At 42.9% G+C, this 144,179-nt stretch overlaps 5 protein-coding genes across 8 annotated transcripts; 3 read left to right on the plus strand and 2 right to left on the minus strand.

Annotated features, from left to right (window-relative positions):
* Positions 1 to 3,237: 3,237 nt before the first annotated feature.
* CUNH11orf42 (chromosome unknown C11orf42 homolog) lies at positions 3,238 to 7,825 on the plus strand. The gene is made up of 3 exons (XM_070035183.1): positions 3,238 to 3,370; positions 6,537 to 7,341; positions 7,605 to 7,825. Exons 1-3 carry the CDS (start codon positions 3,299 to 3,301, stop codon positions 7,733 to 7,735), a joined length of 1,008 nt encoding a protein of 335 aa, XP_069891284.1. The 5' UTR covers positions 3,238 to 3,298; the 3' UTR covers positions 7,736 to 7,825.
* Positions 7,826 to 8,073: 248 nt separating this feature from the next.
* On the minus strand, positions 8,074 to 30,750 carry Fhip1b (FHF complex subunit HOOK interacting protein 1B). 4 transcript variants are annotated; one of them, XM_070035180.1, is made up of 12 exons: positions 30,664 to 30,750; positions 22,282 to 22,610; positions 21,503 to 22,141; positions 21,021 to 21,179; positions 20,753 to 20,839; positions 20,381 to 20,548; positions 15,680 to 15,759; positions 15,322 to 15,485; positions 14,075 to 14,866; positions 11,364 to 11,542; positions 11,043 to 11,205; positions 8,074 to 8,592 (listed from the first exon to the last, which is right to left on the minus strand). In XM_070035180.1, exons 2-12 carry the CDS (start codon positions 22,417 to 22,419, stop codon positions 8,234 to 8,236), a joined length of 2,928 nt encoding a protein of 975 aa, XP_069891281.1. In that variant the 5' UTR covers positions 22,420 to 22,610; positions 30,664 to 30,750; the 3' UTR covers positions 8,074 to 8,233. The 4 variants fall into 4 exon arrangements, with proteins under 4 accessions (XP_069891281.1, XP_069891283.1, XP_069891280.1 ...); XM_070035182.1 differs by having other exon boundaries at positions 14,669 to 14,866; positions 15,280 to 15,485; XM_070035179.1 differs by having other exon boundaries at positions 15,280 to 15,485.
* Positions 30,751 to 35,282: 4,532 nt separating this feature from the next.
* On the plus strand, positions 35,283 to 40,342 carry Cnga4 (cyclic nucleotide gated channel subunit alpha 4). The gene is made up of 6 exons (XM_070035380.1): positions 35,283 to 35,344; positions 35,477 to 35,578; positions 35,857 to 35,963; positions 36,209 to 36,854; positions 37,885 to 38,234; positions 39,900 to 40,342. Exons 1-6 carry the CDS (start codon positions 35,283 to 35,285, stop codon positions 40,340 to 40,342), a joined length of 1,710 nt encoding a protein of 569 aa, XP_069891481.1.
* A 15,908-nt stretch (positions 40,343 to 56,250) lies between these two features.
* Positions 56,251 to 67,645, plus strand: Cckbr (cholecystokinin B receptor). Its single transcript, XM_070034746.1, has 5 exons — positions 56,251 to 56,480; positions 64,756 to 65,007; positions 65,186 to 65,435; positions 65,721 to 65,887; positions 66,044 to 67,645. Exons 1-5 carry the CDS (start codon positions 56,324 to 56,326, stop codon positions 66,580 to 66,582), a joined length of 1,365 nt encoding a protein of 454 aa, XP_069890847.1. The 5' UTR covers positions 56,251 to 56,323; the 3' UTR covers positions 66,583 to 67,645.
* Positions 67,646 to 119,265: 51,620 nt separating this feature from the next.
* On the minus strand, positions 119,266 to 120,930 carry Cavin3 (caveolae associated protein 3). The gene is made up of 2 exons (XM_070035185.1): positions 120,433 to 120,930; positions 119,266 to 119,877 (listed from the first exon to the last, which is right to left on the minus strand). Exons 1-2 carry the CDS (start codon positions 120,814 to 120,816, stop codon positions 119,467 to 119,469), a joined length of 795 nt encoding a protein of 264 aa, XP_069891286.1. The 5' UTR covers positions 120,817 to 120,930; the 3' UTR covers positions 119,266 to 119,466.
* Between the last annotated feature and the right edge of the window lie 23,249 nt (positions 120,931 to 144,179).

A 144,179-nucleotide genomic window follows, 5' to 3' on the forward strand; every position in this document is an offset into this window, starting at 1 on the left:
TCAGATCATCTTCATAATGTATATCCTACAGGTAGCCAGTGCCTCTTTGTCAAGGAGTCCCCAGAATGTGCCACACTAGAAGCCAACCCCAGCAGCAAGGTATGATGACAGCCAGTCCACACTCAGCTGTAATAGTTTCCTTTAGGATCATTCAGTCTCAGACTCTATGAGCCAAAAGTAAAGGCAAACTTAATGTCAGCACAGACCATATGAAATTTAGGAAGCCTAGAAAATTATGTGAATTAGAAAGCAAGAAAAAAAATGATATATGGGCTTCTGGCAGAGGAGTTCATCAGTAGCCTATTTTCCATCTGAGTCCATCTCTATGAACCAAAGTACTGTAGAAATCCTCTACATCTTATTTCACCAATAATCTACTTTTCCCTCATCTACTCCCCCACCCCCTTTCATTCTGGGTTTCTATCGTCTGCATGTACATCGTTCTCTGCCTCTGCTCCTCACCCCACTACTTCTGTATCTTTGCCTCCTTCAACTGCCTCTACCTCTAGTTCTTGTATATGTTTTTCTCTTCTACCTTTGTCTTCTTTACTTGGAATTCCCTTCTATAAAGAACATAGGCAGCAACTATACAACACTAAGTTGTATAGTGGCCAGACAAAATAAAAATTGTGCTAAGCCAAATATCATGACACAAGCCAGAAATCTCCCCATACTTGGAAAACAAAAATAAGAGGGATTGAAGCCATCCTGAGCTGCAGATTGTGCAAGGCTAGCCTGTGATAAATATTAGGACAACCACCCAGGCCCAGGCTTAGAGATGTATGGATATATATGTCACAGCTCAGTGGTAGAGCATGGTTGCCGAGCACACATAGGGCCTTTGACTGGACTGGATCCTCAGCACCATTTAAAAATGAAAAGAATAAAAAATAAAGAAGTACTAAATGGCACAAGAGGGAAAGAACTTGGTTTCGCTTGTCTTAAGAAATTTGAGGCTTCTGATCTCTCTGTTGTGGCTTCTCTTTCCCCTGCCTATTTCCTTCCCACCAAACCACTATGTTCTTTCCATCTAATGTGTACCTCTTCTGCCACACACTAAAATGAGCTGAAAGAACATGTCTATTTTTCTCTTCACCAAAAACAATTACAATTTCATTATTTAAGCAGGAATCAAGCAGACTTTCATCTGAATCCTAGATCCTCTATTAACTTACTGTATGACTTGGACTAATTACCTTTTGGGAACCTTTTCTTCAGTTATTAATGAAATAATAATGGTGCCTACTTGGAGAGGTTCCTAAGAGGATTATCAAAGATAAATGCATCCAGACCTTATGACATAAGAGCTCAACAAGTATGATATTAATCCTTCTCCTGGAAAAGTCTTGACAACACTCTTTCCCATCACTGTAGAACTCTTCTCTGTGGCCCACACTCAAACCTCCCCATTCAGATGATAACCAGCTTTGCAGATAGCTCTACAAGCTGGCCCCACACAGGGGAAAAGGGCTCCTAAAAAGACTGTTTAGAATGGAGAAAAACCACTCCTCTCTAGAAAAACAAAGCAGAGATCTCTAGCCAGAGACATATAGGAAATAATGAATAGATAAGAGCTGCAATGGGAGAGAACTACTACACAAAAATCAGACCAAGACAGGGAGTGAAGAAAATTTTTCTAAAATTTACCTGAGTAAATGTTATGGTTTCCTAAAAATTCTCACCAGTTACTAAGGCAACATTATTCCAATTAGACTCTTACTCTCCACATAGTTACTGCTCAGCATGACACCCTCCTACACACATGCCTGCTTTTACTGCATTACAATCCGCCCATTAAAAATAGGCTTCACTGGGCACTGTGGCTCATGTTTGTAATCCCATCTATTTGGAAGAAGAAAAAGACTGTGGGTTCAAGGCCAGCACAGACAAAAGTTAGCAAGAGCCTATCACAAAAAGCAAGATGATGCCAGTTGCTGGTGACCGATGCCCATAATCTTAGCTTCACATGAGGCTGAGACCTGGAGAACAATGGTTCAAAGCCAGCTCAGACAGAAAAACCTATGAGATGCCATCTACAATTAATCAGCAAAATGGTAGCTCAAGGAATGGCTCAAGTAGTAGAGTCCAAGCTGCGAGTAAGAAAGACAAATGAGAGCACAAGACCCTGAGTTCAAGTTTCATCCATCTGGCAAAAAAAAAAAAAAAAAAACAAAATATCAGCCACCCAGGAATCCAAGTAGGAGGATCAGAGCCTGAGGTCAGCCCATGGCAAAAGCACAAAACCCCACCTTTTCAAAAAACATAAGAGTAAAAATGGCTGGGGTCAGGTTCAAGTAACAGAGTACTTGCTTAGTACCATACAAATAAAGTTGTTTTTAAAAAGTGGGTTTCAATGTAAGCTGCACATTAAAATTTCCTCATGAGCTCTTAGAAGTTAGTATGGCTAGGCACACCCCAGACCAATTAAATCAGAATCTTTGGAAATAAGAGACAGGCACCAGTGATTTTTTTTTTTTAACCCCTGGGTAATTCCAAAGTGTGACAAAGGTGGAGAACCACTGCTTTGTTTTCAGTATAAGTGCATATCCAAATTTCCAGATCCTTGAAGACCTCAATCACCCTTATAAAGAAGTCATCTACAGGTAACTTCACAGCAAATTGTTTCAGGGAGGCAATCAAGTTCCTGTTTAAAATCACACCAAATAAGACACACACACACACACACACACACACACACACACACACACACACACACACACACACACACACACACACACACACACACACACACACACACACACACACACACACACACACACACACACACACACACACACACACACACACACACACACACACACACACACACCTGCCTTTTCCTCCCTAAAGCAAGATGGATAGATGACTTAAAAATATGAACCACATCCCAGCAGCACTGGCGAAACTGAGACAGGAAAACTGCAAGTTTGAGTCAACCTAGGGCTACACAGTAAGACTGTGCCAAATGAGAAAGAGAAGGGGAGGAGGGAGAGAAGGGAAAAGTGGGAAGAATTGGGAAGGGGTGATCTGGAACTATATGCTCAAAGGTAGAGCACTTGCCTATCATATGCAAGGACCTGGGTCCAATCTCCATCACTACAAAAAAAGGTATGGCCCACAGGCTGCAGGAAGGCTAGGAAAGTTACTATACCTACTCAGGCCTCCATCACCTGGCAGGACCTCTATGACCTCATGCTGCAGCTGGTCACAACCCAACTCATAGGGGCTCATCTAACTGGGCAGCTTGGGGTTCCTGCAGCAGTCATTGCCCTTCCCAATCCTTCCTATACCCCACACCATGTTGGTTAGTACCCCCCACTTGCTAACTCTGGATGAAGCTGATACCACTTGGACCCTCATCAAAGATAAGGTGGGTAAAGTCTGATCTGGATGGACCTGGACAGGATGTGAGTAGGAAAAAGGAATTTTAAGACAATAGTGCTTGCGATGTGTCAAGCACAAACTGTCCCATTTAACCACAACAGAAAAAACAGTAAGGTAGTTTCCTTTAAAAACAATGGGTAAGGAGCTTATTAGAGCAGAGAAAAAGTGTTAGGTTAAAGAGAACTTAGGAGGTCCAGAGGGCTTTCTGAAGACTGACATTCTTACTAGGGAAGGAGGAATCAGTCACAAAAAATGGGGACAGGGAGAGTAGTAGCTAGTACATAAAAGATAAACACCTGAATGAATTAATGAGTAAATAGATGGATGAACAAGTAGCTTACTACAAGCAACATCCTGCAAAAGCCAGGACATGGGGGAAAAAAAATAAAAATGTATAGTTCCAGGTTTGAATATACCATCTTAAAGCAGAATCCATTCAGACTCAAAGTACCTGTGACGGTGCTTTGGAAGCGGATCACCCCAATAGATAGAAAAGCAGAATCAAGAAAGTTACAAGAGTAACTGGTTTCAGCAGCACATTTGTTCACCCTGGACTGGACCAATTACAATTAGGGTAAAAGTAAATAGGGTCATCCACTAAATGGTACATCATCTCTGAGTATGAAAAAACTCACTATATTATTTCAGTGGGAAATCAGGATAGAGAGGTACAGGATGGGAAATGTGGGAAATTCAAGGAGTAGGGCAACTGTGAATTGCCAGGTTTCTTGTCTCCAGAACTATTAGCAATTTACTGGGCACTTTGTAAAACATTTGGCTAACCCCTCATGTGGCTCAAGAGCTCCCACATTCATAATTTAAAGCAACCAAAGTTTATCTAGGAAGATAGCCTACCATCACTTACCAAGGCTGTCTCTGCCAAACCTAAATCTAAAGGCCTACAGAAGTAAGTATAAGCTCAACAGAAGCACACAATAATCTCAAGTGCAGCTTTGACAATAGCACAGTCACCCCTAGCCAAAAACTAAACAACTCAACAATCTATTATTCCTATTTTAGGATAACCATTGGGGCTCTCAAGCAGAAAAAGAAAGCTGGGCATAGGAGTAGTACACACCTGCAATTCCAGCACTTAGGAAGATAAAAGCAGGATGATATCAAGTTCAAGGACAGAATGGGCTAAACAGTAAGACTATACCTCAAATTTTAAAAAGAGATGAAGAAAAAGAAGAGGAAAGCCTATTAAGCCTCATAGCAATGTCTATACATTAGGAAGGAGCCTCCAACAAAGACAGAGATTCATTCTTTTAGCAGAATCCTAGACAATAAGCACTGTGTATTTTGAATGCCACGCTTCTGTAGGAGGATATTTCCAGGACACATTCCCATTTGTCACCTGTGTTCAGGATCCTATACACTAAGGGAGCACCTAGGGTAGAATTCTGAGGTTATGCATGCTGGTTATGTTGTTACTGTTATGGGACAAAACACTTTATCCCAAACTCTCACTTACCAGTGCATTGTACTGCCCTCACTCCTAGAAGCCCAACTAGCCCCTCTCAGAGCTCTGTTCTTCAGTATGGTATCCCTACCCAAACTAAAGTGTTCCTATCTCACTGAAGCAAAGGAAAAAGAGTGATGGGAAATTCTTCCATGCAGGCCAGAAAAGTATACCAATTATTTTCTTAACCAGATGACAAGATGATAGTCTTTAAGCCTTTACCCGTACAAACTCAACTCCGTCAGCTGGCTACCCTATTTTAATACTTGAGGGAAGAACTTCCAAAACAGCTTCACGTAACAAAAAGTAGATTTACTTTAGAAGACCATTGGGGGAACTCTACCAGAAGGCCAGGAAAATGGGCAATACCATCAGTAAGGGCACAGATAAGTGGGATTTGGGGACTAGAGAGTATAATACATCACTTGAAGCACTGGGCTCAAAAAGAAAGAAATGCAAAGAATGGAATTTTGTGTGCCATTGCTCCCTAGAAGAACCAAGAGCCAGAAGTCCTGGCCAATGAAACCTTGAATGAGATGAGACCATAGCACCCAAACACTAAAAATAATTTTGCTGAATTCCCAGTTATCTCCAGAAGTGGGTTACCAAGCTCTTCACCCTCCCAACAAAACAAGAAAAAAGTTCAAAAGACAGGGGAACTGGAATTCCTAAAAGCGTATTGGAAGTAATATTATAAAGATGAAGCCTCAAGTTCAATATAAGAACTATCCCCTACAGAAAGAATGGAAAGTACATACCAAGAGGTAACACAGTGTATAGGCAAAAAATGAACATTATAAACCCATTTCTGTGTATTTTTTCTTAGCTAATGATATTATCCATGTAACTAATCACCTAGGAATGCTCCTTAAGAATTCTGGTCCACATCTCCAAAGCCAAATTCTACAAATTTTAAAACCTTAATATATATGTCTCACCATCCCTTTTAGTTCAGGGACTTATGTTTTGCCTAGATTATTACTATACTCTTACATTTTTAAGCCTTCCTATTAACCATCAGCTTTCTAAAATACCTGTATGGTCCTTTTCCTCCTCCTGCCCAGAGCCCTTCAAGTGCCTTCTCACTGTACTCAGGATAAAATTCCATCACTTATGAAAGGCCTGCACACAAAGCCTTTCATAATTGAGTTCCTGTGTGCCTTTCCCTCTTCATACCTTTACATATAAGTATAGAAAATTACGTGTTCCTAATTGTAGCTCTTGTGGTTTGAAAACTCGGGGTTGTTTTTATTTTTTTAAAAACTGGCTGCCCCTTCTCCCTTTTCCTACCTGTTTAATTCCTTTGAAGCTCAAGTATTACCACCTAGAAACCTTCTTTGGTCTTCTATCAAAGATAAAGGCTTTAAATAACTTGTCTTCTTCATGCCTTGTCCTCTATTATTTTACTTAACTGACTACAGTATACATTTTTGTCTCCTCCATTAGATGAAGCTAAAATAGGACAAGGACGTTTCATTCTTTCATGTGTCCTAGTAGCTAACCTACTCTGACACATAGTAGACATTCAAAGTTTTGCTATAGGAAGGAACAGGGAGAAAAGCAGGAAGTGTAAGATACATGTTGTAGAGATGTAATTAAACAGCAAATGGTGGGAAGGCCAGTCTAGAGTAAGGTACAAATTAACTCCTGATCTTAACTGAGTCCCTGACTTATGAACTACCACCTGCAGGTTATCGAGGAGCGTTTTGGGTCCAATGTAGTAGCAGTACCTTTCCTGTCGGATGCCACCTGCTATGACCTATTGGGAGTTCTAGTGAAACAGTCCCGCCCAGCCCACACCCGCCTGGCTTTGCCCGGTAGGCAGGGCCGGAAGGCACTGAAGCCCGTGGGGCCACTACCAAGCCTTCTAGAACAGGCAGGGTCTGAGGGTGCCTTTGCCCACTGCACTCGGGAATACTCACCAAATGGCCGAGCTGAGATAGCCTATGAGGAGATGCGACTGTTGGATGGGCAGCCCTGCCGGATCCGCCTACATATGGGTGGCCTGCGCAAGAAGGTTGCCTTCCTGTTGCTGCCACCGGGGCAGGTGAGCCTACAGCAGACTCTTCCCTGGCTCCGAAGCACCCACAGCATCTATGTCATCTACCAGGTCTTCTCCTGCTCCTGGCTGCAGCTGGGGTTGTTGCCTACAACCCGTGAGCCCCAGCTGCTCCGGTTACAGCGGTCATTGCCTGTTGCCTTTTCCTGCCTCAAGTTTTCACTGCAGCCCAAGGGTGTACTGGGACCACAGAAGCCTCTGAACAAAGACCCATTGCCTCATGGGGTCCACTGGGTCAAACCCAACCTCAGCATCGTACCGACTCTGACCCCCACATCAGTACCTGCTGATATCCCTGAAGCTGCTGATGTACCCCCTCCCGTCCCTGCCCCACCTACACCTACACCACCTCCCCAAGAAGGGCCTGAAGGCAGACCCACCAGATTCTCCTGCAAGGGTCGAAACCCCTTCCGGAGGGGGCCCCAGATGCTGTCAGGTACTGCTAGGGGAAATGAAAATGAGGATGGGAGGGACAAAGTGGAGGAGGGAGAAGAGGTGGGGAGTACAGCCCAGGAATGGGGGGGCATCCACCGTTGTGTACAGGACCCTGAAGGGGATAATGTGAAGGAGCCAAGGGAGGGTGAAATAGAAACTTGGGCCTCATACGGGGTTGGGGAGAGCACAGAGGACCGGGGGGAGAGGGACTAGGGAGGAAGACCAGGGCATGAGTCAAGCTGTGACTATCCCCAACCCTGGCAGAAAACTGGCTCTTCAGTCCCCGCAGCCCCCCACCAGGAGCCCAGGGTGGGGGCCCCGGGGACCCCGACCGGCACTCCATGTCCCTGCCCCTGCTGCAGGGTCTATCCTCGGAGTTCGACAGCGACGACTAAAGCTGAGGCAAGAGATTCGGGGGGCAAGGCCCCCAAGATCTGGCATAGGGATACTGATCCCCAATAAACATCAACTGCTGCTCCCCCTAACCATCCTGGGCCCATGGTGCTTCTTTCTTCTGGGGCCCAGGGAAGGCAGAGAGACCCCAGGGTTTTTTTTCCCCCCTAGGCTTCAAGTCCTCACACCCTCTATGGGCAAAAAAGGAAATCTTGAAACCCTAGCAATGAATGCTACTACCAGAGAGAGAGAAAATATCCAATGATTCCCCCACCTATGTACAACCTTTTGGGGGCCCCACCCCACAGACAAAGGGTGGGAAAGAAGAATGAGCACAGAATAGAGATTTCCCTTTTATACATATTGCAACAAGTTCTCCATAAAACATTCATCTGAAATAAATTAAAAAGTCCATTTGCCACTGCCTCCAAACATTCAAAGGAGCCTGCGACCTGGCCTCGCCCAAGCCACCTATGGCCCTGATTGTCCATGGAAGAAAATTAAGGATTGAGGGGCCCAGAGCCTGAGATGAGAGGGCTTGATCCCTCCTCTGAAGTATCCAACAAAAAAGGCGACGTGACAGCATGGGCCTGGGAGATAGCAGCCAATTCCTTGAGAAACTCAGGGAAAATGACGGCACAGTAGACAGCGTTCTTGACTCGCAGAGCCTCACCTTGGCGCTCAGGAGCTCCACTCCGGGGAAGAAGAACTGGAGTGGAGGCCCCCGGGGAGCCCCCACCTAGTCCAAGTCCTGCTCCGTCTCGCCCAGGCTGAAGGACCTGTACCGCCTGTCGAGCCCTGGTTGGACTATGTGCATGCCGCAGGAGTAATTCCCCCAAGGATGGCCTCCGGCTCTTCACTGGGAATAAACAAGGGTATCAAGAAGGTGCTGGGATCAGGGAAACTGCCTTAGTCTGGGTGAGTAGATTCCCCCATCCCTCTAGGTTCTTAGACTTCTCCACTCAGGTTCTGAGAGGATGGAAAAAAACAAGATGAACCAGAAAAGAATCTCACGGTTCATTTTCTGTCTTGTCTGAAGATAACTGAAGAGAGGGAATATGTTCTTTCTGATACCAAAATGCTGCCTGCCCAGCCTCTGCCACTCTATCCAGACCTCCTCAGCCAACTTGTTTTAACCAGCCAAAACTGGAGCCACTTCATTTCTAGCTATGTCCTTCCCTCTCCATACCCTCTTACTCTGAGGAAGTCTCTTTCCAATCACTACTCTAACACAAGAGACTTCTCCATTGGCAATATTCCTATTACTCTCCACAACTGAAGTAACCACTTCTACCTTTCCCTATCTATCCTGTAACACTTGGATCCACATCTGCTATGTTTCCAATACTCACAGGGGCTACACATATGCACAATCATAGTTCCAGAACCATTTCACTTTTGTCATACTCCACTGTTTCTCTAAGATCCGTTTTTCTGTACTACCAGCTCACTGTTCATCTGTCCCTGTCTATACCTCCTTTCTACTGGGTGTGGCCAGACAATACTGTGTCAGCTGAGACTTAAATGAGCTGTCCTCTCTCCAATTTTCAGGCAGATTTCTAGACCAGACCTATTACCACTAGCTAGACTAGACTCAAGCCTCTAGATCATGATACGTTCTCTACCTCTACAGAAATGTCTATAGAAATGCTATACAAATCCATTAACTTGTCATTTCACATCTATCTACTTAAAACCCAATGAGCACTTCATGTCTGTTTGTAGATGCCTGTAGATTCCCTATCCCTACATTTTTCCTCCACCTCTTTCTTTCTGGCAATACTGGAGTTTGAACTCAGGACCACACTCACTTGGCTTGCCTCTTTAATTGGCACTGTGATCTCTTGAGCCATGCCCTCAACCCTTACTTTTTTATTTTGGAGACAGATTTTCATGGACTTTCCCCCTGAGCAAGCTTCAAATGGTGATCCTCTGCCTCTCCTGAGTAGCCAGGATTACAGGACTGAGCCACCAGTGCCCAGCACTCTACTTTTTTTTTCATCCTTTCTAGCTTAATTGTACTATCTTCACCTCTCTGGGAACCTCTGATTTACCCTCCAACTAACTTACTATTTTATATTCCCTATCTCACTAAACTTTAATAATTTCTTTTCATTCTTCTATCTCATGGATTCATTTCTGGGCTTAAGAGCTTAGACTATATCTTATCTTTCTTTGTAGTTTTTGGCTCATCTGGTGACTCCAGGGCTAAAACTACAGAGGCAAGAAAGAGCCACAGTATTAGACCATAAGGAACTTAAGCAGAGTCTTTACAGCTGAGCAATAACCCTTATGGTACTCCTCCTCCCAACCCTCACACTTCTCCATCTCTATTTTCACCCCCAGATTTGATTAACAAACAAACAAAAAAAGATATGAAATCCCTATCTGGTATTCTAGATCCTATTATTTGCACTACATGTAGGACCTTGTTCCTTCTGTTATTATATCTCTTCAGTCACTCTCCAGATTCTAAGTTCTTTGAAGGCAGAGATCACATCACTTGTATTATCCTGAGTCCCCTATACCAAAACAACCAATACAAGTGCTCAGATACATATGATGCAAAAAATGAATTTCAGGGGCAGCCTTAATTCTTCCTTCTTCCCTCAAGCACTCACTAAGTTCTTTCAACACTTGCTTCCACCTTATCAAATGCTTCCTTCTTCCCACTATTCTAATTCAAGCCTTCCCTAGACATATATGCATTGTGAAGCCCACTGACTCTTCTTCCTGACTTCTCTTGCCCTAACTCTAATTCACTTTTGCTTAGTTATCTTCCCACTGACAAATTTAAGAATCTTAAGTGGTTACCCCTGCTGAAAAGATCTTTTACCCAGACCAATTTCCTGAGAACCTTCTTTTCTAGCAAAATCCAGCCTTTCCTCTAGCTATTCTTCTGTCTTTAAAATCCCCTGCTACAACTAAACAGTCCAGGATGTCTCCTGAACAAAAGAATAAGAACCTCCCATTCCCTTGTCTAAGTACTACCTATATCTGAAGGGCCATGTCAAATGTCACAGCCTCTATTAAACTTTTAGTGTCTTAATCTAATGACTATTCTGATCCCCTTGTCAGTCCCTAAGTCCTAAAGCAATTTTTGTTGATACTACTGATTGGGATGGAATATTGACAGCACTGTATTCTAGCCTCTGACTCAAATCTAGGACAAACATAAAAACTCAGTTTTCTACAACTCTCCAGTCCCTGGCATGAAGTTTCACCTTAATTAAGGTTTTACTTCAACTAACCGGGGCTAACAAGATACCTAGGAAGGGCAGGAAGGGGGTGGTGGGATAGAAGCCTCACCTAGGGAATCGGAGCGGCGTGGGGCAGGTCCTGCTGTAGGACCCTCACCCCAGTCCAACTTGCCACGGGCAATGAGGTACTTCTTGGCTTTAGATAGCAGTGCTGGGAAGTCCTCCTGGGACGCCGCAAAGCTCTCAATCTTATTCTTCACAGAGCCCAGCACCTATGAAGCACAACCTTATGACATTTCTGATGGTTCTAGACTGACACATTTCTTTCTAGTCCCCATGGATCTGTTCCCAGCCCACCCAGGGTCACTCCAGCTGCGGGCTGGGCCCACCATGGAGCCTAGACGCACCCATGCATGCATGCATCGCACACCTGCAGCAGGGACTTGACACTGGGCTGGAAGACCATGTTGGTGTTGAGCAGGAAAGAGCGGAGCAGGGGCTGGGGGTGACAGGCCAGCTGGGCCACCAGCCCCGTCAGCAGGAAGTTGACATAGACGGAGTTCTGCAGCATGTTCTCGAGTTTGGCAAAGAGCACAGCCATGAAGGGGCCTGGGGAGGGGTGGGCACAAGGATATAAGGCCTGAACACAATGCACACTGCACGCATTCCTCCCAGAAACAAGAGACCCCCACAAGAGGAAAATTACATGTATGTTTAAAAATCTCATGGCTACCTATTCTGGAGCAAATAATGTGGCAGATACCAAATGGACTCACAAGAGTCCAGATGACAACAGCTTTATACTCATTAAGCTGAATATGTATAAAGATCTTAGGATCTTCAGATTTCAATTTACTAGTAACATTACTGAATAAGCAAAAGCTCTCCAATCTTTATTTTCCCACTAGATAAAATAAGAAAATATACCTACCTCATAAGAGGAACAATATAAATCAATGTAAAATATTAAGCCTATGATCTGGCAAATGTTGTTTTGAATTACAACCAAAAGTTACATAATTCTTCATTTTTGAAAAGCTTTATTGACTAGGTTTACCAGAAGAATGAATAGGCAGAGATAGTGACTAGGACCAAAACACAGAATCAGGTTTCACATAAAGCTGAATAACATTAAATTTGGTCAGAAGAAAAAATAATAATAATGTAGCAAAAATAATGAAAAGAAAGTTTCTATTTAAAGTTAGGGGATAAATCTTTAAGGAACCAGAAAAGACATCAGCTCTGTCTTTTAGGAGCTAAGAAGAAAGTAAAAGTGTAGCATGGCTCAGGGGCACAATAAACTTATTTGTAAGACTTTTCAGTGGGAGAGAAGGTAAGAGAAGGGATCGGCATTACATACTAAGAGAAATGACCTCAATAAACACTTATCACCAGCTCTAGAACCACCACAGACTTTCTGATCAGGGATTTCTGGAGGAAAGAGAACATATCAACAAATGGAGAGAGAACAATGAGGTGTAAAAGGTGGTGAGTTTTGAAAAAGTTCTTAGAATAGCTGTTCAATGTGCCCCATGACTGGCCTTAGCTCAACAATAACTCTAGTTTAACAAGGTCCTAAGGTAACAACATATAGTCTTGTTATTCCCTTACCTCTTCTTTCCTGGGAGTATCTTGTAAGAGCCAATTCAAAACCCTCACATGAGTTTACAAAGAAGAAAAATAACAAACTTAAATTACTACTTCAAGTCTGTGGGAAAATCTGCACACCACTTCCTAGTGGTATTGACCAGAAAGAAACAAAATTGTAGCTAAATAAATGAAAAAAGGTATTTCTTTTCTACAGCCTGTAAGAAAAGCAATCAAAATCAGAAGCCTTGCTACAAGTAGGATAGTCAGCATTTCACAGGCCCTGTCAGGCCACAAACTGATCAAGGCATAAAAACTTGACTACAAACAACTAGAAGATAGTGTGACCAGTAGAGGGTAATGATAGTGAAAAGCTACCATTCGTTGAGTTCTCACAATGTGTTATATTATAGTAAGTGATTTAGAGGAATCAACAGCAAGAGGTGGGAGGCTAACTTAAGTAATATCTAACTAAAAGCCTATAGTTTGGGCTTTAGCCACTACAGTGCCTCCCAGAGTTATTTTGGTTGTTTTTCCATGCACAGAGTGTGGATTAGAGCAAGAGAAAGGCTAGCATGGCTCTAAACAAAAACAAAGAAGAGCTAGTCCAACAACTCACAGGTCTAGCTGCTCCAGGAACATCCTGGAGAACCCAAAAGGGTTCTAGTGAGCTTAGGGCCAGGCTTCGTCATTTGCTTTCAAAACACTATCCCATCCAGGCACTGGTAGCTTGCACTGGTAATACTAACTACTCAGGAGGCTCAGATCTGCAGATAGTAGTTCAAAGACAGCCCAGGCTGAAATGGCCAAGAGACTCTTCAATTAACCAGAAAAAAACTGGAAGTCGAGGTGTGGCTTAAGTGGTAGAATGTGCCAGACTTGAGCAAAAAGAAAAAGCAAGAACATAAGGCCCTGAGAGTTCAAGCCTCAGTAGTGCAACAACAACAACAATCTCACCCACGCTGCTTCTTCTTTACTACTAATCACAATCCCGAAACAGTTTTATTGGATGGTCATGGCAACCAAGAAAGTATAAGGACAGTGGACAGGAGAAAGATGAAATTGGGCCCTTCTTGGAAAGGCAGAGGAGGAAGAACTAGGCAGAAAAGACATCTACTAGAGATGACACTAGACCATAAGAGAGCTGACAGAAGATGCCATACCTAGTACTCCATACATACTGGTAAGAATTACACAGACAGGTGCCTCTCACATAGAATGGAAGACACTATGTCTTCCATATGGTTCAGATAGAGTGTGATACCAATTATAAATCCCAGGAAATGGCCATGCTAGGGGTAAGAGGAGGAACATGCATACGGGACAGACGAACATAGCTCAGACATAATACTCAAACCAGCACAAGCATAGATGACAGAGACAAGCAGGAGAACACAACTATGGTATGATATGAATGTGGAAGGGACCCAGGCAAAGTAGATGAGGGCTAGGCAAGTACACAAATGACATAGCCAAGAAGTCTCAGAAATCAGCACAAACATTATCAAGAACATGCAAGTACACAAAAGAGAAGGCCTAGGCTGAGGAGCTTACCAGTGAAGGGCTGGCTTGGCAGCTGGTTGAAAGTCCGCAAAGGGCTGCTGAGGAAGGGGCCAGGGGGCTCAGGGGGACTGGTAAAGCTCTCGTAGGCCTCCTCCTCCTCAAGAGGTAGGGGAGGCTCTAGGGGGACTTCAGAGCCAGCTCCACCATTGCTCAGTGCTACTTCCAGCTCCTGGAGCTCTTGCCCAAAGCTCTCTAGTCCCGTCATGCCCTCGGAGGTACCCTCTAGCAGTTCCCCAGCTCCCTCCTGCGGGGCCAGTCGTGGTACCAGACGAACTTTCTTGGCCCCTTCAGGCCATGGTCCTGGCACACCATTGAGCTGGGGTGGGGGTAGGTGGCCAGGGCCCTCCCCTACACCTGCAGTGAGCCCCCTACTCCCCAGCTCTTCCTCCTCCCCTTTCCCCACATTGTCCCTGTCCTCCTCAGTCAAGAGGCTGCGTTTCTTAGTCCGGGAGCCAAGAGAATTGGGCTCAGGAGGGGGCCGCTCGCCATCATAGGGGGCAGACCAGGTACGGCAGGCTCGGACACAGCGGTCCACACCACGGCGTGCCTCACGCAGATACTCCAGGTAATTATCTTCCAGCTCACCAGGCTCCTCCGTAGGGCAGGGCCGTCTGCCAGGGCTAGAGGATGGGGATGCAGAAAGCCCTGGTGAGCGAGGGACTGGGCCTGGGGACTCAGAGCCACTCAGACTCTGCTGCCGAAGGAAGAAAGCCAGGCGGGATGGTGTGGAGGGCCGAGGAACTGTCACCACAGAAGAGGAATCAACACTTGGGCTTCCAGGGCCTTCAGAGGGGAAAAAAAAAAAAATCAAATAGGATTAAGGAGACAGAGGCCCAAAAGATGAGATATGATACCTATAGAGATTAGGAGAGAAGGCAATAAAGAAGCAGAAACTTGGAACGTATTTAAATAGATGCCCCTCCAACCTCCAAATTAACTTCTTTCTAATTCATAACCTCCTTTCTCCATGAACACAACCCCCCCACAAAAAAAAAAAATGCAAAAGGAAGAGGATAGGCCTAAATGAAGAGGAACAGATTTTCCCAGAAGTCCACCCTAAATTTCTTTTGGGAAGTTAAGAATCCTTCCCGCAAATTTCTCATCAATCTCCCCAAAGAAATGTCAATCATGACAACTTCCCTCCCCTCACCCTAGCCCTGCCTTCTTGCTAGGCTGCCCCAGAACCTAGGCCATACCCGTGATGTCCTCCCTTTTCCCTGCCTCTCTGCTAGGCCCACCTCGTGCCCATGAGGCATGCTCTGGATGAGGTGGGCTAGGGGCATGGTGCCGACAACAGCGTGGGATTAGGGAGAGAAACTTGTCAGCTGCTCGTCCATAAAGATCCACATCACGCACAGCTGGCTTCTGGCTCAACATCACATGGTTACACGGAACAAGATACCTGGGAAAGACAGCAGAAAGGAGACATGGGATGGATGAGGAAGGAAGGACAGTACTTAGAACAACCAGCCAATGAAACTAAATGGCTAAGCCAGGATGCAAGAGGATACTCAAGCAATGTCAATGTAGCCCATCACCCCAGCAAAACACAAGGCCCTGAGGGTTGGCCATCCCTCAGCCCCCATCCCCTGGTACCTGAGAACCAGCTGCAGTAAGACATCCTCACAGCTGAGGTTCAGGAGGGTCCTGAAGAGACTCAAAGAGACCATGCAGAGCTGAGGGTGGAGAAGAGAGTCATAATAAGAGCTTTTTTCCCCTCCAAACTGCTTACTAAATAGAAACCCCCTTCCCCAGCCCCATGGCCAACCAACCACTACTAGAACAAATATATGCAGGTCAAGGAACATAAAAATCATTGAAGCTATTAACTAGCTGATCACATATCTTTGTGGGCTTCACAATTCACAGATAGAAATGATCTATGCTTCAGAAACAATGGACTTCTATAGACTATAGACATATCAGCAGACACTCTGGCTATGTTTACCTGTCTGCTGATACTCCAGCAGTGTGCCAATGAGACACTAAGAAAAGAGAAACTAAGAAATACTCTAAGTGAATGACTAACAGGAAACAATAGCATCATGATAACTAAGTAAATGCCTGTTAAAAAGTACTATAACCACACTAAATGCCTACCAATAAGGAACCAGAAGGAACCTGGAAGAATCCCAACTGGGAAGAGGGTGGAGCTGTGAGTATGGAGTCTGAGTCACCTCTCCAACCCCAGGGCTTCTCAGAAAAACTCAAGGGCAGCTAACAGGAAAAGGAAAAAATAGGTGGGTCCAGAGCAATGAGAACCTTTTGTTTTAGAAAAGGCAGGTTTATTCATCTCTGGCTATGTCAAAAGCTCACATGTAAACTGCCCCTCATCTCTGAATCCCAACAGCATTTTCTCTGTACTTCCCTATGGCAAGCACATCAGACACCCTGAGCTCCCTCAAGACAACTAATGAGTATCAGTCTATACTAATGAGTATACAGTCTATGTGTTAATTATTTGTTAAGTGACTATAAAAAAAATAATAACCACAGAGTAGGAGAAAAGGTGAGACAACACTTTACATTTTGGATAGCATGGATGTTCAAGAAGCTTATCCTAAATGATAGTTTTAACTAGCAATAAAAGAAAACTGATTCAATGAAAAGTAGGAGAGTTTTTTTCTTCAAAGATGGCCACATCTTCATTTCCAGAACCTGTGAACATTTTGCCCTACACAACAGCAGAGATTTTGTAGATGTGATTAAAATACAGATTTAGTAAGCTAGGCACCAGTGGCTTGTGACTATAATCCTAGCTACTCAGGAGGTTAAGATCTGAGGATTGTGGTTCGAAGCCAGCCCAGGTAGGAAAGTACATGAGACTGTTACCTCCATTAACCACCAGAAAACTGGAAGTGGTGCTGTGGCTCAAAGTGGTAGAGCACTAGCTTTGAGTGAAAGAGTTCAAGGACAGCAACCCAGGTCCTAAATTCAGGCCCCACAAACAATGGGGGAAAAATACTTTGTGGGTCTGGTGTTTTGTTTTGTTTTGTTTTGGGGGGGATGTGTATCAGTGGTAGAATGCATGAGGCCATGGACTCAAGCCTCAGCACTGAAAAAAAAATTATGGAATTCAAGATAGGAAGATTAACTCATATTATCTAGGTAAATCCAGTCAAACAACATGTGTCCTCAGAAGCATAGAAACTTTTACAGCTGGGTCAAAAAGAAGAGAGGCTATGTGAGTACTTGTCTAGCACACAAAAGACTGTGGGTTTGATCCCCAGCACAGAGAGAAACCAATTGAGAGAGAAAAAGGGAGGGAGAGAGAAAGAGAGCTACAGGCAGGCACAGAAACAAAGAGACAGAGAGAAGAGAACTTTGAAATACCACAAACACTTGACATATCATTGCTAGCTTTGAAGATGGAAGAAGTCAAGAGTCAAGATTTGGTTGACTCTAATAGATGAGTATGACTTTCATAACATGAAAATGGCAATCTGAGTTTCACAACTACAAAGAAATTAATTCTGCCAACAACCCAAATATGTACTCCCAAGTAACATGATAACAAATCCGAAACTGGCATGGTGATGCATGCCGTTATTCCCAGCTACTCAGTGGTGGAAATCAGGAGGACTAGTCCAAGCAAATGTTAGGCAGATTCCATCTCAACAATGATGGCAGCACACATCTGTAAATCCAGCTACAAGAAGACAGATAGATGGGTCAGAGTCCAAAGCAGGCCCTAGGAAAAATACAAGAACTTAGCCAAAAAATAACTAAAGCAAAAAGTGGACCCAAAAATGGAAGATATGAGCACCTGTAGTCAGAAGAGATCTGATTCTTCACCTAAGAACTAGGAACCAAGAAAAAACTCCCCCCAAAAGGTTCCTAAAATGAAGGGCTCAAATGAGACTAATAGAAATAAGTGCTAAGGGTGTTGGAGGTACCAGCCAATAAGGAAAAGTGTCACACACCAAGTCTGAGTCCCAGTCTCAGACCAAAAAAGAAAGCGAGAGAGAGAGAGGAAAGAAGGAAAGAAGGAAGGAAGGAAGGAAGGAAGGAAGGAAGGAAGGAAGGAAGGAAGGAAGGAAGGAAGGAAGGAAGGAAGGAAGGGAGGGAGGGAGGGAGGGAGGAAGAAAGGAAGGGAAGGAGGGAGGAAGGGAGGGAAGGAGGGAAGGAGAGAAGACAGGCAGGCAGGCAAGCAGGCAGACTGGCTAAGGACCAAAGACAATGAAGGGAATTAGGGTAAAATTGAGATAAAGAATAGATAAAATCCCAAAGTGGTACAGGATGAACCTGAAGAAGAAAATAAATCATATTTCTAAACATGAATAGGGCATTCCATGGGGCTAAACAAACATAAGATGGAAGCCTAATTTCAGGATGAGAAATAAAACTTTTTTGATATCCATTCCCTAGTAGTTTACACCAATAAATTTTAACCAAGAACATCTATCATAAATACTTTGAGTACTCTGGGGAACATTTTTAAAATACACATGAAAAAATATACATATACATGAAAAAAATATATATATATACACACACACACATATCTAGGCCAGAAAGACAACATAATTCAAGAATTATGTTTAGAATCTGATGCTGCTGTCTTCCTCATAGATAACTCTGAATATATACCTGGTTCAGAAATGTAGGTCTAATCCTAGACAGTTTTACATTACAATTCTTTTTTTTTTTTTTTTTTTTTTTTGATCATGGGGTTTGAACTCTGGGCCTGGCGCTGCCTCTCAGCTCTTCAGCTTAACGCAAGCGCTCTACCACTTGAGCCACAGCACCACTTCCAGTTTTCTGGTGATTTATTGGAGATTCACGGACTTTCCTGCCTGGGCTGGCTAGAATTAAAGGTGTCCCAGCTACATTACCATTCTTTAAAACACAGATATCCAAGAACTCACTAGTAGGTAGCTTACTTCTAGAAGAGTTTTTGCACAACATTTTTTTCATTTTGTTTTTCTTTGTTGAGACACAATCTCACTATGTAGCCCAGGCTGGCCTCAAACTCTCAATCCTCCTGCTATGCAGTCTTCTCAGGGCCGGGATTACGGCAAGGACCACTACACCTGGCTTCTCCAGAACTCTTAATAATCAAAGAACTTCTATTTTAAACATGAGGATTCAGGAAATTTCCAGCTATTTGTAATAAAGGAAGCAAACAAAAGTGGCTTCAGAGCCAAAATACATTCCATAAAGTATATAGCTAACTTTACCCTAGAAAGCCTTTGGATCTTTATTACCTGATAACTGATTTCTTCCACACCTTATATATGTTTCAATGGATTACAATCTAAACATCTTACCCTGGTATACAAGTCCATGTATAATGTGAATCTTTCCTATCTCTCAACCTTCATTTCATCCCCTTTCTCCCTTGCTAACAACACTTCTAGTTTTTTCATTTTCTAAAATACATTAACCCCTTGCCCTATTTTCTCTCTTGCTGTTCCTTCTGCCTAGATTCTTCTTCCGTTTGATACTGTCTGTCAGCTGTTCATATCCTATATGTCTCAACCCAATGCCACATCCTCTGAGGTCTTCCTTGACCACCTCCACTTCTGGCTTTTTGGTGGTTATTTGGAAAAAAAGATTCTCAAGACTTTTCCACCTGGGCTGGCTCTGCTCCCAACCAAGGTTCTCAGATCTCAACCCCCTAAAGAGCTAGGATTATAGGTAAGAGCCTCTGGCACCTGGCTCACCTTATTGTTTTCTAAGCATATTTTGTTTCCTAATGCTAGCCACAATTTTCAATTATTTTATTAGCATGTTTGCTTGTCTACCTTATCCGTAAAGTAATTTCCAGGGATTAGTGATGATGCATATCATTATATCCCAGTACCAGCCAACAGTAGGTCACATGTAAGAGAAAGGAATCTAAGTAGACAGGTAGATGACCATGGGCTCCCAGTTATAGTTCAAATGCAGCAAATCCAAAAAGTAAAAAAGGCAAGCATATTTGGAACAGCTAGATTATCTCTCAAAAAAGACACAAAACTCAAATCTCCAGTCACCCACAGCAGGCCACATAGTGATAAACAGTTTCAGAGAACCTCAGGGCACTGTTATATTTCAAGCATTGCACAAGTGCAAATCCTATAGCCAAAGTAAGCAGTCAAAGTCACCTAGAAAGAGTCACTGTGTTCTAGAAAAACAGGAATATATTAAGTCCTACAGCCAAAATGGTCAAATTTTCAATGTTAGAAAATACCACCTAATTTTGAAATGAGTGTCAGAGAAAAAAAGCAAAAAAGGGCAGGAATATCCTCCAGTAACAAAGGTTAGAGAGAGACGGCTCATCCAGGTAAGCCAGGACAGAGGTAAGAGCCATACCCGAGAGTTGCTGCCAATACGGGCAACAAGGGTGTCAAGAATGGTGTGGGTGTCATGCCGGTGTAACAACAGGAATCGCAGGAAGGTACGGAGCAAGGCAGGTTCTGAGATACTCCGTAGGAAAAGTTCCAGATAGGCGGTGCTGGCAATCATCTCCTCCACGGAGGTCTGGATGAAGGGAAGGGAAAGCGTGGAAACTTAGGGCTTCCTTATATATGCACTGAGTCATTTTCCCTTGATTCTAAGGAATAACAAGGAGCAGGAAGGAAAAGAAGAAACAGTACCCCACCCCCTGCCTCCCAGGTTGGTCCTTTCACTGAAATCACCATCCACACTCTAGTTCCTGATATGCTTTGCCACCTTATCCCTCACCTTGTGCAAGGCAGGGCCCATCACAGGCACCAGGAATCCATTATGGATATAATCAACCAGCTGCTTCTGCACCAGGGGGTGAGCCACCTATACCAATGTGAAAGAGAAAAAAAGCGATTATGAAAACACTGTCCAGAAGGGAGTCAAATGGTGTAACACAGATAGATATCCCACCCATAAGATACCACAACTCCAACGAACGGTACCTCTTTCACCCCATCTTTCCAGAATGATCAAGGATCATACTTCCTAGAAACCCCAGTCTTACCTGAATAACTGCATTGCAGAACTCTAGGGAACTCATAAAGAGTGCAAGAGCTGGCACTCCTAACCAGTCTTCCCGTCGGAGGCAGTGCCAGTCATCCCCTGGAACCTCAATCTTTCGGGGCAGTGAAGAATACAGGGCACTTAGCCCTGTGGCCAGCACCTAGGGAAGATCAGCAAAGGCTCAGACAATATAAAGAGTAGGATGGGATATCTCCCATCCAGAGATTTGATAGGAGTAGAAATAAGAGCTACTACCAAAGCAGGTATTAAGATACTCAGTGTGTCAGGACTTCATCTGGAACACTAGTTCAAACAGAACCTTAGTACCTGCCTATCATCTAGGCCCATGCTTCATCCCCATTCCAGGAAGCTGCTCTCAAACCTAGGGGCCTTGATACTTTGCCTTTCCACATCTCCTGCATAAGGAAGTGCTATACAGTGTCCACATGCCATACCCTCCCCTCCATCCTAGAGGATGCTAACCGGGCAGAAGTAAGAGTGATCTGCGATGTAGCGGCCCACAGTCGGGCTCCCAGCTGATAGAGCCATGAGCAACAGTAGGGCATCACGAGCCTGTTGGCCCAGGGTGCCCTCTCGATGGACAAAAGGGACAAGACGAGAAAAGAGGAGAAGACGTGGGGCAGCTCCAGGTTCAGGAGGTGACTGCAGGAAGAACTCAAGCAACGAAGGCTCCCGGGCCACGCAAACACACAGCTGGCTGAGAAGTAACACCAAGCTTTCATCCAGTGCCGGGCTACTAGGCACAGGGCGGCCACAGGCATCCAACAGGGTGAGCAGAGCCTCGCGAACTGGTCCATGCCGCAACAGCGGCTGGCGAGCCTCGCTCACTAACATCTCAAATAGTTTCAATTGCTCAGCCCGTCGTTCCTCAACCCCATCCCCAAGCTCATCCCATTGGAGCTGCCATGCCAGCACACGGGTTAGCAGATCCTCGCGCAGAGCAAACTCCAGCAGGGGCCCAGGGCCAGTAGGAGCTGAAGAGACTGGGCGATCCTCTGCCAGCAGAGTTAACATTTGATACGTATGGTTGCGCACAGCACTGAGATCATCAGCACCTCCAGGAGCTGCCCGAGGGCCTCGCCGCTCCAAGATTCTTACCACCTATAGAAAAGAAAAAAAAAAAAAAAACAGAAGATGGAAGGAATATAGGTGACTACATGAAATGATCAAAACACAGAAACTAGAATGTTAGGATTACTCAGGTGGCTGGTGAACTGGACATTTTAGCACACAGTACCTACCTGAGACCAGTGATTCTTAAATACCATGAGGCAGGTCTCAGGATCAGCCATGACAGGGGTCTGTAGACTGGCCCCTTGAGGTACACGGTGGCCAGGGCCCCGGGAAGCCAGTCTGCTCAGCCAGTTCATCCTCTCCATGAGGCAGGCTGGGCAGGGCCAGCAGCCAAAGGGCTATACTTGGAGGATATGCCAGCTGGGGGCTTTCTCCACTTGTGCCTCCAGTCTGCTTCATCCGGTCTGTAGGAGCCAGTAGTTGTCCATAGAGCCAGAGATTATACCAGAGTGGAGTAGCAAGCCCAGAGATCACTGCCCAGTCCAGACTTGCAAATCTAATTCAAAAAGAGAAAATGGAAGGGATAACAGAAGCTTACCTCTCTCAACACACTAGTAGAAAAACTTAGTCCTACTATTCAACTGAAAACTCCATACACTTTCATGCACAGATACACAGAAAGAGCCAGCATGTGACCTGTATACATCTAAAACAAAACACCTGATTTCTCCCCCAGCCTTTCTATCTTGGTAATACCAACATTCACTTATATGCTTATACCAGAAGCATGAGATTCATCCTGGCTTTCTTTTTTTTCCTTTCAACATCCAGTTCATCAGCAAATCTTGTTATCACTATCCTTAAAACAAGTACCAAGGAGATGAAGACTTAAAGTGCAAGGCCAGGTTGGGTTACATAGTATGTTTGAGGCCAGCCTGGTTACACAGTAAGATTTGCCTTTAAAAAAAAAGTAAAAATAATTTTTTAAAATACCAATCTGATCTACTCCAATAGCTTCCAATCTGGTCTCTATACTTCCACTTTTGTTTTAAGGTATTTTTGTGGTTGTTTGAAACAAGATCTCACAACCCAAGCTAACCTTACACTCATGATTCTCCAGCTTCAGCCTCTGAAGTAATGGGATTACAGGTACATGTGCTTCCATTCTTACCTGCCTGAAAGTTTATTCTCTCCATGCAGTAACCAGAGTAATATTTTAATATAAATTATAACTCATCTCTTCTCTGCTGAACACCCTCTAGTGATTTACTATCACACTAGTAATCCCAGTTCCTTACCTTGGCAGGCAGGAGCCTGTATAATGATCTGTAGGCGCTCCTATCAGTCTCACACATACCTAGTCACACAATCACACCATTCTTCCTTAGTATTTTTTGTTCTCTCTGTAGGAAAGTTGTCCTGTTCTCCTCATTGTTCTCACGGTTCAGTCCTTTTTACACAACAACTCTCCAGAGACCACACTTAACAATTTTATCTTCACAACTCATCTTCCCACCTCCACTCTCACTTCCTAATCCTACTTTCTTAACAGTTTCCACCATATAAAATGGTCTATTTATCTATCTTGCCACTAAAAAAATCTGCTATTTAAAGAGAGGGTTTATACCTTATTCACTATTGTATCCCCAGTATTTAGAGTAATAACTAGGGACTCAATAAGTATTTTTTTAATGTTTGTATTAACAGGCAAACACTGCCCCAGGCCTAGCCCATAGTTCCTTTCCTATCACACCTATCATCTCTTTAACAGTATTGTCTCTCAAGGACATAAAACCTTCACAGGAATCACGTGGTTCAGTTGTTCTTCCTCTTTATGCTCCAAACAGGATAAAGGAACCCAGAAATCTGACACCAGTCCTACAGTTTGTCCTAAGGTTATATTAACCAATACCCCTTTTAGTCCACATAGCCTCTCAGAATTACCAAATCACAACTACAGGAAGATTAAAAAAGAAAAAAACTACTGTGCTGAAGAAAATATGTAGGACAGGTAACACTCTGGGAAAGACTGTCTTAAAGAGTAAGCCTAACTTACTCAGTGATTAACTCAAAGTATATCCATACTGATAAAGTACCAGATACCATAACCTTAAGCAGAAACAGACAGGTTTAAAGGAAAGGGAAAAAAAAGTTGGAGGGCAAGCATATAAACATAAACTCGAACCAACTTCATAAATAGAAATCTTTATAAAAGTCAGTCAGCAACTGGCTCTGACAAGATAATGTGAGAGAATATAGGGGAACACTCTGTGATACTAGTTACTTAAGACGGCAAAGGAAAAGACTTTCTTCACATTAAAAACAGTACAAACAAAAATACGGCAATGGGAAAGAATACAACTAGAAAAACAATTACATGTTTAATGTGACAATCAGTATTTAGAGAGGAGACACAATATTGAGTTGGTGAGTAAATACAGGTAAAGGTTATAAACACAATTACCTATACTAAGGAATACTAAGGAACCTGCATTTTATCTATTGATGTCCTAGAGACAAAGACTAGATGTGCCTTTAAAAATAGGCCAGGTAGAAAGAGAAGGTGATGTAGAAAGATGACAATTGACAATTTTTTTAGCCTTTTCAACAGTTTCTTATTTTTAAAAAATGTGGAAGCATGACTCTGTGGTATTATCACAGCCTAGCAAGCAAGAGGTACTGAATTCAAATCCCAGTTCTGAAAAGAAGAAAAAAAAAGTTGGGGATAAATTTAGGAAAGTAATTAGCTAAAAAGTAAACCAACTACAATCTGGGAATTCAGTACTTCAGGAAATTCAGTAATGGGGAGGGGGGAGGGAGGGGAGGACAAACAGGAAATAAGATAGCTTAAAGAAACCAGAATGGGGTCAAGAGTTTTCATGTTTTTGTTTTTGTATGGCAAGCCTGAAGGGTTTTGTCAAGTATTAAAATAAGCCTCAGGGCTAAGAAGGTGGCTCAGTGGTAGAGCGCTTGCCTTGCATGCATGAGGCCCTGGGTTCAATGCCTCAGTACCACATAAGCAAAAAGAAAAAAGCCGGAAGTGGTGCTGTGGCTCAAGTGGTAGAGCGCTAGCCTTGAGCTGAAGAGCTGAGGGACAGCGCCCAGGCCCAGAGTTCAGGCCTCACGACCAGACCCCCCAAAAAAAAAAGCCTCAAGAAAGTAAGGTTACAGATAAATAAGACAGGGATAACTGACAGAAAACTAAAGTGTAAGGATTAGTATAAGACCAAAAGATATCCACCATCTCTGAGAAAGGAGGAAAACAGTAATAAAGAATGGATGCAAATTTAGATAAATGTGAGAGAAAGATAGAGGGAAGTTTACATCTACCACCATTTCTCCAGCCTACCACTCTGCCACTCTGCCACTCACCAAGAAGAGTAATAGAGGAGGAGATGTAAAGAGGAGAAAAATCCACAGAATGGATGCTTAGTCTTTCAGGCATGCTTTCCTATAAACCATCAAACATGATCATAAAGAGAGCAGTAGCTATCAACAGCACTGCAAAAATTGCACTGCAAAAAGTACTTAGCCACATTCCCAAGTACTACAGGTTCCAAGTAGGCATAGCTTAAGGAGGGCAAAGTCAAAAGTTAAGTACTAAGAACCTTCCTCTCTCCGTTACTACTCCCTCTTAGGCCTGGGATACTATACCCAGTATATAACACTGTGCACTGTCCATACCTTTGTAAATATGATTGATTTAATAAAAGTTTAATTAAACTCTTCTCAAAGCCAACTTGAGCCATCTGCCACCTGCATGGAGCCTGACTAATAGAAGAATATTACTGTTTGTATTTTCTCCATCATACCTCACTTGAGAACTGCAAACAAGTAGAAATCAGTAATCCAACAAGAATAACACAAAGTATTAGGTAAAGCTTGAGCTCTGGAATCCCTCAAACGTTTAAACCTCAGTCCACTGTCTTCTATCTCTGACTATAAATAAATCACTTCACAGATCTGAACCTTAGTTTTCTCATGAATAAATTTCCAATGAAATGATCATTAGTTTTTAAGAATTAAATAACTTACATAGCACTCCAAGTGTAAAGCAGGTATTCTGCTAACTATGTTTCTTTTCTCCTTCTTTCTACTATGTTTGAGAATATCTCTAACTAAGAGGAGAGAGATAACCTGTTCTGATGTATCTACCTCACACCAGTAATTGAAGAAAGGCCAAGCATCCAATCCCAGCAAAATAAGGCCTTAGCATGTCCAAAACTAAACTTCCTCCAAATTTTAACAAGTTGTTTCTCCCTTGCAGTATACCTGGGGTGCCTACTACTATAGGTACCTCTAAGAGAAGAGCCACACTGGAATCAGCACCTCAGAATCCAAGTCAGTATTTAACCTAAATTGTATTTACTTACTTTAAAAAAATAAAAGGCCATATCCTATACATAGCTTTCCTGGCAAAGATTACAAGACAGAGAAAAGGACAAAACCACTACCCTCTTTCCTTTCCTCCTTTAACAAATTCCCAAAAATAAAAGGAATAGATGCCTCTCTCTTTCCAGACTTGCCTTCAGGCTCAACCACAGGGTAAAAAGGAGAAGAAGCTGATCTCAGATCCACAAATAGCCATGACCAGGCATTCACCTTTACAGGCACACAGCAAAGGTGTCAACCAACCTCACAACTGCAGATGACACAAAGCAGGAAACAGCTCAGCCTCACTTAGGAACCTTTGCCCTGGGAGAGGCAGAAAGGAGGAGGTAGGGCAGCCACTAACTTGCAATATCTTTATCAGGAAGTAAGAGTCCAAAATGACCTTTCAAAGTCCTGAGGTTTATCTCTCCCTACAAAGGCTCTGGCTAGGCAAAAAAAAAAAAAGGGGGGGGGGCTGATTATTGATATAAGAGAAACAAATGGAAGTAAAAATACCTGATTAAATCTCAAAGGTATGAAAAAGAGGGAAAAACCACTTAATAGCCTACCAGTCTAGAGCTCAATTCACATCTTCTCGGCTTTTCTATGCCTCAGACAAAAGGTGTATCCAGATATGGTCACAACTTACCCTCTCTCCATCCATCACTTCTGCCTCTTACTGGCATCTGCTTATCTGAGTGGACTCTCAAATGAACCTTTGTAACACACAGTGACTGCCTTTTAAGCAGGGATTCCTATAGGTGCACCCGTGGTTGCTGCTGTAGGAGGATAACAAAGATGAAACTGATCCTAATGGATAAGAAAGTTCACTGGGCAAAGAAAAGATATTCCTAGTACAGGAAGCAGCTATTGAAAGATATCAAGGCTCAATAAAGTAACATGTTTGCTAGGGAACTGTGAACAATTTATTCAAGCTAGCACATCAGAGTAAGGGAGTAGCTGGAGAAGTGAGCTGAGGCCAAATGAGGCCATATTAAGGAATTTGGATATTGTCCTATGGCATATAAAGAGCCAAAGTTGTTAAGCAGAGAAGTTCCGTGATCAGATTTGTATTTTTAGAAAGATCATTCTAGGAATGATCTAAAGAAGATCAAGTTTTGAGGCAGGAAGACTATTTAAATAAAAAATCAGATGAGACCTGAGAAGGAACTAAGCTAGAGCTTTAATGATGAAGTGGAAATGGAGATAAAGAGAAATGAGAGAGAAGGATGTATTAAGATTGTTCTGACTGAATTCACATGAAGGTGCAGAAAGAATGGAAAATGACCTTGTCTAAGTTGAGACAGGGCACTAGAGTGCAAAAACAGAATTTCTGGACAAAAACAATGCACATGTTTTAGACATGCTAATTTTTAAATACCTGTGGAGATACATAGATTATTGTATATGTTTTTGGAACATTAAGAGAAACTAAAACTAGACACAGAGAAGTCATAGCCTCATTATGATAAGTATTTCACATTGTCTCTTTCTAAATTTTAACTATCTTTTCACATATCGATCTCTCCCAACTAGTCTGAGAACTCTCTGAGACTTCATAAGGTCCCTCCTTATTTATCTGGTTATTCTATAAAATGTATCATAAGGGCAGATTCTATGAACAAAAAATATTTGCTAAATGGATACATGAAAAAATGTATTCTTCTAACACTTAGCAGAGTTACTACCACATAGCAGATAGAATGGTTACACACAGCACCCTAAACATGTTTCTATCTCTACATCTTCATCTATATTTCATCCTCTCAAACCTACAACTGAGCTATAAAGCACAAGTCAAAATCCATTTAATGTACTATTATTTCAATGAATTTGGTATGGAAACAATAAGCTTACCAAATCCAGTTCCTTCTCCAGTACAGCCAAGAATATAGATAGTTTCTAGAGCTCTCTAACATGTGACTTCACATCCTACCACTCTCATGACATAATGAAGTTTCTGTGTATACCTGTTGCCATGTTATTGTATTGAACATAACTCTATCCCTATTTATGCCCTTAACGTTTCTTTAATTCACAGAACAATTACATATCATTAAAAAAAAAAAACTTTTTGTTGGAGTAAGATCTTCTGTGTCATCACAACCCTTCCTATACATCACAAGCCTTTGCTCCTTTACTTGCAAATCTTCCTCCAACAAATCACGGATAATTTGAGGGAAAGCAAATTACATGAGTTCAGTTTGCCACTCTATCCCTATATGACCTCTAGCTTCTGAATATGACTCCTCATCTATAAAATAAGAATTGAATTCCTTCCTCCGCCTACTTGAAAATGCATCAATGAAAATCCAGTCAAATTTCAGATTGTTTTGGAAAGCAATTTGGAAAGCTGGATTACATAGCAAATGATTACTATGAAAGCATGTGTGCTGTACAGATTTCCAGAGTTATACAGAATTATGGAAGAAATGCAAGCTTTCTCCATTTGAAACAATCACAGCATCATCAATCTAAATTACAGGATTTTATGAACCAGTAGATTTAACATTTTAATTAAAAATAGCATTGTTCTTTATTGTTTGGTAAAAGACTATTTTTAAAAAAACTTAACATCTGTTGTCACTATTAATCAGTGAAACAGTACTGTCACACACAAAAAATGGGAAAGATAATTTCAGTTTAAAATTACTTTCATTTTTAAAAAACTTACTATGTTGTCCTTGTTGCTCTGCTTCCTATCTTGTATGAATGAAAACTATTATAAACTAGTTCTTGGTCCAGTGTTTAGAAACCTCTTCTAAGTCCTGTGTTATACACATAGGTTCTACATAGTTCTGATGCCAAGAGTTCAGGCCGCCAACGATTCAACCAGTATGAAGATCTACCACAGGACAGAATAGGTTCCTCTGAAGAGTTAGCCTGGCTGAGACTCTAGAACAAAATGAAGACAGAGAGAACGCTCTGGATAGAAATGGCCTAACTCTTCCTGAGATTGGAGAGAGAATCAAGATGTTTCAGCTCCATGGCAGACTGTCAGTAGAAAAGAAAATTTACTGGTGTGAAAGTGAGCATTATCATTGAGTAACAATCCAACTTCCCCAAATTTACAACATGGGTGTATGTCGGTTTGGTGGAGGAAGAGGCTTGCAAAATATTAATAAAGTGAACTCAATTACAGGTATGGTAGGAGAGATGAATTGCAAAGAATAGACAAAACTTTTGGAAGTGGCAGAAATGCTTCATACGTTCGAATGGTTTCACAAATATGTATATACGCCAGAACTCATAAAATGTACACTTTGAATAGGAGCAGTTTATGTAAATAAATTTACTTCGATAAGAAAAGGAGAGCAGGCCTAAACATAGTTCTGTATATGACAATATAACTTCCATAAAAGTGGAATTAGCGATTCCAAGTGGTCAGTCAGTCCCATATACACCACAACCACAGGAAAAGAGCCACGGTGGAATAAAGTATCCAGAAGCAGGTGGAGAAAATAAAACACAATCATAACAAAAAAAAAAAGAGGAAAAGTATTTATGAGAGCCCACCTTCATGAGGGCCCACTTTCTTTTTCCCATCAAAAGGAAGAACTTGAGGATCTGAGGTTCCAATCATCCCTCTGCTTGTGAATGAGGCTCAACACTGCCTTTCATTATTGTAGCTACTATTGCTCATGATGCTTTCTTCCCCTCACCAATCCACTCAATCCCTCCCCCCCCCAAAAAAAGAAATAATAGGATCCATGAGGAGCAGAGGAGCCAAGTGCACAACACTTCACCCACACTGTCCGACTTGGTCTCACACTATTGCTTTCCATGGACAAGACAGTCCATCCAAGGAGGCCCCAAAACCAACCCCAGATCCTCATCTCTCCCCAACGCCCCCCCGGTCTTGCCTTCAACCCCTCTCATCGCTTCGCCTCCACACACCCCAGGCTCCCCCTTTGGCCCTTCTAGTCTCCCCCCATCTTCGCATAGGCCTCACCCCCTAGCTCTTGTCCCAGGACTGTCCCTCACCCTTGCCCTCCTCAGCCCGGTCCGTATGTAAAACACGCACACGAGTTTCCTTCAACTTGGCCGCTCGGCGTCTCGGACTCGTCCATTCACCCCTCGGCTCTCGACCTGCGCCCCCGCCTCAGACACGGACCCTCCCCACCTGCCAACCCCGCACCCCGCGTCCCCTCAACCAGTAGTTACCAAACCTGGGTGCCAGCACTCCCTAGCCCCTCCTGCCCTGAAACGTCTGTCCGAGCCCGGAGGCCCATGCATACCGTCCACACTCAGAACGCCGACCCTGACCAAGGCCTGTCCTCCCGGCGGGTGCTAGGTGAGTTCAGGCCGCCGCCATCGCTCCTCAGGCGCACCAGCCGCGCCCCGCCCCGCGCCACACGCAGCTCGCGCCCCCGCGCACCACACGTAACCGCCCAGCGACGCACGACTGAGCAATGGCGTGCCCGTTCATTGGCTGAACCGGGCCGAAAGTCCGAGCGTCGGCGCTTGTTACCTAGCAACGGCGGAGCGCTGGGGCGGGGTCGCCGACGGCATTCCAAGGAAGGAATACCGCCTCTCCTCCTTCTCCCCACCCCGTCACGCCAGGCCCCGCCCCCCAACGCTGGAAACCCCGCCCATCAAAAGGACTCCGAAGTGTCATAGGAGCAGACCTCTAGGGAGGAGGAGCCCGCGGGACGGGGGGCGGAGCCTGGCCAGGAAAGGTCGAACCAGAGAGGGCAGAGGGAGGAGACTTCCCGAGGCAGGGAAAGACCAGGAGGGCTGGGCTTCGGAGAAGTGTGAGCAAGGGGCGGTCCCACGAGCCCTGGGCGGTGCCTAGGATGGAGGAATGCACTGCAGTGGGAGTGGCTATCCTTAAAGCGTAGGTCGTGGGGCGGAGTCAGCAGGTGGGCAAGGCCTGTAGAAAAGTGGACCCCCGAGAGAACTGCAAGGGCACTAGCTCGTTTGCCCTACCTGCATGCATAGCTTCCCTTTTTCCTTAAAACCCTGGTAATGGCCGCCTCTCCCTGACTACTACAACTATTCTATACCCCTTGGGTACTTTTTAATAAGGATTAAGTGCCTAAATGACAAGTCTAAATTCCAAATCAATTAGAACTGGCCTTTGCCTACAGGGCCTCAGACTTTTAACCAGACGCAGACAATCACAACACAGTATAGTAAAATCTATAGTAGGAGAAGCTGAGTCAGATCAGCACTTTTGGATGATTTATGTGCCCAGGGAATAAGAGGGAAAGAAGAGTCACTGTGTTTAGGGAAGACTATCAAGAGAGGCTGTTTGATGCTGACATAAACTTAAAGAAATGGTCATTTCAGATAAAGTCTAGTTGTCTGGTTTTCATGTTGGCACTATAATTATATAAGATGATGGCATTAGGAGAAAATGGGTAGGGGTACTATTTTTGCAACTTTTCTTTAAATCTAAAATGAGGTCAAAATAAAAAGCATTTGAAAAGAAAAAAAAAAAAAAGAAATGTTAAGTTGCAGCCCAAAGGATTAACATATACAAAGGCAAAAAAGAATGGACAGCATGTAAAGGGTGCGCTAAAGCACTGCAATCAGCACAGCCTGGGGAATATACACAGGAAAGGTCAAATGAAGCTGAAAACAGTAACAGATGTCAGGTACTAGAGAGTTTTGTAGGCCATGGCAGGAGTTTAGATTTTATCCTTGGGACAGGGATTTAAAGAATTTTATACACGGTCAGATTGCTAGCGAGGGATCACTGCCAGAGGTCCTTCAAGAGGCCTAAAATAGGATAAGAATGTAGAGAAGTGGATATGTAGACATTAGCAGGGTTTTATGACTGGGTGAAAATGAATGGAAAGAACTATTAAACACAGGTCGTTTATATGAATTTAAAAACAGGCAAAATTGAACTATGTTATTACAAGTCAGAGCAGTACTTATCCTTGGGGAAAACATTGACTGGAAGGGGGAAGAGTGTAACTCCTGAAACTGGTAATGCTTTGTTTCTCAATGTGAGTGCTAATACACAGGCATGTTCAATTGTCAAAACTTATCAAACTACCTGCTTAGAAAATGCTTCTATTTCAATATGTTTATTGGGTTGTAGTTACCATGCTGGGTATGTGAGCATTCCATAGCTGTGACAAAACACTTGAGATAGACAAAAAGAATAAGAAAGGTTCTTTTGGCTCAGACTTTCATAGATTTCAGTCCATAACCACTTGGCCTCAATGTTTTTGGGCCTGCTGTGAGGCAGACCATCATGGCAGGGAACTGGTACATGGCAGATAAGCTGTTCATTTCAGGAAGCAGAGAATATGAATGGAAGGGGCCAGGGTCCCAATGCCTTCTCTTCAAGACACACCCTAAAAACCTAACATCTTTCTACTAGGCCCCATCATGTAAAGATTCTACCACTTCCTTAAAACCACCATCAGCTGTCCACCAGGCCTTGCAACACACAACCCTTGGAGGATTATGATTCAAACCATATTCTATGTAACAAACCACCTCAACTTAGTGTCATAAATCAATTGCTATTTTCTTTTTTGGTTTTTATTATCTTTAAGAAGTTGTACAAAGGAATGAGTCACTATTTTCTTATGCTATCCAATTCTGAGAATTCCAAAAAGATATGATAGGAATAGTTTGTCTCTGAGTTATAATCTCTAGAACCTTGTCTAGGAAACTCATATGTCTGTGGATGGTTTGGGGCTAGAGGTTAGAATTATATGGAATCACATGTGTCATATCTGGGCTGGGGCAACTCAAAGACTGAAGTGTTAAATAGGGTCCACATTGTGGTTGGAAGGTTGCCAAGGAGAACCTCCAGAGAGAGAGAGAGAGAGAGAGAGAGAGAGAGAGAGAGAGAGAGAGAGCGCACACTACTAGACAGCAAGCACGCCAAGAGTACCAGAAGTAAGCAGAATGGATTTTTATGATCTAACCTCAGAAGTCACACCACATCACTCTTACTCTATCCTGTGAGTCAAACCAGTCGCAGGGGATGTGCATCAGAGAATCTTTTAATTTCCACAATGTTATACAATGATAACAAATACTAGTTTTAAGTTTGGGGCTGAAAGGACAGAGACAGAGATTACAGGGCAATGAGTAGGAGAAGGAATGAGCTCAGTTACAGGTGAAGAGGACTCTGGGATATCCCTGTAGTGACATATAGTGTGTAGTTAGTCACATGAATAACTGCAGCCCAGGGAGAGTTCTTGCGAGCCTCTAAATGGCAAGGTATCCTGTGGGTAACCAAGAACACCCAGCAATCAAGGATAGGGGGAAAAAAGAGGGCCGACAGGGGCTGGGACGGTGGCTCAGTGGTAGAGTGCTTGCCTTGCATGCATGAGGCCCTGGGTTCGATTCCTCAGTACCACATAAGCAGAAAAGGTCAGAAGTAGAGCTGTGGCTCAAGTGGTAGAGGGTTAGCTTTGAACTGAAGAGCTGAGGGACAGTGCCCAGCCCCTGGGTTCAGGCTCCGGCCAGCAGAGAGAGAGAGAGAGAGAGAGAGAGAGAGAGAGAGAGAGAGAGAGCGCCTACAACAGAGTCTTAAAAAAATTAGAATAGGCAGTGGAGCCTATAAAAGAGGCCAAGAACAAATAAACAGAGGGAAAAAATGATGACATAACAGAGCTATAGAGAAAAGAATAAAAACAAAAGACCAATGGAGGACTATAGGTGCTCCTTCCAAGAAACTTTCCAGAAATAATCTGACATCATCCTTTAACTGCAAAACACTTCAGTGTCTTCAAAGCCCTCCCTAAACTGCTTCTGCCCATCATTCAACCTCATCTTTTGACCACTATTTCTCCCTGTCTTGTCCTCTTTTTTTTTTTTAAGCCACCATAATTTTACCCCTCTATGCCTAACTCCTGTTCATCCTACAGAGCCCAGCTCAGTTGGGAACTTTCCTGTTACCACAATAAGAAACCATCTGTACATTTACCTAGCAATATTTATGTGTACTGGCAATAACTGCCTCTGTGTAATTACCTGTCTACCTCTAATTGTTCTGTAAGCTTCTGGAGGGCACAAGGTATGTCCTGTTCACTTAGCACAGTAATGACCTACTTTGAGGAAGAAATGATACGAATTTTGTTTAGGAATGAAAGAGATGTTCACAGAAAAGGCACAAATAAAAGAAGCTGAAGATTCAGAAATCATATGGAATAGCTAGTGGGATCAGACACCAGAGATGACAGGAAAAAAAGGGTGACAAAAGCATCATTCGATGGGCTGCATCACATTCTCCAGCGGGGATGAGGTTAGGTAAACATGGAAGTCAGTAATGAAAAGATAGAGGGTTCGTGTCTGACATGTGAGGTATCTCTGTCCCTGGAGACTAGTTTAGCAGCTGACACAGAGGATCCATTCAGCCAATAGGTGTTAAATAAATAGGCCTAAGCCGGGAACTTGGACAGGTAAAACAAAGTGAACCTACATTAAAGCTCGGTTCTCCTCTCATAGAAGGCCCCCCCAGTCCCCCCCCCCCCCCCCCCCCCGTATAAGCTCATCCTGCCGTTAAGGACGAGGAGAAAGAAACAAAGACCATGCTTCCTCCTGAAGCATGCACCCCTGCCACACACAACACACACACATACACACACACACACACCTGCATGCAGCACACAACTTCTCCAGGGACCTCATTAAAGGTGTTTAGCTGGGCAGGTGTAAGCCAAGGCCCTGGGAGACAGGGACAAGGGTGAGACGCTAGAGCTACAGTGTCTCCACCCTTTCAGTAACTGTGAGCCTTGGCTGTGTTGCTAAGAGCTTCAAAGACAGAGAGAAGTCACAGCGGGAGCCCCAGGATAGCCTGTTCCAGGCAGTTTGATACCAGCTCCCATCTCTGCAAGCCCTCTACAGACAGAAGGGTGGATATTGTGCATACCAAGACCACATCATGAGCCAGGACAGCAAAGTGAAGACCACAGAGTCCAGCCCCTCTGCCCCATCAAAAGCCAGGTGAGGAGTCATCATCCTGTCCTCTGTATGTGATCTGCTCACCCTTTCATTCCTCTTGGTGCATCCAGTCACAACCACAATATGGAATGTCTTGTGAATAAATGAAGCAATTCTTACCCTTCTCACCCACAGGAAAACACTGCCTGTCCTGGACCCCTCTGGGGATTACTACTACTGGTGGCTGAACACCATGGTCTTCCCAGTAATGTACAACCTCATCATCATAGTGTGCAGGTTTGGAGGAGCACTAGACAAGGAGTCTTAAAGGGGGGTGAGGGCTAAAAGGGAGGTCTGGAGTTGAGGGGGAGGGGACTTGGGTGGAATACTAGAGGAGGGGCCTTAAATGGGGATGAGGCTATGAGTGAGGCTTGGGGCTTGTGGGTGGGGAGGAAGGAGTTGGATGAAGCCAGGGAAAGGCCCAAGGCAGAGTTCTGAGGAACCTGGCCTAGGCCACCTTTTGGCACCTTACAGAAGCTGCCGTTAAGCCAGTCCCTTCTGTTCCTGCCCTGCAGAGCTTGCTTTCCCGACTTGCAGCATGGTTATCTTATTGTCTGGTTTGTGCTGGACTACACAAGTGACCTGCTGTACCTACTGGATATCTTGGTGCGCTTCCACACCGGTGAGTGAGCCCCTGGGCCTAACCCTTTGTTCCATAACCCCCCCCAAAAATGTCTTTTAGTAAGAAAGGGGGGAGGGTCTGTGATAGCACTTTACTAGGCCTCTTCTGTGCCATCCACTTGAGGATGGTTATATACACACATCCTTTCCTGGCTCTCCCTCCTTGGCCCTGGCCTATCCTGTCTCTGTTCACACCGCATCCCCCCTCTACCCCATCCCACCCACCCACCCACCCCACCCCCCTAGGATTCTTAGACCAGGGCATCCTTGTGGAGGACAAAAGTAGGATTGCGGGTCGCTATGTGCGCACTTCGAGCTTTCTGTTGGACGTGGCTTCCCTCGTCCCCACCGACGCGGCCTACGTGCGGCTGGGCCCGCACATCCCCACGCTGCGACTGAACCGCTTCCTGCGGGTGCCCCGTCTCTTCGAGGCCTTCGACCGCACTGAGACGCGCACGGCTTACCCAAACGCCTTCCGCATCGCCAAGCTGATGCTGTACATCTTCGTGGTCATCCATTGGAACAGCTGTCTCTACTTTGCCCTGTCCCGGTACCTGGGCTTCGGACGCGATGCATGGGTGTACCCGGACCCCGCACAGCCTGGCTTTGAGCGCCTGCGACGCCAGTACCTCTATAGCTTTTACTTCTCCACCTTGATCCTCACCACCGTGGGCGACACGCCGCTGCCCGCGCGCGAAGAGGAATACCTCTTCATGGTGGGCGACTTCCTGCTGGCCGTCATGGGGTTCGCCACCATCATGGGTAGCATGAGCTCTGTCATCTATAACATGAACACGGCCGATGCGGCTTTCTACCCTGACCACGCGCTGGTGAAGAAGTACATGAAGCTCCATCATGTGAACCGCAGGCTGGAGAGACGCGTGATTGATTGGTGAGCGCACAGCGTTCCAGGATCAGGCCAGGGAAGTGCATTGTGCCAGAACTTAACTGCTTCTCCTCCAAGGAGATCACCATGTGGCTCACGCCTGGCATTTTATCTTCTCAAGGGGCTGAGATCTGAGAATCACAGAGAGATAAATTCCAAGAGGCTCTTACTTCCAATTAACCACCCAGAAAGCTGGAAGAAGTCAGGTGTGGTTCAAGTGGTAGAGCACCAACTTTGAGCTAAAAAAAAAAAAAAAAAAAAAAGCTAAGGGACAGCACCTAGGCCCTGAGTTCAGGTCCCAGACTGGGGAAACAAACAGACAAACAAAAAAAGTGATAATCACTGGTAGATCTATTGGATCTGAGACAATGGCTCAGAAGGCTGGGGAAGGATTTAATGAAAAGGGGCATTATCCTACCACCTCCTCAATGCTCACCCCTCCTTCCTCATTGTTCACCTTTCCACACCCTCACTCCCCTGTACCTCCTTACTCTTCCCTCCCTCACCCCACCCCTTCACTCCTCATCCCACTACCTTGCCTACTCTTTTTTGGGGGGGTCCAGTCCTGGGGCCTGAACTCTGGGCCTGGGCGCTGTCCCTCAGCTCTTCAGCTCAAGGCTAGCGGCTCTACCACTTGAGCCACAGCGCCACTTCCGACTTTTTTATTTTTGTTTATGTGGTGCTAAGGAGTCGAACCCAGGGCCTCAGGCATGCAAGGCAAGCGCTCTACCACTGAGCCACCTTCCCAGCCCACCTTGCCTACTCTTTACCTTCCCTACCACCCTGTACCTTGCTCTCTGAGACTAGCCAGCAGATGGCTGACTCTGTGATATTATTCATTGTCAAGTGACAGAGATCTTCTATGCCTTAAGTAAAGTAGAAGTCTGGCTAAGAAAGATCAGGTAGCTATTCCCAACTCCTATGGCCCCTTCGACGCCTCACTATGGTTGGCTCTTGGCTGAGCTGAATTCTGATGGAAAGGGTGGAGGCAGGCATGGATAGTGCCAATCAGGAAATGCTTCTGCCTCTCTTCCAGGTACCAACACCTGCAGATCAACAAGAAGATGACCAATGAAGTAGCCATCTTACAACACTTGCCTGAGCGCCTAAGAGCAGAAGTGGCAGTGTCTGTACACCTGTCTACTCTGAGCCGGGTACAGATCTTCCAGAACTGTGAGGCCAGCCTGCTGGAGGAGCTGGTTCTGAAACTGCAGCCCCAGACCTACTCACCGGGTGAATATGTATGCCGCAAGGGAGACATCGGACGAGAGATGTACATCATCCGGGAAGGCCAGCTGGCTGTGGTGGCAGATGATGGTGTCACACAGTATGCTGTACTGGGTGCAGGGCTCTACTTTGGGGAGATCAGCATCATCAACATCAAAGGTGAGATCCTGAGCATTTGTCTTGGGGAGAACACTGGCAAAGAGAATGGGATTAGCAGAACCCAATGCTATGACAAGATGGTATTTTAAGGGTATGTAAAGTAAGGAAATTTGCTCCTTACCTGAGTCACATAGGGCTTGAGGCGGGGGGGGGGGGGGGGGGGGAGGGGAGGGAGAAAGAGAGAGAGAGCTCTGCTCCCTGAGAAAAAGCTGCACAAAGGTCAGCATGCTGGGCAGGTCCTTGGAAAATGGAGTATATGTCCTGTGGGCAACAACTGAGTACCCACAAACCAGTGGAAGAAGACAGACCCAGACCAATGGAGGAAACAGTAATAACAACAGCTGTCACTTCTCACATGCTAACCACTCACCCTGTTCTGAGTATTTCACGTGGATCATTTTATTAAATTCTCATATAGTCCTGTAAACTTGGTAGTAGTGATCCTCATTTGAAAGGAAATAGATCAGAGAGGGCTAGTAACTTGCCCAAAGTTACAAAAGGAGCAAATATACAGAACTGGGATCAGTACAAAAATAGCTTTCTCATAGCCAAGTAGAGGTGTGTGTGTGTGTGTGTGTGTGTGTGTGTGTGTGTGTGTGTGTGTGTGTGTGTGTGTGTGTGTGTGTGTGTGTGTGTGTGTGTGTGTGTGTGTGTGTGTAGTTGGGGGGGGGGGAAGATGAAAGAGAAAAGAAGAAATTCTTATTTACTGATCATCAGCTGCAGGCCAGGCCAGATACTACACAGTAGTTTGTTTTTAACTCTCTTCAGCCCTATGTAGTAGGATATGTTATATCTCATCACAGGGAAATTTCTGAAATGCAAATGATCCCATTCAGTTCTCTTCTCTTGTTTAAAAGATTCTGATAGTTTTCCATTGTCCTCAGCAGAGAATCTAAATGCTTTGCATTGGCTTATAAAGTCCAGCGTGACCTGACTCTGTCTTTCCATTCTCTCTGCACCCTGTACTTAAGCCCCTCTGAACCATATATGTCTTCTACATCCACCTTTTCTTTTTTTCTTTTTCTTTTTTTTTGGGGGGGGGCGGCAGGGAAGGGGTTAGTCAGGGGGCTTGAACTCTGAGCCTGTGCGCTGTCCCTAAGCTTTTTTTGCTCAACGCTAACACTCTGCTACTTTGAGCCACAGATCCACTTCCAGTTTTCTAGTGGTTAATTGGAGATAAGAGTCTCATGGACTTTCTTACCAAGGCTGGCTTCGAACCTGGATCTTCAGATCTCAGCCTCCTGAATAGCTAGGATTACAGGCATGAGCCACCAGCACCTGGCTAACATCCACCTTTTCTACCTCCATCCCTTTGCTCCACTGGTACAATTGCCATCCTCCTACCCATATCCTCTAATTAATTCAGGCATCTCTTCCCTCAGACTTCCCTAAAGTCCCAGCCTTGCAGTTTTGCAGGGGTTCTTCCCACAGTTCCCAATGGGCATAGCAACTGCCATACAATTCTGTAACTATCCCATTAAATGCCTATCTCCTCTTTGAGGCTGGTGGCACAAGGCCCTGGCCACCAGTATGTTATTGAATGAAAGAATTAATGAGGCAGAAAAAGAGCACAAATGAGAAAGTGGGTTTCTAGTTGTGGAGTGAAATATCACCTCCCTGCACCCCTGCTAACTATCCTCCCACCTGTCTGTCCACGGGCCACAGGAAACATGTCTGGGAACCGCCGTACAGCCAACATCAAGAGCCTGGGTTATTCAGACTTGTTCTGCCTGAGCAAGGAGGACCTGCGGGAGGTGCTGAGTGAGTATCCACAAGCCCAGACTGTCATGGAGGAAAAGGGCCGCGAGATCCTGCTCAAAATGAACAAATTGGATGTGAATGCTGAGGCGGCTGAGATTGCCCTACAGGAAGCCACTGAGTCCCGGCTGAAAGGTCTCGACCAGCAGCTTGATGATCTACAGACCAAGTTTGCTCGCCTCCTGGCTGAGCTGGAATCCAGCGCACTCAAGATTGCTTACCGCATCGAAAGGCTGGAGTGGCAGACCCGAGAGTGGCCAATGCCTGAGTATGTGGTAGAGGCTGATGATGAAGGCGAGCCCAGGGAGGGAACTTCCAAAGATGGAGAGAAACCCCTAGGCCCACAATGAACTCATCCCTGACCGTAGGTCTCCCATCTCCAAGTGAATCTAGAGTTGTAAGAAAGCTTACCTACAGAAATTCTGCCAGCCTTTCATCGGGTCATAGACATAGACAACTTGACTGAATTGGTCCATAGATGCCCAGCTAGAGATGTGAGAGTATAGCACACATTCATCTCACACTCACCAGTTACCACACACACACATACACACACACACACACACACACACACACACACACACACAAAGAGAGAGAGATGCACATATACATGCTGGCATAAGACTGTACATTCCACATAATGTTCTATAATTCCTATTCTCAGAACACATGTGCTTCTTCACGTATAACACCTGCAGACTCGAAAATATGTACACATGCCATCATGCATCTCCTAAGCACACATTTGCTGATACTCACATAGCAATAGATTCACCTCCACAGGTGTTCATATGCTTATAAAGGCACAAAAGCACATCCAGAGCTTGCCCAGTCCAAGGTGTTCTTTGAATATTCCTTACGTGGGTGGTTGGTGAGTGTACCCTTCAAGATGCACTTCAATAAAGTATTCGCCTCTTTACAAAGCATCTGTGGACTGGAAAGAAAGAGCAAAGTCAGCGGTGGGTCAGGATGAATTCTGTTGGAATTCTGAGTCACAAAGGTGAGAGGCACAAGATGAATAGTAGCTGACAAAAGAGGGATTCCAAAATGCTGGGGTTCTTGGAAAATAGAGAATCAGTACTGAGTCAAAGTGAAGAAAGTTTATTCATGACATGACTGTAAATGTGCACAAGCTTGTATGGATATATTCACATGCCTAGGCTGCCCATCAGATCCCACACTACAGCATCGGTTTTCAGCATGGTGAACGCTAGGGGTTCCATATAATTTATGGGCCAAAGCAGATATCTCTTCTTTTTTCTTCTTCTGTCCCAGGCCTGGCTCCTAAGGCCAAAGTTTTCCTGCATTCAGAGTCATTTCCAAGGGGACATTACCTCCCTATATCTTTTTCCTGGTCATGTCCTATCTCTACCAGATGTTGGAGCTGTCCGGTATCAAGCCCTCCTTTTGATAAAAAATATTATCTCAAAATAGAGAAGGGAGAGTATAGACTACATGGAGTGGAATATCATGATCAAGGATACTAGAGATGAGGATGAACATTTTGGGAGTTTTGGAGTAACTTTGGTACATTTGGAAGTTACTGGTTTGGGGTAGGAAAGATGTTAAGGAAGTTTGACATCATTTCCATGTCTTCAGATCTGAGCTGTGCTAGATGGTATTTTATTTTATATTATCTATTATTATTGTCATTATCATTATCATTAATTTTGCCAGCACTGGGGCTTGAACTCAAGGCCAGGGCACTTTCCCTTAGCATTTTCACTAAAAGCTGATGCTCTACCACTTGAACCACATTTCCATTTCCAACTTGGTAGTATTTTAAAAAGAACTCAACTTGTTAAGTTAAACTTTATATGTATAACTGAGTGACTGACAAGTCACAGGAGAGATTACTTTTTTCTTGAATTATTTAAAATTATGTAGTTCTTCTGTGATGTCTTCTTTACAAGGTGTAAGATTCACAAGGCCAACATTAGGTCTTGTTAGGGCCAAAATTGTGCCTGGCACATAGCAGATGCATAAATACCACAGATACTGTTTGTTAACCAAAGTGAGGAATGTTGAACCAGATACATGCCTCACATTGGAAAATGTTTGAGCATTTCTCAGATTGTTCTACTATCTCTGACTTCAAATCCTGTTGAACCAGAATAGAAGGGTGTTCTATAAAGCCATTTTGATGGTACCTGAGGATTCATGGAACTGAGAATAAGCTTTTTGTTGACACATGACACAGTGTATGTCTATCCCCAGTGAAGGCTCTTTTAGAAGTGCTTCCTACCATGACCTAGAATCCTGGTTTATGGCACAGAATGACAGCTGGCTGTTTGGCATATTCTAAATGCAGAAAACTCTCTTCCAGGTCAGATATTCATTTTTCTCTGCCAGAAAATGCTACTCCTGGGGGTAAAGTTAGGCCAGGATGGGCAGAAATGAACACAATTTTAACTTCCTGGAGTAAATGAAAAAAACATTAATTAATATGTATCAAACATTAGTGTTTGATATTTATAGAATATATAACATACATAGTGTATATAAGCAAATATAGTATATACACTATGTACATACATATATAGTATGTATTATGTATATGTATATGTAGTATATATAAGTATATATACTATGTATATATGTGGATAGTATATATCATGTAGTGATATACATATTACGTATAAGACAAATATGTGGCAAGAAATTTTATTAAATAGTCATTTAGGTGTTTAAACATTTTATCCCTCCCCTTACCATAAGAAGATACCTAAATCTTTACAGCCCTTAAACATAAACTCTTTTGAATTGTAGGGTCAAAAACAGAAGCTGAATTCCAGTGGCTCATGCTTGTAATCCTAGTTACTCAGGAGGCTGAAATGTAAGGATCTCAGTTCTAAGCCAGCCTGGGCAGGAAAGTCAATGAGACTCTTATCTCCAATTAACTAGCAAAATGCCAGAAGTAGAGCTGTAGCTCAAATTGTAGAGCACTAGTATTCAGTATCCAGACCATGAGTTCAAGCCCCAAGACCAGCGAAAGGAAGGAAGGAAGGAAGGAAGGAAGGAAGGAAGGAAGGAAGGAAGGAAGGAAGGAAGGAAGGAAGGAAGGAAGGAAGAAAGAAAGGAAGGAAGGAAGGAAGGAAGGGAGGGAGAAAGGGAGGGAGAAAGGGAGGGAGGGAAAACAAAAGAAATGATTAAAAAGTCTCTGCCTTAGATATTGTTTGTGAAAGCCCAGAGATCCTAGGTTTTTCACCAACAAGTCATTTAGAAATAAAGTGTATCTACCTGCAAGGGCTTAGAATGGAAGAAACAAGCTACGGACCTAAGAAGAAAGAATCCCAAGACTGAAAAAATGTATGACATCCTTGAAGTTATTAGGTTTGTTTTGTTTTTGTTTTCCCCCTACGGTAACATATTTCCAAATTTTAAGCAGCAATCATTGATTACCTCCCAGTTCTGTGAGTCAGAAACACAGGTTCTGTTTAGATTTCTCAAGACTGAAGTCAATGTGTTAAGCAAGTTGGGCTCTGTGTGTGTGTGTGTGTGTGTATGTGTTTTATTGTAAAAATACTGTACAGAGGGGTTACAATTACATGAGTATGGTAATGAGAAGTTGGGCTCTTAACTGAAGCCTCTGGAGAATTTACTCCCTCAGGCTAAGAATGTGGCTTAGTGGTAGAGTGCTTGCCTAGCATGCTTGAAGCTCTGGGTTTGATTCCTCAACACTACATAAACAGAAAAAGCCAGAAGTGGCGCTGTGGCTCAAGTGGTAGAGTGCTACCCTTGAGCAAAAGAAGCTCAGGGTCAGTGTCCAGGCCCAGAGTTCAAGGCCCAGAGTTCAAGCCCCAGGACTGACAGAGAGAGAGAGAGAGAGAGAGAGAGAGAGAGAGAGAGAGATTATTCATGCTACTGCCAGAATTCCATCTTTTTGAGCTTCCTGTTTCCTTGATACATGGCATCTTCAGGCCAACCAAGGCACATTAAATCTCTCCCATTGTACAAGTGTTCCACTTCTACAACCAGACTGAGAGAAACACCTCTTCTTTTTTACAGCTCATCTAACTAGATTAGGTCCACTTGAATACTCCATAATGATTTTTCTATTTTAAGGTCAGCTAACTATTAACCTCAGTTACAACTGCCATGTTGATGAGAATCACATCTGAATACAAAATTCTGTCAGTCACAGTCTCTGGGGGAAAAAGGGCTGAATCCCACTCTCACAGTGAGTTCGAGATAGAGAACTCTGTGAATTGAGTCTTGGAATCTGGAGAATGATCAGTGTGCCAGAGCAGACCCAAGAGCCCCCTTGAATAAGGTGGATACCAATAATAACCACCATGATCCAAAGGCCAGAGGCCTTATCCCAGATATACAGAAATGCACAGATAAATAAGAGAACAGAAATGTCACAAACCACAATTGAGATTAAACACTCCCCCCAAATAGGTAAGTAAAAGCTTAAATGAAGCCGGTGCCCAAAGCTCACGCCTGTCATCCTAGCTACTCAGGAGGCTGAGATCTGAGGACTGCGGGTTAGAAGCCTGCCAGACAGGAAAATCTGTGAGACTCATCTCTGGAAGTGGAGCTGTGGCTTAAGTGGTAGAGCGCTAGCCTTCGGCAGAAAGCAAAAGACAAGAACAACAATAATAACAAAAAAGCTCAGGGACAGCACCCAGTCCATAAGTTCAAGCCCTCTGATGGATACAATTTAAAAAAAAGTTTAAGTAAAAAATTGCAAAAATCAAGAAATGTCCAAGTTTTTACAATAATTACAGAAAAACATAACCATTATACATACATATCATTTGGTTCTCATGACAGTGTTAGAAAGTTTTCCACTATTATGCTCATTTTTCCAAATCAAACTGAAGCCCATAAAGCAAAAACAACAGCAAAAAACAAACAAACAAACAACCCACTAAATTTGATTTGTTGAGAAGTAACTTTATGTGTACCAGACCCTGGCCCCAGCGTACTGTCTCCATTCTTCCAACTATATGAGAAAGATGTCATTGTTTGCCCTATTTTGAAATGAGGAAAGTGAGGCTCCAAGATGCTATCATTTGCTCAGTATTACCGAGCTCCTAAGTTAAATGCAGTGAAACCCAGATCTGTCATAATTTCTCTTGGAAGGAGATAAGGAAAGGGACTGCCTCAGCTTGAGACCAGAGCCTGGCAAGCTTCTTCCTCGGCTGGGATGACAGTTGTGAGCAGTAACTATGGCAACCAGGAGAGAAGGAACTAGTGGTGCAAGGCAAAGTTTGTGAGTCACTGACAGGCTGCCCAGCGTGATGAAGTGTGCTCTCCAGGCTTCAAGCCAAAGACAAGGGACCACCTGCTGCTCTGGAGAAGAGCTGCCAATTCCAGCTGAAAGGGGGGGAGGGGGGATCTGCATGCATACAGTTGTGAGAAACAGGGGTTTTAGCATCACTGCTAGATTTCTTGGAATGGATCCAGGCCACTCAAAGGCCCTCCTGCTGAGAGCACTGCGGCTTGAGGCTTAGCTCTCTTCCTAAATCCTGCAGGATTTAGGGCCCCACCCACTCCTTTCCTGGGTTATGATTACAGGCTACCTTGGCCTGGCTAGGATTTGGGACTTATACGCCTGTATTTTCCCTGTTAGCGACTCCCCTATAGAAGCTTCTTGTACTTACTCCACCCTTTTCTTTCTTAGTGTTTGGATGCTAATTCTGGAAGACAGATGGAAGTAATGTATCAAGCTTAGGATTCACAGGAAGAGGGACTGTTCAACCCAGGGAGAGAGCAAGGGCACACCAGGGGCAGGAGGCAACGTGGGTGGATCCTGGCTGGTTTGGGACTGAAGGGGGTGTTTAGCCCAATGCTAGGATCAAAGATGGCCTGTAAAAAATGGCATCAGAGACATGGCCCAAATCAGAGAAAGTGTTCAGTTGGTTTTAAAGTAGAAGAGATGGGAAAGCTCAGGTAATTGGAGCCAGTCAGCGTTGGGTTTTCATTCTGAAATATCACTTATTAGTCTGCTCTACAAAATCTAGCAGTGGTAAAGTAAGCAAATGCTAGAAAATTGAATATAAATTAGCAAATGAATTAAAACTGTCTACTGATGTGTAGAATTAGTGACTTCTTAATAATGGTGGCACCTATGACTATTACTCATATCCTTCTAGCTGCAGTTTGCTGTTGAGGGTTCCTGGATATAGGTTGTTCAGCTTCTCAGCCCAGGTATCTGCTGGCCTCTGGGCTGTGTAAGTGATGCCAGGCTCGGCCAGCAGAGGGTGCAAGGCAATCCTTCCCTCCTCTGCCTACTTCCTATTTGTCCTCAGGATTGCATTGCTTTGGAAAGCCAGAGAATTACCCAATGAGAAATAGAATCTGAGGCACAAAGAATGATAAATCACTGAAGAAATAAATCAAAGAAGGCATGAGAAGGTATAAAAACTTCCCACGCTCATGGATCGGCAGAAACGGTATTATGTAATGGCTATAATACCTAAAGTAATCAACATGTTCAATGTAATGCTCCATCAAAATCCCAGTGGAATTCCTTACAAAGGCAAAAAAAGTCAATCCTAAATTTCATATGGAAGTACAGAGTATCATGAATAGCTCATGTGATCCTGAGCAAAATAAAATCAACACCAGAGATATCACAATATATGACTTTAAACTGTACTACAAAGCCACAGTAACAAACAAAATGGTACTAGCACAAAAACAGACACTTGACTAACAAACTAAAACATCTATAAATAAGCCACCCTAGTTACAGTTAGCTGATTTTTTTCACAAAGTTTCCAAAACATCTGTTGAAAAATAAAACCAAAAAACAGCTTCTTCAACAAATAGTACTAGGAAAACTGTATATCCACATAAAGAACACTGAAATTGGATTCCTGTCTCTTGTCCTGTACTAATATAAATTCAAGTTCTACAGGAAAACACTAGAAGATCTAAGCATAAGCAAAAAATTTTTTTGACTAGAACTCCAATAACTCATCAACTGAGATAGTGGAAATGTGAGTTTGCACCAAACTAAAAAAGTTTTTGCAGAGCAAAATAGTCACGAGAGTAAGTAGATAGCCTATAGGCCTATAGAATGGGAGAAAAATCTTTGCCAACTATATATCTAACAATGGATTGATAACTAGAATATACAGGGAGCTAAAAAAGACTATAGTTTTGGGCTGAGAAGGTGGCTCAGTGGTAGAGTGCTTGTTTTGCATACATGAGGCCCTGTGTTTGATTCCTCAGCACCATATAAGCAGAAAAGGCCAGATGTGGCTCAAGTGGTAGGGTGCTAGCTTTGAGCTGAAGAGCTCAGGGACAGTGCCCAGACCCAGAGTTCCAGCCCCACAACCAATAACAACAAAAAAGACTATAGCTTCAAAGAACCAACAATGCAACTAATAGATAAGCAAATGAACAGAACAGACAATTCTCAAAAGAAGTACAAATGGCTAATAAATGCATAAAGAAATATTCACCATCCCTAGCTACAAAGGAAATGCAAATCAAAACAACATTCAGATTTCCCCTCGCTCAATCAGAATGATCATTATCAAGAATGCAACTCATAAACTGTTGGTAAGAATGTAAACTACTACTAGGAATGTAAACAACTACTATGGAAATCAGAATGAAAGTTTCTTGAAAAAATGAAAAATAAACATATGCTCCAGCAATACTACCCTTGGGCATATATCTGAAGGAATGTAAGTCAGGAAATAATGGAGACCCTTACACACCCATATTCCTTGCAGCACTTTTCAAAATAACCACACTATGAAAACATCCCAGATCCCCTAAAGCTGATGAATGGATGAAGAAAATGTGGTACATAAACTCAATGGAGTATTATTCAGTCATAAAGAAGAATAAAATTATGTCATTTGAAGGAAAATGGACGGGACTGGAAATCATTATGTTGAAGAAGGTAAGTTAGGTTCAGATGGACAAATACTTTGTATTTTCTCTTATATGCAGAATCTAGACTTAAAAATGTGTAGACAGACAAAAAAAGAAAACATAGCTGTAATTGTGAGACTGTTTGAGAGGATGAAGGGAAGAGGGAGATGAAAAGAGAATAAGATGGAGCAAATGATATCAAAATACATTGCGTCTGTGTGTGAGGATGGCTTAAGGAAAGTCACTGGAAGCTATTGAATAATAGAGGAAAGCAGAGCAAGGAACAAAAACAATAGAGAAGGATAATCTTATCAAATTACAAACTATGCAGGTGTTTAATATCATAGTGTAACTCCCTTGTACAATTAATATACACCAAGGAAATGAATGACAGGAAAGTATAATGGATTTGCTGGGGGATGGAGAAGGAGGATCAAGAAGGGAAGATTGAGAGAACAAAGGAGAGTGAAGAAGGCCTAAGCATTTTATCTGCCTGCATAAAAATAGAACAATAAAACCTGTTGAAATTGTTTTCAGAAATGGGAAAGATGGATTAAGGGAAAATGAGAGAGGAGGTGAGTTTGATTAGGGTATTTTTTGATGCATGTATGGAAATATCACAATGAGCCCTCCCCCACACAACTAATCATGCTAATAAAAAGGTTTTAGAAAAAGAATGCTACTGGGAAATGGTCATCTGAACTCGTCTGTGAAAACTTCTTGTTTGCACTTCTGTGCAAGGACTGAAATCTGTCAGTGGTAATGCTGAGACATGACGCAGGAAGCTGTGCTAAATGAGAGCCGAAGGCAGCTCTGTTGAGGTCAGCACCAGTGACTGGCTGGGAGCAATGCCTCACAGACAGAACTTTCCTTCTGCTTTTGCCCCTAGCATACATGGAGCTGGGATCTGCTATAGGAGAGAAACCCGCTGCAGTTGAGTCCTTGGGGGTGACCCTGCCTCTCAGCATCTCCCTCTGCTTCTGCTTAGATTGCCTTCCCCCCACAGCTTTCAGGGTCTTCCTTTCATTTCTGTGATGTGCACATATGCTTCTGTGCTGAACTCCTGCCTACACAATGCCTGCCCACATAGAAGGAGCTTCTCTTGGGATAATTAAACAGAAGAAACAGGCTGAGAAGTCAGGCAGGCTGCAGCAGGCAGGGATATTGAGCAGAGGAAAGAAAGCAGGGGCTTATGCTAGGGGAGAACAGAGGCATACACTCAAGGACTGGCTATAGCTAGACAATCAGACTTGGTTTCAGTTGTGGACCTTCACAGGTGAGCTAGGAGGGGTCTGATTCTGCTAAAATCAGAGCTTCACTAGAGGGCTAAAACAGCCAAAGGAGACAGGGCACAGTGAGTCGTGCCTGCAATTGCAGCTACTAAGGAGGCGGAGATTGAGAGGATTATGGTTCAAGGCAAGTCTGCTCAATCCAGTTGGGTATAGTGGTGTAGATCTGTCATCCCAGGTCCACAGGAGGCTGTAAATATGAGGATCACCATCTGAAGCCAGCTCTGGGCAAAATCATGAGACCCTCTCTGAAAAATAACTAAAGCTGAAAAGATCTAGAGGCATCGTTCAAGTGGTAGGGGGCTTGCCTAGCAAATAAGGCCTTGTGCTCAACCCTTACATCACCCCCTCACTAAAAAGGAGACAGAGGAAGGTCATCCAGAGGGACTTCAACAAGTACCCTCAAACTATTAGCCTTTAGGGCCCCATATGACTTATTGGAGAAGAGAAAGACTGAGGAAACAGGGTAAGGTACTGAAACAGGAAAGGCAATGGCCAGAGAGGATCCCTGGGTCTCTGGGTCCATGAGTTTAGGAGGTGATGGAGGCATAGCCTGTTACCAGACTCTCACCTTACTCTGTGTGTGAGAGAGAGAGACAGACAGACAGAGAGAACATTGGGTTTCCTGGGTAAAGTGTACATATTTTGTGGGCTTGCAAGCTATGTAGCATAAACAGTACTTAGTACTTAGTACTTAGGTAACAGATTATCTGGCTGACATTAAGCATCATATTCTCCTCTCTTAGACTATTTTTCTCCTAAATAGTTACTGAAGTGTTCAAAGTTTTCCTCTTACCTCAGTTGTGATAGAGAATATTGAAAGAAGGATCATGCATGCAAACTTTGGCCCAGTAGGTTTGCAGCATGGGAGATGCAAACCTCCCCATGAATAAAGTTGCATGGTCCAGAATCCCTCTCTTGAAAAAGTATCAAAATGAGCTAGGCACTGGTGGCTCACTCTTGTAATCCTAGCTACTCAGGTGGCTGAGATCTGAGGATCGAGTTCAAAACCAGCCCAGGCAGGAAAGTCCATGAGACTCTTCAATTAACCACCAGAAAACTGGAAGTGGCTCTATAGGTCAACTGGTAGAGTGCTTGCCTTGAGCTGAAGAGCTGAGGGACAGCGCCCAGGCCCATAGATAGATAGATAGATAGATAGATAGATTAGATAGATAGATAGATAGATAGATAGATAGATAGATAGATAGATAGATAGATAGATAGATAGATAGATAGATAGATAGATAGATAGATAGATGGATAGAAAAAGTAACAAAACAGACAGCCTTGGAAAGTGGAGGCTTGAGGTGGAAGACAACTGCTTACAGGACTGAACCTTAGTGCTACTTTAGAACACCTTGCACTTGCTTCTTTCTCTCTTGGGGTTCTGACTGAATTCCTGGTAGATGATCCAGGTCTCTTTCCTTTGATTATTCATAACGATTTTGCAATTCCTTTCTTGCTCCAATCAAAAGCCTCCCTGATTTCTAGCTCTAAGCTATCCTAGTCTCTGCAAATGCTAAGTGATCCTTGACAAAGGGAGACTTCTCTAATTTTAAGAAATGAGCATCTACCCTCTTATCACTATATTTTTCATCCTCTCTGCTCATGATATCTTCTGTTCCCCACTGTAGCTATTACTTGGGATTTTTCCCCCTCTTTATAAATAATCTTCTCAGAATGAGATATAGTTCAGTAGTAGAACATTTACCTAGCATGTGCAAGGCCCTGGATTTGATTTTCCCAGCACTACCAAGGAATAATTGATTAAACAATTTTCATTAAGTCAATCTACACCCACTACCTCCTGCCCCTCACCTCTCATTACTCATCTGCAGTTAGTTAGAGGAGAGAATACGAGTAAGGTCCCAATATGATGCAGTATAATCTACACAAAGAATTGTAAGCAATTCAACACTGCTGGAGCCAAGGCTGACCATCTAACTGGATACAGGGCCTGTATGTGAGAGTTAAGAAAAGCTAGAAAGTAAATAATGAGAGAAATGGGAGTATGGTTTGAGAAAATATTGGAGAAAGGAGCATGTGTTCATCTGCCTGAGGTGCTATTGACACAGTATCACAATTGGTTTAAACAACAGGTATTTTTTCAGTGCTGGGCACAGACATCCTAATTCAAGGTACTGACAGATTCAGTTTCCTGAAAGGGTTGTCTTCCTGGCTTGCAAATAGATTCCTTCTACTGTACCTTCATATGATCTATGTGCGGAAAAGCAGGTGGAAACAGATTAACATCTAGTCTCCTCTTCTTCTTATAAGGACACCAGTTCTATTGGATTAGGGACCCACTTTTATGACATCTTTTCTTAATTACCTTCTCTAGGTCCTATTTCCAAATGGTCACAAAAGCAGAAGACAAACTAATGAAAAAAATAAACAAAAAGAAAGTTACAAGGCATGCCATTGTAGAATTATCATATTGGAAGGTGTTATAGAAACACTCCTAAGAGGCAACAAATCCCAACCTGTGATTTAGCTTTTCAGAGGAGCCTTGTTCTCCTATGTCACCTCTTCTGACATCAGGATATGTTTATATTCTCAACTTCTTCGAATACTCTCCCAAATCTTATATGAACTCAAATCAGCATTCTCCCAAAAAGAATGGTATGTCCTCTGAAGAGAGGGGTAATACCTGTATCACTCATGGCCCCTGCACCACAGAGTTGGGGTACTGCACACACCAGTGCTTCTTCCACACTCTTGACAGACTCCTGTTACCTAAAGCTCATGCATTCCCTGTGTTACCCTCTTCCCTTCTCTACTGACAACCACCAATCTTCCAGAGCCCATAATTTCTCACGTGAGGCTTTGTCACCACTCTAGTAATTCTCTCATCTCCATGTCCAGCTGAGATTTCATGGTCCATTGCTTCACCTTTGTCCCTCTGTTTTTCCACCATAGTCATTAACATCCTACCTATTAACATTGTCTCTGCTTGAATCCAACTGACTGAGCTCTGCTGGAAACACAAAACAAAACAAAACTGATGCCACTAGAAATTCATCTTCATCACAGCTCAAGTCCATCCCCCATAACTTCCATGTTGCCTTGTTACATTTCTCTGTTTTCCCACTTTCTGTCTCCTACTATAATTTCTTTGAACCATCTTCACTCCTAAAATATCCGTGTGGTGCGCATGTGTGTGTGCACGTGCACACACACACACACACACACACACACACACACACACACACACACACATTTCACTTAATCTCTGGTAACCAGATCTCCAATTTCAAAGAGGAAATAGGAACTATCAGACCACAACTCTCCACCAAATCTACAAATCCAAAATCCTAGTTAAGATGTCCACGAGGTTACTATGACAATAGTGAAAAGAAAATTACAAAGACTTAAGATTGTAGCTTTAGGTTTTTTTCCATGCAGAAAAACCAAGAAGGCTGAATGAACCCAAAGTAGCAGGAGAGAGAAGGGGTCTGAGGGTAAAAATACAGTGTAATGAAACCCACCAAATGCTGTTAGAAAGAGGAAGAAAGGAGAGGAATGGGAATAGAGAAGAAGAGATATATTTGTTCAATGTAGACTGTGTGCATATTATGTTTATAAACTGCTTCATTAAGTGGCAATGCCTTTGTACAACTGCTTACAATTATAAAGAAAATTTGGAAAGAAAAAGAAATATCACAATGAACCTATAAAATGAACCTATTAAAATAATAAAAATACAAGTTTTTAAAAAATTATCTCAGGTTAAAGGAAATGTAAGCTCCTTCCTTCCTGTCACTCTTCTACCCCGAGTGCATTGCCCTCACCGCATAGTCAATGGTAGATTGCCCTCACATCCACAATCAGCCTGCAGGAAGGAGCAAGGAAGAAAAGACCTCTTCAAAATGGTTCTTGCCAATGGTTGGGAAGGATCTCCAGGTCACACAAGTCAGAGAACCCACATTTTTCTTAGCTAAGAACAGCATTTAAATTAGTTCAGCACTATCCTTCAACCTTCCTTATTTCACTTCACAATGCTCTGCTCCCTTGTTTTTGTCTTCTTCTTTGTCTCTTATCTGCTCTTTCTTGGTTTCTCAGAGACTAATTTTCCTCAATGCAACCTCTCTAGCCAAGTTGTAATGCCACATACCTATAATCCAAGCACTCAGAAAACTGAGGCAAAAAGATCTTAAATTCAAGGCCAGCTTGGGCTATATAGCAAAAACCTATCTCTTCATGATGTGGCTGAGTTCTCAATGTTTTACAATGTTTCTGTCACTCAGACTGAATTCTTTTCTAGAGACACTGATTTGGTTAGGACTAGTTGAATAATTTCTCTATCATGAAATCAAATGATTACTATTATTATTATTATTTTGGGAGGGGTCAAGTCATGGGGCCTGAACTCTGGGCCTGGGCGCTGTCCCTCAGCTCTTCAGCTCAAGGCTAACGCTCTACCACTTGCCACAGCGCCACTTCCGGCTTTTTTCTTTTTGTTTATGTGGTGCTGAGGAATTGAACCCAGGGCCTCAGGCATGCAAGGCAAGCGCTCTACCACTGAGCCACCTTCCCAGCCCAATAATTACTATTATTAAGTCTCTGTAAATCCCTTTTATCACACAAAATAATAATGAAAGCACTGCCTCATTATATTCACAGGTCCATCCAGATTCAAGATTATATAAGAATGAGAGTCATTGAGAGGTGGGGAATCATCCTACAATTCTACCTACCCCAGAAGAGAAAGCATCACTCAGAATTTGGAGAATAAACTTTCATTTTTTGAAGAAGAATCTGGGCCTCTTCCATTTTATTGTCTTAAGCAACACTCTCAATTCTATGCCTCCATCAGAAAGAATGACATTGCCCCATTTGTTAGAAAATGGAAAGACTTGGAAAAATTTATATTAAGTGAAGTAAGCCAGGCCCAAAGAAACGTAGGTCCCATGGTGTCCCTTATTTGCAATAACTAGTATATGCCTAGAATGAGCAGAAAAGGTCAAAAGCTATGTACATATGACCATATAAGATGATGCTAAGTGAAATGAACCCCAAGATAGAGACACAAGAAGTTTTATCTTTTTGCTGTTGTTTTTAATGTATATGTACATACATGTGTAATGTATATGTGATTTTTTTTGTTTCTTTTGTATGTTCTTCTCTCATGGTATAATCCCTGTTTTCACTGTATTTGATTCTGGTGCCCTGCATCTTGTATATACATTTATCTAATTTGGGGAGGGGAAGGGAAATAACAAAATGCTGAAATAAGGATACAGGTTGACCCATTGTAACAATGAGACGTACAAGGTACTATGTTCAAAATGAACTTTACACCTTGGGGGTGGGGGAGGAGGAGTTGTGGAGGTGGGGAGGGAAGGGATGGTAGGGGAAAAACAAAGGAGGAGATAACAATGCTCCATAGGAAATGTACTCATTACCTTACTCAGGTAACTACAACCCCTCTGTACAGTATCTTTACGATAAAAATATATACAAAAAGCATCACTTTCAGAATTTGGAGAATAAAACCTTCATTTTTTGAAGAAGAGTCTGGGCCTCCTTCATTATAGGGCTGAGAGGAGCATAAGGAAGTAAGGCATTAAGGATGATTCCTTAGTTTGTACAGTGGGTGGACCCACTTACAACCATAATTTTCAATCATTGGCTTATTTGGGGGGGAATCCCCCATTAGAGGTGGGGGGTGCTGCTTAGGGTCTCAGACTGTGGAGGCCAGCTAGTATATAGTCTCATGACTGTCACATGGTAAGTGAATATCCATCTGCTTCTACTTCCAGCTCTCTCTCCCCATGCATTTCCTTTGTCTACTCGCTCCCACACACTACCATCATCCAATGTGGGAAAAGTTTAGGAGGTTATCACAGTCTCCACCTGGTGCTAGGGCTGAACAAACAGCAACCGAAGCTCTCCTGGTCCAGGACTCTCTGAGCAAGGCAGTCAGTACCAGGAGGAAGGGTTGGGAGGGTTGGGGGGGGGGGCAGAAGGATATGATGATAACACCATAGCCCCCCAGGATTACACTTTCCTCCAGGGCTTCAGACCCTCCACACCCAGTGCTGGTTGGACCAAGTCCTCTCTGAAAGATGGATAGGATAACTCCATAAATCCAGACCCCATCCTTATTCTGATCTTACACCTATTTCCAGGGTGGGGTGGGGCAGAAGATTAGATTTCAGATCATACTGGAGTCTCTTTGGAACTAAGGAGACCCGGCTGAAATGGTGGAGGAGGCAAGTATGGCCACTTACAGTCTTACACCTGCACCTTGCAGCTTTCAGCTCGGCTCCTCCCGGCAACTCCAGTGACACAGCCCCCTTTCCGGGCCCCCTCTCGTGGGAACCCGACACCCTACACTGGCAGCTCGACCCGAGCGCAAACAAGGAACGAGAGCGAGCGTGTCGAGTGGAGGTGGGCGCTGCCTGGAGACGGTGGAGACAGCCCGCTGCCTCCTCCAGGTCTTTCGCCTGGTCCTCAGCCAGGGTTGGCACCTTACCCCACACTGCCCGTCCCCCCACCCCGCTTCCCTCCCGCGCCACTCCAGTTTATCCCAAACCATGCCACCTGGCCGTCCTTCCCACCGGCTCCAACCCTGTCCTGCCCTCGCCCTATTTCTAGGGGACCTTTGGATAGAAGTCTGGGTGCCGGGCATCTGCATGATGCAGAGGCAGAGGCTGACCCAGAAGAGACGGGGGAACCACGGTGGCAATCGTGTCGCCGTGTCCTCTGCGTGGCCACTGCGGCGCACTACGGTGCCGGTGACCGCGGCGCCAGGCACCTCCAGACCCCTGCGCCGCAGAAGGTGACCGACCGGGGAGTGCACATTAGACCCATATCGTCGCCTTCACATCTTCTGATCCACCAAAGATGCTGGGCCCCCTCCTCCCCCTCTTCCCCATCTAACAACTGCGCTCCGGGGCAGCCTCCCTCCTACCCCCGGCAGTCGCCCAGACGCGCGCAAACACTAGCAGGGGGTGGTGGAGGGAGGGTTGGAGACACCTGTCCCGAGCAAGGGTGGGACTGGAGTCTAGGCGGGGCGATCGGACCCGAGGGGCGGGGAGGGGGGCCGAGGGCGGGGACTGGGCGGGGCGGGAGGGGGAATGGGGTGGGCGGGAGCCCGAGCCGCGACTGGCGGCGGGAGCAGGTGGAGAGGCGGTGGCAACCCGCCGCGCCGGCGGACGGAGAGCAGTGCGGCGGCCGCCGGGCTCGGCTGGGGCCATGGAACCGCTCAAGCTGAACCGGAGCCTGCAGGGATCCGCCTCGGGACCCGGGCTGGGGGCCACCCTGTGCCGCCCCGGGGGTCCCCTCCTCAATGGCAGCAGTCCGGGCAACCTCAGCTGCGAGCTCCCTCGCCTCCGAGGAACGGCGACCCGAGGTGGGTACCACCCTCAGTCCCCACACCCCAAGCTCCTTCTCACTGCGCCCCATAACACGGACCACCGCTCCCCCTGCAATATTTACGCTGCCTCCTGGAACACCCACAGCGCCCCTACTCCTCAAAGTCGTTCCCCAACCCTGAAACAACTCTCTCCCCCACAACACACACACACACACACACACACACACTCGGCCACAACTCTTACAACTCCATTACACCTTCACATCCTCCTCCCAACCCATCACACCCAAACATAGCATACACAGTTAGGGGCAATGACTCTCTCTCTCTCTCTCTCTCTCTCTCTCTCTCTCCCCCATTCCCTCTCCCTCTCTCCCTCTCCCCCCACCCCATATTCATGGAGCCACAAGAGGGAAGGGAAGGAAGACAAAAAGGGGAGAAAAGAAGCTAGACTGAATGAGGGAGGGAGGACTCTGGAAGGTCTGAGTGGAAAGTGAAGCATGATAATCTGTGACTTCCACTCCAACCCCAGCTTTCATTTAAAAACAAAATTCTCAAATCTGAATTGGGCTGGACCCCCGGGGGATACTCCTTAGGCTCTCCACCTGTCTTTCACTCATCTCCAAACCCCTCTGCTTCCTGGGCCGCACTTTCTCAGAATATGCCTTTGAGTCCTTCCCCAGCCCTGTCTCCAGCTTGACTTTCTTAGTTTTTTCCTTCCTGGAGTCAGCTTAACTCTTTATCACCCCACTTTCATTCACCCCACTTCGGACCTGTCCTCAAAGTGGCTTTCACTCTTCAGCTTCATTGAGTTGACAAGCCTCTCAAAATACATTTTTCCCTCCATCCTGCACCTTTCTGTACTTTTACTGTTTACTGAACCCCTACCATTGTAATCACTACATGTGGTGAACTAGACCAGACTGCACTGTCCGAGGTCCATAGTTAAGAGAATAGCGAAGGGCTGATGGAAAGATCATGAACAGCCTAGAAGAACCATAAAGACTCTAAACTGTGGACACCACAGGATACGGGGGAGGGGTGTCTAAGGATCTCACAGAGGGTGGGACCTCAGAGCTGTGCCTTGAAGTTGGAGTTTAGTGAGCAGAAGAGGAAGGAGTGGGATTCTAGGAGACAACAGTGTTGAGTAGAAAAAAAAATTATCCTAAAGAAGGGAAATTTGGAATAAATCAGAATCCAACTCTTTACCCCTCAAAAACAACCCATTTACACACTGCCATTTAGATTCTTTCATTCAGAAATTACTTATTGAACCAGCGATGGTGCTAGGTAGCAGGGGTTTTAACAAAGGTGACACGATTCCTACTTCGTGGAGCTCTGAGTTTAGAAGGAGAGACATACAGGTAAGAAGGAAATGACAGCACAAAGAGGAAGGGCCTGGACAGAGGAAGACAGAAGGGACACAAAAGAGGTACTTCCTGCCTAGCCTGCTCTTAGAAATTAAGGTTGGCTTCCTGAAGAGGTGAAGTGTTCCATTGAAATAAAAAGAATAGCAAGAGCCAGCCCAGTGAACAGGGAGAAGTAAAAAGCATCTTAAGCAGAGGGATAGATAGGTATAAAAAAGTTTAAATCCATTGCATTTTTATTCAATGTAACACCATTTCTGGGTGTCTGGAATACATCTCATTAAAGGTAAATAAAAAGTACCGAGGTAGGGGCCTGACTGGAGTATTTACAAAGGGCTTTATATACCTAGCTAAGAAGTGTGGATTTTATCCCTTGGACAATGGGAGCCACTGAAACATTCACTTACTCTTGTCAGGACCCCGTGTGTAGTATACAGAATAGATTGAAGGATGAGATGAAATGAGGCAGATACTTTAGAAAGCTTTTATGTTATACAAATCTGGGTGAAAGATGAGTCTAGCTTAAACTGCAATACTGCCAGTGAAATGGAGAGAAGTGGATGGATTTGAGAGCCACTTCTGAAAGTGGTCTCAATAGAACATGGTGCTTGATTAGAAGTGGAGGAGGTGGAAGACGTTAGAGGATTAAAGCTCAGGTTTTTTGCTTGGAGAATTGAGTGTGTTGGTGCTATGCAATGAGGAAGATAATAAACACACAGAAACAGGTTTCAAAAAAGGGATTGTAAGCTCCATCTGGAGCTCACTGATTTGAAATGCTGCTGGTACATTCAGGTGGGGTTCCCAGCAAGCTGTTGAATGCACAGGTCTGGAACTTCCTTTAGAGGTCTGACCTGCAAATACAGACTGGAAAAGACATTGACTAGAAGAAATAATAGAAGTCATAGCAAGAGATAAAATCATAAAACGATTGTATAAAATGGGGAGGTTGAGAATGAGGATCCTGCAAATGACCAATATTTAAAAGCCAGACAGAGGAAGGAAAGTTCATGAAGGAGATTCAGATAAAACAGTCAGAGAGACCAGGGCTGTGTCATTCTATTCTTTAAATATAAATTTTATTGTCAAGGTGATGTACAGAGAGGTTACAGTTACATATGTAAGATAATAAATACATTTCTTATCGAACGTTGTTACCCCCTCCCTCGTTTTCTCCCACTTTCCTTCCCCGCACCCCAACTCCTGGCCATGTCCTTTTAGAAGGCAAGGGAAAAGAGAATTCAAGCAAGACAGGATAACTGATGCCAAATGGTACAGATATGATTCAGATAAGAACAAAACATCCAGAGCAGCATTGTTCAGGAAGTCCTTAGGGAGACTTTGCTGGAGATTGCGCCAGTGGTGAAGGGTTTGTGAGAAATGAATAGGAGTGTGTCGACAAAACTTCCAAGAAGTTTGTTAGGAAGGAAGAGATTGAAAAAAGAGAGAAGAAAAGAAAAACAGGCCAGTGCTAGAAAATACTAGAGTGTTGAGGAAGTGTGTGTTTGTTTTTGTGCAGGTTTACTAGATATAAGAGCATTAAAATAATTTTGAGATGAATAATAATAATGGGATAGGAATGTAAAAGGTAGCCTGTTTGAGGGCAAGATCAATGGGATGGAGAGAGAGAAGGAAAAGATAAAAGGGATGAAGTTCAATGTATATTACAGATAGACAGACAGACAGATAGATAGATAGATAGATAGATAGATAGATAGATAGATAGATAGATAGATAGATATAGAGATATATAAGAAGACAGCATGATGAAATCCACTGAATACTCTTTGAAAAGAGGAAGAGCAGAGATGGTGAATATGGTACTAAAATAAAAAGGGTGAACTTGTTCAAAATACACTGTATGCATCTTTGGAATTATTACAATAAAACCACCATGTGTTACTAATATGTGACAACTCAAAAATACAAAATAAATACCTTTTTGAGGATGGAGTTTGGCTATGTTCCCAGGCTGATCCCCTTAACTGGAGCAACCCTCCAATCTCAGCCTTCAGAGTATCTGGGACTATGGGCTTGTGTTACCCCCAGCTTAAAAAAAAATCATTGGGGAAGGACCAAGAGAGAAGTTTCAAGGTTGAGATGAGAAAGAGGAAGAATAGAGCAAGGGTCTCTAAGAATAAAATAAATGAGAAGTGATTCACAGCCTGGGTACAAGAACAGACTTCCCTTAGCTAGATGTTGATTACACACATTACTCGAGCAGTCAGGCATTGTGCGCACAAAGACTCCATTAACTGTGCTTACCTAAGTATCACTCCCACAGATGCATATATTATTCAGATTCATTCCAATGTTACCAGTAACAATTGGAATGACACTAAACCTGCAGATTTGAGTATTATCTGTGTTCAAGCGGGTGCTGTCCCCAGAAAGACAGATATTGCCAACACTAGCTTTAAGATTGTTTATTTAGATGTTGCTATCCATCTGTCAAACTCTACTCACTTTCATTTATTTACTGTCTACACACAAATGCATATTTCCAATGCTTGCTTTAGTAACCCTTCTCCAGATCTTACCCAGAAAAGCACAGACAAATATTCTCAGCAAAGACCTAAATATTACCCATATTCACTCAGGTGCTGGGTAGTTTCACTTCACCAGGACAAACGTCTTAACTGAGCTGGACTTCATGTTAGTATGTTGATGCCTTTATGTACTGTGTACACGTATTTGGATATTATTCTACTCTCTCCACTATTACCATCATCTAATGGATATTCCTCCGGCCACATACAGACTTCCAAACAGAATCCCTGCTTCCTGAAGATGTTGCCAGCAGCATGAAATACTGTGTATAGGCATGGATATTACCTTTGCTTATTCCAGTATTCCAGCACTTATTTGGATATTTTCTAAACTTAAATGTAACCTATAGTCAATCTGATATTCCCTTTTGACATGTAGATGTTATTCTTCTCCAGCTATCACCCAGAGAGAAATAAAGGTTAGTCTTACTCATCCTTATAATATTCTCAAAACTAACACACCTCAAAAGCTAACCCATGACCCAGTGGTTACTGTGTTATTACCTACGGGCTCTGGCATGTTATGGCTGCTTTCTTTGTTAAATGTCTCCCATTCTCCCAGCTATTACCCACAATCCATTGATGATATATTCAAGCGTGCCACAGAGACACATGTGATGTCTGTGTGCATGGGTGAACAGATCCAACACACCAATGAAAAGCAGGACTGGAGGCATCAGCAGTGTTGGTCATCTGTAGAGTCCTTCCTTAGAAAAACTCATTTTTGTTTTATGTCACAATGACTAGGTCTGGGTGCTCTTGCTTCTCTGCCATTTTCTAGGCAGAGTGAATACAGATCTTCAAGGTATCAGAAAAAGAACTGAATGGCTCCAGTCTTCAGAGTCTCCTGGTCTGATTTCTGCTTTGCTCTCCAGAAAGCTTGTCCCTCAGAGGAGACCAGCAAGGTGCTAGTGGCAGGAGCTGCCATCTCTCATCCTTCCATCAACTCAGGTTTCTGGTCCCAGAAGACACTGTGATCACACAAACACACATGGAGACACACACATACACACACTCATACCTCTTGATTCTGATTTGCTTTGTATTTATATACTTAAAAATATGTTTTTTAGGCAGGATCTTGTTGTACAGTCCAAGATGGAACTCTCAATCCTTGTGCCTCAGCCTCTCATCTTTGGGAGTACACACATTTGCTACCATGCCCAGCTCCACATACATTTTTATATTAATGACCTATTGAGTGGTCATAAACTCAGAGTAATTGAGCACAAAGCAGTGTTTTCATGTATTTATTTAAAATACACAGATGGACTGTTTACCTTATTATTAATACTATGCATGTGTCTGGCACATTTGTTGCAACTGATGAGCCAAAACTGATATCCATTAACTAAATTATGTAGTTTGCGTTGTGTAATTCTGTGGTTTTGACAAATATATTATGACATGTGTCCACCAATACAGCATCAGAATAGTTTTAGTGCCTTAAAAGTAACTTATGCTAGATACCAATGGGCCGGCGGCTCATGCCTGTAATCCTAGCTACTCAAGAAACTGAGATCTGAGGATTTCAGAGTGGTAGAGCACTAGCTTTGAGCACAAAAGCTCAGGGACAGTGCCTAGGCTCAGAGTTCAAGATCCAGAACTGGTAAAAAAAAAAAAAAAAAGTAATTTATACTCTACTTATTTAACCTCCCTTCTTCTTTGATGCCTGTGGCTCTGAGATTATTTTAATTATAATTTTTCATGCCTCCTAATTAGTATACACCAAACAGTTGAAGAAATACCAATGACTGGGAACAAGATAACAAGTAGGAATACTTAGTAAAATAGTGAAATGTTATACAATAGCCAGCCTCTTTTACTGAGACTTTGACCTCCAGTCTTCAGGTGTTCTCACATAACTTGAGAATGTCATCAAAATGAAGATTAGCTTTACCTTTCTGGTCCACCACAATTAGCCAAGCAGAAGAAACACTCTCAGGACACCTCAGCCAAACGGAGGAATGAGAAATCCATTTTTCATGCTTCTAAATGATATACTAACTTGAGATGTGGGAACTATATCAAGACTTAGTTGAAGGGATATCCAGAGGAGAATGTGAGACAAATGAGAGCACTAAAGAGATTAAGGAGGAAGGTAGAAGATAGAAATTGAGAAATGGTGAATTTGGGAAGAAAATACAAGAACAACCAGTGAATTTGGGAAGAGACACAGAGAATACAAGACAAACCATCAGCTTTCTCTGATAGAGATTTCCCCTTCCAGAAATTCTTTATTTACACACACACACACACACACACACACACACACACACACACACTCACACACACACCTCAAATTTGTCACACATAAGCTTTCCATAATCCTTCCAGACTCTCAATTTCTAAAGGAGACATAGATCACTAATATATAATAACAAAAGAAATGCATCTAAAATCACAGTTTGACATTGATTATCTAAGTACATGTGTCTCCAAAGACGCAAAAGTAGAAAGAAGAAAGTGTACCAGAGCATCATTATAGAAATAAGAGGTGATAAGGAGGGAGAAATCAGATGCATTTCTGTCTTGAAATACAGACTCATCCAAAATTCATTTAGAAGCATGTGATGACTTTCCCATGTGTCTAGCATTAGGCTGAGTGCTGGGGATACAGTGGAGAATAAGATGGACCTTGTTCCTCTTATCAAGAAGCTCATAGTGTAGTAGGGAAGACAAGTAGAGAAGGAAATACATCATAATCATGGAAGCAGGAAGACTGAGATTTGACCAGAAGAAGGAAACAGTATGATGAATGACAGCAATGAGGGAATTGTGCAAGGCAAAGCATATCAGGGATCTGAGAACTTGGCTTTTGTTCTGATTCAGCCTCTTACTAGCTGTGTGGTCCCCCAAAAGTAATGTTACTGTTGGGTACAACTTGGGAATTTCTGATAAATAGTGCTTGCTTGATGTCTGCAACCATTTCCAAGTAAGTTGCTTATTGTTATGAGAAGACAATATACCATTTGAGGGCTAAAACAAGAACCAGCCAGCATATGGGACTAGGAACAAAAAAGCTGCACTTTCTGGCCCTTCTTACCCAACAATTTGGGAGGCTCTGCCCCCTGCCTTCTCTGCCTTCAAGGTCCACCTTCCTCAGGCTGAAGCCATAGGTACAGGTGACTCAGACCAGTTCAATTCAATGCAGCCTTGCGTGGGTCTGCATGACTGGGATATGAAGACCAGAGATGAATCCACTTCGCAATGGACAAAGACATAAGTGAATGGGGTCAACCTCCCAGCTCTTCTGACTTACCCAATAGCACCAATGACTGCTGCAAGCTCCCTCAGCTCATTTTATACCCCTCAACCTCACTCCTTATCATGAAGCATGCCAATTACTTGTTTACATAACTGTGATGCCCTGTCCATGGTGAACTGTCAGATGGCAAGGAGTTAGTCCCATTCACTCCTTTGTCTCCCAGCACAAAGAAGAGTCCTCTGTAAATGTTTATAGAGCGTGAATGACTGTTTGGAGATCATTAAAATACAAAACAGAAGGCAAATGAGGCTCTAATAGATGTTTAAGATACACACACAGGTCAGAGGAAGGGAAGCTTACTACCAAATGAAGTGTCCAGAAAAGCCTTTTAGGGGAGGTAAAAATAGATTTGAGTCTGGACAGATAAAGGATAAATAAGGAATGTACAGATACAGCAAATCAGCTTGTGATAAATGTGGAAGTAGGGGGTTGGTAAAAGAATTCTGGTCTGAAAACCCACTTGAGCAGCGATGTAGTCGCAAATGCACATATTGCACTCAAACAACTGAGTCATCCAATGGCTTAAGGGGGAACAATGCAGCAATGTGGGCGGAGGTAGGGTAGTTGGGGGGCATCTCAATGACAAGATTAGAGGTTACAGACAGTACAGAGTAGTGAAGAATCTTTTTGTCTATTTGGTGTGTGGGTGAGTAGCCGTTTGTTTTAGAGAATACAGACATCATCTGATACGGTTCAAAAGGCTGTGGGTTGTCAATGGTGTCAAATAGTCCACAGAGGTCTGATAGAATAGGCCAAGCTTTGGCAGTGATAGATCAGTGATCTGAATCTAAACAGTGATTAGAGACTGCGTGGTGGATTGAGTGTCTGGACAGACTAAAATAATCCTTCCACGTTTGGCAGTGAGGAGAAGCAAGCATTTGGAACAAACCTTGACCAAAGAGGCTTTCCTAAGGAAGGGCAGAGTTAGGTGAATGAATTAAGCTTTAACAAGTTAGAGTGCTAAAGGACTGAACTTCACCATACAAAGTGGTCTGGTGGGGAGAGAGGGAGGGGATATTCTCCAGATGTAGGGATCTGGTTGGGTAATGAGGGTTGGGGATAAGTGAGATTGGGGTCTGATTAAATAGAAGCCAGATTTCCTACTGCCACATCTCTCTTTTTCTGTCCAGAACTGGAGCTGGCTGTTAGAATCACCCTGTATGCAGTGATCTTTCTGATGAGTGTTGGAGGCAACGTGCTCATCATTGTGGTCCTGGGATTGAGCCGCCGCCTGAGAACTGTCACCAACGCCTTCCTGCTCTCCCTGGCAGTCAGCGACCTCCTGCTGGCTGTGGCTTGCATGCCCTTCACTCTCCTGCCCAATCTCATGGGCACATTCATCTTTGGCACAGTCATCTGCAAGGCGGTTTCCTACCTCATGGGTGAGTGAGACCCCTTGGGCCCTCTCCCCTCCTTGAAATCTTTGACACAGGTAGGGATGTTTCCTCATGGTTAGTGGAGGTGGGGGGGGTGGGGTGGTGGAGGACAGGTGAAGAAATCACAGTAGTGAATACGTAATGCAACTTTTCCAAGGTGACCCATTCATCTTCCCTCCCTTAGGGGTGTCTGTGAGCGTGTCTACACTAAGCCTTGTGGCCATCGCCCTGGAGCGGTACAGTGCCATCTGCCGACCACTGCAAGCACGGGTGTGGCAGACGCGTTCCCATGCAGCTCGTGTGATCTTAGCCACTTGGCTGCTGTCTGGATTGCTCATGGTACCCTACCCTGTATACACTGCTGTGCAGCCCGTGGGACCTCGTATACTGCAGTGTGTGCATCGCTGGCCCAGTGCCAGGGTCCGCCAGACCTGGTGAGGATGCTTATGATCTTCTCTTACGAAATCCCTTCTCCATCTCCATCAAATGCTTAATTCCCATTCCCCAGAACAGTCTACCAGCTGCTCCAAGAATTACCCCCCAACGATTCCCATTCTGCACTCACCACCCTGGAATTCCAGTTTGGGAACCCTTCCCCAGGTATTCTCATGCCCTGGGCAATGGCATCCCCAAATTCCATTCCTAGTTCAGCTCCTTGGCCCTTCCTCCCTTTGTAAGCATGGATGGACCTGCGTGGTGTGTTTGTGTTCTGTTTCCAGGTCTGTCCTGCTGCTTCTGCTTTTATTCTTTGTGCCGGGTGTGGTTATGGCTGTCGCCTATGGGCTTATCTCCCGAGAGCTCTACTTAGGGCTTCGCTTCGACAGTGAAAGTGACAGCGAAAGCCGTGTCCGGATCCAAGGAGGACTGCCAGGTGGAGCTGCACCAGGTGAGTGAAATCCAAGATGATCTGAACTTGGGACTCTACTGAAATGAATGTGGAAAGAAGGCTGGACCTGGGGTTAAGGCTGGGGCAGGTGTCAGGTGGGGGTTGGGATGTAAGTTAAGAAGGCTGATGCCCTGATCCTGAATCCTCTGTGCCCAGGTCTTGTCCACCAAAACGGGCGGAGCAAACCTGAGACTGGCGTGGCTGGTGAGGAGAGTGATGGCTGCTATGTACAACTTCCACGTTCCCGGCCTGCCTTGGAGCTGACAGCACTGACAGCCACCACTTCTGGGCCAGGAACTGGCCCTCGACCAACCCAGGCCAAGCTGTTGGCTAAGAAGCGTGTGGTGCGAATGTTGCTGGTGATTGTTGTGCTTTTTTTCCTGTGTTGGTTGCCGGTATACAGCGCCAACACATGGCGTGCCTTTGATGGCCCAGGTGCACACCGGGCACTCTCAGGAGCCCCCATCTCTTTCATCCATTTGCTGAGTTACGCCTCAGCCTGCGTAAACCCTCTGGTCTACTGCTTCATGCACCGCCGCTTTCGCCAGGCCTGCTTAGAAACATGTGCCCGCTGCTGTCCTAGGCCCCCACGAGCTCGCCCCAGGCCTCTTCCGGACGAGGACCCACCCACCCCCTCCATTGCTTCATTGTCCAGGCTGAGCTACACCACCATCAGCACACTGGGGCCTGGCTGAGGGCTGGGGGAATGGAGGAGGAGGCAGGACAGACCATCCTTACCAGCACAGACCCATTCAGACACACCAGAAACACAAACTACATCTGACACCCAATAGCAAGGACAAATCCCAGCAGACAGAAAAAGGTAGCTTGAGGAAACAAGAATGGAGCCTAGCACAGAAAAGGAGACATACTTCCATGGTGAAACTGAGGTCCTACCCTGAGGAATTCTGCACTGACCTTGGCCAGACATACACAGCATCCCTAGTAGTGAATTCTCTGGATACAGTAGGAGTTCTGGCAAAAGCTGACCTGTTCCTCATACTTGCTCATACATTAACGGCACTGATTTTTTTTTAGGGGCTATGGAGCCTGCCACAGGACTCACTCAGGATGTCCCCAGTTTGATCTCACTCTGCCTTGCCAGCTCTGAAAATAAACACAGGCCTAATGTCACACCTATCTGACCAACAAGCTGTTTAGCACTGAAAAGTCCCTTCATCTCTTCCTAGTTAAAGACTGTTGCCCTGCCTACTCCTCCCTCATCAAACCTCTTCAAAAATAAGAATAAATAACTTGGCTTCTTTCTGGACTTCTTTTCTGGACTTTTCTTGGGTGGGGAGAAGTGAGATGGTATGGGATTTTATGAGGTTCTTCCTTATAGAATTTCTACCATGACTATATATGAAACCCTTCCAGAAAGCCAATGTAGAAGCCAAATGGAGTGGGTGTTTTCTCTCTGGTTGTCATGCTGGATCTTCCCACACTCCAATGCCATTGTAGCTGGAGGTGGGAATGGTAGGTGGGATATCCAAGACGTTTTCCCATATGGTGGCGTTGGTAAGGTATTATAATAATGGGTACTTATTAAAATGTTGATGAAAAGATAAAAGAAGCACTACATAAAAAGACTTGGATTCTTCAATGTGTATATGAAATACCAGATATCAGACTGTGACAGCTACGTCGAGGTTAATTTAAGAGTGGAACATTTCATTAAAAACTTGCTCTTCTGAAGTGTTTTTCTCTACATCATACAAATTAGGCTGTAAAGCAGCTCAGTTGCTCAGTAGAGTCAGTGGGGACTCGGTGCTCTTTCCATCCTATAAGTGCCATCTGTAGTGTCACCATGATGTCACTCATGGTTATACAGGTGGTGGCAATAGCTGCATTGATGAATCAAATTTCTTGCATACAAGTACAAAATGATGGAATTGAGCCTGTCTCACAATTCTGTACTCATCTTCCATCTCCCACACTCAACTGGCTCCCTGGCCAGTCTTCTGGGACAGAGTAGCTATGGCTGTAGTTGTAAAGCTGACTGAAAAATTGAATAAATTGATTTTACCTTCCATCCAAGGTCCCTTTTCTTTCAGGAAAAAGATAGAGGGAAAGCTTGCTGTGTTTTGTATACACTTTTGTAATTTTGCTGTAGCCATGTACTAGATTTATAGTGCCTCAAATGTTCTTCTTTGGTAATTTAAGAAATGCAGATTCATTGTAGAGAATGACAAGGTAACAAGGTGTTTTGTTTAAATCTTCTAGTTAAGTTAGATTTTTATTCACTAGCTTAAGTCCAATATGATCAATAACCTTTAGTTCAAAGAAACCTATTTGCAGAAAGAACAAAGAACCAAAGATAGGAAATTCCTCAAGTATATCTTTAAAATAATCTTCTTTACTATGCCTAGTTCTAGATTATGCTTGCTTTGTAGACTTTTATCTAGGCTCCTTGATTTTGTTTTACTCACTTGAATCCAGAAGACTTGCTTCTGTCTGTTGATAAAATAGAAGAAAGGAAGATTGATCATAGGTTGCTTCAGAAATGAGACTGTCTTTGTCGCATCATTAGCTCTGCTTGGAAAATATTGCAGACCTTATAGGAATTTAAAATTGGGATCTTGTAGGATAGATGCCAGCTCCCTTTTCTACCTTATTTTTAGCCCCATAGTTTTTTTTTGTTTTGTTTTGTTTTGTTTTTAATTTAAAATTTTATTTTATTTTATTTGAGAACATACTGTACAGAGGGGTTACAATTACATGGGCAGGATAATGCATACATTTCTTACCAAGCATTGCAGCCTCCTCCTTTGTTTACCCTTCACCTCCCTTCCCAGCCTCCCCCCTCCCCCCCACCCAATCATACCCCCCTCCCCCCCACACACCGACATTGTAAAGCTGGTTTTGACATGACATTTTGTACTTCTCATTGTTGCAACAGGTCCACCTGAATCCTTAAACGACTTGTTTGTCCCCATCTCCTCCACATGTTATACTGACATCAAATATAGTGAAAGCGGGGGTTACACTGTGGGGGAGGGACAAACAAAGCAACAAAGAAATAATCTTATAAATGCATTAGAAACATGCATGAAAGAAAAGAAAACATTAAAATACATATTTAAGGGTTCATTTTCCTAACATCACATTATCTGACCTTTTCCGCTTGACTCATACCTATACTAGATATTGCAAATAAGGGAAACCATGGGACCTATGTTTCTTTGGTTAGCCCCATAGTTTTTTTCTTCATGTGCCTTGGTACTTAATCCAGAAGAGAAAAGGGAAGTGTAGCAGGGGGAGAAGATAATATGACCTGAGTATGATCAGCTTAGTGTTTGAATCTGCAAAGAGGAACATGCCATTCATGTAAAATTGCCATAGACCAAGTAGTAGGGGAGCCTGAGCTATTTGAGGTGTCATTTGAAAGAGTGTTCATGGTCCCTGAAGACCTATAATTCTTTTTCAAGTATTTTAATGAAGAGACTTGAAAAGAGGAAGGAAGTAATTTTGGTAGCAACTATATGCTAAAACATGGCACTTAGCGTATGAATGAAATGAAGTTTTATTACAAAAACTTTATCCTAGCTATATTTATTGAATATATTTTTGTGCCATACACTGCGCTTAGAAGAAAAATGTCACATTCCTTACCTTTTATATTGGTTCCCAAACAATTCCTGCTGTAATATTGATACAATTGATTATTATTTTATTGTTTTCCCCAACAAAAGTTCTATGCGAGATATAATGCTTGTATTCTTGTCAAAAAGATAAATAGTAATATTTAGAACTAGAACATGAAACTAAAACAAAAACAAAAACTTGCTCTTCTGCAATGTCAGAACCTGGATACAGTTCTGCCAAATAGAAACACCCTTACTGGATACAACAACAAAGAGGTCTGGAGGGTAGGGGAGGGGCTGAAGGGGGTGGGGTGACTGGGTAAGTCTCAGACCCAAGCATCCCATTTGACTATAAAACTGATCTAGGGCTAACTAAGAGTGTGGTTCAAAAAGTAGAGTACCTGCTTAGCGAGCAGGAAGCCCTAAGTTCAAAGCCCCAGTACCACACACAAGAAAAAATACTTATCTTGCCCCCAAAAGTGGTAGAGACCAGGAAAGCTACCTCTCCAAAAGGTAAACAAATAGAGTCATGGTACTCAGTAGATATAATATGGAAAATGAACTATGCAACTTGTGGACAGAGACAGGAGGAGGAAATTGGGGGAAAGCAAAGGAAGGGGTGACATTGTACTCATTACCTGACATAAAACTGTCACCCCTCTTTATAATAATAATTAAATTACATATTTTAAAAATCTACTTCACACAGCCACATTGACAGAGAAGAGCAAGAGGAAGCAGACATAGATAATCAGAGACATAATGTTGAGAAAGTAGTCTTTGGCACTTCATCTAGTAACATATAGGAGAAACAACCTAAGGAAAGAAAGTTGTCATGGTCACACAATAAGTTAGAGCAAAATAGAATCTATGACATAGACATCGAGTTAGATATGAGGAAGAAGCTACACCCATGAGGGGAAAAGTCCCAGTTTTGTGAAATTCAAAGTCTACAACATTTTGGTGCCCTTATTTTAAAAAAAATCAGAAAACAAAATTAAAAAATACAAAATTACTAGGATCTTGACCAGGGTTTCAGAAATGCAATCAGGATCCTTGAAATATAACCCTCATTAGCTTCACACCAACATGCCTCCAAAATCCACCCACCACCTACTCTGGAGAAAGGCTAGATAGAGTAAAGAATAGGGAAACCAGAGAATGAGTCTTCTGTTTACCAGTTCTGGTGTTGTCCCATCCATCATTTCTATAGGATTCTAGGCTGCAAGAGGCTGGGAAAAGGAAGAAAAGAAGGGAGAAGGCATTCCAAGCTGTCAACCTAAGACAGTACTGGTTAAAAATAGAATCCCAGCTGGTCTCAGAAACTGAAGGGCCTTACTCTGTCTTGCTAGCTCTCTGTGGGGCAGAGCCTTGCACATGGGCTCCCAAGCATACTCAAGGCTCCTTTTCTAAAAGAATGATGAAGGCTGCCCCAGTATTAGCACTTCTGGTAAGGCCTACCTTCTGATGACCACCCAGAGACAGCAGGAGCTGGGTGATGGAGTACTGAGTCCAGCCTCTCTCTGAACCTGGAGTGTGAGCCAAAGCACTATGGCCCAGGCTTAACCTAGAACCTTAACTTCACCAGGCTCTGTTACTAAGATGGAGCCTGAAAGCACCACTGCACATGTTGTAGCCTTTGAACTGGAGGACACCTCTAACTCTATCACTCACTCTCTGGCCCATCCAAATGCCAGATGTGGAAGCCTGGGCTTCTTCCATCTGTTTTTCATTTCTTAAAACCTGACATAGTATGTCAGCTTCAGATTTATTCGTGCTTATTAACCCTGGAAAGCTCGTGTGCTTGTACAATGTCTATGGGCTTTCTCTCTTCAAGCAATTGTTTTTGCTCCTGATTTTCTCCTCTTGGGCTTGGAACAGGATGATGTAGTCAGGAGATGGCGGAGGTAGGTGATGGAGGCGATCTAGTGCCCCCTGGTGATCTATAACAGGTGTTTTGTATACATGAATCCATTTCTTTTTTCAGGACACATCCACAGAACATTCCTCTTCTTTCAACAGGTAAGGAACATAAAGCTGAGGAAGCTTAAGGTAGTTAAGTAAGTTCTTGGAACCAGAATAGAGCCTGCAGGTATTTGACTCCAAAGCCTCTTCTCTTTCTATTGAGTGTGATGCTTTCTTTCAGTCTTAAAGACCTGGGCCCCGTCTTGCCTTCCATACCTTTGAAAAAGTTATACAACTCTGGACAAGTTATCTTAGTGAGTTGCTATTTCAGCTGTAAAATGGAAGCCATCACATTATTTTCATATTGTCATTTTGAAAGTTGCTCTTGTCATTACACTGGGGATACAGCATCAGAAGGGCAAGACTAGAGATTACTTCAAGACCAGGAAGAAGCAACACTAGGGAACAAGGTCTTTTGCAGATAGACAGTAGATCTGAACCATCTCCCAAAGGCCATGTGTTAAAGGCTTAGCTTCCAGCTTGGTGATATTGGGAGGTGATAGGAAGTTTAACAAGCCCTGAGTAGGAGGCCTTTAGGTCATTGAGGGCATACCCTTGCAGGGGATATTGGGATTCCAGACCCTCCTCTTTTCTCTGCCTTTCTTCATGAGGTGACCAGCTTTGCTCTGCCATGTATATGACAGAGCCACATCATGATGTGGCTCCCTTATCACCAGCCGAAAAGCAGTAAGGTCCTTCAATCATGGATCAAAACCTCCACAACTCTGAGCCAAAACATGAGCTTCCTTTGAGCTGATTATCTCAGATATTTTATTATGGTTAACAGAAAGCTAACTAACACAGTCAGACACCCACAACTGAGAGGGACAAAACTATGAGTTCAAGAAGAGGTTCAAGGCCTGCTATACGATGATAATAGAAAGTAAAGTCAGGTTTTGAACCCAAGTGTGTCTGACTCCAGAGCCCATGGCGCGCGCGCTTGTGTGTGTGTGTGTGTGTGTGTGTGTGTGTGTGTTTAATTCGTATCCTGACTCTGATTTCCCATAGGGATTATTCAGGGCTGGAGAGGAATGAACTAGTTGGTAGCACCTGGAAATCATACAGGACCCCTTCCAGGGCTCCAAGTAGAGAGCAGACATTAAGTCTATAGCCCTGTAGGTGTGGATCACTCAGTGAGCCCTACTTCTAGCATCCCCACCACTGCAAGGAAGTCCTTGGCTATCTTCTCTAAAACAAAAGCCGGTTAGGAGTCCTGGAATTCTCACTACCCCCAAATTCCCAGGTTATATGAGGACAAACCAAAGAAAGGAGTGTACCTCTAGTGAATATGAATGAGATTCACCTTCAGACCGAAGCTGGTTCAGCCAAGAGTCTCAGCTAATTATACACTCTACTGACTCGTGTGTAGTTAATGACATTTATAGATTGTCCCTTTGTCTCTAGGAGAGGATAGATGGAAGGGAAGGAGAGAAAGTAAGGTAGAGGGCAAGAAAGCAGGTCTCATTTGGTATGTAAGCATCATTGCTGAAACACAATACCTAGAAGTGGGGCCCTCCTGGAAACCATAGAAACCATAGACCAGGCTGCAACTTCTTCCCATGGTTCTTTAGCTATTGCTTGCTCTCTGAGCCTCACTCACTATTTGCCAAATGTAGAAGGCACTTGTTCAGCCCAGCTCTTGGTTTGTTGTTAGCAATATGCACAAAGCTTAAGCACCTCCCTCTGGACAGAGCCTGGGTTTTGGAAAATAGAAATCTCCCTAGCCATGTAGTCACATCTTGAGGTCAGGAAATAATTAACCAATTAGAACCACTGAATTTAAACTTTGTCTTAATCAAACAGATTTTGTCATCAGAACTCTAAGCATATATGGAGAAACAGATAAGAATGAACAGCATACATTTAAATAAAAAGGTTGTTTTGAAAGATAAGGCCTGTTTCTCCAGACAAAACAAGCAGGCTTGGAACAACATGGGAAACAGAAACTTATGTCATTCCCCACTGGGATATAAGATCCCAATTATGTTTCAAGAAACAAGGTTATAGCACTAAAAGTAGGAGGAGCATGTGTGAAGGCCCTACCCAGACAGAAGGACAGCCTTCCTTCCAAGGCCATTTGACTTGTGGGTAATGAAATGAATTTCTTTCTTGCCTTAAACCAGAGATGATTTCCTGATCCTTCCAAATGTTACAGTACCCGCTTTTGCTGGAGTAAGATGTCACATCAGGGTCGTTTAAAGACAGGGCCCATGTTATGTTCTGTGTGGACCTGCAGTTCAACTAAGAAAAGGCAAGAGCATGTGCAATGGGGTAGTTGAGGTAGGGAATGTTGGGCTTTAAGAGTGGTACTGCAGCAAGAGAAGCAAAGGACCCTTGTATATGCCAGGAAGCAACTGCACCCACAGACTTGGAATGAGGAGACAGGGCAAACATGGGCGAGGGAGTCTAGCCAGAAAAATCTAACAAGCAGCTACAGCCTAGACAGCTAGCACTGGGGCCTTAATATCAATATCCATCTTCCTGACAAGGATCTGGCACTCAGTTTCCCTCATCTGTCAGGATCTGTCACCTGTGGCCATGTGACTAGCTACGTGGTTGTCATGGTTACATGAGATGGAGTAGCTATCTCCCCTGCAAAATGTACAAGTTCAGTAAGACTCTATTTAGAGTGTCTAGGAGTGACAGTCCCCTTATGCAGGTATGACTAAGTCATCGTATCTATGTAATGGCATCCTGTAAACTTGTGCCTCCTATGAGTACCTCACCTGCTTTTTGAAATGTCAAGCACTGATTCACTCAGGTTAAGCTTATTAGTCATGCATATACATAAAGAGCCAACTTATCGTACATCATGAAGAAAAATAGCCCCAGTATTCCAACATTCTAGTTCCCTATCTTGCTCTGCCCAACTTCCCTGACATCAGATGATAACACCTTCGAATACCTTGTCCACTTTCTTAGTATTTATCTTCATATGTTTAAATAACAAAATATTACTGCTTGGCTGCCTTCTCTGTTTGACAGCATTGTCTATTGACTACCTAGTAGATAGTCAATAATTCCCAAATTCTCTAAATCCCTTTTCCTCCCAATGTACTTATATTGTAAGTTTTGATATTGTACAAACCAGGCTCCAAAATGACCCCAGTGACTTTCTTTTAGCTCTTTGTGTTCATGTCTCTCTATTCCACCCCACTTTAGGAAGACTGACCTCTCTAACCAACCAAATATCCAAATGTTTAATAAAAACATTCAACTCTACATAGATTCAATGCAGATTCAACTCTACACTTGCACTGCTTGGCTTCATCTTACATTAATCCTAACTCTGTTATATCTTGTTTTTTATGTTTTGATTATTTGTTTTTTAAGTTGTTGTTTTTTTATTTTACTTCTGACTTTTACACATATTTATTAGGGTCTCACTGTGGTGGATCAACAACACCCTAGCCCTAGCTTCTCAGGAGACATACATTAGGAAAAAATTAGTGAGACCCCATTTCAACAAAGAAGACAGCCATAAATGGCTCATATTTATAATCTCAGCTACGCGGGAGGTATGAGAATCATATTCTATGTACAAGCAAAAGCATTAGGCCTTATCTGAAAAATAGCTAAAGCAAAAAGGACTAGGTGCATGGCTCAAGTGACAGAGCACTTGCCTAGCCAGTATAAAGCCCTGAATTCAAATCCCAGCATTTCCTGCATATGCATGCATATGAGCTCAGGGTAGAGCTCAAGGGTAGATCATACATTAGATCTTGGGATCGATTCCAAGCACCACAACAATAAAGAAAGAAAAGAAAACTTAAAACATTTATAATTTTTTTTTTTTTTTTTTTTTTTTTTTTTGTGGTCGTGGGGCTTGAACTCTGGGCTCGGGCGCTGTCCCTCTGCTCTTCAGCTCAAGGCAAGCACTCTACCATTTGAGCTACAGCACCACTTCTGGTTTTCTGGTGGTTTATTGGAGATAGGAGTGTCACGGTCTCTCCTGCCCGGGCTGGCTTTGAACCGCGATCCTCAGATCTCAGCCTCCTGAGTAGCTAGGATTACAGGCGTGAGCCACCAGCGCCCGGCTATAAAAATATTTTATACCTTGACTACTGAGGTTTTAGAGGCCCAATAAATTGTGTAGTCAAGGCAGGAATCTCACTGATTTTACATCAGTTCTGGCACATAGAAAGTCTAGCAACTTTTTCAGAAAGTGTGCATGAAAGGTAAATTTTAGTGTTTTGCATGTCTAACTATGTCTAATTCTAACCTCACACTAGATTTGAGAATTCTAGATTGGAGCCAGCATCAGTGGTTCATGCTTGTAATCTTAGCTACTCAGGAGGCTGAGATTTGAGGATGGCAGTTCAAAGCCAGCCTGGGCAAGAAAATCTGTGAGACTCTGATTGCCAATTAAGTACCAAAACAAAAAAACAACAACAAAAGCCTAAGGACTCCCAAGCTCAGAGTTCAAGCCCCAGGACCAGCACCAAAAAATAAAATAAAATAAAATAATTCTAGATTATAATATGTTCCCCAATGTCTAGAAAGTATTATTTTTGTTTTTATTTTGTATTGTTATTGTAAAGGCGATGTACAGAGGTATTATAGTTACATAACCTAGGTAATGAGTACATTTCTTTTTGAACAGTGTCACCTTATCCCTCGTTTTCTCCCAGCTTCTTCGTCCTGACCCTCCCCCCCCACAAGCTGTATAGTTTACTTTTAACATGGTGTCTAGTGACTATCACTGCTGCATTTATTCACCCCGTCCCACCATTTCTGTGCCCCCCTTACCCTCCCCAAAACAGAGAAACTTACATACCAGACAAAAGGTACAGAAATCAAAAACAGTAACAAAGGAGCAAAATAACAAACAAACAAAAATAAACCCTTTTGTTTCACTTTTCTTGGAGTTAATTTCAATAAATACCATGTTATATGATTATATGCACATGCTCAGCTTTGAAATCTTGTTGGTTGCCCAGATCACCCCTATTCAAAATGGGATGTATGGTCTAACAGGGCCAAAAACTAAAAGTTGATCCAAGCTTCTGAATGGTAGATAGAGTCTGCCAACCAGGAACTTCATTATAAGTAATGATGTGGTTAGGCCGTTTTGGGGGAACTTCAAATGTCAAACCCTTCAGGTTCTCCCTTAGGGGCTGGTCAGTTATTCTACAGAAAGCTTTGCCAACTTCTATGTTAGACAGTAAAAGCCATGATTCTAAAACTTGGAAAGAGTAGAAGACCAGACTGGGAATTTAACACCTAAGCTTCCGGGTGGTTTAGGGTATCTCTGCTCACAACTGTACCTAATGTACCCTCAATTGTATTTTCTCCAGACAGGAGACAATCAGCTTTCTGTCTACTGAGAGGAACGAAGTAGAGAATTAAGAAGAAAATATACAAATTTATCTTCTCTTCCAACCAGTCTTCTTCGGTTTTGTATTTATTTCTCCATGCCCAAGTTGCATTTAAGCCACCATTTCAAAGAGGTTCACCCTTTGCCAAATTTTGAGGGTTTTATCATTTAATAGTGGCTATTCTTCACCTCTCCTTTGTCTTACCATCTCTAGGAATTTGTTCTGACAGAGCAGTTTAATGTCTAATATCACCAAAGAAAAAAATTTCCAGTAACTTGATGGCAATCATGTCAGCCAATTGTATTGTTCAAGAAAAATAGTTTCTGTTGTGTACGTTAAAGTAATTTCCACAAATGACTCACTAGCCAATTCAGCATTACCTCTTTAAGGGATAAATTCATAATGTCATCTATCTTACCCATGATATTAACTGTAAACTCCATTGCAAATATATCATTTATAAAACAGAAAAAGAGAAGCCCCAGGTGAAGAATATAGCTCAGTGGTAAAACACTTACCTAGCACACACACAGGCCCTGAGAATGAGTCCCACTCTTACATAAGTACTAAAATTCCTTTAAACACAGCCAGGAGGTCAGCAATCCTTGTCACATGCTGAGAGAAAACATAGCAAGGAGATGGGAGTACAAAGGTCTATGGAAGATAAAGAAATCATACACCCCAACTTCCTTTGGCTTTCATTCATGCTTTAGGAGGTGGAAAATTTCCTTCACTATAATTTCAATGGGGAAGAGAGAAAAACTTCACTTTACACCTGTGTGCTGAGTGTGATCCTTATTGAAAAGTGCCCTAGGCTTCTGCTTGTTTTTTTTTTTCCTCTTGGTTAATAAAACTGCTTTGAAAGTTAAAGTCTGGCTTTTAAGAGAGAAATATTATGGGTGTTTGGAGGGAGGGGTTCCAATTTGAATACCAGTAAATTCAGTCCATTCTCAAATAATTCTTTTAATCATAGTTTAATAATTATAAAAAATTATACAGAGGTGGGGGGGGAGTGGGGAGGGAAGGGAGGGAAGGGATAATGGGAGAAAAACAAAGGAGGGGATAACAATGTCCAACAAGATATGTACTCTTTACTGATGTAACTGTAACCCCTCTGTATAGCATCTTTATAAGAAAATAAAATTTAAAAAATAAATTTAAAAAGAAAAGAAAATTTAAAAAATGAAAAAAATTATACAGATGCAAGAAGAAATCTCCCACAAACAGGTATTCGGTCTTGCTTGCCAAGTCTGCTTTGTCAAGACTGCCTCTTTCAAAGTCACCTGAAGGTCATGGCTGGAAGGTGTACTGGCCAAAACCAGTTCAGTGGAGGTACAAGAACGTGTGTTCCAGAGAGCAGGCCAGCTAGCTCCACAGAAACATCCTATTTCTGTGGGTCCTAAATGGAGCACCTTAACCAGGTATGTAATTTGTGCTCACCTCACTCTGCACTGGGAGCTCCTTAGTTCTTGGATGAGCCTGTGCTGGATGGTGAGCATCCAGAGTACATAGTCTGGAAGGTGGGAGGCTGGAAGGTGGGAGGCTGGAAGGTGGGAGGTGGGAGGAGATGGCACTCAAAAATCAGCAGTGTTTCAACAAGGACTAGGGGAAGTGAGAGAGGGAGGGAAGAAAGGAGGGAGGGAAGGAGGAAGGGAAGGAAGAAAGGAAGGAAGGAAAGGAGAGGGAGGGAGGGATAGAGGAAGGAAGGAAGGAAGGAAGGAAGGAAAGAAGGAAGGAAGGAAGGAAGGAAGGAAGGAAGGAAGGAAGGAAGGAAGGAAGGAAGGAAGGAAGGAAGGAAGGGACAAAAAGAATGGGACAAAAGAGAGATCATAAAATGAATGGGGCCAGAAGTGGACATGGTTTGTGGAACCCAGATCATTTAGGGAGGAGGTGGTAAAGGAAGGAGAAAGAGAACAAAGAAACAGGAATGGAAGTTATGTTGGAGAGAAGGGACTAGGAGACAGCCAGTGAATTCACCCATTCCAGGAAAGAGAAGCCCTCTGCTTCCCTATTGCTATGCAGTAGGGAAGGAGCTGCCAACATCTAAGTTTTGATTCTGAGATCTTCTGACCAACACGTTAGGGCTGTCACTCACAGGACCTGTCACACACTGCTGGACTTGTTGGGTTGCCTGTAATCTGGGGAAAGGCAATGAATTCTCAGTCAGACAATACTTAATCCTTTCGAAGTGTTTCCTCTTGTTCCAGCCTGAGTCCCTGCATTGCCAGTAAAGCATTGAAGAATCAAAAACTCAGATGAAATGACTGGCCAAGAGTCACAGATCCAATGACAAAGATACGAACACAAAGGAAAACAAAAATAGTGGAGATGTTAACAGTCAAGATTATCCCCTACAAGAAAAAATATTTTATATTGATAAAACATGTAATTTAAAATTAAAATGTGACCACCACAAATTTGTCCCCTGCTACAGTACTTTGTACCAGAATGCAGAGAGAAGATGCTGTAGAAATAAAAATAGAAACCAACAGAAATGAAAAAATAGCAGAATGATTCCAACATATGCCATCAATCTATAATAAATGAATAGGCAAAATAGAGATGGTCTGAGACAGTATCTGTAATAATGCTGATGAGATAGATATTGCTGTTCAGATATAAAAATTCCTTCTGTTGGGTGGGGGGCGGGGGGAGGATGGGAAGGGATGGGAAGGGGAAACAAAGGAGGAGGCTACAATGCTTGATAAGAAAGGTACTCATTATCTTGCCCATGTAATTGTAACCCCTCTGTACAGTATTTTCACAATAAAAAAATAAAAATTTTAAAAAGAAATGTACTCATTATCTTGCCCATGTAATTGTAACTGCTCTGTACAGTATTTTCACAATAAAAAATAAAAAATTCCTTCTGTTTCAAAAACAAAAGAGTCACAGATCCAGTGGTTGAATAAATAATTAGCAGAAATAACAGGTTAGCCAATATTTGCCAATTTAAAGTAAAACTAAATGAAGGAGGATAATCAGTGTCAATAAGGATAGATAACACAGAATAGCTGGATTGTTGAGTCCTCAAAAACAAATCACAGATTAAAAAATCATTCCCTTCTTATCCATAAAGTCTTATGTCTTTTTTCCTTTATATTGTAGTATGTAATCAAACCTGGTGTATGGAACCCCTGAAGTTGGGCCATGTGTCTGGAACTCCCAGTGCATCTTTAATTCCCCATTTGTCACTGATTAACACAGGATTTCTGTTAACTGTTATAGCTGGGAACATATATAGGACTTTAACAGATGGTTTGGTGTTTGATATTGTTGCAGCAGAGGGCAATGTCTGAAGGCAAAAACCCCTGGAATGTAATATAACCCTGTGAACTGCATAATTTTGAGGTGCTTCTGTACCATCCCAGTTTTTAGCTGATGTAAAATTGTTTAATTTGGGGGGAAGGGGAGAGATTGGGGGTGGTATTGGGGGCTTGAACTAAGTGCCTTGTACTCTTGCTTGGTTTTTCTGCTCAAGAACAGTGCTCTACCACTTGAGTACCCCTTCCAGCTTTGGCTAGTTAATTGGAGATAAGAGTCTCTCAGATTTATCTACCCGGGCTGGCTTGGAACCATGATCCTCAGATACTAGCCTCTTAAGTAGCTAAGATTATAGACATAAGCCACCAATGCCCAGCTTAAATGTTTGTTTTTATATGACTTATTTAAAAACTATCCACCCTTTCTGTCTGAGTTCTTGCTGTGTTGTCACCTTAGACACACAGCCTCATCCCTCACTTGGATTATTTCAAAACCTAATTTACCCTCCTGCTCTTATCCTTATAAACTTGTTTTCCCAAACAGCAGCACATATGAGTCTAAGAAGCTTTTAGGACTTTCACAATCTTAAAATCAGATTACCCAGATCAACCTTCCTGTTGAAAACAACTTAAAAAAGAAAAATTGGACAAAATATAAAAAGTATTTTAAAATCAATGAAGTGACGTCAAAGCAATAAGGAATTATTATGCAAAAACATGAAGTCTGTGCCAGTGGCTCACAACTGCAATTCTGGCTACTCTGGAGGCTGAGAGCTGAACAAAACCAGCCCTGGCAGGAAAGTCTCTTGAGATTTTATTATTATGATGATTATTGTTATTATTATTGTGTGAGATTTTTAAAAAAATCTCCAATTAACCACCAAAAAGCTAGAAGTGGAGCTGTGGCTCAAGTTGTAGAGTGCTAGACTTGAACACAAAGTTCAGCAACAGTATCCAGGCCCTAAACTCAAGTCCCAGGACCCAGGAGGGTGGGAAGGGGATGGGGAGGGGGGTTGTGAAAGGAAAACAGCAAGTTAAGAAGATATTTTCACCCTAGAGGCTTTTGCATATATTTCCTAAATTCTAGTCTTTGATATACTGTGTTTGGTTTCTGGAGCTCAGAACTCACTATGTAGGCTGAGCCTGATCTTGCCATCCTCCTGCCTTTGCTTCCTATATTCTGCGAGAACAAGTGTGCACCACCGCACTCTGCTAGCAATGTTGAGAATCTATAAGGAGGTTGTGCTAAGCAGGCTCAAAGTCCGCCCCAACTGTTGGCAGAAGACACCTGTGGTTCCCATTTAATTAGGGAATATAGCAAAGCCATGAGGTATCACTCTCAGGATAGCTGTTACAAAAGCTCCTAGAATATATTAGGTATGCTATTCTAGGGCCACATTTCCCCCCAAATTTGGGTTTCTAGTCTGTTCTATGGAAACTTACTTTATAATCTAGGTCTGCAAGCCCAGGCTTTCTTCACAGTTCCAAACATGTATCTTGGAAGTTTTTCTGTATTGAAAATACATTTCATTCTTTCTACTATAAAGGGCTGGGAACCTCAGGAAAGACTGTCTTGTTGCTGTCAAACCTTCTCCACGGCAGAAAGAAAGGTGAGCACAGCAAATATCTAGTTTAGAATGTTCTTAATAATTCCCTGACCTAAAATGGACTCAGCAATGACAAGAATAACCTGGGCATTTGTTAGTAACATACTTTTTTGTTCTCTTCCCTTGGATAATCTGCTATTTTAGATTTAAAGCAAAATCCAGTAATCTGATTTATAACAAACACTCAGGTGACTCTTAACTTCATGAAAAATTGGAACAGTGGCTAGGAGTTCCCAACTAACCGCTGATCCATCTGAGTAAGCCAGTACTTCCTACTACAGTAAAGAAACTTCAGGTGAGGTGCTAGACTTGTAAAGATGGATGTACTTTCCATCTAGGCTTTCCATGCCTAGACAGGTTCATTCACATTCAGAAGATACACTCTACTTCCATTGAGTGAACAATGGGAAAAATGGAAGCTCTCATTGTGGGTGCTGGGGGCTTTGTGTAAAAGAACCAGGCTCCTTTGTGAAAGAAATATGCTCTACTTTCTAGGACACTAGAATGGATGTTTCAGATGAATATTAAAAGAAAAAAAATGGAAGAGAATGGAAAAAGATGGATATGGTTGAAGTAGATTGTTGGCATGTATGAAAACAGAACAATGTGGGGCTGGGAAGGTGGCTCAGTGGTAGAGCCCTTGCCTTGCATGCTCGAGGCCCTGGGTTCAATTCCTCAGCACCACATAAGCAAAAAGAAAAAAGCCAGAAGTGGCGCTGTGGCTCAAGTGGTAGAGCACTAGCCTTGAGCTGAAGAGCTGAGGGAGCTGAAGAGCCCAGGCCCAGAGTTCAGGCCCCACGACCAGACCAAAAACAAAACAAAACAAAAAAACAGAACAATGAAACCTGCTGAAATTGTCTTAAGAAGAGAGTGAGGATAAGGAAGAATGATAGAGGGAGTGAGCTTGATTGGAGTACATTGTAGTCATGCATGGAAATGTCAAAATGACATTCCCCCCCACCATGCATAATTGACGTATGTTCATTGACAGCGGGGGTAGGGGGGTGGGGGGGAGGGGGAGGTCATGGGGTGGGGGAAGCAGATAGAATTCCCAGAAAAGAAAACAAGTTTGAACAAATGAAGAAAGGTGAAAAAACAAGCTTTGAGATAAAGCTACAGAAGGGAGCTTTCTTTCATTCTTGCAAGGAAGGTGTTGGGCTGAGATCGAGTAGGGAAGGTCAAGGTGAGTGGATGGTCTAAGAACTCAGTCTGATCACATTAGGGGAGAGAAGGGATGAGGAGGAAAGGGAATAGAAACCTGAGACTCTCAGGAGACAGAGAAGTTCAACCTCAGAACCACCAATCCCCACACTTTCAAGGGGACACTTTCTGATTCAAAAACTGACCTGAAAAACCCTGAGATTCTTAACTTCAAAATGGCAAAACACTTGCTAATCCATCCACATATGATGGGTGGACGCTTCAATTTCCTCTCTAAAACTTTTAACACATCTCTGCCAGAACTGACATGTACTTTTGGATCCAGCATCTTTCTTTTTGTTTACTTGTTTCTTTGTTTGCTTGCTTCTTTCTTTCTGTATTTTTCCTTTCTCTCTCTCTCTTTCTCTTTCTTTCCTTTTCTTTCCTGTGCTGGTACAGGGACTTGAACTCACAGCTTTGCTTTTTCACTCAAGGCTAGTGCTCTACCCTTTGAGCCACACCTCTACTTCCAGCTTTTTTGCTGGTTAATTGAAAATAAGGATCTTTTGGATTTGTCTGCCTAGACTAGCTTCCAACCGTGATCCTCAGACTCAGCCTCCTGAGTAACTAAGACTACAGGTGTAAGACATCAATGCCCACATCAGTATCTTCCATTGTGAAGAATCTTACTTGTTCCTTCTCATAGGAACAATTTATGTTTCTTATCACCAACTTCCTCTACCCAAAATGTTTTCTCTTCTTCACTGAAGTAACAGGTCTCTATAAATAGATTTGACTCAAATAAATCCTTTTCTATTCCTTTAGTTTAAGTTGCTCTCCACCCATTACCTCATATATTCCTTTCTAGGTTTTCTTCCCAGACCATAAAAATATCTAAAATACTTTAGATTAATAATATCTAAAAAATCTAAGATACATATTTGTGGTTTTGCCCCCTCCCTTTACACCGCAAGTTCTATGACCTTGTATTCCTGCTACTCTTTAATCAGTAGCTCTTTCTGAGCACTCTCACCATTACTGTTTGTTTTTAAAAGATAGGGAAGAGGAGATTGGACCTTAACAACTACTAACTCAAGGCTTTAACATACCTCCTTCTCCAAGATCCTAAGCATTCTCAAGCCCTTACTGCCTTCCCTGTCTTCTGCCAGAACCTATGCCTGGATTCAATCCTGATGTCAGTCAATATTCCCTAGAAGTGCTGCAATAGATAAATTGCCTCTTCCACTTAAATCTCAGTTTTCATTTCCTTTAAAATTAAGAACAGTTTCCGGCCTCAAAGGACGCTTTGGAAGAATAGGGGGGTGTGTGAGTGAGCCCACTGCTTTGGAGCCATGGTTCCTCCTAATGTGACAAGAACAACCTTATCCCCCCCACATACAAACATCCCCTCTCTATGCCACAAAGATTCAAGATAAACCAAGTGATACAGTTACTGTAAGGGAGTTCTTCTGCAAAGGGTTCTCTAAGGAGATTTGGTTGATGATGATTCTACAGCCACCCCCTGGAAGTGGTCCCAGTATTGAGCTTCTAGACTACTGGGGCTTCCGGTCTACTATTCCACTATCATTCCCCTTCCCCTGTTTTTCTCCCCTCTTCAGGAATTATGCTTTCTAGGAGTGTGACACTCCCCCCAACACACACACTGGGAGGAGTCAGGTGTCTCAGGAATGAACCTGCTTTAACCAAATTCCCCACATGATTCCTATACACTGCAAATCTGAGAAATAGTCAGATGCAGGATGTAATTTTTTTAACTTTTCTCCTTTTATTCATATTTAAGTTACCTTTCAGTCCCCAGAACACCATTTCCTCCCTTTGTAGAAAATATTCTTCATTGTGTAAGCATCCTTGGAGGCTGAGCAGTTAGCCCACAGGGCAGGAAGGGTTCACCCCTATCTCAAAGGAATAAGTGGGGGGGGTATAAAAAGGAAAAATGAGACCAAAGCAAGATCAATACCCAGCAGAGCAAACAATAAATCCTTGAGATCTATGTCTGGTCTCTATGCAGGTGGTGTGATGTGAGCTCTATTCCTATAGCCTTGCTACTTGCAGTCCACATGGCTGCTCTCTTAGGCCACCTCTACTCACTGCAGACATTCCACATTCCCGACATCTCTGACTTCCTTAGACCTCTATTGAAACTTAGGCTTCATTTTTATAGCTTGACCCAATATGCCTGCAGGTACTCTAACCTTGTCACTTATTGCCTGAACTCACAGGCGTTCCTTTGAAATCTGGTTTATAACCTTCATGATCCCATTTCATTCTTAGGCCTCTTTCATTCTCATGCCCATGAAACCAGCGTTACATGGATAGTACTAAGGTGTGCCAAAGCTTGCGTGGTAGTTGGGCCCGCATGGGCAATGACTGCAGTAGCCTCTGAGTACCTGGTTGGCTTATGACAGGAAAGAAATACTTTCCTAGACATCACTGTGTTGTAGGGCACTCTTAGAGAGCTCTCTTCTCAAAGCAAAGTTTTTCAAATAAATGTATTCCTTTGTACCCTTGCTACTTTGATAGAAGAAGCCTGGCCAATCTCTGAGATCTTTAAGACTTCTTTCTTGATGCCCTTTGATAAGTGGAAGAGTAAGAGATATGTCTGGCTATGAAATGTTGTATTACATGTATTTATGAGCTGCTGACTTGTTAAAAAATTTGATATTTGATGTGTAGTTTATGTTCTCTACTGCTATCACCTCCAGTTTTCTCTGTGAAATAGAATGAAGTTGCTTCCCTCCCTGTAAAACTTTCTTTGTAATACCCCTGAGGGTCTCTAGTGACTGCAATTACTGGTACTTAAAAAAAAAAAGTGAGAAAGCCGGGAGCAAATGGCTCACGCCTGTCATCCTAGCTACTCAGGAGGCTGAGATCTGAGGATTGTGGTTCAAAGCCAGCTGTGGCAGGCAAGTCTGTGACACTCTTGTCTCCAATTAACCACCAGAAAACTGGAAGTGGCGCTGTGGCTCAAGTGGTAGAGTACTTACCTTGAGCTGAAATGCTGAGGGACAGCGCCCAGGCACAGAATTCAAGCCCAACTGACAAAAAAGACAAAGAAAACTTACATAGACAAAATTTTATTAATGTGAATTTTTTTTTTAGTTCTAAAGAAAAGGTTTATTGCTTCTGCTCTCAGGTTGAGGGACCATTTATGGTGATGACTTCTTGCTAGCAGAGTTAATGTGAATGTTTGAATTGGAAGTTCTTGGAGGTTTGTCAATGTTTCTGTTCATCAGCCTCTTTTTACTTCTAATTTATTTTTAATCAGCTTCAGTTTTATTAGCATACATTTACTGTACAAAGCAATTTCATTGTGATATTTACAACAAGTAAATATCCTCTATACTCTTTCTTAACTCCCTCCCTCCTCCTCCCTTTTGAATGGTTTCTAGTGTCTTTCATGAGGCTCTTTCCATACATGTACATGATGTACTTCAAACATGTTCACTTCTTGTCGCCCTTGCCTTTCCCTCACAAATAGTCCCTCTTTTCAATCATATTATTGTTGTTATTTAGATCTAGATTCCAATAGGAAGACAAAGATATGCTATTTGTTCAGTGGTACTTTGATATTAAGTTACAACTGTAGAAAGCCATCAGTTATAATTTTGGTGTCATTTAAAAGATTTATTTCATTAGAATCTTCTTTAATTTGGTTCAGCACATTCTAAGCCAACAGTTTTCATGTGGAGATGAACATCAGAATTATCTATGGTCTTTCACTAAAATACATGCTTGGGACCTAATTCATATCTTGTGACTTGGTATTCTTAGTACAATTCTTAGAATATTCCTACTATAGTATAGTGACGCATTTATATAAATATATACATATATATTAATTATATATAATCAGGAATTATATGTCATATCTCAAGAATTTTCCCCTGTAAAATTATGTTTGTCCATTTTCATAAGTCAAGTATAATATTCACTGTCTTCTTTGAAAATTACCATATTCCTTAAAAGTGTAACACATTATCTAAAACTTTTTTGAGGAGATAGGAGAGATTTGCATATCACAGAAACAAGTTAGTTTCTGGTCAGTTAACATTATTCTTTTTTCATCAGACTTTTTTTTAATATCAGCCATTAACCACAGTCATTTGAAGTCCCTGGCATCTACAGATAAGATTTTTATACTTCTAGAAATGCCTCTTTAAAGGATCTGCAATCAACAACAGACTTTTCACCTTTTTTTTTTCAACCAAGCAGGAAAGTCCAGAGCTGTGGAAAAGGTTTGTACCAAGCACTTCAAACTATTGGCACGTTAATAAGCATTTTGGGTACAGGTGTCTGATGTCATTGGCTAAAACACTTTATAGCATCACCAGTGGGCTGAGTGAGGATTTTCAACACACTTCATAGACAAGGAGTGGATGGGTTCATGATATTGCTAACCCAAGATCCATCAGGGGAAAAAAATGATTACAACAGACAAAATTAACTAATGAGAGATGATTGAAGCAATGTGCTTAGAATACTGGTGAGTTTTGTTTGCTTTCTGAATATACAAGAAAGCCTCTTCTCTCTCTCTTTTTAAGTCATATAGCCTACAAAGTGTGAACTATCTTTTTTTTAGCTGGTGTGGTGATAGGGTGGAGGGATACTGGGATTAAATTTAGATTCTCAGGCATGCTAGGCATACTCTCTACCCCTCTACCTTGCCAATACCCGTAAAAGCTTAGTGCCTTTTACCATTGTAAACTGAAACAGAACACTTTATATGATATCATATTCTTCTTGCCTTATTCTCACAAAATTCAGAAACTCTTATTAAACATTCTTACATTTAATGGCAATATAGTTATGTGCATAGGCTCAATAAGACTTGGTCCTCCTTTTTGGTAGGTATAATAGAGGGAAATATACGAAATATACAACCAAAGCCTCACATAGCCAACCAAATATGAATGTCATAGTCAAGAATACTATTTATTTAATTAGCCCCAGGCATCAGGTGTTTTTATATCATTTAAAAATGATACTGCATTTAACTGTTCATATTGAGTCATGGAGTATGAACTAGCTATTAAAACTTTTTCTTTTTTTTTTTTTTGTCGGCCGTGGGGCTTGAACTCTGGGCCTGGGCGCTGTCCCTCAGCTCTTCAGCTCAAGGCGAGTGCTCTACCACTTGAGCTACAGCGCCACTTCCGGTTTTCTGGTGGTTTATTGGAGATAGGAGTCTCACGGTCTCTCCTGCCCGGGCTGGCTTTGAACCGCGATCCTCAGATCTCAGCCTCCTGAGTAGCTAGGATTACAGGCATGAGCCACCAGCGCCCAGCTTAAAACTTTTTCCTTTATGAAATGGCTTTCCCTACAAAATACTTTCTGAACTGGGGTGGTAACACCTATAATCCAACACTGAGAAGATTGAGAAAGTTGGATCAGTGGTTCAAGGCCAGCCTGGATTACTTACTAACACCTTATCTCAAATAAATAAATAAACAAATATTCTTCCATGATACTATTTAAAATATCATGATATGGGCTATCCTCTTCTGAAACTGATAAACAAGCAAATATTTTGTGAATAATTTTGTCACTAGATTATTCTTTTCATGTACTTCAGACACAAATTTAAAAGCCATCACTTTCCATCTCTTTATTTTTCTCAGATCTCAGATCTCTCCAACTTCCTTCCCGAAAGACCATTATCAAAAACCTGCTTCTACATTTCAGTGAGTGTGATAATGTGGCTATTTGGGACAGGCTGTCATACTTGTCTGTTTCTTTAATGTCCTCCTCTACAGATCCAAAGACCTAAGTCCATGGTTTGATGCCCTGACTACAGTGCATTGGAACAGCTTTTCTAATGTGACATCTTCTGTCAAGTTAGAGATTGTGCTATAATATAAATAAAGTCTTCCCATAATAAAACATCTTCATGTAGCTAGAGGATTGCTGATCTAGAGCTAAATAAAAATGTATCCCCCAGTGCCTTAGATACATTGTATTTAGAAACTCATTGGTTGGATTGAAACCCTTGGTACAACTACTTAAAGATAATAAAATATAAATTAGAAAAAAAATCATCCTAGATCATGTAGAATAATTCATATGCAATCCAATGTGAAAATGCAGTCCATTAAGTATGTGGCATAAAACCATTAGACTTTCAGGAAGAAACAGTTTGGAGAGATCGTCTTAAGAAAGATTTCAAATATTGCAAGTTACCTCAGCATAGAAAAAAAGGCCAACTACCATGGCTTATTTATGAGATTTTTTTTTAATTTTCTTTCTTTTTTATTCAAAATATTTAGGAAAAGGACAACAAGAAAATTTAATTACTTTTTTTCTCCTACTTGCAATTTTCTTATACATGCTTTCAAAGTCATTAGAAAATAAATTATTTCCTTTACTAGATATCATGTACAAATTTGCTGTATAATAAATGTTTCTTGAAATATTTATGAGATTTTTGTGAATGGGATAAAACCATCTGCATATACCAGACTGAGAATGAGCACTACTGTAAGGGACATACCCAATAACTAATTTACACTCCTATGATACTATGTAAAACATCCTGGTACCACATGGCCGGACCAACCAAAAAGAAAAAGGAAATCATAGTATAGGCCACTCTTCTGAAAGATCCAGAGATGGAAATTCACAGGATCTACACAGCTTATTCCCAGACTAGCTCTTAGAGAACCAACAGATACATCTGTTTTCTAAAGGATAACGTGTTCAGACAGAGCTTACTTCACAAAAGCTCTTTCACCATCTCTTTCTGGAAAGGAATGTTTCTTAAAGGTCAAGAATGGTATTTCATTTCCTACAGAAGATTCAAAACTTACCCAGGAACCCTAAGGGACATCTAGCTTGGTACCTGCACCACAATTCTCCCCCTCTAGATACTATTGCCCAAATGGGCAGAATATCACTTGCTCAAACAGCCACTGAAGTTGCAATATTTCCTTCTTCAATTAACCTTTTTCCTTTAGTTCTTTCTCGTTTCTTTATGAATTGTTTAAATTTCTCAGTTTTAAGACTCAGCTATGGCCTATTTAATGTTGTTTGTGCTGGTACTGAGGCTTTGAACTCAGTGCCTTGCACTCCCACTCAGATCTGTGTGTGTGAGTGTGTGTGTGTGTGTGTGTGTGTGCACGCGTGTGCACACACATGAACTCAGGGCCTAGGTGTTGTCCTTGAGCTTTTTGTTCTCAAGGTTAGCATTCTATCACTTTGAGCCACAACTCCACTTCCCATTTGTTGTTTTGTTTTGTTGGTAGTTAATTGGAAGTAAGACTCTCACAGGCTTTTGTACCTGGGCTGGCTTCAAACTGCAGTCCTCAAACCTCAGATCTCAGCCCCAAGAGTAGCTAGGATTATAGGCATGAGCCACTAGTACCCAGCTCAATCAGCTATTTTGCTCAAGGCTGACTCCCTACAGTTTGATCCATGCCTCCAGTTCTACAGTGGATATTCTTGTTGGTCATCTAAAGTTTCTTTACAGATGGGGCAAAGGTTTCTTAAACAGGACACAAGAGCAGAAATCAACCATAGGATATCTCCTGCTTTAGAATCAGAACAGTGGCTCAGAGTGAAAACTTTTGTGCCTAGAACACAAATGTAGTGTCGATTAAAGGTCTTCATTGTTTATGCTTTGTATTCTAGTTGAATGATTTTTTAACGTTTACTCAAGATATTCTCTGGGAAAGACTTTATCCAACTCAACAATTTCCAGTCAGGAGCCCAAGAAACAACTGAGCTATGTTCCTTTCTTCCTTTTTTTTTTTTTTTTTTTGGTTGGTCATCGGGCTTGATCTAGGCTTAGGCACTATCCCTCAGCTCTTCAGCTCAAGGCTAGCACTCTACCCCTTGAGCCACAGAGCCACTTCCAGTTTTCTGAGTAGTTTATTGGAGATAAGAGTCACATGGCCTTTCCGGCGCTGGCTGGCTTTGAACTTTGATCCTCAGATCTCAGCTTCCTGAGTAGCTAGGATTACAGGTATGAGCCACCATGCCCGGTTTTCTTCCTTTTTAAAAAAGATTTCAGACCTCAAGGGGCAAGTGGAAGGTGACCCAGCAGCAGATTCTCTCCAATGAGGCATACATTTATGACCAGGTTAAAAAAAAAAAAAAAAGAAGTAATGCCTTGCTCCCTACCCACCCCACTGACTGGAGCTCACCCTCCTCTGACCCCCGTGCCAGCTGCTCCAAGACCATGATCTCTGCCATCCGTAGCTGCAAGGCAGCAGTGATTTAGAGCTATTTACAGCTATGTAGACTGCCCTTGCTGTCCCAATAATCAGGCACCCCTATCCAGTCCCTACTCACTGAAGGTCTCTCCGCTAGCCTGAGGAAGCTCTAGTCAGTGCTTGACCAGCTATCTTAATAAGGCTGACCAGTGAAGCCAGTGCTGATAAAGGGGAAAACTGGCTGGTACCTAGCTTTCACATCCAGCCTTATAAGTAACAATGAGTTCACTTCCATAGGAGGCCAGGATCATCAGGGATATTTTGAACACTTCAAAAAGAAGGGAATGTGTCAGGCTCCAATGTCTCACACCTGTAATCCTAGCTATTCAGGAGGCTGAAATCTAAAGATCAACATTTAAAGCCAGCCCAGGCAGGAAAGTCCTTGAGACTCTTATTTCCAAAAAGCTAGAAGTGGTAGAGTGTTAAGTTTTGAGCAAAAAGGCTCAGGGAAAGCCCTCTGGTCCTTAGTTCAAGCCCCAGGACTGGCACACACACAAAAAAAAGGAGAATGTGCCCAAAATATTTTCGGTGTTGTTGATGAAATCTAATGGAGAAAGTTCTTTAAATTTGGTTTCAAATCTCGAGGCAGCAAATTAGCAAAGGGATTTAGAAGGCTACACTGAGATTCCTAACAAAACCCTCCAGCTAAGCAAGCTTGAAGAAAGCCCAGATGGTGAATTCACATTCTTGCTGCACCTATGCAAATAACCATACCAAATCTAATGAGAACAGACTCATTTTGTGATCAAGAGTCTTTGAGACACTTTTGGTCAAAAGTGAAGAGACTGTAAGGAAAAATTTGTGCTTAAATGGAAAATTATGTGTTGTCATTCCTGCTCACACCTGGGCTGTCTGATTCTGATTCTGTGAACGCTGCTCTGCAGAGCTTTGAATTGTGGATCACTGTCAGCAATGCTAAATAATTCTTGTCCATAGAAATGCAAATGAATTCTGTCTAACAGAAAAACAACCCCAAAGCTCACTTTGGCTCTATTTTCTCGTTCATTCTGACGTTCCTGATCTATAAATCTGTCTGGCCTGATTTTTCTTTGATCAGGTTATAATACCTCACCAGTTGCTTCATAAATGAGTTAAATACAATCTTTAATGTATGTCTATTCTTATATTTGGATGATAGGATTTTAGCTGCTTCTGAAAAATTAACTTTTAATAGATACTTGGAATCCAACAGCTGACCATGTGAAGTAAGGAGGCCAGGTCTGGCTGGCGCCATACTGGCCACATGGTGGATGGTAGGGTATGGCATTTTGTCTTCATGCTGGGGGAAGGACCCCATCCCCCATCACCTGCCTCCTAGGTAATGGGTGTGCTCAGACTCCTGGAGGAAGGGGCAGGCACTTGGCTGATAGGTTACTGAATCTATCAGTCTAGTGCCTGGGATTAGAAATTTCCTGAGGATCTGCCCCCTGTGCTGACCTATTTAGGCTGGAACCAGCCTAGCTGCCAGAGTCCATGCCACATATGTCTCCGTGATCGTATCCTGTGACCTGTCTCCTGGCTCATCTCCAGTCATCATGGAGTCCCAGTTCAGCTCTCCATTGGAGCTGAATTGGCTTGTTGGTATTGCTTTTGTTATTTCTTTCCTCTTTAGCATGTTTCCTAGCTGTGTTATGTGTATTTGCGTGCTGTAGGCCTTTGTAACAACTGGCGGCCTGCAGCCTGTTAACTGAATAATAAAGACTCCAATATTCTATATTTTAAAACGTAGCTTCTGGGATGATTTACCTTACAACACATGTATGCTCTGTCTTTGCCTCAGACAGAGTGCCCAGGGATTTGAAGACAACAATGTCAAAAAGATTTGTATGAGCTGGTGCTATGTAATCCCAACTACTCAGAAGGCTGTGATTCAGAAGACAGTGCAAAGCCAGCCCACTCAGAGAAGTCCATGAGATTCCATCTCCACAATTACCAGCAAAAAATCAGGCTGAAGATGTAAGGTCGAGTGGTAGAGTAGCCAAGCAAGCAAGTAAAAGGCCCTGAGGCACTGAGTTCAAGTGTCAATACTAAGGGGGAAAAACTTATTTTGTTGTTCTGAGACAGGATTTCACTATGTAATACAAGCTGGCCTCCAACTCAATCTTCCTGATTGTGTACATTGTGTACATAACCAGTGTACATGATCATACCTGGCTTCAAAGACTTCTGAGGCAGTACAGGTTAGTGATTTGTCCAGCAACCTAGGACAGAATATTCTAAAACTTTTATGGTGGCAGCCTTTTTCAGAAGGTACTTGTGCTTGTACAGTAAAATCCTCTGAAGCAAGTGGAAACAAAAGCTTGGAGGGGACAAAATACCAGGGCTAAACTGACCAAGAAAGAAAAGACTCATGCCCAAAATGTTATCAGAATGGCTAACTAAGGCTAACTAAAGCCCGTCGGCTAACTAAGGCTAACTAAAGCCCGTCCTGCCTACCTTCCAGCTGGACAGAAACTTATAGCTTGCCACCTGCTATTTCAACAGCTCCAGGAGAAACCCAAATGATGTTCCTTATGTATGCACATTCATAACCTCTGACACACAGAAGTGCCATCCAATTCATACCCTTGTTAATAGGCTTCAGAATTACATTGGTTATAGGTACAAGAGGGGGACGAATTATTTCTTCCATTTTTTTCCATTATTTCTTCCATTCCAGTTGACAAAACCAATCACTAGAGGCTGTTGATGCCCAGGACACTATAGCCTAAACTCTTATACTTCCATGCGGTCCTGCTGAATAGAAGGGCTTTAGATTCCTCACTGTCACCCAAAGGGGAACCTACGCTATGTCTGGGACAGGCTGTAGTTTTAGGATTAACAAATAAGGACAAATTTAAACAGTCATCACTCAACCTACTAAGCCTCTGAACTTTGAGAGCAAGCCACCCAAGAATGGCTTTCCTAGGGTCATGACTTTACTGCTTCATTCCCTACTTGAGACCTTTAGTTTCCCTCTTATATTGCTGAAGTGCGGTCTGTCCATGAGATCTTCTAGTTTGTTTAAGGCAAGATCAGGTGCAACTCCATTCTTGATGATCATAGTCTCCTCAAAGAGGGTCAACATATGCTTTAGAACCTTCTGGTGACAGTGCCTGGCATTCTTCTCTGCACACTGCCTTAGTGACTGATCACACATCACCTAAGAGGAAGCAACCCTCAGCAGGGCCTCTAGAAACCTTCCCTCCCTTAGTGGCCTCTTGATTGTAAAGGTAATTGTCTTTATTTTCCAGATCTTTATAAAAATTACTACTTTTTTACTAAAAATACTGGCCTGGTACATAAACAATATTTCCCCTTTGGTCAGCTGAGGACAAGCTTCAAGATTCGGAATTGCAGGAAGCAATCTCTTGCTCTGCCCTCTGTTCAACCTTGTTCTTCCAGGAGTCCTGGTTAAGTTGGATGGCACATCCACAACCAGCTGAGTTTCTATTAAATGTCTGAACTGAGCACTAAGAAAGCTCGTGTGCATAATCCAACTGCCATCAACATCAGGAAAATAATGATTTGTTTGAACTCTTTCCAACCTATTGGAGCTGAATACAGAATTCAGGACTCATTTACTTTTTTTTTCTTCCCCAGAAATCTTTAGATACTTATCTTGGCCACTTTATGTGAGACTAAAGAGAAACAAAAATTTGTGGGCCAGCCATAATGATGCATGTCTGTAGCCCTAGCACTCAAAAGGCAGAAGCAGGCAGAGCATCATGAATTCCAGGCCAGCCAGGGCTAAAAGACGATACCCTATCTCAAACAAATATGGAATTACTCAGTAGTCCCAATTTCATTCATAAGCCTTTCCTAGTTAATCTTAGGGTATTCAGGGACTACGTAGCTTCCTCTAAATATGTTAGTACTTTCTCCTGTCATACAAATCCTCTATGCAACTACACTGTGTTCTGTCTAATCCACCAAACAAGAACAATCCATCAAACCAAGCACAGGAAAGAGAGCAGAGGGAAGAGACAAGGGGGAATGCATTTCTGTATAATCACATCTAAATCACAATCAGAAAATGGCATAGCCCAGCACTGGTGACTCACCTGTATAATCCTAGCTACTTAGGATCAAGGATCAGGGTTTGAAGCCAGCCCAGGCAGAAAAGTCCATGAGACTTATCTCTAGTTAGCCAGCAAAAAGCTGAAAGTGGTACTGTCTCAAGTGCTAGAATACCAGCGTTGAGCTAAAAGGCAAGGGAATAGCGCTCAGACCCTGAGTTCAAGGCCCAGGCCTGATACTGAATAAGTAAATAAATAGATTTAGTATAATTAATATTTCTGAATAAAAGTATACATATACACATACTCACATCATTTCGTATCTTGACAATCTTATGTGTTTGTATTCATTTTTAGTTTTGCTGTACTGGTGGCTCTGATACTATACATTCCTGGTGCCTTTTTGTGGGAACATCCCAGAACCTTGTTCCATTTTTCACCAGCAGGTGTTCTGATTAATGGAACTAGTATTTCTGGAAACAATGTGAAGAACAAAATTTGCCCATATTCCTATGAAAATATCTCCTTTTGTTCCTGAGTTCTTTCTTTTTTAATTAATGTACTTTATTGTTATTATAGAGGTGATGTACAGAGGGATTCCAATTACATGAGTCAAGTAATGAGTATATTTCCTTTCCTACAGTGTCTTCTGTTTCCTCATCATCTCCCAGTCCCTCCCTCCCATCTCCAGCCACCAGCTGTGTAGTTCACTTTCATCAGTGTCCAGTGAGCTCCACTGCTGCACATTTTCACTTTTTGCCTCAAGTTCTGTACCCTCCCCCGAGTCCTCCCAAAGACAGACACTTGAATGCAGACAGACAGAATGCAGAATGCAGAATGCAGACGTGCAGAGAGAATCATTAAATAAGTAAGTAAATAAATATGTATGTATAGCCGAGCATCTGTGGCTTATGCCTGTAACCATAGATATTCAGGAGTCTGAGATTTGAGGATCATGTTATAAAGCCAGCCCTGGCAAGAAAGTCTGTGAGACACTTATCTCCAATAAACTACTCAGAAAAAAGCAGGAAGTGGCTCTGTCACTCAAGTGGTAGAGCACTAGCCTTGAGCACAAAGAGGCTCAGGGCCAGCACCCAGGACTTGAGTTCAAGTCCCAGCAAAAAAAAAAATATATATATATATGTGTGTGTGTATATATGTGTACATATATATGTGTATATATGTATATATATAATATATATATAATGTAACAATTTAAAGAAAACAAGAGAAGATAGGTCTCTTGTTTCCATACCATGAAGTTCACGTCAACCAACATATATATATATATATATATATATACACATACACACATACATATACATACATTATTTTATGTTAATATAAAGAGGCATGGAGGCAATGTGCCTTTGTGGTTGTTTTTTTTTTTTTTTTGTGAAAATACTGTACAGAGGGGTTACAATTACATGGGCAAGATAATGAGTACATTTCTTATCAAGCATTGTAGCCTCCTCCTTTGTTTCCCCTTCCCATCCCTTCCCATCCTCCCCTTGCCCCCCCACCAAAGTTGTAAAGTTCGTTTTCGACATAACGACTTGTACATCTCATTGTTGCAATGGGTCCACCTTGTATCCCTATTTAAACGACTTGTTTTTCCCTTCCCCTCCACAAATTATACTGACATTAAATATAGTGAAAGCAGGGGTTATACTGTGGGAGAGGGACATACAAAGCAACAAGAAATAATCTTATAAATGTGTTAGAAACAATTGCATGAAAGAAAAAAAATATTTGAATACATATCTTAGGGTTCATTTCCCTAACATTACCTTATCTGTCCTTTTCTGCTTGACTCAGACATATACTAGATATTGCAAATAAGGGAAACCATGGGACCTATGTTTCTTTGGGCCTGGCTTACTTCACTTAATATAATTTTTTCCAAGTCTTTCCATTTCCTAACAAATGGGACAATGTCATTCTTTCTGATGGAGGCATAGAATTTCATTGTGTATATATTCACACACATACATATACATACATTATTTTATGTTAATATAAAGAGGCACGGAGGCAATGTGCCTTTGTGTTTTTGTGGTTCTCTTTTAAGAGTATCCTCTTTTGGTTTCATTGTATGTCCCTGTGTATTTTAGATCAAATTTCTGCATATCAGAGAGAACACATGCCATTTGTCTCTCTAAGCTTACCTCACTTAACATGATTTGTTCTAGTTTCACTCATTTCCCTGCAAATGACATTAGTTGATTCTTTTTTTAATGGCTGTGTAAAATTCCATTGTACAAGCACCATATTTTTTTTGATCTGCTCATCTATTGTGGGGCATCTGGGCTGTTTCCATATCTTGTCTATTGTGAATTGAACAGCAATGAACATGGATGTGCAGGAGTCTTGATCATATCCTGGCTCCTGATGTTCAGGGTAGATGCCCGGGAGTGGTATGGCTGGGTTGTAGGGAAGGTCTACATTTTGTTTTTTTGAGGAACCTCCAGACTGCTTTCCAGAGAGATTGTATTAGTTTACATTCCCACCAGCAGTGCAATAGGGTTTCCTTTTCCCCACATCCTTGCCACCTAAGTTCTTATTCTTAATATAGTATCATTGATGAGGTATTAGGATCATGCTAAATTAACCTTGTGTCTTCTTTCCTTATGCACCATGTGCAGAGACATGGGCTACAGAATCATCAGATTGATCTGGTTTTGTATTACAAAATGCCAGATAGAATGCAAGAGTCATTTTGACTGACAGTAATATTGTTTTCAACAGTCTTTTGTATTGAAAACTATGAGGAAAGAGGCATAGGGTAGGTATATCACTAGCTAAAGAATATAAATAAGCCAGCACTGGTGGCTCATGCCTGTAATCCTAGCGACTAAGAAGGCTGAGATGTGAGGATCACTGTTCAAAGCCAGCTTGGGCATGAAAGTCCATGAGATTCTTATCTCCAGTTAACACCAGAAAACTAGAAGTGGCGCTGTGGCTCAAGCGGTAGAGCGCTTGCCTTGAGCTGAAGAGCTGAGGGACAGACAGCGCACATGCCCAGAGTTCAAGCCCCACGACCGACATAAATAAGTAAATAAATAAATAAATAAATAAATAAATAATAAACCCAACTCCTTCTCAACTGATTTATCTGAAATACAGCCTATCTCACTGCAGTGGTTTTGTGAATTTTAACCAATGTCTTTTGTCTAACTTAAGGAACGAATAAAACTTAAATCTCCCTGTCCCACACTTCATTGTGTGCCAGAAGAAAAAAAAAATTGGGGGGGGGGTCTGGTCGTGGGGCCTGAACTCTGGGCCTGGGTGCTGTCCCTCAGCTCTTCAGCTCAAGGCTAGCGCTCTACTACTTGAGCCACAGCGCCACTTCCGGCTTTTTTCTTTTGGCTTATGTGGTGCTGAGGAATCGAACCCAGGGCCTCATGCATGCAAAGCAAGCACTCTACCACTGAGCCACCTTCCCAGCCCCCAGAAGAAAATTTTTACCCAATCTTAACTATAGACACTTAAATAAGAAGCAGTCTGTGTAAGAACTGGTAAAGAACGAAGTTTATCAACCTCTGCAATATTGATATTTTGGACAGGCCCATTCTTTGTTGTTGAAGAACTCTGGGTAGTGAAATGTTTAGTAGCATCCCTGATCTAGAACTTCCAGTTTCAAATATTAACAAACACTCCCTGGGAGACCAAATGGCCTCCAGTGAAGACTAACTTGTCTAAAACTAAATAAAAATAAATAAATAAATAAAATATTGAAAACCAAAACAAAAAATAAAATGAGACTACCTTGTCTAAACCAAGCACCTGTAGTTCATGCCTGTAATCCTAGCTACCTGGAAGACTGAGAATAGAAGGATCTCTGTTCAAGGCCAATCCTGAGAGAAAAGTTCACAAGATTCTTTCTTACCTCACAGCTGTCATCTTAACTCTGTAGGAGGCTGAGAGGAAAGCAGTAGGAGGATAGCAATGCTTGCCAGCCCTGGGCAGAAGGGTCCATGAGACTGTCCCATGGAAGTAGCTAGGTATGGTGGTGCACACCTGTTATCCTAGTTACAATGGGAAGCCTAAAATAGGCAGATCACATCCAGTAGGGAACTCTGAAACTGAGCTGTGAGACCTGGAAAAAGTTTGAGAGGTTGGAATGCCACCTCGACAGTACTGAGAACTAGCCTTGGAAAGGTTAAAACAGCCAGCGCTGGAGAACTTCAAGAGGCTGGACTGCTGCCCCTTCCTAAGTGCGGGAAGGACTGAGAGGGAGGCCTTAAATGACAGACAGAGTCCATGTTTGAATGACTCCTGAGTTGCAGCCTTTGCTCCCAAAACAATAAGGGAGCCAGTTATCCACACAAACTCTGTTTTGTCTCTTGATTGTAATAGCAGTATAGATGCCTTGTTTCCTGCACATACCCATGGTAACCTTCCCTGTACTAAACCTAACAGATAAGCTTGCTTACGGGAACTTGGGGTTCAGAGCAGGTGAGCACTGAAACCCCTGGCCCACCCCCACCCCCTGTCTTTTCTCATTCCTTCAGCTCCAATATCCTGTCATGCTTTCTCAGGCTGTGTTTAGAAACAATGTCCAGATGCATACCTGGCCAGGAAGCAAAACCTAACAGGAAAAAAAAAAAAAAAGCTGAAGGTTGGGCTGGGAAGGTGGCTTAGTGGTAGAGTGCTTACTTCACATGCATGAAGCCCTGGGTTCCATTCCTCAGTACCACATAAACAGAAAAAGCCAGAAGTGGTGCTGTGGCTCAAGTATTAGAGTGCTAATCTTAAGCAAAAAGAAGCTCAGAGACTGTGCCCAAGCCCTGAGTTCAAGCTCCAAAACTGGCTGAAGGTGTGGCTTGGTGGTAGAACATCTGCTTACCAAGCAAGAGTCATGGTGAGTTCAAATCCCAGTACCCTCCCCACCCAACACAGAGAGAGAGAGAGAGAGAGAGAGAGAGAGAGAGAGAGAGAGAGAGAGAGAGAGAGAGAGAGAGAGAGAGAGAGAGAGAGAGAGAGAGAGAGAGAGAGAGAGAGAACAGATCTAGAGAAAGGACTGTAGTTGACATAATTTGGCCTAGATGAGACCAGTCACCTGTAACCAAGGGGGGGGGGGGCAGTAAATTACAACGTAATTCTAATTACAACTGCTCCTTTAAGAGACACCAAAGTTAGCCCTCTATTGTTCACCACACTCACTCAAGGATTTGGCTTTTGTAGTTTTGTTCTTTGTTGAAGTGTCCAATGTCCTCAATGTTGATTTCCCTAAAACACAGGTGCTGAAATCCTAATAGGCAAGGTGATAATCGTTCCTGGAGTTGGGACCACTGGGAGATGATTAGATGAATGGATTAGTACCCTTATAAAAGAAACCTGAGTGAGAACTAACACCCTTTATATCACGTGAGGACATGAAGAGCAGGCACTATAAACCAGAATGCACCTTATCAGACACTCACCAGATCTGCTTGAATTTTGGCTTTAAGATCCCCAACCTCTAGAACTATGGGAACTAAATTTTTTTTTCTTTTCTTTTTATTGTGAAAATACCGTACAGAGGGGTTACAATTACATGGGCAAGGTAATGAGTACGTTTCTTATCAAGCATTGTTGCCTCTTCCTTTGTTTCCCCTTCCCATCCCTTACCATCTCTCCCCATCCCCCCTACTCCCCCCTTCCCCCTACCCCGCCCTCCCAGCCAAAGTTGTAAAGTTCATTTTTCAACATAACAACTTGTACATCTCATTGTTGCAATGGGTCCTCCTGTATCCATATTTAAACAATTTGTTTTTTCCCTTCCCCTCCACAAATTATACCAACATCAAATACAGTGAAAACAGGGGTTATACCCTGGGGGAGGGACATACAAAGCAACAAAGAAATTATCTTATAAATATGTTAGAAATAATCGCAAGAAAGAAAAAAACATTTGAATCCTTATCTTGGGGTTCATTTTGCCTAACATCAACTTATCTGACCATTTCTGTTTGTCTCAGACATATACTAGTAATCGCAAATAAGGGAAACCATGTTTCTTTGGGCCTGGCTTACTTCACTTAATATAATTTTTTCCAAGCCTTTCCATTTCCTAACAAAGGGGGCAATGTCTTTCTTTCTGATAGAGGCATAGAATTCCATTTTGTATATATACCACATTTTCTTGATCCATTCATCTACTGGGGGGCATCTGGGTTTGTTCCATACAACAAATCCTCAAAGAAACAACTGCCCAATAAATAAGTGGGCTAAAGACTTAAAGAGAAACTTCTCTGAAGAGGAAAGAAGCATGGCCAATAGACACATGAAGAAATAATCAACCTCCCTAATCATAAAAGTAGTGCAAATCAAAACAACATTGAGATACCACCTCACCCCAGTTAGAATGGCTATAATCAAGAATTCTAATAACAACAGATGCTGGAGGGGATATGGACAGAAGAGAACCTTACTGCATTGCTGGTGGGAGTGTAAACTTGTTCAACCACTTTGGAAAGTAGTATGGAGGTTCCTCAAAAGACTCCACATAGAGCTCCCCTATGACCCAGCAACCCACTTTTGGGCATTTACCCAAATGATCACAAACAAGACCATACTAAAACTACCAGCACAACTATATTTATTGAAGCATTGTTTACCATAGCTAAGATATGGAAAATAAATTTCTGTTGTTGATAAGACACTCATTTTGTTCTAGCTGCTTAAACAGACCTTAAGTCATTTAATCAACTTTCCGGCAGTCTAATAAAATGCCAGGAATAACCAACGTATACAGAGAACTAGATTATCTTGGCTGACAATTTGGGAGATTTTATGATTTACTAGTACTGTTGCTTCAGGCCTGTAGTAAGGAGGGAGGAGTATATATATCTACACATAGATATATAGAGATAGAGACAGAGATATATACACATATACGCGCAACACATATGGAAGAAAAACAGATCTGACTACCTCATGGCCAGGACTCAAAAGAAATTGATATTGATATCCTACAATGCTCTTCAAGGGCACACCCCCAATGACTTAACTTCCTCTCACTAGGCCCTACCTCTTAAAGAACCCCCATCTCCCATCAGAACTAGCCTGGGAACTAAGCCTTTAACACAGGAGGGTTTTTTTGGGAGGACATTCAAGAGCCAAACTATAGCTGCCATACTAATGAATCACTTGTTTGAGTTCTTACTTGCTTATTTTTGTCTAGAATTTGTTACTAGAATTTCTTTCCTGGTTTTTGAAGCTTTTATTCTACTTTTGGATAAGGTTTCTATTTTCTTTACAGTTTTAGTGGTCTGTGATCTTCATATTGATTTTTATTTCATCTAAGTCAGAACTCCATTTTTCCCGTTTCTTTCTAAAGGCTATTAGGTAAAGAGGTGTGAGTCTTATCTTATTTTCATTTCCTCCACGAAAAGAGGGCAGTCAGAACCAAATATTAAGTTCCCACTTGTTTACAAATCTTGGAAGTCTGGAGCCATATTACTAGCTGCCAGCAAAGGCTTAAAGGAATTAAACTCCTCACTCTCAACCATTTCAGTACATTTAATGAACTGGCCAGGTACAATGTTTGAAAGTCAAGGGACCATGATGACTCTGTGCTTGAGGCATTCTCTTGGCTCTCAACCCAGTGACCTGGAGAAAAGATCAAGATCCCAGTTATTTTCAAGAAAGAAAGATAGCAAGTTGAGTTTTCGGCAGGACAAAAGTGAAATCCTGTAATACAGGGCCTCTCTTTTGAAAAAGAATTCTTAAAAGAGCTGTACATGCAAGGGCCTGGCAAGAGCAGTCAGATTTCTCCTTGGGAATTGTTCATCTCCAACCTTGGCTGAGCCAAGGATAGAGGGATCCACTCTACTGTGGAATATTGGAGCCCTGACAGTTAGAGAGTGGAGGAGAACTAGAGGAACAGAGACACAGAGTGACAGAGTAAGCAGTCTCCAGGAAAATAAGCAGAGCAGCCCATGTGGTGATGACAGTACAACAGCAGCCACTCAGAGTTAGGTGTTGTCAAGAACTTGTATCTGTTCAAGATCAGGAGCTGCATCAGCTTGTATCTAGAACACACACACACACACACACACACACACACACACACACACACACACACACACACACACACACACACACATCTTCATGAGTATCAACCCCCAACACAGGAGATGATACCAGCAAACAGGCAATTATTTTAAAAAGGAATAACCTCCCCGTTTTTTATGGGTTTTTTTGGTTAAATAGACAGAGCATTAATGTATTTTCACCATTGGTTGCTGATTTGGGGGAAAAAGAAAAACAGGTACCCAAGAGGTAGATACGTGGTTCAGAAGGATGTAGAGATAGTAAGAAAATTTCTTTTTTTTTTTAACCTTAGCTCAGACATGTTTTGAAAAGAATTTCTTGTCCCTAACAGAAGAAAAGAAGGAAGCTAAGTCCAAAATGACCTAGCCACAGCCCACTATGGAATCATAGGCATTTTTTGTTACTTTAAAAATCTACACATAGGGGCTGGGAAGGTGGCTCAGTGGTAGAGCGCTTGCCTTGCATGCATGAGGCCCTGGGTTCAATTCCTCAGCACCACATAAGCAAAAAGAAAAAAGCCAGAAGTGGTGCTGTGGCTCAAGTGGTAGAGCGCTAGCCTTGAGCTGAAGAGCTGAGGGACAGCACCCAGGCCCAGAGTTCAGACCCCACGACCGGACCCAACAAATAAATAAATAAATAAATAAATAATAAAAATAAAAATAGGGCTGGGAAGGTGGCTCAGTGGTAGAGTGCTTGCCTTGCATGCCTGAGGCCCTGGGTTCGATTCCTCAGCACCACATAAGAAAACAGCCGGAAGTGACACTGTGGCTCAAGTGGTAGAACGCTAGCCTTGAGCTGAAGAGCTGAGGGACAGTGCCCAGGCCCAGAGTTCAGGCCCCACTACTGGACCCAAAAAAATAAATAAATAAAAATAAAAATCTGTACATAGTACAGGAAAGTTCTGAAAGATTCACACATTCAATCCCCTCCTCCAAGAAGCTTATCGTATAGTGGAGATGGGAACAATTACACACAAATGGAATGTGACAAATGACATACACAAATGCTACTTTGCCCAAGAGAAAAGAAAGTCACAAGTTTTTGAGAAAAAAAAATAATGTTTTGACTGAGTCTATCAAAGAGATTTGAATTAGAGATGATTTCAGAAGCCTGTGTGAGATGCGATGAGATTCAAAGCCGTGATTGTAGCAATTAAGCAGAAATCAGGAAAGGCATTTAGGAAATACTGCATGCCTGGCTTCTTCAAGATGTGTTGACTAGCTGTATATGAGACAAGATTTGGGAGATGGTGGGGGGGACGGGCAAAGACATGTTTGAGCATTGGAATTAGAACAGGGAAGTAAGATGAACAGAAGTAAAGGAAGAACAAAGGAAATGAAGTGTAGCTGGCTAGGTAACTTTTGGAGAGTCTGCTTTAAGTATGGAACACTAAATACTGTATCCCAGAGTTTGGTGTTTATATAGGATGGTCCACCAAGCATCCTGTCTGTCCACAGTCTTGCCCCTTGTTGGAAGATACACAGTGCAGTTTTGAAAGCCAGAACTTGGGATTCATGCCATCACCACCGCCTCCTTCCTGTCCCCTCTTAATTTAGCTTTAGCTCCCTATGAGTAACTCCAATGCATGCAGTTTTCTTTTCCTGTAAGTGCTGACGTGATTGGGATGAGCCGACACAGCTGGAATGTAGGAGTACTCCATTATTAAATCTCTGTCAAAGGAGGAATGACTGACTATGGCAAAGCAGGCTCTGTAGTTTTTTGGCTTCTCAGCACAATCTGAGAGTTTGGGGTATGGAGATTTACAGTCTCCTGTCACCGGTATCTATAAATCAAAGGAGGTGCTCTTAATACATTGAGTCTTTTCTTGGAATTCTCCACAAGTCAGCATAGAATCGTCTCAGTCTTCATCTACTTTACAGTCATAAATTCTCTTCTCATTTCTGACAGCTTTCGTGCACGTCAGTCTATTTTTTAGTGTTTCTTGACAATTTTTAATATTTACTTTTCACTGGTTATAAAAGTAATCTATTCTCATTATGGATATAACTTGATTTGGAAACTAAGAAAAAAAGAACAAGAAGTATGTGGCTCATTACTGATAATATTCTAAAGCAAGCTTTTTCTCTCCTAGTCACATTTTGATTTTAAAACAGAACTGAGATCATACTTTGCTCATGGTTTGGCTTTCTGGTATTTTTAGCCATTTTATTTTAAGCATTTGTGCATTATTAAAATTACTTAAATCCTTTTTACAGTATCATGATCGTGGCTTTGGTATTTTTACTTGTGTTATTGTCTCATATACTGGTTGCTTAACATTTTATAGCAAGTTTTCTGGGCTATGCATGTGCATATGGACAGTTAGAGGAGAAAACAATGGGAAATAATAAAAGCCAAAACTTTTACTCAAATGACATAATTGTCCTCTCTCTCCTTCCTCATTTTTTTCTTTTTTATGCTAACTCCAGGGTTGAACTCAGGACCTCAAGCTTCTGCTGGGCTTGTTCACTCACAGGTGGCCCTCTACCATGTAACATATCCTCACTCTTGCATTTTGCTGATTAATATTAAGAAGATAAAATCTCTTAGGCTTTTCAACTCAAACTGGTTTTGAACTGAGATCCTCAGAGCTTAGCCTCCTACATAGCTGGAATTACCAGAATAAGCTAGGGCTACTTGGCTAAATGACATCATTCTTCATTCAAACTTTCTGCTTATACTTTTGCTACTAGTGTCTTTTTCTTTTGGTTTTGAGTTTTTTGTGTGTGCGTGCATAGTTGAGAAATATCTGCCACCTAAGCTCACATAATATTCTGCCAATTTTAAAGACAAATTCTATCAAATTAAATAATTCATGCTTTGTGTATAATGGCCCTTCACATGCCACATATTCACTCTGCAATAACAAAGAATCCTGTCTTAGCAAAGGAAATGGGGTAGAAGTCAAGGTTTTAGGCATGGATGGTGTTGTAATGGAGATGTGCATATTGTCCGGATTCATTGACGATCTGTAAAGGAAATGTTAAATAGCTTAGCATCGCTAGCTCATGCTTATATTCTTAGCTACTCAGGAAGTAAAATATGAAAATTGTAAGACACAGACAAAACTAGAAGACTCTTGTCTCCAGGTAACCAGCAGAAAATCAGAAGTGGAGGCATAGCTCAAGTGGTAAAGTGCCAGTCATAACAAAAAAAAAAGCTGAGTGAAAGCATGAGGTCCAGTACTGAGAGGAAACAAGTTATTACATTGTTGCCACGTATGTATATGCTAGTTGTAAATTGATTATTTTAAATCGAAGTATTCTGTTCAAGATGTGTATGTTTAATCTTTCTACCATTCCATGAGAAAAAGTTGGGCGGTGAGTAAAATGGATATCTTCTGACCTTGTGATTATGTGTCAGTGTTTCCAACATAGTTTGCTCAAATTGATATGAAAACACTCAAAAATACTTACATTCATAAATATAAGAACCTTCTTTCATAAACTTTTAAAATGAAGAATATGTTTTAAACCGGAATGAATGTGTGATTTATGTGTGTGAAAAGTTGAAACATTTCAAGTCTTACCAGTTTCTCATTAAATGTGTGATTTGTCTGTGAAAAAGTTCTATTCCTTCTGTCTATTCCAGAATGATTTGTAGTTCTCAAGTATAGAGGAGAAATAAAAGGAATTCCACCAAAGGAAGTAAAATGCCACCGTGAATTAAACTGTGTCTTCAACTATATCCTGTCTTTCAGAATGGTCTTTCCATGAATCTTCTCTGGGGGAGAAATCTGATTTTGAGAATCTGAATCAAACAACATATCAGGGTTGGAAAAAAGAAACCTAAAATAAAACATGCCAAAAAAATAACCCAGAAGTTTCTTCCACACAGATTCTTGTGGGAGAAAAGAAGGAGGTAAGAGACTTTGGTCCAACAGTTAAAAATCCTGTCTGACGCAGTTGTTCCAAAATCCAGAAAGGAAATGAATCTGTTGCAATGCGATGGAGAAATTCCTGAAGGAGGCTTCTTAAATGAAGGTGTACAATTTCAACATAGTAACTTTTAGATTAAATGTTAAGTTTTAAACCCAGAACGGTAAGGATAAATGCATATAATAGAACTGAAAGATGTAATTCTCTCAATCAAGACTTCCCTCATTTGAAGCTGCTAATTAAAATAGAAAATGGAACCAAATGGGCATAGCTCCGTGGTAGAGTTCTTACCTGGCATGTGTAAGGCCTGGGTTCACAAAGGAAAAAGTGTGTATTGGTCAAAACAAGTTATCTGTAGTCATTAGTACTTAATGGTGGCAACATACTTTATCTCTTATTGTAATTATGCTTGGCATGATAGCACCCCTCTATAATCCCAGCACTCTGGAAGCTGTGGCAGGAGGGTTATGAATTTAAAGCCAGCCTGGGCTTCATGTTGAGTTTGAGGCCAGCCTAGGCTATCTCAAAACCAAAATAATAATGACAATAACAAGAATAATAATACAGTTAATATTAACATGATACTTCAGTTAATTTTACATCCCAAGTGGCCTGTTCCAGGACCCTCTGTGAAATGAAGTTATGTAAATCAAGAAGTTATATAAATCAAGCTAAGATTATCCATCTGCTTCATTGTGCATACAAGTGAGGAAGGTCTATAGAAACCCATAAACAACAAAAATCACATAGTACATTAAAAATAGCAATTCCCCTTATGATATATCCCCTGTTGTCACTGTATTTGTTTTTGGTGCCCTGCATCTTGTATATACATTTATCTAATTTGGGGAGGGGAAGGAAAATAACAAAATGCTGAAATAAGGATATAGGATGACCCATTGTAACAATGAGATGTACAAAACACTGTTGAAAATGAGCTTTACAACTTTGGCGGGGGAGGGGGGGTAAGGGAGAAATGGGAGAAGAGTGGAAAGGAAGGGATAGTAAGGAAAAAACAAAGGAGGGGGTAACAATGTTCAACAAGAAATGTACTCATTACCATACTCATGTAACTGTCACCCCTCTGTACAGCATCTTTACAATAAAATAATTTAAAAGACAAATAAAAATAAATCCATAAACACCATGATTTACAATAATAATATAGAATTCCTCACAAAATACCCATGCTAAAGAGACACATGATAGCTTAAATAAAAATACCAACCAGAATAACATAATGCAATCTCATAGGACCCTGGAAGTTTTGCTATTATTTTCAAATGATTGCATAGACTATGATTTCCATGTATCATCTTAAGAATAATCTTGAAGTAAGAAAGAGAAACATAAACGCAAACTAGGTCCATCTTTGATGAGACTAAGGAACATCTAAAAGTCCAATCCCAAACAGGAAGTGCTATCAACAGCAGTAAGATCAAGGCCTAATCAAAACCGTGAATCATATGGACACACAGTTAGTAGAACACACACCTCCAAGGTGAATGGGCACCTTCAGAAGTGCAAACCAACTTTATCTAGCCTGTAGCAATGAGAATAAGGTCCATGGCTGCTGACAGTTGTCAGCTCTCACAGGAGTTGAGCTTGCAGTGCTGGTCCAGGAACTTCTTCCTTCGTGGCCAGGACAAAAGGGAGAGAAATAGAGCACAAATACTAGATGTATATATGTGAAAAAATAAAGTGAGACACTTTGTGTGACTTGAGGGGAGAAGAAGGTGACAGGGAGGTAGAATGACAGAAGGGTGACTGATGAGCTCATGTACAGGAAGTAGAGCTGTGGCTCAGTGTTGGAGTGCTAGCCTTGAACAAAATAGCTCAAGGACAACATCCAGGCTCTGCCTTCAAGCCCCAGGAACTAGCACCAAAAAAGATACACTGTACACAGACACCGACTGTCAAATTGTAACCCCCTGTACAGCCATCTGCAGATAAGAAATAAATTTTAAACATCTAAAAGCACATTTTTTAGCACAGAGCTCTTTTTTCTTTCTAATTTAAAAATGATAATAAAATGTTTTCAGCTGGACACAATGGCACACACCTTACCATCTGAACACGCAGAAGGCTGAGGCAGGAGGGTTGTGAATTCAAAGACAGTCTGGTTTACACAGCAAAGAAGTTATCTCAAGAACAAAAACTGTCATGAGCCCATACAATTAGTGAGGACCTCTGCACTCTGTGCTGCATACTGAGTCAGCCCAGAGAAGAAGCATTGGAAAGCATGGGGCATGGTTCAAATGGTATGTAAGTCGCTGTAACTAACCCTGAGTTCATACCTCTGTACCACAAGATGATGGAAAAGAGGAGGGCGTGCAGAAGGAAAAGGAGGAGAGGAGAAAGAAGAGGAAGGGAAAGACAGAAAGAGAGGTTGGGGGAGGAGGAGGAAAGGAACAGAAGAAGAAGAAGGTGTTAAACTGAGTGGTGTTAAATCGAAGTTGTTAAACTTGAGGTCTGGGGTCTTGTTCATCCGTGCACTTTTTCCGCAGTATCTCCTCACCTTTAAAACTCATACAGGTAAACTAAAACAATTCACAGAAGAAAGGTCAGGAGCTGGAGTGGTGTAGATGGTACAGCATTTGTCTAGCACATCCCAAATGTAACCCCCAGTATTGTTGGAGAAAGAAAAAGACAAAGAGATAGGGGAAAAAGGGAAAGAGGGAGGGAGGAAGGAAAGGAGGGAGGAAGAGAAGCAGGCTGGAAGGCCGACAGGCAGGTCAAGACTTGAATAAAAACATCACAAGGAATACTTGGGCAGAATTGTTGATAGATGGTCCTACGTGGGTCAGTTCCATATGCCCTGCTGAATTTAGACTCCACCAACACCTACACCACAGAAATATATGAATCTGGTTGTACAGATGTTCCTGAAGGAGTCAACTGCCACATATGAGAAATCACAGAAGCAAATTTTGAACACAGTATAACAAGTTTTCAGTCAGTTAAGATTATCCCAAAATAGAACTGCCTGAGAGGTAATGAGTTCTTTGTCTCTGGACTCTAGCCAGTTCAGGCCAGCTATGGGTGGACAGCAAGATGATAGAGGATGGTTTTGAGTTGGAATGGCAGATGGTTTCAATGGTTTTTGAGTTCTCTCCAATATTGAAGCAATGTGATTCCTCCTCTCACAACAAACGAAAGCCAAGAGAGAAAAAAGAAACTTCCTGCCGTGGATGTGTATATTTTTACCCTATAGGAAGCAATCACAACAGAAAATGAGCAAGCTGGGTTAGACATTATCTTTACCCATTCTAAGGTCTGATGGTGCTTTCTCTCACAGAGTTGGATTCAGGACGAAAAACTCTTCTAGCTATATTATTTAGTTCCTTCACACTTAGATTCTTTTATTTATTTTTATTTTTTTATTGTGAAAATACTGTACAGAGGGGTTACAATTACAAGGGCAAGATAATGAGTACATTTCTTATCAAGCATTGTAGCCTCCTCCTTTGTTTCCCCTTCCCATCCCTTCCCATCCTCCTCCGCAATGGGTCCACCTGTATCCCTATTTAAACGATTTGTTTTTCCCCTTCCCTCCACAAATTATACTGACATCAAATACAGTGAAAGCAGGAGCTATACTGTGGGGGAGGGACATACAAAGCAACAAAGAAATAATCTTATAAATGTGTTAGAAACAATTGCATAAAAGAAAAAAAAACATTTGAACACATATCTTAGGGTTCATTTCCCTAACATCAACTTATCTGACCTTTTCGGCTTGACTCAGACATACACCAGTAATTGCAAATAAGGGAAACCATGGGACCTATGTTTCTTTGGGCCTGGCTTACTTCACTTAATAGAATTTTTTCCAAGCCTTTCCATTTCCTAACAAATGGGGCAATGTCATTCTTTCTGATGGAGGCATAGAATTTCATTGTGTATATATACCACATTTTCTTGATCCATTCATCTACTGAGGGGCATCTGGGTTGGTTCCATATCTTAGCTATAGTAAATCGCACTTAGATTTTTTTTAAAAAGAGAAATTAATGAGTCTAGCACTCAAGTTAATCAGTGCTTTCTGAGTTTTCCCAGATCAGCTAATCATGCTGGAATGACAAATTTGTACTTCTAGCCAGAAGAGCTTGAAAGCCAAATTCTGATCTTTTGTAATTCACCAGGTTAGAGTTCTTTCCACCAACTTAAAAAGCTGCTGTGTTGATGCTGCTGGATGAGAGAGGAGTACTCCGCCTCAATGTTTCCCCACATACCCTTTTTGTACCAGTACTAAAACTTTAACACAGGGCCTCACACTCTTGCTTGGCTTTTTCCCCCGCAAGACTGGTGCTTTACCATTTGAGTCACAGCTCTACATTCAGCTTTTCGCTGGCTAATTAGAAATAAGAAGTTCATGGACTTTTCTGCCCCAACTAGCTTCAAAACTCTATCCTTGGGGGCTGGGAAGGTGGCTCAGTGGTAGAGTGCTTGCCTTGCATGCATGAGGCCCTGGGTTCCATTCCTCAGCACCATATAAGCACAAAAAAAGTCAGAAGTGGTGCTATGGCTCAAGCGGTAGAGCGCTAGCCTTGAGCTGAAGAGCTGAGGGACAGTGCCCACGCCCAGAGTTCAGGCCCCACGACCAACGAAAAAAAAAATCCCTTTATCTTCAGATCTCAGCCTCCTTAGACACCAGGATTAGAGGAATGAGCCACCAGTGCCTGGGATCTACTGCTTTAATTTATAATCATAATTCACTAACATTATAGCTGCAACAATCTAGAACATACTGCAACCAAGTAGTCTGTAATGAAATTGAATTTATTTTTTAGCTTGATTCCTTTATTTGCTAATGTAGATGAATGAGAAACCCAAGCCTTTGGGAGTTAAGAGACCAAGCTATTTTGTGTGCAAAAAGTACAGTCTGACTCTTAATTTTGTCTGTGGGTTAGAAGGGAGAAATCAAGTAGATTCCTAGGAATTTGAAAACATAAAACATTTATTTTTTTTCCCTTGGAGATAGAAAAATGAGCCTGCTCAAATCTGCCCCTCCAAAATGTTTGCTCTTGAAATGACTGGCTGGTGGGAAGTTGGGAGCTGCAGGAAGAGCCCTTAATTTTCTCTAGGTGAAATAAAGCTACTGTAGCATCCCTACCCTCCATGAAAGGGCCCCTGACCCTCTCCTCCTCTCTATCCCTACTATCTTCCACTAACAGCTCTTACCACCAAGGAAACTGGGGAGTCCAGAGACAAGCAGCATCAACTAGGACACTGGTACTCCCACAGCGACATCTTAAGGCCATAAGGAGCAATAGCAGCAGATGCATAAAGGGTGAGAGACAAGAGACTGCAAAATCTAGGGAGAGACATTACTGATGCCACCGCTGATGGAGAATGGGGACTTAAACTCTTCTCACTGAATCTATGAAAATAGAAAAGGAAATGTGACCCTTCTTGAACTCAGGTGTCAAGGAGTAATTCATACTTATAACTCTGACCCTAGTATTACTAGTCAATTTCTTCATCTAAACTATACATCTGCGACCTTAATCGGTTTTCTTGTCCTAAGACTTGTAACTAGATGCCCTTTCTTCATGTGTTTATGTGTTTATATGTTTATTTGCCTTGTATGCCTACTAATTACCTGTCGTCTCCTCTTTTTTTTGGGGGGGGGGAGTCCGGTCATGGGGCCTGAACTCTGGGCCTGGGCGCTGTCCCTCAGCTCTTCAGCTCAAGGCTAGCGCTCTACCACTTGAGCCACAGCACCACTTCCGGTTTTTTTCTTTTTGCTTATGTGGTGCTGAGGAATCGAACCCAGGGCCTCATGCATGCAAGGCAAGCACTCTACCACTGAGCCACTTTCCCAGCCCTCATCTCCTCTTATGAGAGTTTAATTTCATCTAGGCAAGCATCTTGTCTTTCTGATATGCCACTATATCTACAGCTGTTAAAACAGTGCCTGGAAGCCAGGCGTGTAATGTACACCTGTGATCCTAACACTTGGGAGTCCAAGACAGGAGAATCATGAGCTCAAGGCCAGCCTGAGCTACATAGCAAGATCCTAGGTTGAAAGAAGAAGAAAAAATAGAAGAGAACAAGAATGCCTGACATACACAGATTTCAGAGTTTTATTTTTGCAGTACTGGGGGATTGAACTCTACCACTACCACTATCAAGTTCACTAACACTGTCACATCCCCAGTCCAATTTCAGGACATTTTGAATGGGTAGCTAAATTAATTATGCAGAAACTATGTTCCCTGAGCTGGCATGGTAGTATATACGTATAACCCCAGCAACTGGGAGAGCCAGGTAGAAAGACTGTGAGCTCAAGACCAGCCTGGAATGTATGGCAAGAACATATCTAAACTTAAAAAAAGAAAGGGAAGAAGAAAGAAAGGAAAAAAGGAAGGAAGGGAGGGAGGGAGGAAAGAAAGAAAGCAAGGAAAAAGACCTGATAGTAATGACTTATACCTGTAATCTTAACTATTCAGAAGATAGAGATCCAAAAGATAATAACTCAATTCCAGCCCAGGCAGAAAAACTCAGGGGACTCCATCTCTGAAACAACCATCAAAAAGCCACCAAGCTCCAGTGGCTCATGCCTGTTATCCTAACTACACAAGAGGCTGAGATCTGAGGTTCACAGTTCAAAGCTAGCCAGGGCAGGAAAGTCCATGAGACTCTTATCTCCCATTAAATCACCAAAAAGTCAAAAGTGGAGCTGTGGTTCAAGTGGTAGAGCACTAGCCTTGAGCTGAAAATGCTCAGGGACAGCACCCAGGCCCTGAGTTCAAGCCCCAGGACCAGCAAATACACACAACAACCACACACAAAAAAAAAGGTTACCAACCAAGCAAACAAGCTAAGCAAGAACAAGGCCACGAGTTCAAATCTCAATGCCAGAGGAGGTGGGGGGGGGAGGAAGGGAGAAAGGAAGGGAGGGAGGAAGGAGAGAAGGAAGAAGAAAGATGACATTCTAGATACTGTTCTAGGCACTTTATTCACTTAGTCCTTGACACAGTGCTGTTGAAGGCTGTCAGCCCCTCTATAGATGAGAAAACAAAGGACCCCAGTGATTAACTGACTCCATGTTTTCCATTTTACTATTGCCCTTTCCCAAGAACACTTTCTTAAACGCCTTTCCTCTTCCTACTTGGCATCATTCCCCTTCCCTCTTTGTTCACAACATAACCTCCATACAGCTATCAGCGCATTTATGACATTCATTGTAACTATTAGTGCTTGAATCTCCCTCTAACTCTGACATCCTTGAAGGCAGAGATGATCTCATCTTGGTGATCAGACTTAGCACGGCCTGGAACATAAGAGTCTTTCACAAGTATTTCCATGACAGTGAATGAATGAAAGGTTGATAACCTTCGGCACTCCCCTTACTCCTCACTGTACATCAGAGAGACTCTTGCTTTACTGCTGCAGATCCTATCTCCAGCCCTTTAGGAAGTTGTATGTGTGGCACTGTGTTTGCTATGGGAATAAAGCATTGAATAAAGCATTCCTATTCAAAGGAGGTCCAGTCTAGTCAAGTGGGGAAGGAAAGCAGCAACAATCATAACCACGGCCTTTAGCATTTAGGAGAGTGCCAGTGGTGCTTTGGGAGCAAGGAAGGGAAACACCTGATCTTGTTGTGCCTTGTTGAATTTTTCAGGACAATAGAAATGAGACAGAGTGACTCAGCCTGGGTCCTACTACTTGGGAGGCAGAGACAGTCAAGAATGAAACCCCCTAGATCAAGATGCATTGTATCCATAAACTGCTTTGCTAAAGGCAACTCCTTTGTACAACTACTTAAAGATAATTTTTAAAATAAAGTTGAAAGAAAAAGCTTCAAAACGGAATTCTACAAGGCCTTCAAAGCAGAGTTCATACCAATACTCCTCCAACTCTTCAATGAAATTGAAAGAGAAAGTTCACTACCGAACTCATTCTATGAAGCCATCATAACCCTCATCCCAAAACCAGGCAGGGACTCATCAAAGAAAACTATAGACCCATTTCTTTGATGAACATTGATGTAAAACTTCTCAACAAAATTTTGGCCAATCGACTTCAACAATTCATCCAAAAAATCATACACCATGATCAAACAGGATTCATTTCAGGGATGAAAAGCTGGCTCAATATACACAAATCAATTAATATAATTCATCACATCAACAAGAGCAAGGATAAGAACCACATGGTTATCTCAATAGATGCAGAAAAGCATTTGACAAGATCCAACACCCCTTTATGATGAAGGTTCTGGAAAAATTAGGAATCCAGGGAACATTCCTCAATACAATAAAGGCTGTATATGACAAACCTACAGCCAGCATTATACTTAATGGTGAAAAACTAAAGCCATTTCCTCTTAACTCAGGAACAAGACAAGGATGTCCACTCTCTCCACTTCTCTTCAATCTAGTATTAGAATGCCTAGCTACAGCAATAAGACAAGATGCAAACATAAAGGAGATCCAAATAGGGAAAGAAGAAGTAAAAATCTCCCTCTTTGCAGATGACATGATTTTGTATTTAAAGAATCCCACAGACTCTAGTCCCAAATTATTCAAGCTGATTTGAAACTTTAGCAAAGTAACAGAGTATAAAATTAACCCTCAGAAATCAATGGCTTTTCTGTATGCCAACAATGAGAAAAGTGTGGCTGAAATTAGGAAAGCAACTCCATTTGTAATAGCCCCACAAAAAATAAAATACCTAGGAATTAACTTAACCAAAGAAGTGAAGGACCTTCATGATGAAAACTTTAAAAACCTGAAAAAGGAAATCAAAACAGAACTTAGAAAGTGGCAAAAACTCCCATGCTCCTGGATTGGGAGGATCAACATCGTAAAAATGGCAATACTTCCCAAGGCTATCTACAAATTCAATGCAATACCTATCAATATTTCAACTTCATTCTTCAAGGAAATAGAAGAGGCAATCCAAAAATTCATATGGAACAATAAAAGACCCCGAATAGCAAAAACAATCCTAAACAGAAAGAACAGTGCTGGAGGAATATCAATACCAAATTTCAAACTCTACTACAAAGCCAGAGTCATCAAAACAGCTTGGTACTGGCACAAAACAGACCTCAGGACCAATGAAATAGAATTGAAAACCCAGAAATGAACCTACAGACCTATAGCCATCTAATCTTCGATAAGGGAGCTAAAAAAAATAGAATGGAAGAAAAACAGCCTCTTCAGTAAATGGTGCTGGCAAAATTGGTGAACTACTTGGAGAAAACTAAAGCTAGATCCTTATATATCACCCTGCATCAGAATCAACTCCAAATGGATCAAAGACCTCGGAGTCAAAGCAGACACTCTGAAAACATTACAGGATGGAATAGGAGAAACCCTAGGTCTCCTTGGCACAGGCCGAAATTTTCCTAATAGAGATTCAGAAGCACAACAAATCAAAGAAAGGTTGCACAAATGGGATTGCATAAAATTGCAGAGCTTCTGCATGGCAAATGACATAGCCAGCAAGATCTACAGAAAGCCCACGGACTGGGAGAAGATCTTCACTAGCCATACAATGGACAAGGGTCTCATATCTAAAATATACTTGGAACTCAAAAAATTAAATCCCCCAACAACAAATCTTCAAAGAAACAACGACCCAATAAATAAGTGGGCTAAATATTTAAAGAGAAATTTCTCTGAAGAGGAAAGAAGGATGGCCAATAGACACATGAAGAAATGCTCAACCTCCCTAGCCATAAAAGAAATGCAAATCAAAACAACATTGAGATACTCCTCACCCCAGTTAGAATGGCTATAATCAAGAACTCTAATAACAACAGATGCTGGAGGGGATGTGGACAGAAGGGAACCCTATTGCATTGTTGGTGGGAGTGTAACCTTGTTCAACCACTTTGGAGAGCAGTATGGAGGTTCCTCAAAAGACTCCACATAGAGCTCCCCTATGACCCAGCAATCCCACTTTTGGGCATTTACCCAAATGTTCACAAACAAGACCACACTAAAGCTACCAGCACGACTATGTTTATTGCAGCATTATTTACCATAGCTAAGATATGGAACCAACCCAGATGCCCCTCAGTAGATCAATGGATCAAAAAAATGTGGTATATATACAAAATGAAATTCTATGCCTCCATCAGAAGGAATGACATTGCCCCATTTGTTAGGAAATGGAAAGATTTAGAAAAAATTATATTAAGTGAAGAAAGCCAGGCCCAAAGAAACATAAGTCCCATGGTTTCCCTTATTTGCAGTAACTAGTATATGTCTGAGTCAAGCAAAAAAGGTCAGATAAATTGATGTTAGGGAAATGAACCCCAAGATAAGGATTCAAATGTTTTTTTTCTTTCATGAGATTGTTTCTAACATATTTATAAGATGATTTCTATGTTGCTTTGTATGTCCCTCCCCCACAGTATAACCCCTGCTTTCACTGTATTTGATGTTGGTATAATTTGTGGAGGGAAGGGCAAAAACAAATTCTTTAAATAGGGACACAGGTGGACCCATTGCAACAATGAGATGTACAAGTCATTATGTCAAAAAATGAACTTTACAACTTTGGTGGGGGGGGGTTGGGGGAGAGGAGGGAGAGCATGGGAAGGGATGGGAAGGGGAAATAAAGAGGAGGCAACAATGCTTCATAAGAAGTGTACTGGTTATCTTGTCCATGTAATTGTTACTCCTCTGTACGGTATTCTCACAATTAAAAAAAAATTTTAAAAGGAACTTTACAACTTTTGTCGGGTGGGGGAGGTGGGGGGATGGGAAGGGATGGGAAGGGGAAACAAAGGAGGAGGCTACAATGTTTGATAAGAAATGTACTCATTATCTTGCCCATGTAATTGTAACCCCTCTGTATTTTCATAATTAAAAAAAAAAGCTTCAAAAAAGTGATGCAACTAATTGATGTTTAAAAATGTAGAAAAATAAGATAAACCAAGAATATTTATATGTACTACATTTATTTAAATGAGCCACTAGAAAGATGCTAAGCATCTTACAACAGAAACAAAATATGCACTTAAAGAAAAAGCAAAACCAGAACTACAGTTCTCATGGTAAAAAACCAGCATGTAGGTACTTTTGTATGACATTAGTTGTTAAACAGGCAAAACTCAAAAAAAAAAGTGCATTAAACAAATGTTTGATCATTTCTTCTAAGTCTATTCTTCACCAATGGGAACAATTTAAAAGAAAGGTTTATTTGGGCTCAAGATGTCAAAGATGTCAGTTCAAGGTCAGCTAGACCCACTTTGGGCCTGGGGAGAGGCAGAATATCATGATGCTCACCTCATGGTGAACAGGAAACAGAGAGAAAAGGGACAGAAGACTGGAAACATCTTTCTATGGTATGTTCCAGGGACCTACTTACTGCAACTAAGCCTCACTAAGCAGGATGCTTTCCACCACCTCCCAATAATGCCATCACATCAGGAGCCATTCCAGGTTAGATCAGAACCTCTTCTCAAATGCCCATCAGCTGGCAACCAAGCTGTCCACACACGAACCTTCAGACCACACCTTACATTCAAACTACAACAAAATCTGAGAAGGAAAAATGTGCTGTCTATCTGATATTTGGTGCATTCATATATTATTTCAGATATGAAGACTTGTGAGATTTTGCTTTACTCCTTCCCCTTATGAGATCCATTCATGATGCTGTGTCCATGTTTGTGCAACGCTAGTTTGTTTTAGGCTTTTTGTTGTTGTCGCTGTTAGTTCTTTTTTCTTTTTCTTTTGTCATAGGGCTTGAACTCTGGGCCTGGGCGGTGTCCCTGTGCTCTTCAGCTCAAGGCAAGCACTCTACCAGTTGAGCTACAGTGCCACTTCCAATTTTCTCGTGGTTAATTGGGGATAAGAGTCTCACAGACTTTCCTGCCCAGGCTGGCTTTGAACTGGGATCCTCAGATCTCAGCCTCCTGAGTAGCTAGGATTACAGGCCTGAGCCACCAGCCAGTGGCCCTGCACCCTACATTGTTAGTTCTGCTGATGGCCCATGCCTGTAGCTCACTACTTGTAATTCTAGCTACTCAGAAGGCTAGATATGAGGACCTTGGTTCAAAGCCAGCCTGAGTAAACAAGTCCAAGAGACTCTTATCTCCAATTAACTTGCAAAAGCCTGGAAGAGGAGTTGTGATTCAAATGGTAGTGTCCACCTTGAGCATAACGTGAGGTCCTGAGTTCAAACCCCAGTACATGCACACAAAAAAAGGGGGAAAACGTGATTATCCACAAGGAAAGTGTTTAAGGAACAAGTGGCCCACAGCCTATTTCTACGTACCACTGGAGTGGAGCCTAGGATTCAGTGGGAAGTGGAGAAACATTTATGAATTTTTATTGGTGTTTTTTTTTTAAACTTCCTTCTCCACCCTCACCCTTTCACATAGAGTCTAGATTAGATATAATTATTTTTATTGATGGTGAATGCCAAGTACTGTTTTAGAGCATATTAGCTCCCCCCGCCCCCAAAAAAAAAGCCAGGAAGGGAGAGCCAGAGCTAGGCAGTGGATACAGAATTCGCTCCTTATTTGGATGTGAATGCTACATTCAGGAAGGATTTATTTTAAGACAAGGCACCCACCCCGTGGAGACAGCATCAGGCTGCACTCTCTATTTGGAGCAGAGCCCCGTCGGCCGCCCCGGGCCTCTCAGGATCTTCCTTGGTATCTTGCGGAGGTTCCAGAGCAAACTCCAGCACAGGCTGCGCTGCAGGCTGGGCTTCGGGCTGGCCGTCCGCGTTCCGGCCAGGCCCAAGGCGAGGCGGCTTGGCCGGTGTGGGTGGAGGCGCGTCAGGGCCTTTCCGCCCCGAAAGGGCCCTCCGCAGGCTCTGGACCTTTTGCAAACCGGTGCGCCGCAGCCGCTTCGCGCGGGACTCCACCGGACCCTCCTCATCGGAGCTCTCGCCAACTTCGGCCTCTGGTTGCTCTGGACCCAGGTCGGACTGGTCAGCCGGGCCCGAGGACTCAGACGCCTTCTGGAAAGCGCTAGCTGGGATTTCACCCTCCTCCTGCAAGTGACCACATGATCACATGGACCCTGCACGTCCCAGACCCGGGGCAGCGGGAAGAGATTTCACCAGGGGAAGCCGCCCCACACTTTACCTATGCAACCAGAGTAGGGAGGGAAAGGGCTGGCCCGGGAAGACCAGGAAGGGAGTGGCAGAGGGGCGGAGGGAGGGCTACGAGGAGTGAGCCAGGCCCGGTTAGGGCGGCAGACCGAGATCCAGGCCGCGTGGGCCCAGCGCACTTTCACCACCGTTATTTTTCCTGTGGGCACACGGGCTGGAACTTGGCCCACATTCCCCGGACGTGCCCGAGCTGGATCTTGGCAGGCGGGGCTCGGGCGTGTGACACGCGGAGGAATGGGGGCTGGGGGCTGGGAAGCGGGGTGCGGCTCTTGGGAGCCCGTTTGGCAACTGGGGGGCTGCGCCCTCGGGGCCCCGGCGTGGTGGATCTGTTAGGCCAAAGGGAGGCCGGGAGGAGGAGAGGGAGAGGGTGGTCCCCAAGCGGTGACCCAGAGGCGGGAAGAGGCCCCAGGTTAGGGGACGCCTAAGGTCACTGACCTTGAAGAGCAGGACGTGCAGCTTCCCGCGCGCCACCAGCAGCCCGTGATTGGCCTCCAGCCGCTGCACCTGGGCGGCGCGGCGCAGCGCGCGCTCCTGGGCCGCGTCGGCGTGCGAGCCCACGCGCTCCGCCTTCGCCAGCAGCTGTGCCAACGTGTTGCTGGTGGTGTCGTGGCTACGGCTCAGGGCGCCCAGGCCGCTCTGGATGCGGCGCACCGAGCCCGCCAGGCCCCCCTGCCTCTGGGCCAGGCCGCCCTGCCTCTCCAGCAGCGCCTCCAGCATGGAGGCCAGCTTCTCCAGCAGGGTCACCACCGTCACGGCATGCACGGGGCCTCCAGCCGGCTCCCCGGGCGCAGGCCCCCGCTGCACAGTGCTCTCCCCCATGATCCCGGATCGTCCTGCCTGCCTGCCCGCCGGGCTGCCCTCTGCGTTAGGGCTGCCTTTCTCCCGGGCTCCTCCCCAGCTCCAGCCCCGGGTGACTCAGGCAGGCGGAGTTGGCCTTCTCCCCCGGCTGGGGAAAGGGGAGGGAGGCCAGGGTGGGGGCGGGATGATGGCCGTGGGGTCCTTTGGAGGAGCTCCCGATGCTGTTGCCCCGCCCCGGGAATCCACAGAGAAGCAGTTAGGCCCCAAGTCGCCCCCTTTTACCCTCCTGCCTTCCCTACCCCCACTCTGCGAACACCCCCCCCCCCCACACACACACATACTCCTCGGGCGAATCAGGGAAAGTTTTATTTCATGCATCTAGAGGATAGAGAAACTGCTAGCTAGCGAGGCCTAAAGACAGCCAGAGGGGCGCCTGTCACCTTCTACCTGTGTAGCCTCACACATCCCTGAAGACTGTAGTTGGATGGAGACCCCCCTAGGTCCCCTCCCGTCGGGGCTGTGCGGGTGGACCAGAGGCCGAGGCTCTAGGCTCAGATGTATGCTGAGGTCCCAGACTTCACTTTGTGATTACTAAAGCTGTAAAAATGAGCTGGCCTGTGGGCAGGCGGGGCATCCTGTGGGATTTTCCTAATAGTCATTGCCAAGGTTTAGCCGTGGGCTTCATTTCTTGCTTCTCTGCTTCTTAGCATTGAGGAATATGTTCTATTTTCTTTATCTTTTCCTTATCTTTCTTGGGGCTTCTTGGATCTACCGAAACCGTGGGTTCAAGTATGGACTGGTACCTCTCTCTGTTTTGATGGAGATTGACTGAGGATCCTACTGAGAGGGTACCCCTCCTTCTCCTGAAAGAGGTGAGGATATCTGTTAAGAGCAAAAATTTGAAATTGCTATTGAAGAGAGAGAGAGAGAGAGAGAGAGAGAGAGAGAGAGAGAGAGAGAGAGAGAGAGAGAGAGAGAGAGAGAGTTAATGGTGGGAGTTGTGAATCGGTAGTATTGTTGGTTTGGAAAATTCCCAGGCCTCACTCGTCTTTATTAGCAAGACTCGGCAAGCTGATTGTAGTCTCACAAATCTAAGCAATCCATTGATCCAAATGATCTCTCTTGCACTTCCTCTCCTCTTCAAACTTAAGAGAGTCACTCTGTGAAAGAAATTGTAGAAGAAACCCATGTCACTATAGTGGTTCTGTAAGATCAGAGGCTGCACTTACATAGAAATGTAGCCGAGGGTTGTCAACAATCGCCAGAAATCTGATGGTGCTTGCTTAAGAGAAAATGGCTCCCATGGGAATCCCTGTACCTTGCAGTGGTTCCACATCTGGGGAGAGAGGGGGACCAGTTAGGAATGTGCCAATGAGCATCCCTTCAAACAGAGTTAAGTGGAAAATCCAACTCAAATGCTTCTTAAGAACAGGAAATCCAATTCAAACATAATTTAGCTACCATATTGGGCAAATTCTGGTTTCCATAAACTGGCTTCAGGGGTAATGAGGGAGACACAAATGACTGGACAGGAGGACAGGACAAAGGAAGAGTGTTAGGCTTTTCAGTCTCTCTTAGTTGAAAGCACTTGACATGCCAAAAGACCATACTTCCAGGAATCATTTTCCTAAGCCCCAGAACATTCATTTGGCCCCACAAATCAAGCAGGTAAAATGAAAATGAGGTCTTGTGATTTCTGCCTCTCCTACCCAGATGGTTTGAGGAGACAGGTAGAAGGTATATCCTATAAGGAAAACTATAGCAGGAATACTTTGAGATTTGGGACTAAGGTAACACCATCAGCCACTGAGAACCAATACTCCTTTTAAAATATGACTGCAAACTTACCACTGGATGCTAGTAGAGTGATTCACCAGAGGTCACTGGGTTATTTGTGCCTTAGAACACTTTTATCTCAGAGAGCAATACAGCCTAATATTCTCCAGTTGTTAAATAGAGCAAAGATCAAAAAATGAAAGATGTCTATGTGAGTTCATTATACAAGGAACACACTGATCCTGGACATTGCTTTCAGATACCCAGACAAAATAGGGCATCCTTCAGGGACTTAACATTTGAGTTAAAAGTAACAATGTAAAGGCTGGATCTAATCACCCATACAGCAGGGAATGAGCTTCGGGGGACAGGCACTACCTTCCACCTTTTGTCACAAACATCCTGCCTACGGAAGGGGTAAGGCCATTCCAAACAATGAGCTCTGTGACACTGACAGTCATTAAAACCATTTTTTTAAAATCATTTAAAACCATTTTAACTATGGAGCAGCAGGAAATAAGAATATTTTGCCAACTTTAAGCAGAAATTAAGATATCCATATGGATGGAAGACCCCCCCCCAATGGCTTAGTATGAGTAAGAGAGTAAGGAATTCCTTTGATGACAAGAATCAGGCATACTGCTTCCAATGACCATTTTTGTACTTCAAACATCTTGTGTATTGAATAATGACCCCCAAGAAAGATTTAACCAAGCCCTAACTCTCAGCACTTATGAATGTGACCTTAATTAGATAAAGGATTATTGCAAATATCATCTAGAGATAAGATCATCCTGAATGTAGGATGAACCCTAAATCTAATGGCTATTGCCCTTGTAACAAGAAAAAGACAAAGAAACTCAGAAAAGAAAATAATAGAGACAGAAATTGGAGGGCAGAATCAACAATAGCCGCTACAAGTTAGGAGAGATATGTGGCCCACAGTGTTTTCTAAGAGCAGGTGGCCTTGCTGACACTGATTTCAAATCTCTGCCCTTCAGAACTATGGGGAAGCATATTGTGATTGCGATAATTTGTCATAGCAGCCATAGGAAACTATACATGTAGACATCTACCAAAAGCATTGGGCAGGAAAAAAACCCTACATAACAAAGAAACCAATCAAGATGTGATAGAAACACCTTGCATCTAACGTAAGACTGGGCTTGACAGAAATGTAGAATTTTGAAGGATGTACTGGTTGCTGAAGAAAATTTTTTGAATATGGGAGTTGGGCCACTCCTCAGAAATTTCTTGGGATGTAACCCCTTTGTACATCACCTTTATAACAACAATTAAAATTTTTTAATGTCTTGGGACATCCCAAAAGGCAGAAATCCTGGAAACAGTTACTGAATAGACTCTATTGAACCTCTTTCTGTATTCTAAGGAATTAAATGCTTTATAAACTAATATGACACTTCTCAACTACAATCTCCACTCTAGGCCTACATTTCACTACCCATGTGATAAATGACAAGGTAGATCATTTGGGAATGGTGTGTTCTATCTCCCATAGGGAACTCTCTGGACTGAGAGATACAATGGGAAATGGAAGAGAGGTTGGAACCAAAATGCCATAGGCAGCAATCCCAGGTGGGTGATGATTTATAGGAAATGATCTATCGCTGGAGCTCTGCAATTACTTTTATTTAGTATTAACATCCTCCTCAGTACCTGCAGGTAGGCCCAAGGAAGTTGACATCATCGTGAGCCACCCACATCTACATGGAAAATAATATGACTTATAAATATTAGTTGGATGGTGTTTAGGTACTGGCCTTCATTTGAAAAATGCAGTCACTTATTTGGTGTCTAAAGAAGAGATAGTAGAGGCTGGGAAGGTGGCTTAGTGGTAGAGTGCTTGCCTTATATGCATGAAGCCCTGGGTTCAATTCCTCAGTACCACATACACAGAAAAAGCTGAAAGTGGCGCTGTGGCTCAAGTGGTAGAGTGCTAGCCTTGAGGACAGAGAGGCTGAGGGACAGTGCCCAGACTCTGAGTTCAAGCCCTAGGACCAGCACCCTCCCATTCCCACTAAAAAGAGAGATAGTAGCTAACTGATTGGATTAGGAAAATGGGAGAAGAAAATTTACCCCAGAAAAAGAACAGCATTGGTTCCTCCATTCACCCCACTGCAGAACAGCTGGCATATTTTAGTCATACTACACAGTGCAAATTACCCTCCTGGAGATTTTCTTATCTTGAATTCATTAGATTTTTTTTGAAGAACAGGAAGATGCTCTGAGTCAGACCATATGTACAATAGTTAATTCGCTAAGCCACGCAGATATGGCAGTTCACAGACCTTAAAGAGGGTAAAAAAAATATGTCAATAGGTCTGCCTGCTTACCAGGCAGGTGAACACGGTCCCCCGGATGGGTGGGATGGTACCTGAGACTAATACCGCAGCTCCCAGTTAAACATGATGCTATCACAGTGATCCGTTTAATTGCCCCACAGACAAAATTCTATGCAAAATGAATCTGCCATCCATCTGCTATTCAGTTTGTAGGAGTTGCAGCTTAATCCTTGTTATTGTGGGGAGTTTGATGAAGGAAATGTTCATTGCTGCAGGTACCACACAGGCTTCAAAGATGTCCTTCCTGCCACAAGTTACATCTAACCCATATAATGCAGGAGCTAAAGAGCACTTGGCAAAGCACTCTTGCTCCATGAGGATGTTGAGGGCTGCACTGGTCCAACCCTGGACCACGCGAGAGGAAACAGAACTAGTCTTAGAGTTGTGTCCCCAATAAAGTCGATTCAGCCAAAGATTGTTTTGCCTGGAAGCAAATTGTGGGATACATGCTCTGTGTTTGTGGGACTGTCACAATGAAACATCCCCTTCTCCAACTAATATGCACTATAAGTAATATTTTAAAGAATTTTTGTTGCTGTTGTCTCTGGGCACCATGGCTCAAACCTGTAATCCTACCTACTCAAGAAGTTGAGATATGAAGATTGAGGCTTGATGCCAGCCAAGCAAACAAATCTACAGTCCTCTTATTTCCAGTTAACTAGCAAAAAAGCCAGAAGTGAAGACATGGCTCAAGTGGTAGGGTGCCTACCATGAGCAGAAAAAGCTGAGCTGAGAGCAAAAGGTCCTGAGATTAAGCCCCAGAATCAACACACACACACACACACACACACACACACACACACACACACACACACACACACACACACACACACACACACACGGGATCAGTTGGGATGGGCACAGTCTATTGTTTATATCAATTCAATTAACTGTCACAATCCTTTGAGAAAGGCGATTTTACTATCCTATTTCACAATGAAGAGACAGGAAAACACAGAAGTTAGTTTAATTGATGAGCTCTGACAAATAGCAGAGCAGAGATCCAACCCAGCCATCTGCTCCTTAAACAAATAAACCATGCAACCAAAAATATCACAGAGGCTAGCAATGCAGTCTGAATCCAGTCAAGTCAATTTGCTGGAAATGAAAGACAAGCCACCTAACTTTTTACATAAAGCCCTAAATAGTCTCTCAATTTCATGTGCCGTGAGGATTACAGAGGAGACGGGACATGTCCAGGAGCCTCTAAGTGGCAAATCAGGGTTGTAACCTAATCTAAAATAAAATGTATCTTCATTTCTCAGAGACAAACCCATTCCTCCAGCTACCCCCACCCCGTGCTCTGCCCAAAGGCCCTATTACACACATATTTAACATTAAACATGTTGAACATGAATGGTTACAGGCTAGGCCACTCCCACAATACTTGAGTCAGTATGGAATTTCAACTTCACCAGTGCCAGTGGCAGGGGATTTGTAGGTGTCTAGCATTGCCAGATTTAGCAAACAAAAATACAGAGCATCTAGTTAGATTTGATTGTCCAATTTAACTTGACAAATTTGAATCCATGTGAATGAAGCGATGTGTAGGCACATACTACAAATGGAATGTGAGTATATCCCATGCGACATACCCCAAAATAACTTATTTGTTGTTTATGCAGAATTCAATTTGAATTGAGCATTCTGTATTCTGTCAATGCGAGCTCAGTAAACAGTGTAGAAGAAGTAAGAAGACAAGTGAAGAAGAGTGCAGGGAAAGGTTACTATGAATTTGAGGCTTCCGAAAGGCTTACTTGAGGGTACTTGGTTGGTACCGGCACCTGCAAGAACTTTGAGGGGAGCAGACCCCCCACACCTGGGTTCTGTTGGGAGGCCTAGGTTTCAATATGTCTGTGTGATTCCTAGCTGGGTCACTCCCTGGTTGTGCCCCCTGAAGTAGGTCTTGCTACTTTTACAAAACAGTTAAGCTGAGCTCCAGGGGCTATAATTCTAACTATTCAGGAGACTAAGATCTGAGGATCACAGTTTGAAGCCAAGGCAGGAAAGTTTGTGAGACTTTTATCTCCAATGAGCCAGCAAAAAGTTGAAAGTGGAACTGTGACCCAAGTGGTAGAGCTCTAGCCTTGAGCCAAAGAAGTGGTAGAGCTCTATCCTAGGTCCTCTAGGATAGCACTTAGGCCCTGGATTTGAGTCTAGTGCTGGTAGAAAGAAAGAGAAAGAAAGAAAGAAGGAAAGGAAGGAAGAAAGGAAGGAAGGAAGGAAGGAAGGAAGGAAGGAAGGAAGGAAGGAAGGAAGGAAGAAAGAAAGAAAGAAAGAGATAGAGAGATAGAGGGAGGGAGGGAGAGAGGGAGGGAGGGAGGGAGGGAAGGAAGGAAGGAAGGAGAGAGGGAAGGGAGAGAGAGAGAAAGAAAGAGAGAGAGAGGGAGGGAGGGAGGGAAGGAAGGAAGGAAGGAAGGAAGGAAGGAAGGAAGGAAGGAAGGAAGGAAGGAAGGAGAGAGGGAAGGGAAAGAGAGAGAAAGAAAAGGAAAGAAAGGGGAGGAGGAAGGAAGAAAAGGAGAGAGGGAAGAAAGGAGGGAGGGAGGGAATTAATAGTGATCCTGATCACAACAATGTCACATAACAAATTGTTTCCCATTCCCATTTGTTCTCTGATTGTTGGAGTCTGTTGTAAAATGAAATATTTTTAAATGTTGATGTCTTCTGAATGCTGGGTAATTTGAATAATGGTGTATGACTGGCAGCAAGCAGGACCTCAGATGGATTTGATAAGAAGGAATAAATCCCTGAATGCACACAGAAAAGCTTCTTGGCAATCCTATCTGCCAATTACTTCTCCCTAGGAAGCTGTACCTACCCACATCACCTAGCCTCTCTGACCTTCATACCTTTCCTCAGGCCACCCACAAAAAAATGGGGTGTGGCAGAAAACCTGGTAAAATGCTGCCAAAGCATGAGTAGATGTTATGGAAAAGTCATGGAGAAATGGGACCTGAAAGAAAATTCTCAAGGTGGACTTCCTGATATTTTTTGAGTAGGAGTTGAAAATTTTTCCCAAACCTGGCCAGCTAGGGTCAGGGGTCCCACAGCTCTCTCCTCAACCCTGCCTTGGCTGCCTTTGAGCCAGGATCCTCAGATCTCATCCTCCTGAGTAGTAAGGGTTATAAGCATGAACCACTGATACCTGGCTCTGTCTCATTTTGAAAATCACTCTAGAATCATTAGAATGATGACAGAAAGAAATGTTTTAGGTGTCCAATATTGTGAAAGACAGAGGGAAGGAGAGAAGAGAAATAGATGAAGACCTGAGTTTAAAAATCTCAGAAAACAAATGTATATATATATATATATATATATATATATATATATATATATATACATATATATATACATATATATATATACAATTTTTTAAAAACTAAATTTAGTCATATAATGATGCTGCAGGATTTGAAGTTCAAGTCCAGCCTAAGCTATATTGTGAGATCTTGTCTCAAAAAAAAAAAGTCAATTAAAAATCTGGTACCAGGGGCTGGGAAGATGGCCCAGTGGTAAAGCACTTGCCTTCCATGCATGAGGCCCTGGGTTCAATTCCCCAGCAACACATAAGAAAAAAAGCCAGAAGTGGTGCTATAGCTCAAGTGGTAGAGCGCTAGCCTTGAGCTGAAGAGCTGAGGGACAGCGCCCAGGCCCAGAGTTCAGGCCCCACGACCGGACACCCCCCCCCCCCGCAAAAAAAAAATCTAGTATCAGCACTGGTGGTATGGTTTAAGTGATAGAATGTCTGCCTGACCAGTGCAAGGCACTGAGTTTAAATTGTACTCCTCATAAAGAAAAATAAATCATGTGATCAATGAGATAAGGAATCAATGGTTACACTTAAGAAGTAAAGCTGATCTCACTACCAGAGAAATGATCATTGCATTGCATCAGAAAAGACTGCTTTCTAGTCTCTGCTGGTGAAAGATTATGTGCTAATTTTTTAACAAACAAGGGCATATATATATGGGAGGAGTAGTAAGATTGGCCTTTATTGATCCCTTGTATGTTACTTATGTACCTACACTTGTTAGAATTCCAAGTGAACTGACTTAAACTGCCCTATTAAAGAGTTTGAACCTTCGGTGAGTTAGCTTAGAATTGTGCTAAGGTAGAAATTACCTTTGTCCACTAGATATGCAGCACACAAAGCCATGTCAGCCATGTCTCTACCGTTCTGCCTATGTCCCTCCATGCATTTGTTAACATGGATCCCAGCCAACTCTCACTCTTTGGCAATGAACACATGTCTGTTCAGCCTACTGAGGCCTCTTTCTTAATGAGAGACTCAACTGCTCTACACCATGCCGCAATGCTGGGTTCACCACTTACTGTCTTTTAAGTCTTGATGCTTACCAAACTACTTGCCAGAATCCATTTCTCTTAGAGACAGAACTAGTTGGTTGCAAGACACATGAACTATCTCAGTTACCTTAAAGGGAAGATGAGTTTATTGAAAAAGAATATTGGTGGCAATCCCAGTTCCAAAGCATACTACTGGAAGAATTTATTGAGTCTGGAGCTTTTCCTGAATTAACAAAAGGGGGGAGCCATTAAAAGATAATATAGCGTATTTATTATTTCAATAGCTTCCTAGGCAGAGCAGGAAAGAAACCAGACCTTGATTCTGCACAATAATGGGGCCCAGGAACTCTGGGGAAAAGGCAAAATGTCCCTCTAATTGAGGAAATATATCCTTTCTCCATATGAGTTCAGATTGTGCTCTCTAAAAATTAATGTCTATTCCTGGGAACAGTGCCTGAGCTAATATAACAATTCTGTTAATCAAATGGGTTCATCTGATTCCTGCTCACACATGTAGGAATAGTGAAATGGAAATTTGTCCAGGAAAATCTAAACCCATAACGAATTACAGATTGTCCTCTTCTTACCCCTACTCCCTACCTTCTATACACACAATTCTGCAGTAGCAATCCTTTTAACTGGTTGAAGGTATAAGGCTCCTACCTCAAATTAACACACTCAAATTCCTCCTCCAGAATGTTCAGCAATTGCCTTTTCTTTCTCCTACAGATGTTTTGCAGTCCTTAATTTATTAGCTTCCACCTCAAATGAGCTAGTACGGAAAGTTCTTTCACAAACTTAACAGTAATCTTCAGCAAATCTGGTGGGTATAAATTCCTCTATCTCATAAGCCTAGATCCAGATGGGTCATCTCAAAATTAAGGGACTACCAGAAATGCCAGCAAAGAGCCTCTTTATCTCTTATCATCACCTTTCTCTCTGTGTCCCTGACTTATTCTGCTTCCCCTGTAGCTAAACTTCCTGTAGCTACTAACCAACAAAGCTCATGGTGGGAAAATGGTCACCCTTGTCCAGCAACTGCCTACCACCAAACAATTTCAGTTGCTGGTTTTGAGTCTTAGTAAAATTTTTTGCAAGATGAAGAGAAGGCATTGATCAAGACACATTGTACACGTAAGTGGCTTTGCTGTGTGGCAAGTCCTTTGTACAACTACTTAATGATAATACAAATACTTTTCAAAAAAGCAAGATGACAAGAAGGCATCTACGTGGTAACCCAGGGGTGAGGTAAAGAAATATACATGGTCCCCGTGCACAAATCTTACAGAATCTGTGAGGGTACACTAGTAAGCTTTTCATTGCTCTGACAAAATACCTGTGAAACAACCTAAAGAAGGAGTCACTTTGGCTCATGGTTTCAGAGGCTCCATGGTCACTTGGCTCCATTGCTTCTGGTCCACATGCTATAAGGCACAGCATCACAGCAGGAAGTCAGGGCAGGGGGGGGGGAGGCGGGATGACTTACCCACTTCCTGGCACCCAGGAAGCAGAGATAGACAGACAGAACAGGAGGTGGAGGAGGAGGAGAAGGAGAAGGAAGAGGGAGAGGAAGAAGAAGAGGAGGCAGAACAACAGCAAGAGCACTAACAAGAAGCCAGAAACAGAGCCCTTAAAGTCACATTCCCCAAGCTGCTTACTTCTTCCAGCCAGGACCCACATCCCACTTGGATGATCCATGACTGAAGTGAGAGCCTTCACGACCCACTCGCCTTTCTTTTTCTTGTCGGTCATGGGGCCTGAACTCTGGGCCTGGGCGCTGTCCCTCAGCTCTTCAGCTCAAGGCTAGCGCTCTACCACTTGAGCCACAGTGCCACTTCCAGCTTTTTTTCTTTTTGCTTATGTGGTACTGAGGAATCGAACCCAGGGCCTCATGCATGCAAGGCAAGCACTCTACCACTGAGCCACCTTCCCAGCCTGATTAAAATATATTGTACGTATGTATGGACATATCACAATGAAATCCCCCTTGAACTATTGTGTGCTAATAGAAGAAAATGTAAAATTAAAATAAATCTCTATAAGTTTAAATTTTTCACCTCCAAGACTGCATTTGTCAGTAATAGTGACCCTGTTTAATGGCCTGTATCCTCTGTTCTTAGCATACATTTTATCATACACCAAGTGTGTACTTGCTGACTGTATGAATGTACAAATGAATCAAACATAAAAAGTCACAGCTTGAAACTAGTTGGTCAGGTGGTGACAAGACTTAGCCTCTAGATGACCTATGCTAAGGAAGTTTGTCATGGGTCTTCAAGCTTGCTTCTTACTCCCTCCAGGGAGTCTTGTCAGAAACCAACCTCTCTCAGGAGTCACCTGAGTGCACCTGGGCCCTACCTTGGGACCTAAGCCAACTGCCCCTCCAAGTGTTAAGCTTCACTGCCATCTACTGGTTACAATAAAACCTACAAGTCACACTGAAGAAGGAAAAGAACCACTGTGGTTTAATCCTGTTGTGAAATCTCAGCTATTTGGACACATACACATACATTCACACACACACACACACACCTTACATAAGTCCAAAATTGATAAAGGGGGCCCCTTATTTAAACATGCTATTGACTAAAGATCCGTAATCATTTCGCAGTAGACAAAGCCCTTTATTTTATCTTTATTTTAGAATGAGCACACATGTGTTATATGAGAGAGTTTCTTCATGGCATTTCTATAATTGCACACAGTGCATGTTGAACAAATTCACCTCCTCTTCCATATTCCTATTCCTACCCTCTCCCTTCCCTCCTCTTTCAGACAGTGGTGAGTTTTGTTCTGCTGCCTTTATGTGTACACGTGATGTCCTTTGATCCTCTTCACCCTTCAGTATCAAGGCCCTTTCTTCCATATTTTTTTAGAGGCAAAAACCTATTTTCAGTTTCCAAAAGCTATGACCCTGCTCAAGTGACCCAAGCTTCACCTTCCATCCTCTCAAAATAGAACCTCTCATTCAGGACCCCAGTGATCACATTCAAGAATTGGAGACACGTGGGTACAAGTGGCTCACACCTCTAATCCTAACTACTCACAAGGCTGAGATCTGAGGATCACAATTCGAAGCCAGCCAGGGCAGGAAAGTCACAAGAGACTGTAATCTCCAATTAACCACCAAAAAGCCAGAACTGTGGCTCAAGTGATAGAGCACCAGCCTTGAGCAAAAATACTCAGGGACAGCAATCAGGCCCTGAATTCAAGCCCCAGGAGCTGCACATATGAAGAAAGAAAGAAAGAAAGAAAGAAAGAAAGAAAGAAAGAAAGAAAGAAAGAAAGAAAGAAAGAAAGAAAGAAAGAAAGAAAGAAAGAAAGAAAGAAAGAAAGAAAGAAAGAAAGAAAGAAAGAAAGAAAGAAAGAAAGAAAGAAAGAAAGAAAGAAAGAAAGAAAGGAAGAAAGGAAGGAAGAAAGGAAGGAAGGAAGGAAGAAAGGAAGGAAGGAAGGAAGGGGAAGGAAGGAAGGAAGGAAGGAAGGAAGGAAGGAAGGAAGGAAGGAAGGAAGGAAGGAAGGAAGGAAAAAGAAAAGAATTTGGACAATGGTTAAGGATGTTGCTTAGTGATACAGAACTTTCCTAGTATGCACAAGGCCATAGGTTCTATTCCCAGTGGAGAAATGGAGGAAGAACTTGCCATGGGAGTCTCTTGCCTTTGGTAATGAAATGCCTCCTCCAAGCCTCTGGGCTGGAGCAGAGCCCCTGATTCAGTCCCCTCAGAATCCTTGCCATAGGTCCTCAATAACCAGTTGTTTCAGCCACTTCCTGACCAGAACCCACCCTAAGGAAGTCCGTGAATAACTTGGATCCTCACTCAGACATTGTAGTGACAGCACCTAAGTTCAACCCCCTCACTGATCGGATACCCTGGGAAGACCCTAGTGACAAGGGACTTCACTAGGCCCCTCATAGCCAGGGCCCTGTGCTCAGATCTTTCCAGGTCCCACTCAAGCCTCAGTGCCAGGGACCCTCCTTCCCTCAGACCCTCCTCAAAGATGCATTTCTTAATGGGCCCAGAAGAAAGAGCTTCTGACATTGCTGAAGCAGAAACACAAAAATAAAACAGAAAACAAGGGTTGCTGTGGTTGTTGATACACATGTATAGAATTTTTAACGTTTTTAGAAAAGCATGAATGAGACTATCATGAAATAAACGTGAATTCTATCGACCTTTTTGCACCATTTATGATTTATACTGGTTTATTTTTTTAATAACATAGGGACTACAACTATACTCTTTAAAGTGGTTGAGACTTTAGCAGTCTTCATCCTCAGCCCTGTGCCTTGGGGATCTCAGGCCCATCACCCAGGAGTTTGTGACCAAAGGCCCTTAATTACGGTCTGGCAAGCATGGGAAGAGCTAGACAGTCCCTTCAGACCTTCCAAAGCCTTCCTTCTCTCTGCTGGCCCCCTCAAGAGATTGTTTGAGTCTCCAGTCTCTGGACTCTGCCTTCTACTTTATCCCCGGGCCCTTTGTCCAGGCAGTGGCCACAGCTGTGCCAGGTCCCATGGGTAGGTGAGGACCCTGCTGGTCCATCTGCATCAGGAGGGATTAGTAATAAGCCCCAGAATTGCTTCTACGCCATGGGGATCATGAGGGCAGCGTCACAGGTACACAAACCAATGTCCACGTTTACTCCAGATCCTCTGAGGATACAGCACAGAGTCCAAAGTAAACTTGAGTTAGGGGAGACATCGAAGGGGTCAGATACACAAAACTAACTCAGCACTCCTCCCAGCCACTCACCCTTCCAGAAACATTTTCTTTTTGTCCTATGTTGGTCCCTTACTGGGCTCTCCTGCACTTGAATGAGCTGGAAACTCCGGCCCTGGAGGCTCTTTAAACATTAACCTAATGTACGGGGTCACCAACCACCCCAAGGCCCATTTTTCCCCCTTTCACAAACAAGAGCCTCCAGCTATGAGGGTTCTTTTCAGAGGGAGAAAAAAAACTCTCACTTGTTTATAAAATGCATGGTAGTCATTCAGCCCATTCACTCATTCATTCTTCTAAAAACTTAACATAAATTAATTTTACAGAGGAATTTCATTGTAATATTTACATATAAGCACGTAATGTCCTTTGATCAAATTCACCCTGCATATTATTCTTTCTCGATTTCCTTCTCAACTATCCTCATCCTTTTTGAGGTTTTAGTGTATTTCATTATGCTACTTTTACACAGATAGATAGATAGATAGATAGATAGATAGATAGATAGATAGATAGATAGATAGATAGATAGATATTTTTGTCTCTGAGGAACCTACCTCTAAATGGGAGAAACAAACAGTAAACAAACTATGTCGTTGTTTGTTTGTTTTTTATATTGGTACTGGGACTTGAACTCAGGGCCTGGGTGCTGTCCCTGAGCTTGTTTTTCTTTCCCCTCAAGGCTAGGCTCTTCCACTTGATCCACAGCTCCACTTTGGTGGTTAATTGGGGATAGGAATCTCTTTGGCTTTCCTGCTCTGGCTGGCTTCAAACCATGCTCTGCAGATCTTGGCCTCCTGAGTAGCTAGGATCACAAGCCACTGGCCCTGGTCCTGGTTGTTTCTTAATAGAAACTGTGCTCTGTGCTATAAAGGAGATGGGTTTCTATGTGTCAGATTTGTGCTCCAAGCCCTCTGGGTGATAGAAAAGAAACACATAAGGCATAAATCTACTGCCAAAGATCACAGTCCAGAAGGACAGTCAGTTGGAGTTCCTTCTGGGAAAGGAGGCTGCAGAAAACTTCCACTCTAAATGAGGTTATTTTGTTCAGGGAGGGGAGTGAGTCGCAGACTCATTAAGAAGCCCAGGCTAACCCCAAACTCACTATCCTCCTGCCCCAAACTTGTGAATCTCCTCCTTCGCCTCCTGAATGCTGGGATTACAAGTTCTTGAGAAGGTCTCAGAGACTCTCAAGGACTAGAAACTACAAAGAGATCTAGACAACAGGGCCAAGTCTCAGGGCTGGCAGACTAAATTAGTGCAAATGGGCCAAACAAGAGGGCAGACTGCATTTAGAAAATGTTGTCACAGGAAGATACCACTGGCCAGGAGAAAGGAATGCAGGCAAAATGGAGTTTCTTAGAGACATAGAAAGGCAAAATGGATATGTTCACTCACTTGTGCAATCATTTGTCCATCAGTCAGTCACTGTACTGGGCACTAAGAGGGATACAGTAACTGAAAATTAAATGGATATATATTTAAAGGTAGACAGATATACAAAAAGGCATGATAGTCAGGTGCCGTAATCCTAGCTACTCAGGAGGCTGAGATCTGAGGATCGCGGTTCAAAGCCAGCCTGGGCAGGAAAGTCCATGAGACTCTTATCTCCAATAAAGCACTAGAAAACCAGAAGTGGCACTGTAGCTCAAGTGGTAGAGTGTTAGCCTTGAGCTGAAGAGCTGAGGGACAGTGCTCAGGCCCAGAGTTCAAGCCCAGAGTTCAAGGCATGACAAAATACTAATTAAAACACATGAACAGATCAGATCATCAGTGGCTCACTCCTGTAATTCCAGCTACTCAGGAGGCCCAGGCAAGAAAGTCAGTGAGATTCTTAGTCCCAATTAACCACCAAAAAGCCAGAGATGGAGCTGTGACTCAAGTGGTAGGGTACTAGCTAGCTTTGAACAAAAAAAGCTAATGGACAGTGCTCAAGTCCTGAATTCAAGCCCTAAGACTGGCACACATAAATGAAAACAAACATACATAACACATACAAAAACCACACGTATACATGATCACCAGGATTATGCGATGTGTGTGTGCGCACGCATGTGTGCATGCATGCATGTCAGTACTAGAGCTTGAACTCAGGGCCTAAGGACCTATTCTCCCTTAGCTTTTCTTTGCTCAAGGCTGTTACTCTACCACTTGAGCCACACCTCTACTTTGGGCTTTTTGCTGGCCAATTAGAGATAAGAGTCTCAAGAAGTTCCTACCACAATCCTCAGATCCCAGCTTCCTGAGTAGCTAGGGTTACAGGCATAAGTCACCAACACTCAGCTTTTAAGATATATTAAAAAAAAAAATAAGGTCCTGAACTCAAGTCCCAGTACTAGCACACACACTAGTACTGAAAATGAAAATGAAAATTAGAAATGTAGGAGCTCTGACAGGATGTATCTTTTTAAATACACATTTTCCATGTCTAAATACATATGTACATATATTATATATACATATATGCCCAAAGCTCAGTGGGGCCACCTTGGTAGACACCAGTAACGATGTCACAGTCACTATTTGGGGAGGAAGGGATGGCTCAGGAGCTGCAGTGGAGGCTGTATGCAGTCGGCAGGAGTGGGCAGATTGCTACCGTGCGCGCACGCACACACACACACACACACACACACACACACACACATGCGCGTGCGTGCTCGGGCCAACTGCATCTCATCCTATTGAGATGTAAGAGTTATTTTTACCATTGGCTTTGAGTCTCTGCAAAAATGCTTGCCGGCTTTAGCTAAAGTTGGGTTTGACCTTTGAGAGTGCACACAAATGCAGGCGTCACCACTGTAGATGGGCAGAGGAGTAAGGAGGGAGTATGGCCATCACACATGGCTACACACTTCTAAAGGTGTATCATGATCACGATCGCTGCAAGTGAGCACTTAGCAGGAGGGAGCCACAAAGGCCAATCTCCATGGCCTTCAAGGCCTCCATGGCTTCAAGGACCCAGCTCAAGTTTGGCCAAGAACCTAAGGAAGAACTGGATCCCTTTGTTATGCCATTTGAATATTGTGCTCTGGAAAATGGACCTGTGTGTGTGTGTGTGTGTGTGTGTGTGTGTGAGTGTGTGTGTGTGTGTGTGCTGGTACTAGCATTCTTATGTAGCTTATTATGCTCAAGGTTGCTACTCTACCTCTTGAGCCATACCTCCACTTCCAGCTTTTTGCTGGTTAATTAGAGATTAAAAAAACAAACTCAGACTTTTCTTGCCCAGGCTGGCTTTGAACCAAGATTCTCAGATCTCAGCCTTCTGAATAGCTGACATTACAGATGTGAGCCAGTAGTACCTGGCATGTTTAATTTTTTTAAGGTAGTTATAAAAAGCAATATTTTTAAAAACTCTAAAAAGAACAGTTCTGGATGGAGGTATGTTCATGGTAACCAAAGAAAAGTTTTGTTCAGACTTCTGGGAATGGAGCAGCCAGACTTCAGTTACAAAGTTACAAGTAGGGGACAAACATGTGTGGGTGGTTAGTTTTTAAGCTTAAAAAAAAAAAAGGCAAAAAAACTAATTTGAAAGATAAAAGGAAGAAAACTCTGAGGCTTCATATAAAAGAAAGCTCTAAAGCCTAATTGAAGAGAAAAAAGAAAGAAAGCTCTAAAAGGGAGCTGGGGAGGAATGTGGGGATAAGGATGTGGTAAATGGGGCTCTTGGCCAGCTCCCTCCCTCCTCCTTCTCCCAAATTCTCCTCCCAGAATGCCCCTCTGCTTCTCCTTCCTGAAGCTGCAGGCTTGCTGCCATCAGAGAGGATAAAAGTGGCCAGAGAGACACCAATCAAAGAAAGAAGGATGGCCAATAGACACATGAAGAAATGTTCAACATCCCTAGCCATAAAAGAAATGCAAATCAAAACAACATTGAGATATCACCTCACTCCAGTTAGAACGGCAAAAATCAAGAACTCTAACAACAACAGATGCTGGAGGGGATGTGGACAGAAAGGAACCTTACTTCATTGTTAGTGGGAATGTAAACTTGTTCAACCACTTTGGAAAGCAGTATGGAGGTTCCTCAAAAGACTTCACATAGAGCTCCCCTATGACCCAGCAATCCCACTTTTGGGCATTTACCCAAATGTTTACAAACAAGACCACACTAAAGCTACCAGCACAACTATGTTTATTGCAGCATTATTTACCATAGCTAAGATATGGAACCAACCCAGATGTCCCTCAGTAGATGAATGGATCAAGAAAATGTGGTATATCTACACAATGGAATTCTATGCCTCCATCAGAAAGAATGACATTGCCCCATTTGTTAGGAAATGGAAAGGCTTGGAAAAAATTCTATTAAGTGAAGTAAGCCAGGCCCAAAGAAACATAGGTCCCATGGTTTCCCTTATTTGCAATATCTAGTATATGTATGAGTCAAGCGGAAAAGGTCAGATAATGTGATGTCAGGAAAATGAACCCTTAGATATGTATTTTAATGTTTTTTTCTTTCATGCATGTGTTTCTAACGCATTTATAAGATTATCTCTTTGTTGCTTTGTATGTCGCTCCCCCACAGTATAACCCCTGCTTTCACTATATTTGATGTCAGTATAACTTGTGGAGGAGATGGGAAAAAAAACAGTTGTTTAAGGATTCAGGTGGACCTGTTGCAACAATGAAAAGTACAAGTTGTCATGTCCAAAACGAGCTTTACAATGTTGGTTGGGGGGGGGGGGAAGGGAGGGGAAGGAGGATTGGGATTGGGGGGGAGGGGGGAGGCTGGGAAGGGATGTGAAGGGTAAACCAAAGGAGGAGGGTGCAATGCTTGGTAAGAAATGTACGCATTATCCTGCCCATGTAATTGTAACCCCTTTGTACAGTATGTTCACAAATAAAATAAAATAAAAATTTTTTAAAAAAAGAAATTTTTATAACAGGGTTGGGAAGGTGGCTCAATGGTACAGCGTTTGCCTTGCATGCCTGAGGCCCTGGGTTCAATTCCTCAGCACCACATAAGCAAAAAGAAAAAAGCTGGAAGTGGCACTGTGGCTCAAGTGGTAGAGCACTAGCCTTGAGTTGAAGAGCTGAGGGACAGCGCCCAGGCCCAGACCAGACCCCCCCCAAAAAAAGAAAGAAATTTTTATAACAATTTGATAGAGTTATAGTGTGTTACCTTGATAATAAAAAGTATATTAAATATAATGTCATATCCTGACTTAAGAAAAGGGACATTTGTGGGGTAACTGCTGAAACATGAGTTCATTGTTCAGTAATTTGCACTGTACTAATTAATGTTCATTTGTTAATTCTGATGACCATGCCACAGTTATATAAGAGATTGATGTTAGGGAAGCTGGAGAAGGTATACAAACCTCACAATTGCTCTCTTAGTAATTTCTATCTGAAAGCATTCAAATAAATTTTATTTTTAAAGAGGTTGATATTCTATGTCTTTTTTTCAGTTTTGTTTTTCTGGAACCTTAACTTCATTTTATAGTACAGCCAGGTGCTATAATTCTACCTATTCAGAAGACTGAGATCTGGAAGATGTGTGTATGTGCATGCTCATGTGTGTGCATGTGTGTGTGTGTGCATACACGTGCAAAATTATTGGGCACTTGAGCCATACCTCCACTTCTGACTTTTTTGCTGGTTCACTGGAGATAAGAGTCTTGGAGATTTTTCTGCCCATGCTGGTTTCCAACTTGGCTCTTATCAGTTTCCTGAGAAGCTGGGAGTATAGGCATAAACCTGGCAAGAATTCAAATAACTAGCAAAAAGTCACACTGGGGGCATGATTCAAGTGGCAGAGTACTAACCAAGCAAGCCGAGCAAGCACAAGATCCTGGAGTTCAAGCCTCAGTACTACCAAAAATGAATTTCAAAAGTCAATCTGTAAGGAATCCAATGTGGAAAGGTGTTCATTTTTGTTTTCTATTCAGTGCTGGGGATGGACCTAGAGCCTCACACATGCTAGGTAAGCACTCCACCACTTGAGCCACACCTCCAGCTCCTTATGAAAAATTTCCAAAAGTGAAATGAGTCTGCAACTACAAAAGCTCACAAAGCACTGTCCTACACACTCCATGTCCCCCATGACACCAAATCATGAGTACAAGGTGACAATGGCCAGATACTCAGGTGCAGGGTGGGAGCCCATTACTGCCTGAGGCAGATAAAGTCACAGTCCCATACTCTGTCACCCCCCTCCCACAGTGGTACAGTTCAGTGCTCTATCACAGGTCAGTGCTGTCATATCTCAGAGCCCTGGCACCTCCCCACTGGCACATCCCAATACTATCACACTAAAAGCCCATGCACAGCAGGACGCTGGGAGTGCCAGTTGACAAAGACCAATGGGCCAAGCCCGGGGTTTGTGAAGAGTCCTGAGATTTGCTTTATTTGAGGGTCACAGAGCCCTTGTCTCTGACTGTATCTGGAGTATGACAAGGTCCTGGAGCGTGAACAGACTGTGGGGTGTCGTGTAGTGACGAGGCCTTGGCAGGAATGAGTTCCAGCTGGAACAGGGCATGGACTAATTCAGCATGGGGTTTCACAGGGTCTGAGAAACAGAAGCTTTCATGACTATAGTGGACCATAGTTTTGGATCTGTGTTGTAATAGGGATGGCTATGGAGACCAGAAGTAAAAAATGTGCCTAACTGCCTTGATCTACATTTTCAGTGAAGTTTGTTCTGAACTCCAGAGCTGCTGTCTAAGCTGGTTCTCCTGGGGAGGGGGAGGTGGGGCTGGGGGGGCGGGGAGGAAGAGGGTTGGAAAACCAAGACACACAGAATTCACAGTTTCCAGGGGCTCTGCCTTGGGTCATCACCCCAGAGAGTTTCAGCAGGTTTCACATAACCTCCTTGTACACCCCTTCCTGAGCCTTGTAAATCCCAAGCAAGGCAAAGTTGCACCTGAGCCTGGTCCCAGCTGAGCTTCCCCAAGGACTGTGCATCCACCTGCTGCTGGTTTGCAGTTCCGATGTCATGTGAGGCTACAGTGCCATCTGCTGGCCAGTATGAGTCATGTGAGCCATTCCAGTATTGGGCGAGATGAGCTGGAGAATCCTTCCTTAGCTGGGTTTAGGATTATTGAAGGTGGTCTGTCCCTCAAACCCCTCAAAGACCAGTGCCTTTCACCCAAACTATGGTGACAAAATTCTCTTGCTCCAGTCAGTTCGTGTCTATGTCCTGTTTGTGGGTCAGTGTCCCTCACTCAGTCCCCAACCCTACCTCACTGGCCAGGGCTCTTAATTCATGCCTCCAGTGACCATGACCTACACACATGCTCTAAAGTGGTGAGGGCTCCTCCTTGGAACCCTCTTGGTGATGTGGCCTCACACTCACTCCACTGGGTGAGCAGAACTTGGTGGTTCATCACTCCTCCAGGTCAGAACCCGCCATCGGGCCTCAATGGCCAAGGCCTGCAGCAACCTGGAGCCTTCTTGTTTGGAATTCTCTCTGCCTGAGTAACTGGAGACCATGACCTACAGGCCCAGCTCCCCCAGCACTAAATAGGCCACATCCAGATCTCCTGTCTGTCCTCCACGTCCTCCCCTGGTCCCCAGGAGAGGCCCACATGGATGCTTCTTTCTCCAAGGCTCTCCATCACATTTTGTCTGTGCTCCTGGGTCCCTGCTTCAGACATGCAGCGGCGGCACCTGCAGCTGTGAAGGGAATCCTCTGCCGGAGTAATTCAGCCCATCCCTGGAATTCTGCCACCTTTTCAGGAAGTCCTGAGAGGACCGGACTCAGTGCAGCATCGCAACCCACCAGCCACCCCCTGGGCCCCACACTCCCTGGTTTTCCAGGACCAGGTCACACAGTTCTGTGCCGGCTTGCCACACCACCCATACACGAGGCTTTCTGTGGCAACTTGGGTCTGACTACACAAGAGCTAGACACCTGACCCAGGCCTCAAGTGTTGACTCTCCCACTTGTCTGTCAGAGCCACAGCACTGGGTTCCCATCTTACCCAAGTCCACTTATTTGTTTAAACAAATGAAATGAGCATTGACTTGTGTGAGGAATCACATACTTCCAGGGGTGGAGTGGCCATTCAGAGAAGAATATCACAGAGGGGGCATACTGGATGGTTTAAATTGGGCACACAGCTAAGGTCTCCCTAATGCCTTCCAATAACCTATTTTCTCCATATCACCCATCATCAAGAAAGTGAAGTGATCTGATATGCTGTGTGTGTGTGTGTGTGTGTTGGAGGCTGAATCCCAGGGCAAGTATGCACTCAACACTAAAATTCAATCTAATACTCAATTCAAAAAAGAAAAGGAAGCAAGTAAAATAAACCAGGGATTTTCAGGCAAGAATGAAAGCAGGGAAACTAGTTAGAATGAGTTAATGCAGCCTACATTAAGACTGTAGCTATAGAAGTGCTTGGAGCTGAGTACACATGGCTCACACCTGTAATCCTAGCTACTCAGGAGACTGAGATAAAAGGATCATGGTTTGAAGCCAGAACTGGGCAGAAAAGTCTCTTATCTCCAATTAACCACTAGAAAGCAAGAAGCAGTGTTGTGGATCAAAGTTGTTGAGCATTAACCTTGAGGGGAAAAGCTCAGAGACAGCGCTCAGGCCCTGAGTTCAAGCCCTACAACTGGCAAAAATAAAAATTTAAGAAGGAGGAAGAAGAAGAGGAGGAAAGGGGGAGGAAGAGGAGGAGGAAGAGAAGGAGGAGGAAGAGGAGGAAGACAAGGAGAATGGGGAGAAGGGAGTACTCAGGAGAGATAGGAGTTAGCATAGATTTTTTTCAGGAAGAATAAACATAATTTGTGTGTGTGTGTATGTGTGTGTGTGTGTGTGTGTGTGTGTGTGTGTGTGTGTGTGTTGGTACTAGGGCTTGAGCACAGAACCTGAGCACTGTCCTTGAGCTTGTTTACTCAAGACTAGCACTCTGCAACTTGAGCCACAGCTCCACTTCTGGACTTTTGATGGTTAATTGGAAGAGTCTCATGGACTTTCCTGCCTAGGCTGGCTTTGAACCAGATTCTTAAATCTCAGCCTCCTGAGTAGCTAGGATTACAGGTATAAGCATCTAGCACCCAATATGAATAAACATAATTTGATAATGATTATGTTTAGGAGTAAAGGAAGGTTAGGTATTAAAGATGACTCCAAAGCATGTGGCAATGGCTCAGGAATAGATGTTATGCTTGTCCTACCCACTCTGCCTGCCTGCTGGCAAGAATATACCTGCAATGGCTGGAGCATGAGCCACAGAATGAAAGCTACCTGTTTTTCTTGGACAGGGTCTTAATACATAGTCAAAGCTGGCCTCCTAATCACTATGTAGTCCAGGTTAACCATGAAACTCAAAATCCTACTGCTTCCACTTCTAGAGTGCTAGGAGTACATGTCTGATGCTAAAATCTAGGGGTGTGGGGGGGGCGGGGTATATAATAGAGCTTGAACTCAAGGCTTTCACTTGGGTTTTGTGTTGTTGTTAAAGGTTGGCGCTCTACCATTTGAGTCACACTCTAGTTCTGGCTTTTTTACCAGTTAATTGAAGATGAGAGTCTCATCCACTTTTCTGCCCTGGATGGCTTCAATCTGCAGTCCTTAGCTCTCAGCTTCCTGCATAGCTAGGATTACAGGTGTGAGCCACCAGAATCCAGCCTAAAAGCTACATTTTGAAGATGGAGGCCAAGATCAAAGAAGCCTGGGTCCATGATGGCCAGAGTTGTTGTATAGGTCCTGGATGGCTGTATAGATGTGTGGACATATTTAACACTGTTGTCATTTTCAACTTTCTGTTCTTCATCATGAAATTTAATATTATCTAAGAGGTCTGATTTTCTAAGACCTCTACTCTGGGTAGAATTAATAGACTGGGATACAGAGAAATACAGAGGTATGTACCTTTTGTAAAAGAAAGAATACTTCCCTCTACTGGGCAAGGGAGGGATTTCCCTATGTGCTGTCTGTGTGATCTCAAGCAAGGTACTTACTCTAAGCCTATGTCACCATCTGTAGAGAAAGGGTAGAGACACAGTACTGTGCTATGTCCTTTGTTCCATTAGAAGGTCACAAGTGACGGCAGATCAGGCAGGGTTTTAAGCTGTTATAACAAAACAAAGGAAAATTTTTGTTGTTGGTGGTGGTCATGGGGCTTGACCTCTGGGCCTGCGCGCTGTCCCTCAGCTCTTCAGCTCGAGGCAAGTGCTCTACCACTTGAGCCACAGCACCACTTCCAGTTTCCTGGTGGTTAATTGGAGATAAGAGTCTCACGGACTTTCCTGCCTGGGCTGGCTTTGAACT

Source organism: Dipodomys merriami, unplaced genomic scaffold, assembly GCF_024711535.1.
Source record: "Dipodomys merriami isolate MVZ:Mamm:240054 unplaced genomic scaffold, mDipMer1.0.p SCAF_25, whole genome shotgun sequence".
In the NCBI taxonomy this organism is placed as follows: Eukaryota; Metazoa; Chordata; class Mammalia; order Rodentia; family Heteromyidae; genus Dipodomys; species Dipodomys merriami.

Bases quoted from the DNA above. Each gene is read 5' to 3' on its own strand.
- Fhip1b (XM_070035179.1), bottom strand. From the start codon at position 22,419: ATGGAGAGGATGAACTGGCTGAGCAGACTGGCTTCCCGGGGCCCTGGC. The intron at 11,543-14,074 runs GTAAGCTCCTCA...ACCCCTCCCCAG, and splicing joins GCCAAGCCAGCCCTTCACTG to GCCCCTTCATGGCTGTGCTC. The intron at 8,593-11,042 runs GTGAGGCTTCTA...GTTTATTCCCAG, and splicing joins ACGCCGCTCCGATTCCCTAG to TGAAGAGCCGGAGGCCATCC.
- Cavin3 (XM_070035185.1), bottom strand. From the start codon at position 120,816: ATGGGGGAGAGCACTGTGCAGCGGGGGCCTGCGCCCGGGGAGCCGGCT. The intron at 119,878-120,432 runs GTCAGTGACCTT...GGTCACTTGCAG, and splicing joins TGCACGTCCTGCTCTTCAAG to GAGGAGGGTGAAATCCCAGC.
- Cnga4 (XM_070035380.1), top strand. From the start codon at position 35,283: ATGAGCCAGGACAGCAAAGTGAAGACCACAGAGTCCAGCCCCTCTGCC. The intron at 35,345-35,476 runs GTGAGGAGTCAT...TCTCACCCACAG, and splicing joins TCTGCCCCATCAAAAGCCAG to GAAAACACTGCCTGTCCTGG. The intron at 35,964-36,208 runs GTGAGTGAGCCC...CCACCCCCCTAG, and splicing joins CTTGGTGCGCTTCCACACCG to GATTCTTAGACCAGGGCATC.
- Cckbr (XM_070034746.1), top strand. From the start codon at position 56,324: ATGGAACCGCTCAAGCTGAACCGGAGCCTGCAGGGATCCGCCTCGGGA. The intron at 65,008-65,185 runs GTGAGTGAGACC...TCCCTCCCTTAG, and splicing joins GGCGGTTTCCTACCTCATGG to GGGTGTCTGTGAGCGTGTCT. The intron at 65,888-66,043 runs GTGAGTGAAATC...CTCTGTGCCCAG, and splicing joins GCCAGGTGGAGCTGCACCAG to GTCTTGTCCACCAAAACGGG.
- CUNH11orf42 (XM_070035183.1), top strand. From the start codon at position 3,299: ATGTTGGTTAGTACCCCCCACTTGCTAACTCTGGATGAAGCTGATACC. The intron at 3,371-6,536 runs GTGGGTAAAGTC...TACCACCTGCAG, and splicing joins GGACCCTCATCAAAGATAAG to GTTATCGAGGAGCGTTTTGG. The intron at 7,342-7,604 runs GTACTGCTAGGG...CAACCCTGGCAG, and splicing joins GGGGCCCCAGATGCTGTCAG to AAAACTGGCTCTTCAGTCCC.